At 54.2% G+C, this 117,172-nt stretch overlaps 3 protein-coding genes across 5 annotated transcripts; all 3 read left to right on the top strand.

Moving 5' to 3' along the window:
* Window positions 1-8,904: 8,904 nt before the first annotated feature.
* Padi2 (peptidyl arginine deiminase 2) lies at window positions 8,905-49,137 on the top strand. The gene is made up of 16 exons (XM_076861177.2): window positions 8,905-9,080; window positions 20,902-21,085; window positions 22,127-22,199; window positions 27,814-27,875; window positions 28,961-29,078; window positions 29,396-29,521; window positions 33,878-34,056; window positions 35,144-35,247; window positions 35,676-35,787; window positions 36,461-36,568; window positions 38,747-38,898; window positions 40,481-40,625; window positions 41,488-41,581; window positions 43,796-43,881; window positions 45,578-45,706; window positions 46,402-49,137. The coding sequence occupies exons 1-16, from the start codon at window positions 8,989-8,991 to the stop codon at window positions 46,633-46,635; spliced, it is 1,998 nt and encodes a 665-aa protein (XP_076717292.1). The 5' UTR covers window positions 8,905-8,988; the 3' UTR covers window positions 46,636-49,137.
* Window positions 49,138-62,076: 12,939 nt separating this feature from the next.
* On the top strand, window positions 62,077-89,836 carry Sdhb (succinate dehydrogenase complex iron sulfur subunit B). Its single transcript, XM_076861179.2, has 8 exons — window positions 62,077-62,259; window positions 70,561-70,688; window positions 78,745-78,830; window positions 81,601-81,737; window positions 82,914-83,030; window positions 86,280-86,381; window positions 87,693-87,815; window positions 89,631-89,836. Exons 1-8 carry the CDS (start codon window positions 62,188-62,190, stop codon window positions 89,706-89,708), a joined length of 843 nt encoding a protein of 280 aa, XP_076717294.1. The 5' UTR covers window positions 62,077-62,187; the 3' UTR covers window positions 89,709-89,836.
* Window positions 89,837-96,228: 6,392 nt separating this feature from the next.
* Window positions 96,229-115,170, top strand: Atp13a2 (ATPase cation transporting 13A2). Of its 3 annotated transcripts, none has more exons than XM_076863307.2 (29): window positions 96,229-96,353; window positions 102,612-102,706; window positions 102,797-102,979; window positions 103,230-103,288; window positions 103,446-103,560; window positions 103,820-103,899; window positions 104,944-105,021; window positions 105,167-105,236; window positions 105,781-105,915; window positions 106,000-106,066; window positions 106,147-106,278; window positions 107,598-107,753; window positions 108,290-108,400; window positions 108,767-108,813; window positions 108,890-109,078; window positions 109,995-110,201; window positions 110,664-110,759; window positions 110,841-111,000; window positions 111,097-111,217; window positions 111,326-111,450; window positions 112,166-112,326; window positions 112,451-112,567; window positions 112,654-112,733; window positions 112,910-113,062; window positions 113,144-113,240; window positions 113,919-114,142; window positions 114,222-114,373; window positions 114,518-114,687; window positions 114,769-115,170. In XM_076863307.2, the coding sequence occupies exons 1-29, from the start codon at window positions 96,344-96,346 to the stop codon at window positions 114,904-114,906; spliced, it is 3,528 nt and encodes a 1,175-aa protein (XP_076719422.2). In that variant the 5' UTR covers window positions 96,229-96,343; the 3' UTR covers window positions 114,907-115,170. The 3 variants fall into 3 exon arrangements, with proteins under 3 accessions (XP_076719422.2, XP_076719423.2, XP_076719424.2); XM_076863308.2 differs by having other exon boundaries at window positions 114,592-114,687; XM_076863309.2 differs by lacking the exons at window positions 114,222-114,373; window positions 114,518-114,687; window positions 114,769-115,170 and having other exon boundaries at window positions 113,144-113,271; window positions 113,919-114,017.
* Window positions 115,171-117,172: the final 2,002 nt, after the last annotated feature.

Raw genomic sequence — 117,172 nt, forward strand, 5'->3', positions numbered from 1 at the left:
AATCTGTCTGTTGAATCCACAGACGAGGCAAAGCCACTTGGGAGAGCGCTTCGTCACCCCAGACCTTCATTGAGAAATAGGGAATTCACAGGGTGAACCCAGGGCACCTGGGCTGTGTAACCACCCCCTTTACAGGTTACAAGAAATCCTGCTTAAGTAACTACAAATAGGGCTCAAGTCCCATCAAGATCTTGGCCAGGGCATGGGAACCTCAAAAGTGGCTTAAAAGGCAACCCCAAAATATATTTGGAGTGACATCGTTGCTTGGCAGATCTGCGTGTTTTAGGAGAATCAACACATATTAGTTACACTTTTGTGTTAAGAAATAATGAACGCAGGGCTGGGGATGTGGGTCAGGGTAGAGCCCTTGCTGAGCACGCACAAGGCCCTGGGTTCAATCCCCAGCACCACAAAAAAATAACATTGAAAAATAAGGGCTGGGGTTGTGGCTCCGGGGTAGAGCACTTGCCTAGCACATGTGAAGCCCTGGGTTCAATCCTCAGCACATAAAAATAAATAGATCAAATAAAGGTATTGTGTCCATCTACAACTAAAACAAATTTTTAATTAAAAAATAATGAATACAGGTTTGAAATTTTAGCTATTTGTAATTATTTAAAAGAACATGGTCTATGGGAATAACAGGCCATTCTTCAGGTTTTAATTTGAAATACATAGACCAGTTCTTGATTGATTCAGAATTGTGGTTTTTAAGTCAAAATTGTGAACCTAAAAAGAAAATCAGAACCATGAATCTGGGATAGCAGGAGATCCCCACCCGGCTCTGCATGGTCTGTTGGCTGACAGGCGTATCCTCAGGGCTTCCTGAAAATACAGAGAAAGCCAGGTAAGCTATTTTGCAACAAAAGTCAGTGGTTGAGGGTGTCTCTGCAGGAGCTGGCTTAGCTCCTTGTTGAGGACAGCAGTAGTAGACAGGTGTCCTTGTGCGATCTTACCTGAAATGTGGAGACTTTGATAGCTCCTGTTGCCCGTAAACAGGTGGGCACGCAGAAATTTCTTGTGATCGGGCCTGTGACTGCCATGAGGGATCCTGGCTTGATTTTTTAAAAATATTTTCTTAGTTGTCAATGGACTTTATTTTATTTATTTATATGCAGTGCTGAGAATCGAACCCAGTACCTCGCACATGCCAGGCAAGCGCTCTACCACTGAGCCACAACCCCAGTCCTGACTTGATTTTGTTAGGGTTTGACCTAAGTGACTCCATCCTGGGACCAGTGGCCTTTACAAAAGCCTATAACATGTGTCAATGGTATTAAAATCTAAGAAATTAAGTTCGCCATACTTAGAAGTTATTAGAATTCTAAAAAATATTTAAATACCTGAGAAACTTTTCTTAAGGCAGCTTTCTTTTAAAAAGAAAATGAACATATTAACTGTATAAGTGCAATTTAAAGGCTTTAAACATGTTTCATTAGCTAAGATTATAAATGGCACCAAAATTCAGTTTTATAAACTTAATAATTTAAAAAATCATTCCTAAAGTTGTTACATTCATTTAAAAAACTCCCACCTCCACTCCCGCCTGCGGAACTCCGACCCATCCTGCTGCAGTGTGTCAAAGGATCCTTCTTCTTCTGTTGTTGTTGTTGTTGTTGTTGTTTTCCTAGCCCAGCACAGTGGCAAGCATCTGTAGTTCCAGCTGCTCAGGAGGCTAAGACAAGAGGCTCACTTGAACCCAGGAATTCAAGGCCAGACTGGACAACAGAGCCTCATTCAAAGAGAAAGAAAAAGAAAATTCTAAGCTTTAGAAAACATGTTATTGTGGTGGTAAAAATACATTTAACATAGAATTTACCACTGAACCATTTCTAAGGGTATTGTTCAGTTGTGTTAGGGACACAGACATTGTTGTGTAACCAACCTCCGAAACCTTTCTGCTCTCACAAAATTAACTCCATGCCCATTGCACAACCCCTGCCCCCTCTCTCCTCAGCCACAACAGCGGCCCTTATTCTGTTTTCCATCTCCATGAATCCGACTCCTCTAGGTGCCTGGTGAACGTGGAACTGTACTGCATTTGTGCACAAAAGAAGACGCTTAACCTGAACTCAAAGCTCAAGGGGCCTGTTGAACGTGAGACATGGTAAATTGGTAAATGGTTGGCATGTAAGTTGAATGTTAATTTTTGAAAGCCACAGGAAACCGACAAACTATCCTCCGCACAAAAGCTTCAAGCCTCAGGGGCACCAACAATGCACACTGACACTGGTGTACACAACAGTTATGGAAATTGAAATGATGTCACCCACGGCCACCACGAGGCTCCAGGGAAACCAGACATCATGATCTCCATTGAGACGTGGCTGGCTTCAGCCTGAGCGGGTGGTCCCTGTTTCCAGACCCTGCCCACCAGTAACAATAGCAAAGCTACCACTTTCTAGCACCTTCTATGTGCCAGGAGCTTTATGCCCCGTCCCCTGTTTCATCCTTACAACACTCACACACAGAAGGACACTTCACCACCACATGTCACGGGTGGGGAAACCAAGGCACAGAAAGATACAAGCCGGGCTGGATGCAAATTCAGGAATGGAACCGTCTACCTGCCCCTTCCTTCTTCTTCCAGCGCCAAGAGGCCGGGTGGGCTCCTTGGGTCGGTGGCGCCCCCTGCTGGAATCCAGGCACATGGCGCACCCCTGAGGCTTCTGCTCAGGGAAGGGGAGAAAGGAAGCGCTCCCCACCCCAGATCTCCAGAACCCGCCCCAGAAAGGCCTTTACCCTGCCCTCTGCCTCTCTCTAAGGCCAGTCCCACTGTCCCACCTGGCTCTCATCACTTGTCACCTCGAGCACCACCTCCCGCCTGCTCTCAGAATCCAGCTGGAACACACTCAGACGGCAATCAAGTCCTCCACGGCTCAGCTCCAGACTGCCCCCCCATTTCCCCCACGCCCCCTGAGCTTCCACACCCGACCTTAGCTGCGCTATCCTCCCCCACTCCCACCTCCACCCCCGCCCGCGGAACTCCCACCCATCCTGCGGCAGTGTGTCAAAGGATCCTCTTCTCTGTGGCTACCAGTCACCCTTCCTCCTCTGTGCACCCCCATCCCGACCCCATGTGCCCTGTTTGCCGAGGGCTTCTGTACCTGGAGGCGCAGACTCAGAGTGCTGGGGACTCCCCAGACCCAGCTGCAGCCCTGAGCCTCCGACCCCCGCAGGACAGATGCCCCAGCTCCCTCGTCACTTGGCTGGGGTAATTCATGTCCCACAGTCTCCCAGAGACCCCCCAAGGGGACCACGCTCCAGTTGCCCACAGCAGCAGATTGCCTAAATCACCCCATTTAGTGGCCCCCGGCTCTGGGTTCCTCCTCCCTGTGCTGCGCCCAGGTTGCTCCACCGATGAACAGCTGTGCTGAATGCCCGGCTCAAGATCTGCTTCCCGGGGAACCAGGCTAAACCACGGCATTTAGCCAATGCCCGGGCTGGAACCCTGGCCACCAGAGGCCTTGGGTAATGACCTTCAAAGCCACAGGCAAGTGCATCGAGCACGCTCTACGTGCGTGGCCCTTTATTTAAACTTCACAGCAACCTAGAGGATTGGGTCCCATTTTGCAGGTGAAAAAACTGAGACTCAAGTAAGATGGACTGCGAGCCACCAAGTGGCAGGGCTGGGACGTCAGCACAGCGGAAGGGTTCTAGAGACGGAGATTCCAACCACCTCGTGTGTCCAGCAGAAGTGCTCACGGCAACTGCCCCGCAGGCGGGTGTAAGTGCCTGAGAGGTGGTGTTCTTCCACGCACACCCATGCACGCCTGTGTCCTGTGACCCTCCTCCTGGCCAGCCCAGTGCCTGACCAGTGCTTAGTGCTGGTTTATTAGCTGCTTATTAAAACAAACCGACAAGCTCACGGGACAAAGGCCCCAAGGTACCAGGACAGACCTAACAGATGAAGCACGAGGGACCAGCCTCTGTCACCAAAGGGCTGTGTGACCTTGGGTGGGTCACTGCTCCTCTCTGGGCACATTCTCAGAGCCTCACTTGCCCCTCAGGAACCTGCCACCAGCTTCACACAAATAGTCTCCCTGAATCCCGACCCCAACCACTCAGGGGAAAGAGAGTGCCTCAAGCTAAAGGAAGTTGCCCCTGAGCGAGGCTGGACGGTGACAGGCAGCATCTTGATTTTTCCAGAGTCAGCTGGGCCAGGACCACATCCGGTGAAAAAACCTTGGACCTCCTCCTGCTTCTAAGATGGGGGCTCGGCGCCACCTAGTGGCCACCACCTCTGCGCGGTTTCCTTTCCTGTGTATCCTCTGGTCACCACCAATGGCGCCAGAACTTGAGAATTCCACTCCTCCCGGGCAATCCTGTCGCCCAGGCTCAGCCAGGAGAGCCCAACAGCAGCAAAGTGGCCACAGCCCTGCCTAAAGCCTAACGGGCCTGACCAGCGCTTCCAGAAGAAGTATGACGCAAGCCAGGAGCGCCCACCTCACATGGGGTTTTATTTTTCCTAGCAGCTGCATCTTTTAAAAATTCAAAAATATAAGTGAAATTAACTTGAAAACGTAGTTTTTATTTGACCTAATATATCCAAGATGAGACCATTTCAACATGTAGTCGATACTTTTGTTGAATTACATTCTTGGGCTGGGGTGTGGCTCGCGGGTGGAGCGCTGACCCAGCATCAGACACCAGGCACTGGACCCCACCCCCAGCATCTCACCAAATAAATAAAAAGTAAATAAAATGACCGTTTCTCCTACTAACACTTTATACCTGTGGTACTTCTCAGTTCAGACTAGCACACTCAAGCGCTCCCTGCACCCGTGGCCATGGCTTGGACACCACAGGTCCACGCGGCCCAGGCAGCTTGCCGCCCCTGAGGGCTCTAGCAGAGTCCACTGCTTATGCAGGGCCCACCACTCCAGCTTTGCTTTACTGACCAGGAGTAGAAATCTGGGCTGCAGGTCATTTTACCATGTAAATTACAAAACAAGGATACAGACACACACACAGACACACACACACACACTTAGCGCTCTGGGTGGTGGCAAGGATTCCAGGGGATAATGGAGTACCAGCTGCCTGACAATGGTTCAGGCGGGGAGGTGGTTCCCTACAATCATGGTGGAACTGAAACCCTCCCATTGCCTGGTGACACTGTAGCCGTGCTGACAACCCAATGCAAGACGGTCTATGCATGCAGCACGCTCAGCCCTGGGCCCTAGCAGGCTGTAAACTCTTCCTAAGTGGTAGCCCAAGCCTTAGGCCACGGTTCAGCCCACCGATCGTTAATTTTGTGTGTGAATTTGGCTAAGCTATGGTGCCCAGTCACCTAGCTAAACACTCATCTAGATGTCACTACTATTTTTTTAGATGTGATTAACATTAATTAATAGACTTTATTAATTAATTTTTAGATGTGATTAACATTAATTAATAGACTTTGAGTAAAGCAGATTGCCCTCTAAAAATGTGGGAGGGCCTCATCTGATCTGTTAAAGGTCTAAAGAGCAAGGACTGAGGTCTCCCTAAGAAGCAATTTGGCCTCAAGAACCCAACACAGAAGCTGCCTGGGTTTCCAGACTTTGGATCTCAGACCCAAGACTACCACGTCCTCTCTACCTGGTTTCTAGCCAGCCTCCCCAGCTGCTGTACAAACTGCTCCCCAAGGGGTGGGACCAGAGGGTCCGCTGTGCCAGAGGAAAGGGGAGCCAGTAACTGCCCAGCATGGGGTGCCCGCCGCTAAGGAGGCTAGACCTACGGGTCCCTGTGGTGCAATCAGCAACCAGAGTGACTTTCCTAAAGCCACATTATGCCATTGCCAAATTCCAGAGTCCTCCTGTGGCCTCCTGTGACCTTAAGATAAAGCCTAAAAGCCTTTTGCACAACTTACAAGGCTCTGTGTACCCCAGCCTCAGAGAGGCTACTGCTCACATTGCAGAGTCTTCGGAGCAATTTATAAAATAACACGGACAGTCGGAAGCCCCTTTTACAAAAGCTTGAAATAACTGTCTATGTGCACAGAAAATAACCACCAGCCACGGAGACCTGGCTCTGTGCCAGACCCTGATGTGCGGAGTGGGAACAGTGCATCATATTATTTTCTATAATCATGGAGGTGGGTACTGCCAGCATCTTCCTTGCAGAGGAAGAAACAGAGGTCCAGAGAGGTCTCCAGCTAGTGAGGGGCAGAGCCACACCTGACCCCAGGTCTTCTAAGTCCAAAGGCTTCGGTCCTCTCTGCCAGGCGCCTCCGTACAAATTGGGGATAATGATAGTGTCCCGCTCATGATTAAATGGCTGAGATGGGAAACTGTCAGAATAGCTCCTGGCACAGCCTCAGGGCTCAGCAAGGGTGGTCGCCAGCAGAATCACACCTTCCCCAGGCAAGCAAGATCACACTCACACACGTTCACAGTGATGTCCTCTGGGGCCAGGTCCTGATGATCATAATTTAAAAAAATTTCTCCACAATGGCAAGGTATCACGTATTTCTTTCTTTTTAAATTCTTGCACATACAACAACTTGGTGAGCTGTCGGGCTCCTGGAGCAGGCCCATGCATGTTTGAGTCACCTCTGGCCAGGCTCCCCCAGGCCTGGCACAGACAGACCCCCAGTAAAGGATCAGAGCAGGAAACGGTGCAGAAAAGCCCCTCCCCGCCCAGGCGCTCGGGCCTCGAGCTCAGCCAGGGCATGAGTTGAGGGAGGTAGGGGTCCGCCAGGGCCAGGCACTGGCCTCAGATAAGTCCCCTTTGCTGGCACTCCCCAAAAGGCACCGTGAGATGCCTGGAGGCTTTTCCGGACCCCTGGGGAGAGTGGGAGCGGCCCTGAGGCCTGGGACCTCCGGCCCTGGATCCACGACAGCTGTGACCACTTCAGCTATTTTAAACCCTTGGGCACCAGGAAACTCCTGACCCATCAACCAGGCGCTGGCCCAAAGGGGTAAGCCAGAGCCAGGGCAGGAACCCTGCCTGTGGGTGGCCAGAGGGGGCGGGATTGTTTAAGGGGAGGGGGCTTGTTTCTGAGCACTGGCCTCCTGCTGGACTCTTGTGTTTTCTGAATATTAGCATCTCATTTACCACCATCCTGCCTCAGGCCCAGAGATCTAACAGATGGGAGAATGGGGCTCAGAATAGAAGGGCGAATGAGAACCTCTGCCTTCTCCCGCTGTCTGCGGTCCCCTGGCCTCAGGTTCCCATCCTGCTCTGCCCACTCTCAGGAGCCCAGTGACCCAGCGTAATTCTTGGCTCTTTCTGCACCTGTTTCTTCTTGCAAAGTGCAGGGTCACTGCCGGGTGTGATGCTCTGTTCTAAAACATGGAAGGTGCCGCTGGGAACAGCTGGGCCCCCAGAAATGACGCAACGAGCACCCACTGTTATGTCTGCTCCGCTGCTCACCAGGGCCTCTTGCCTCATGTTATCCCCCCTGATCCTGCTGTGACCTGTCTGGGCCTCAGTTTCCCTGAGGGTTCAATGACGGGAATGTTCAGTACTGCCACACAGGAAGGGTTCAACAGCATCTCCCTGCAGAGGGGTGCCCAGACCTTCCCAAGACCTGGAAGTCCGCTTTTTTCCCCAGTTGGGCAGGTGCCACCCACAACCTGCCTCCTGGTTGGAGGATGCACTCAGGGGCCACCAGGGGCCAATCAGAAGTTCCTGGCATCTCCTTGCATCTGCTGTTATCCCTTCGGGAGTGAAGGACCCCTGGCCGGGACTTAACCCTCCCTTCCCCCACCCACATTCCTCCCGAAGCCCAGCTGCCCAGGAGATGGATTCTCACCACTGCCTAATTTGAGCCTCCTTTGGGGGGGCAGTTGGGATCACAGGGCCGAGTATACCTCACTGGGGGTGCTTCTGAGCCTTGCCCCTTGTCCAGGCACACCCCTTCCTGGGACTCCCATGCCCCCACCTCCCTCCCAAACACAATCCTCTCCAGCCCACCTCCCCGCTCTCACGGCCTCTGCCCTCCAGTTCCTGCCCTTGCCCCAGGAAGACCACTGGCTCACACACTGCTCGATTATTTGAACAGCCCCTGGCTTTGGTCAGGGGAAAGTGCCAGGGCTGTTTCAGTCCCCCACTAGAGGGTCACCCTGCACTTCAGCCTCCAAGGACACAGACTGACCTCTACAATGCCATCCCTTCGCTCTGTGGCCCAGGACAGAGCCCCGGCCGTAATCCTTGCCCCCTCCCTGACTCTCCACTGGCACATTCTCTCAGTCACCAGGTGCCACCCAAATCTCAGTCCATAAACACCTGTCAGATCAATCCCCTCTTCTGCAGCCCTCTCACGCTCCCCCAGCCAGGGTCTTCATTCCCCCTCCGCAGCTCAGCCTCCTCGCCAGGGGTGCCAGGGACAGTCAGGGCAGCTAGATGACCGAGTGATCCATTGCAGTCCTCGCTGTTCCAAGCTCTCGCCCACTGATGCCCTGGCTTGGCATCCGGTCCCTGCCAGCTGCCGGGCCTCCACTCCCACCCAGCTCCCTATAGCAACGTGGATCTGGTGGGGACGGGGGCGGGGCAGTCGGGTCGCACGGCTCCCTCCCCTCCCCCCGAGTTTGCAAAAGCCTCCTTTAAGAGGACGCAGACATCCGGCCTCCGAGACTCCTGCCCGGGTCCCAGCCTCTGTGCTCGCACCAGCTCCTGCCCTCCTCCCTTGGCAGCTCCACGTTTGCCTTTTCTGCCCCGCGAGGTTGGGGGACGGGGTGCTGGAGGGAAGAGAGGGCTTGAAGAATGAAAAAAATGCCCAACCCAAACTTGCAAAGAAAGAAATTGGCAACCTGGACCACGGCGAGGGCGGGGCGAGCTGCGGAGGGCGGGGCCACGCTTGACGAACGGGCCGTCGGTCCACTGCCCGAGGAGCCCGGCAGGCCGCCCCGCCCACGCCCCGCCCCCCGGCCGCAGAATAAGGCGGCCCGCGGGACCGCGGGGGACGCCGGCGGCTGCAGCTGGGTCACCTGCGACAGGTGCTCGGGGAGGCCTGGGAGTCCGCGCGCGCCGGGACCAGGCGGGACACTGCGGGCGGGGAAGATGCTGCGCGAGCGGACGGTGCGGCTGCAGTACGGGAGCCGCGTGGAGGCGGTGTGCGTGCTGGGCACGCAGCTCTGGACCGATGTCTACAGGTGAGCGCCCGCGCCGGCCCCGAGACCCCCTCCGAGCACCGCGGAGCACCCCACCCCGGACTCTGGGACGTTGACAGTTGTCCCGCAGTATGAAGCCCCCAGACATCCTAAGAACCTCACCCCGAAACCTGCCCACCACCAAACCTTGTGTCCACGGAGCTGCGATCCTGACACCCTCCCAGACACCCTGCTCCTGCCTCAGCTCCTCCCCGTCGTCCCGCTCTCCCCACGGTCTGGCCCTCATTCACCCCGCTCCCCAGGACCTCAGCAGTCCCCAGCTTCCCCACCACCCACTCCCCTTTCACTTCCTCTCAGCCCCTCCTGATTCACAGCCTCCTCCTTCCCATTTTCCACTCCCAACTCAGCAGAACCTCCTGGATGTCCCCTGGGGTGGGGCAGGACCAGAGGGGAGCTTCCCTGTGGAGGAATATGACTCTGGGGGTTGTTTAGGCTCTGATTTCACCCTCTAGGGGCTGCCGGTGGTTGCCTGTCCCCCAAGTACTGGCCTTGATGTTCATGTCACCAAATGCCCTGCCCGATTTCACCTGCCCAATGCCTGGGATGCAGGGTGCAGAGGTAGGGTCTGCAGAAAGCACCCCAGATTCGGGATCCTGTTCCCTCCCCATCTCTCTGTCCACAAGCCTGGTGAAGGATTGCCGAGACAGCAGGATTGTATGGTAGCACCCTACCATTACCCACAGTTCCACGAAAATGGCCAAGGCTGGTGGTTCACGTTCCCCAGTGTGCAGGATGGGGCCTGGGGACTGCGGGGCAAGCCCCTGCAGGATCATGCTGGGTTTCCTCTGCAGCCCTCTATGTTTCCCATGGCAGGCGGGATTGGCCGTGTTGTTCTTGGAAGAACCCACATGCAGGATCCAGAGGTGGGACCCTGTGCTGATGACCCAGTGGGTCCCCTAGTCTCTGTGTCATTGCTTCCAAATCATTCTGATGCCTGAAGCCCCTGCTTCTCCCGGCAAAACCCACCTCTTCCAGGAACAATGGCACATGCCTATAGTCCCAACAGCTAAGGAGGCTGAGGCAAGAGGATTGCGAGTTCAAATCCAGCCTCAGCAACTTAGCCAGGCCCTACGCAACTTGGCAAGACCCTGTCTCAAAATAAAAAATAAGAAGGGCTGGGGGTGTGGCTCAGTGGTAAATCACCCCTGGTTCAATCCTTGGTACCAAAAATGATAATAATAATAACCCACCTGTGTGTCTCCCATACACCTTCCCGGCCCATTCTGTCCCTCAGCTCCTCTGGCCCCAGGAGTCCTGCCCACCTGCTCGGCCAGTCTCCTGCCATCTCCACGGCAGGCACTGGCCATGCCGGTACCATCAAGCCCTGGAGCTCCTCTCCACTCCTCCTGCCCTGGCCTCAGCCCCGGCTTCTGCCTCGCCTGGGCCTGGGCCTCTGTTGTCCCTTGTGTAAGTCTCAGAGGTGGACTGGGGTCTCTGAGGGTCATAACACAGAGTGGGGTGTGGTCCGGGCACCAGTGGCCGGGGCCTTTCTCCACCCCCAGCTCAGCACTGGGCACCGCCAGGGAATGGGCTGGGAGCCAGGGTGCTCAGGTCTCTAAGCCTCAGCTGTCACCATACCCGCCTGTTTGTTTGCTGGGGCACTTGGGTGCTGCCTGAAAGGCTGGCTGGGTGCCTCCAGTGGGGGCTGGGGAGCAAAGCAGGGCCCCCTGCCCTCGTTTGTTCTGGCAGAGCGAGGCCCAGCCTGGGCGAGGCCAGGAGTGGAGCAGGTGCCAACTCACTCTCCCTCTGGCAGGGACAGGGGTTTGACAATACTCTTTGTCCTTCCTCAAGACCCCAGCCACAGCCACAAAGATCTATACCCCCCAGCTGCCCTCGGGGTTCCCCCACCACCAGGAGAGGCGGAGCAATCTAGACCAGCATTGTCCAAAAGAAATGGGGCGCAGGCCACAGTGGTGGCCATGCTGATACCATCAAGCCCCGGGGCTCCTCTCCACTCCTCCTGCCCTGGCCTCAGCCCCGGCCTCGGCCTGGGCCTCTGTTGTCCCTTGTGTAGGTCTCAGAGGCGGCCTGGGGTCTCTGAGGGTCAGAACAAGCAGGTGCAATTAGTTTTTACTTAATCCAATGTAACCAAATATCATTTTGACGCGTCTGTCCTCCATATAAAGGTGGCTAATGAGATACTTTACGTCCTTTCGTGCTGTTTTTGAAGTACAGTGGGGGTGTTAGCTGATGGCCCCTCTCAGTGTGGACCCGTCGCGTTGCGAGCGCTCAGCAGCCACATGTCCAGGTGGCCACTGCCCTGGACAGCACCCCTCGGGAGCAGCATATCTCAGTCTCAGCCCTGTAGGGCTGAATAAGCCTCTGTCCAGGGGAATGTCCTGCACATGGTAGGACATTTAGTGACATCCCTGGCCTGTACTCACCAGAGGCCAATAGCAACCTCCTAATCGTGACACCCAAAGTGTCTCCAATCAAGGCCAGCCGTCCCCTGGCAGGGGGCAGAATCACTGCCAGCCGGAGTCCCAGTCTAGCTGGAGGGAGCCTCTGTGGCTCCTAAGGCTGGACTGTCACCCTGCTGTGGTGTCTAATGCCTGCGGTGCCAGGAGACCCTGTGCTAAGGAACCAACTGGCCATCTCTCTCAACCCACCGGGGTCTCGCAGGTTGTCCTTTGATCGTCCCATTTTGTAGATGAGGACAGTGAAGCTCAGAGAGACGAAGTCATTTGCCCGGTGACACATAGGACTCAGGTCCGTGTCTGTCTGACTCAGACACACGCTCTTGTCCTCCTCTCCATCCTGTGTGACGCTGACGTAACCAGCAGGCGGAACCAGATGACCCTGTCAACTGTGTGGCTTCCACCTTCCTCCTGGCCCTGAGCCCCCCGCCCCCCACCCCAGAGACTTTGCCCACTGCGTTGGGCCTCCGCTTCCCACCAAGTCCTCCCCAGTCAAACCCGGGTGCTGGCCCAAGCCCCCAGGGCCTCCAGGTAGACCCCAAGCTGCAAACCTGGTGGACCCCAGGCCAGTTAGGTAGGAGCGGCTTCCCGACCGGGCTTCGGCAGCCCCTTTCCATGGCCTCTGGACTCCCTTTCCGGCCTCAGAGAAGCAGCCTCTTCCCTCCCCTTCCTCAACAGCCCTGTGGTCCTGGCAAGAGCTGCCCATTGGTCAGCATTAGCCCCCACCCCTCCTGGGGGACGCCTGTCCACTGTGGAGCGACCTTGAACTGCCTTCCCTTTCTAAGCTTCCATTCACCCACCTGAGTGTCAATCAGAAAATCCAAGGAGGGGCCTTTTGGCCCAGTAGAGGCTGTAAACCTGGTCATGGGGTGGACTGGCGGCCACTTTGCTGCATAGGCCACCATGGGAAGGCGTGCTCTGGACCACCTCTCCTCTCCCTTCAGGAATATTTGCCCTGACCCAGCCACTTTATTATTTTTATTTTATATTTTTTAGTACTAGGAATTGAACCCAGGGGTGCTCTACCACTGAGCTACATCCCCAACCCTTTTCATTTTTTATTTTGAGACAAGGTCTCATTCACTTGCTGAGGCTGGCCTCAAACTTACAATCCTCCTACCTCAGCCTCCGTGTCTGGGATTATAGGCATGTGCCACCACACCTGGCCACAGCCACATTCTGACTGCTAATCTCCAGCAAGCTACCAGTAGAGGCACAAAAAAAAGGAGGTAGGACTTTTTTCTGGAGAACGGACCTTGTAGTCGTTATGCGCTGTTTCCCTCTGCTATCGCTAGTGTGCTCATCTTAGATCTAGCACAAGTGCCCCTTGCCCAGTCTCTGCCACGGTCCCTGCAGCTGGCAGCCACCACTTCAGTGGAGCTGGCTGGGGTCCATCTGATGGGGCTTCAAAGTTGGAGAGGGGCACAAAGTGTGGTGTCCCCACCCACCTCTGTGGGCACTGGAGATGTGGACACTGGGGAGTCAGGCAGCCTTGGGGGACAGTAGCAGGGCGGTCACACTCTGCGTGTCCTCCCGTTGACCCACTGACCAGGCCTTGGCTTCTCCTGTCCCTTCCTGGGGTTTTTGATCTGAAGAGATCAGGACTGCTGATAAAGCAGGTGTCCCCTCCCGAGCTTCAGGACAAAGATAAGCATTAACAATTGTCCCCTGCCCCTGCAGCACAGCCGGCCTCAGGAGGAGCCTGTGGGGGGCAGGGGGATGGTCCCCTCCCCTTCCTCATTTCCCCAAGGCAGGGCCACCCAGCCGCTCCCCCTTGGTAGGGCCGGGCGCCCATCTCTGTCTGGCAGAGGACAGGCAGAGGTGCCAGGGCAGGATCCTGGGCAGGGCTGGGCAAACGGGGCCAGACCGACACGCATCCTGCCCTGGGGAAGAGCCCGCAGCACTGAAATTCCTCCCGACTCCCTCCTCTGTGTCTGTCTCTTGGTTCCTGTGAGTGCTGGGGGCTTATTTGTTTTTAAAGTGTCATTAGGCTGAGTTGGTGGCCCGCACCCGTAACCGCAGACACTCAGGAGGCTGAGGCAGGAGGATGGCAGCCTGGGCAACTTAGCAAGACCCTGTCTCAAAGTAACAACAAAAGGGCTGGGGACGTGGCTCGGTGGCAGGGTCTTACCTAGCCCACGTCAGGCCCGGGGCTCATCCCCAGCTCAAAAAAAAAAAAAAAAAAAAAAAATGATCATCAGGTCTAAGGGTAGGATCGGAAATTCGGTAGCAGCCACAAAGGCATGGGGTGCCATGGGCCCTGCCCAGTGTGCCAGGCCCTGCCTCACCAATGCCACCTCCACCGAATCCAGGCACCTCTTCCATTCTGGCCTCACTGGCTTTGTGAGTGCTGTTAGGCCTGAGTTCTCCAAGCTCATTCCCACCTCAGGGCCTTTGCATCTGCTGTCCCTGCTTCCTGGAACACTATCCCCTGAACTTCTCCAAACCTGACATTCATCCGTCCAGGCTTAGCCAAGCAGCTCCTCCATGCAGCCTTCATGGACTACCCCATGTCATCATGCCCCGAGTCCTAGCTACTCTACCTCATTGTCCTCTTTTGCTTCTTCGTAAATCTTACTAGTTACTATTACTAACTCGTATTTATTGAACAATTACTACGCACTTAGGAGCCCTCTTAACTCGTTGTGCAGTTATCTCTGTGCATTTTAATTTACGTGCCTTTAGGGTCAGTGCCACTCAGCAGCATCTTGCCCGGCATATGTGAGGCCCCGGGGTTCTCTTGGTAGTAATGAAAAAAAAACCACGTGTTTCAATCTCCCAACTTCATGAGATAGGAACAGTTACGGCCCACTGCTTTTGCATCTGGGGAAAGTCAGCCATGCCTATCCCAGATGACCAGCTGGCCCCTGGTGGCGGCAGGGCCCAGGCCTCCCTCGGACGCCTCCCCTTGCTCATCTTCTCCGGAGCCAGTGAAGTGCTCTGGGTTGAGGAGATGAATGGCCGGATGCGGCCATCAGTGCACGTGGACCAGCCTGTCGTGGGGCTGAGCTCCCCACCCACCATCTCCAGGGACCTACACGACGGTGTGGGCCTGGGGAAGGTCAAGGGCATGTGGCCGAGCTTGGCCGGAGCAGCGCCTGCTCCTGAGAGAGTGACGGAGGGAGGAACCAGGCTGGGTCAGGTGGCCCCATAAATTAGAACAACACCCAGAGCCATCAACCCTACCCGGGAGGCCCTGCCAGGAGGTGCTCCGGCTCCAGTTTCAGGCCAGCGCCCCGGTGGGACAGCCTGCCATCCCGTCTGCAAGCCTACGGCCTCCCGCAGAGTGGGGACCCTGAGCACTCCCTGCTGACCACAAGGCCCTGAGTTGGGGTGAGGTCGGGGTGCAGGGCCTCCCCCCACCCCGCCAGCCAGCCACACCTAAATTAAGTTTGAGGGGAGAACAGTTTTGGGAAACCACCCTCTTCTACCCAGCCATGCCAGATCCTGTGCCCGGGGGCTTTGAGGGGCCTGACCTTCCTTCTCAGTCATTCACCTAAGATCCTGGCACAGGGAGACGCCTGGGTGTCCCAGCTCTGTGTCTCTGAGCCCCACCTACGGTTCCTAAGACCTCTCATGGTCCTGAGCCAGGCACGACCCCGCCCCCGCCCCCGCCCCCGCTGCCCTCCACCTGGGGCCTCTCTGCAGGCAGGAGCAGCCAGACCTGGATGGGGCGGGGGGCTGCAGTTCACCTCACACGCTGCCATTACTGTCCCTGGGATTTACTGGGAGCAAGTGCTTGTCGCCGTGGGCCTCCGTGTGCTCATATGTAAAACGGGGTAGCCTTGGTACAGGTCTCATGGGTTTACCCAAAGGATGGACCGTACCAGGGATTGGTCCAGTGCCTGGGACATAATAGATACTCAGTACGTCGTAGCTATCATGCCTTAGTTTTGGGCTTATTGATGTTAAAACAAATCACGATAAGATGTGGCTCCTGCTCTCAAAGGCTTCCTAACCCTCGTGGGGAGGACGCTGAACACTTGTTGCTGTTGTTTGAGGCACAGGGAAGGAGAGGTGAATCCTGGCTGGTGGCGTCAGGGAAGGCCTCCTGGTCCCCGTGACAGCTCAGCTGGGTATCAAAAGATGGACGGGTCCTGAGTGAGCCCGAGGACCTGCTCCATGGGAGCAAGCCTACCTGGTGGGAGAGTGACCGGGAACATTAAGACTAGAGGGTTGATGAACTTGAACCAGGGCTTCGAAGGCGTGGCTCGGGTGTTGAACTTTGGTCTGCAGGTAGCAGGGAGCCGTGGAAGGCTTCTGAGGAAGAGAGGAACCCTGGAGGAGATTGCGTCATCACCAGGGAGAGGCCCCGGGCAGCTGGAGGCACCAGTGCCTAGGAAGGAGGGAGGCTGAGGTTGCAGGGGGGTGGGGGAGGAGGCTGCCTGGAGACAGACAGTCATGGCTGGCCTCACTGATGCCTGCCAGGGCAGCTGCCCACCCTCAGGCTCCAGCATCACCATGCAGAGCACCAGGTGTGAGGCCTGGATGGAGACCTGGCCCCCCTCCCTTCTCTGTCCTCGAGGGTGCTCGCCACGGTCGCATGCCAGGCTGGCACCCAGGACTCCCCCTTCCAACTCCTCCAAAGACCCGAGGGCAGGATGTCACACCCAGGCTGCCAGGAGCTGGGGTCACTCTGGGGATGAGCCCCGGCTGGTGTTAACGAGGCCCAGGCCAGATGGACAAGCGGCGGGTGCCCCGTGCCAGCTAGGAGCAGGCATGTCGTGCCGTCAAGTCTGGGACTGAGTGAGTCTCCCTGCACTGCAAGGCCAAGCCGGTGTCCTGCCCCACGGCCTGAATGAAGACCAGGGAGGCTGGGTAGCCCCCCAGAGCCCACACAGCACTTGAGGGGCTACGCAGATGTCCTTTTGCTTGACACCAGCCGCTTGGCCACGTCTTCCCATTTCCAGGGTCACCATCTGGTCCCATGCCAACCTCATCCCTCGCCCGGGTGGCCATGGCAATCACCTGCCCACTGTTCCTCCACTTCCGCGACTGCTCTTCTGAAGCCCAGCCCTGTCCTGATCCTGGCTGAGCTTCTATGGTGCCCAAATGATCAGGACCTTCCAGTGACTCCCCTGGACTCCAGGGGCCTTTGGCCACTGGGCCTCAACTTGACTCTCCAGACCCGTTTTCTGTGTCGCCCGCCCCCCCAATTCCCCAACCCTCCCCCACTCTCTAGGATTCTCCCTCCACACACCCCCCACCTTGCTCACAAATCCATTCCTGCTCACCTTCTTGCCCTTTCTCCAACACACCAGGCCAGCATCGGCCTCGGGCCATCGCCCAAGCTGTCCGCCTTGCTTGGAAACCACTAGAAAGCTTATTGGAAATGTAGTTCTCGGGCCCCTTGCCAGAGCTGATGAATCAGAAACGCGGGCGGTGGGCCCAGCCTCCGTCTTTAAACAGATCCCGCAGGTGAAGTTCACGGGCAAATTCTTTAGAATAGGAAGTTCAGACCCTAGCTCAAACGCCGCTTCTTCAGGGAACCCCTCCTTGGGCCCCAGACCTCATGACACCCCTGTTGATTGTGTGGTCTACCGAGAGTCTTTCTCGTCCACTGGAATGGGAAGGCCACGAGCCCAGAGAACACACTGTCTTTGTCTACCCCGGCACCTAGAGCTGTGCCTGGCACATAGTAAGTGACAATAAATATGTGTTAAATAAACAAGTGCCCCTGTGGCAGACACAGATGCACCGTGTGCCTGGTCCAGGCCAGGTGCCGAAACATAATTGTCTCCTCCTTTCAAGGAGCCAGCTGCCCAGGGGAAAATACACAGGGGCACGATGGATTGAGCTGGGTCTTCAAGGAGGGACATTTGCCAGGCAGAAGCCAGGGCAGGGCATTTGGGGTAGAAGGAATGGCACCGTGAGATGGGATGAGGACGGGAATCGGGGGGTGGGTTTGCAGAAAACGAGTCTGGAGAGTCAAGTTGAGGCGTGGGGGCTGGATGCCACCCACTGAGCACCAGGCTGTGGATCGTGGTGGGCACAGCACAGTCCTGCGCTCTGTTTAAACAGCGCCTGGCCTGCCAAGAAGGTCAGGTTCATTCATTCATTTTCTCCCAAGGCACCTGCTGAGCACAGCCATCCCAGGTGCTGGGACAATGCAGGCCGGCTCCAGGGACCAGCGCCTGTCCTCCCGCCTGTCCTCCCACCTGTCCTCCCGCCTGTCCTCCCGCCTGTCCTCCCGCCTGTCCTCCCGCCCACTCTCAGGTCTCTGCAATAAGCAAACCAGACGTCGCAGCCACTCCCTGCCCCACTCTTTTCTCTGCCCCCATCCTGAGCCCCTCCCTGCAGCCTCGGGGGACCCTGGAGCTGCCCACAGCCCTGGCTCCCGGGGTCTCGAGTTTCTGCAGGGGATTCTAAGAGGATCTTCCTGGAGAGGGAAGCAGCCAACAGGATCCACAGGGGGACAAAGGCGCCTTTGTCACTTCTGCCAGGGCTGCTCCAAGAATAGCTGTTTGCTCAGCTACCAGCATGACTGGTGCTGAGTGGGGGGAAGGGTGGGGCTCCGGGGCTCTGATGTGGGCCGGGTGTTAACCCTCCGGACCTCTGGGGCCTCCTCCTCTGGACCCTCTGGGGCCTCCTCCGGTTCCTCACTGGCCCAGAAGAATAAAGGCAGCAGGAAGCATCCTTAGAGTCACTAAGGCAGGGTCCTAAGAGCCCATCCCCTCTGGGAACTTGTGAAGCGTCACTTTCTAAATAGAATTGTGTGCAGATGAAATAACAGCGGCTCTGGGCAAAGCAGGGCAGAGGTTCAGCAGAGGCCCGGCTCCCCAGGACCTCCCTCCCCCACTCTTGGCCAGTTCTGCACCTCTGACTCTGGTTCCCTCCTCCCACTTAACACTCAGTGACACAGAGAGGGAAAGCCACTTGCCCTGGGCCAACCAGCAAGCTGATTCGCAAAGCTGGGATCTGCGCTGGAGGGAGGTGTCCCAGACCTGTGACTTTTTGCCAAAACCATACGCCATCGGTGGCACTGTTGGCTCGGAATTTTCTTTAAACTGGCTCACACTTCCTTAGTAGCTTTATTTTAAATGGAGATGTCGTAGCATCCCATAGATGGCTTTCTCAGGTGCCCTAAAAAGAGACTGTGTAATAGACACATCAGCCGCCTCCGGGGAGAGGCTGGCCTGAGCCTGCTCACTCCCACCCTCTTAGCTGAGGACCAGCCACTGTGCCCAGCTGGGCTGGGCTCTGAAGGATGAGGCTGGAGGAGCCTGGACCTTGCCCCCCCCGGGGGGCCTGTGACCAGAGGAGGGCAGGTTCCCTGGCACCACCTGGCAGGACCTGAGGGAAAGGTGTCACCAGCCCTGCAGAGGAGGGAGCAGAAGCATGGGGTGGGGCGATCGTCCATGTCTTGTGGGCTGGCTGACAGGCCTTCAGAAGGGCAAGGGACACATGAAGACCCCCTCAGCAAGCCCGCGACATAACTGGGCCCAAACGCGGAGCTTCTGCAAATGCACCCCGTCCAGGGCCTTTGCCTGGACTCTGTGTCCCTCCTGATGAGGGAAGCTGGTGGGCGGCAGCCGGCCACAGCCACCAAGCGTCCAGCTTCCCGTTCGTCCAGTGTCCCCCTGGCAGGTTGGGACTTTAGAAGGAAGCGGGGAGACCAGGAACAGCTCCTCTGCCCGCGCCGGAGCCTCGCCCGCTGGCGCCTTCAGTGCCCGGGAGCAGGGTCTTTGCTGGGAGCCCCTGCACACGGTGGCCTGCTCCTGCCATCCGGGGTCTGTGTTTTGCGGGTTTGTTGGGCTTCTGCTCTGCTGTGGCCTGAGTCCAAGGCCTCACATGCCAGGCAAGTGCCCCCACAGCACCACACCCCCAGCCCCAGACCCTGGCCTGGCTCAGAGGCTCGCGCTCCCGCCACAGCCACCCAGGGCTCTGACCACTGGGCAGCACTGGGCAGCAGCACCCACAGTCCCCGGAAACAGGTGAGAACACCCACTCTCGGGCCAGCCCTTCTGCAGATCTGAGCGTCCACTGTGGTCCGAGCCCTGCAGTGCGGCTGCCGCTGGACTCCGAGAGGCGCCCGTCTGGGCCTCCCATCCTACCCGGCCCCTGCCAGCTCCCTCACCTCACCCAGTGAGGCCAGCCAGACTCTCTCGAGGCGTGGGATCGACAAGTCTGCAGTGTTAAGAAGGAAGAGGGTCTGAAGGTCAAATAGCACCCCTGACGGCCTGAGGCCCAGCCAGAGTCACAAACCCCTGGCACCCAGAGCACAGGTCCCCAAGACAGATGCAGGCGTCTCCTGCTCCCATCAGTCACAACCCCCTGTGAATCCCACCCGGAACCCTCTGAGCCCTCCTGGGCCCTTAGGAATCCTCAGATCAAGGGCTGGTTTGGGCAAAACCGCACCTTCCTCCCGGCTCCCTGTCCCCCCCCCCCCCCCGTTACCTCCCTTAAGCCAGGGTCTTATCAGCTCCGGCACCATGACCCCGCTGTGGGGGCAGCTCACAACCAGCTCCTTCTCACAGTTCCGGAGAGGAGGAGTGAGAAGTCCGCCTGGCTGTGAGATGCAGGGCCTCCTCCCTTGCTCCCTGGCCGGCGTGTGACCTTACCCTCGCGTGGCCTCCTGGGGTGTGGGGTGTGGGGGCAGAAACCCTCGTCCCCTCAGCCAGGCCGCACCAGCTGGTCCTGCCTGACCAAAGGGCTTCTCAAGAAATCCAAAAGCATTTCCTTCTCAGTGGAATTGACGGTCAGTCGGTAGGAAGAGAATCCCGGCCAAGGGTCCTTCAACAGAGCCACCCCGTCCTGCCCATTTAGGACCCTGGTTCTGGGCTCCCTCCCTGTGAGAACCCGTGACGGAGACAGGGAGGCAGGGTCCTAGGCCCAAGTCTGTCTTTGGAGCAAATTCCTCCCTCTGTCCGGGTCCTAGTGTCCACCTGTGGTACCATGTGCTCCCAAGGTCCTGCCCACGCCTGTAATCCCATCACCTCGGGAGGCTGGGGCAGGAGGATCCTAAGTTCAAGGTCAGCTTCAGCAACTTAGGGAGGCCCTAAGCAACTTAGTGAGATCCTGTCTCAAGATGAGAAAGGCAAAGGGCTGGGATGCGGCTCTGTGGCGAGGCATCTCTGGGTTCAGTCCCTGCTATCAAAAACCAAAGAAGGACTTGGGCCCTGAGGCTGCAGGCTGAGTACCATTTTCAGCACCAAAAAAGAAAAAGAATTCTCCGATCTCCAGGTCCCTCCCTGCTACTCCCTGTGTTAGCAAGTTCCTGTCCTGACTGAGTGACTGAGTGATCGCCATACGGCTCCCCCTCTGAGGTCCCTCAGACGGGAGCCAGGAGAGCCCTTGCAGACCTGCCCTCCAGGAGTCTGCTCCTGCCGGCCCTGGTCACACCTGCCCAGGGCTCCCCCCTGACCCTCGGTCTTCTCTTTCCACAGCGCGGCCCCAGCCGGGGCCCAAACTTTCAGCCTGAAGCACTCGGAGGACGTGCGGGTAGAGGTCGTCCGCGACGGGGAGGCTGAGGAGGTGGCCACCAACGGCAAGCAGCGCTGGGCCCTGTCGCCCAGCACCACGCTGCGGCTCACCATGAGCAAGGCCAGCACCGAGGCCAGCACCGACAAGGTACGTGCGAGATGGGGGGCGTGTGCCGCGGGCAGGCCCAACAAGCCTGTCCCAGAGACGCAGAACGCAGCCACACGTGTCCTTGTCAGCCCCTAGAAGGCCACATCCAAAAGGCAAGAAAAGAAATCCACGTGGAGAGTCGATTCTGCTTGAGCCCACCTATCAGGTGCAGTGGTGCACGCCTGTCATCCCAGCAGCTCCGGAGGCTGAGGCAGGAGGATCTCGAGTTCAAAGCCAGCCTCAGCAACTCCGCGAGACCCTGTCTCTAAATAAAAAAAGGGCTGGGGATTGGCTCAGTGGTTAAGCACCCTGAGTTCAACCCCCAGTACCAAAAAAACAAAAAACAAAAAAAATCCTGACAAGTCATGAATATTAAAAAATTAAAAAGACGTTTTATATCCTTTTCCTGTAACAAACCTAGGCCCACCTGAGTCCACACTAGTCACGCTTCAAGTGCTTGGCAGCCACGTGGCTGGTGGCCACTGCATTGGGCAGCACCTGTTAGGCCCTGGAACGACGGTATCACGGGGGTAGAGCGCGGGCTGCTGGGTGACGGGCCATTCCGATGCTCAGCAGCACAGAACCCATGGAGGCTACAGCCGCAGCGCCCTGGATCTCACTGTGTATAAAGTGGGGTGCTGAGCAGTCAGGGAGTCGGCTTGGGTCCCCTCGTTTCCAGCTCTACCCTGGGCCATGATGGCCCTGGGCATCTGCCAAAGAAAACCACCTCAGGCTGCCCTCCCACCACCACCCGGGAGCTTAGAGGGAGCTGGAGGCACAATGTGGCAGATGTGGGGACCCCACAGGTAGTGGGGTGCCCAGGTGGGCAGGTGGCATCCTGGCTGCACTCTGAGGGGAGTCCCTGGTCTGGTGCCATCACCTAGGAGAGGCCCTGGACAACCCAGGAGTGCTTCCTGGAGGAGGCTGGCGTGGGGAGGGGGGGACTTGCCAGGCTGAGGCCGAGGTGGGGCTCCCTCGGGATTTCCTGCTGGTGACCTGTGGTCTCTGCCCTCCTCTCTACCCCGTGTGCCCCACCCCCAGGTCACCGTCAACTACTATGACGAGGAGGGGATCGCCCCCATCGACCAGGCTGGGCTCTTCCTCACGGCCATCGGTGAGTCAGCGAGGCCGGGGTCTCGGGGCTGCTGTCCCCAGGGCTGCCCCATACCCTGCTCCTCGGCTCTGCGCTCTCACCAGACCCAGTAGCTGCAGGCGTGGGGAGGGCACCTCGCCGCCCCCGCCCTGCCGTCCTGATGCCAGGCTGCCTGTGGGAGGCGGCTGCCGTGGTGAGCCAGGACTCACCCGGTGTCGAGGTCCCCTTTCTGGGCTGTGGGCCACACAGGAGAAAGGAAAGTCCGTCCTTCCCTCAGCTCTCTTTTGCAGCCTGAAAAAGAGCCTCCCTCTGTCCTTGTCCTCCTCAAGCCCAGTCCTGGGGGCACAGAGATCTGGCCTTGGGTCCTCGGCTCACCTAATCCAAGTCCTTCATTTGATCCACGGGATGTTGAGGCCCAGAGAGGTTAGAAAACTCATTCAGAGTCACACAGCAACCAGGTGGCAGGTGGATTCTGAATCAGGATGATTCCCCCAGCCCCGGTTCTCTCCATTGCACTACCCTGCCCTCCCTCCCTGGGTGCCCGGACACTCTCCCAGGGAGGTGGAGCCTGCTCTGCAGGCCCAGGGAGGTGACCTTCGGACCCTGCTGCCGCTCCCCCGCTGTGATGGAGGTGTCACCCTGAGGCCCTCCCAGAGGTGACTTTGTCCATGTGGTTGGACATGGACAGAGCTGCCTCATGGCAGGGGAAGGGAACTCAGACACCGAGCACCAGCGGTGTGCTGGGTGCTTTTTAAAAATAACAATAATGGCTCCCTCCTCCCTCTGCACCCGTGCTGCACCCAGACTGTGTGGGCACCTCAACAGCGAGTCGGGGCTGCAGCGCTAGACCCCCGACCTCCACGAGAGCAGTCTATTCCCTTCGTCTCCTTTCTCCCTTTTTGCGGTTCTGGGGATCCAATCCAAAATCTTGTGCACGTTGGCCCTCACTGGGCCCCCAGCTGCGACCCGCCCTCCATCTAGCCGCAGGGTGATTCTAGGGACAGACTTAGTCTTGTCCCTGTTTTGCAGATGAAAAGAATCAAGGCTATAAAAAACCAACAAAAGGTTGCCTGGGGCCACACACCTAGAAAGTGGCTGATGTGGCTAAGTCACTTGGGTTAAGTCACATCCTCCTCCTGGGGGTTCTGGAAGCTCCTGCCTCCCCCCAGCCCCGCCAGCCTCCTCTGTGCCCTCAGCCACAGAAACAGGCTCCGCGGCCACACTTTCCCATTCCTCAGCCGACCCCCAGTGGGCCTGGTGGGTGGTCACTCTGTCCCTCTTTCTGCATCCACGGGGTGGCCAGCCCGGGCCTGGGACTTTGATGGGGATGACCTCAGGGGGCCCTGGGAGATGAAACCAAAGACGCCCTGGTTTGCTGGGCCCTGGCACGTGAGCGCACCCCACATACACAGCCCCAGGCCGTCTCGGATGACTGTCCTCGGAAACCGAATCCCACGGGGCAGGGACACCTGAGGACAGAGACCTGTCAGATGAAGGTGATCCCTGGGGCTGCCTGTGCCGGCGCAGGCAGACTGAAGACAGCCGGAAACCAGGAGGAGGACGGGCTTTTCTCCTTCATCAGAAGACAGAAGCTCAGAGGGAGCCCCACGGCCACCCTCGGTCAAGGGTCTGAGCTTCTGCGTTCCCTGGACACTCGTGTGTTTAACTGCCGTGACTTCCAGATACTGAGGTTCCACGGGCCAGTAAAATGCCCCCTCTGGGCCCCTAAGGAACATGAGAAGCTTGACAACGTTGACGCATGACCAAAAAATAAGACATTAATGTAACAGCTTGCCTTCGGCTCTTACTGTCATGGCACCATGAAAAGTGACAGGTCCTCTCAAGAAAAGGCCAGGCCATTTACAGAGTCCAAAATCAAGCTAAGGAAAGCTCGTCCCGCTGAACTTGTGCTTCCTGAGGCACCGGGGACCCTGAAGGAATGGAGACTGGCTTCCCCTGGGAGCACTGATCTCTGCGTCCCCCACCCCAGGCCTCCTCTTCCTCAGGCATCTACCCCAGGGGCCCTTGAGCCATCAATAGGGCCAGTGCCGGGGAGGCAGGGACACCCGAGACCACACTGAGACCTCAGGCCACCACCATCCCGAGCCTCAGTTTCCTCATCTGCAAGGTGAGACGCACTGGGCATTCTTGAGCGGGGCTTCCAAGGATTCACGCACGGAGTGGCACGAGCAAGGGGACCGTGCCAGGGCCAAGGGCGCAGAGCAGGTGCTCAGCGGATGCCCTCTGAGCCTCCCTTCTTCAGGGTGGCCACAGGACTCTGCCTGGAGGACGACGAAACTTACTGTCCCGCAGTCTCCTCCCTGGGAATCGGGAGCAGATAGATGGTGCCCTTGGCCAAATCAGGCCCTAATTTAGTCCAGTCCTGCAAGAACTTGCTGTGTGACCGGGATGCGTAGCCCGCACCTCTAGGCCTCACTTCCTCCACGCTACAGAGTGGAAATCAGCCTGAGGACCCTCAGGACCCTGACTGGAGCTGGTTGCAGAGCCTTCCCCTGAGGGCAAAGTGGAGGGGAGAACCTGAGGAGGGGCCGCTGCCAGGCCCTGGCGGTGAGAGCAGCGCACAGAATGGGCCTTGGGAACCTGTAGCCACCAGCTCAGTCGCTCCTCCTCGGGCCCTGACCAGCGCCCACGTTGGCTGTGGGGGAGGGAGTCCCAGGCTGCTCAAGCCCCGGAGGCCAGCACCCTGCCACTGTCCATGGGGCTGGCAGCCGGCCAGCGTCTTGATCCTCAGGCAGACGGCCTTGAACCCAATCCTAGTGACATTTCCCGCTAATCTGCCCCACACCCAGGCGCCACCTGACCCCTGGGAGCTATTCAGAGGAGCTGAGGTAGGAGCCCGAGCCTCTGGGAAATGTCTGGAGCCCGGAGTCCCTGAAACAGGTGTCCTCCCCTCCTCCCCCTGGGCGGGCAGCGCTCTGGGCAGGTCCTGCCAGCCCCGATCACTGTCCCCGCAGGCCTCGGCCCCCTGACACTGGGTTACATCAGACACCGAGGAGCCTGGCAGGGGAGCAGTCCCAGGGGATGGCTTACAACTTGGGGGACCTCGGAGGGAAGGTGAAGGGCAGAGAGGCCATTGCAGCTGGCTGTAGGGACAGGTCACAGGTCCCAAAGAGAATCAGGAAGCACCGTGGAGGTGGGAGGAGGTGATAAGGGGACAGTGATGAAATGCCCGAATTTCATAACAGGAAGGCCGAAAAGCCTGGCCCAATTTAATAAAGCAGGAAATAGAAAGAAATATTGTTTTATTTTTATACCAGGAAGATAAAAGAAGAGCTGGATAAGAAACCATTTAGTGCTGTTTTGTTTTATTTATTTATTTATTTATTTTGCATATGGTACAAATATCACATTGAGAATTTTTGGTTTCTTTGCTTGTGTTTTTGTTTTGTTTCTTGGAACTGGAGACCAGATCCAGGGTGCTTTACCACTGAGCCACATCCTCGGCTCTTTTTTATTTGTTTGTTGTGAGATGCTGAGGGTCTCACTAAGTCGCTGAGGCTGGCCTCAGACTTGCAATCCTCCTGCCTCAGCCTCCTGAGTGGCTAGGATTACAGGTGTGTGTCACTGTGCCTGGCTAAATTGATAAAATTTCAAAAGTTAAGAAATTCATACTACAACAAAGCAACGCAGAGCGCTTCCTAATCCCTCTCTAAGAACTGCCGCTTCAGTGGATGTGACAAAGAGCTTCCGTGCAGCTTAGAGACAGAGGCCCCAGGGCTACAGGGGTGGCGGAACCACCTCTTTCTCTGATCTCCACCTTCAGGGGAGCAAGCATTGCGTCTTTGAAGGTGGCCTTAGCTTTTGGAAACAGCCCAAGTAGGAGGTCAGTCAGAGGTCAGCCCTAGATCCATGGAGACAACAGAAAAGAACGGAGACCCGGAGCCGGCCTGCACTCCAGGAGCTTCAAGAGTCGCTTCCCTGCTGGGTGACTTGGTGAAAGCCTGGGTGCCTCTGTGTGGACGCCGGGTGGTGGCAGGTCCCAGAACACGCCATGGAAAGCGGTCTGCAGTGGACGCAGTGGGAAAGGAGCTGGCCTCCAGCACCAGCCCTGCTCCTGCTCCTGCTCCTGCGCCTCAGCCTCGTCGGGAGCGCGGGCGACCCCCTCCTCCCCGGGCCCTTGCTCCCCCTCCAGGATTTCCTGGCCAGCTCCCTGGCGGGCGGTTCCTTGGAGCCCTGGCTTGCTCTCCCACAAAATGGGTCCAGTGACAGCTCCCTCCAGGACCCGAGGCTCCTTTAGAGCGGGTCTGTGCACGGTCACCAGGGCCTAGCCAGAGCCGCGGCACAGGCTCCACAGTGGCAGGAGTGGAGAAGTGGGCCTCGCAGCCTCCCAGGAGGCCCTAGGAGCAGGACACTATAGGGTGCCTCTTCCAGAGACCTCCCTGCCCCCGCCTTCTTGCCTCTGTCCACCCAGGACGGCCACATTTAGGGGCAGGAGGCTGGGCAGAGGGAGGACTTGGGTGTGATCCGTGGACCGGTTTGGGCTGGGCATGAAGGGAAGGGTGACATCTGTGCCCCTCCTGTGCCAGGACCGCCTCACCCCCCACCCCACCAGGGAGAGGGCTTGGCTGTTGTGGGGACTGACCAGGAACACATTCATCCCACCCAGCCCCCACCTCAGTCCAAGTCATGCTGGGTGTGTGCAGGCCCCCATGGGGGGCGTCTCACTCTGGGTGACACTCTTGATGCCACCCCAGCAGCACCCATCAGTCTCTTAACTCCGAAGAATTAATTATATCTGGCTCAAAGGTCAGTAATGCCTATCATGGCAATTAGTGCAACGGCTAATTTTTACAGGAAAGGACTCTATTTTAAAACTGAGGAAATTGGAGCTCAGAGAGGTTGTCTAATCTGCCCACAGTCACACAGCTCCTAAGCAGAGAACCAGGGTCCAAACCAACACTGTCTAATGCTAAACCTTTCCACTGCCCCACAGTCTCCACAAAGCCTGTCTCTAGGGTGAGCCCAGGGATGATAAAGTCCCTTCCCTGAAAGAAGGATAAGCAGGGACCCTGCCTGATCATCTAGCAGGAGCGCCGATCACAGGCACCCTCAGATCAAGAGGGTGGAAGACTTGGTTTCTCACCCAGAGGAAAACCCTAGGTCCTTATTGGTGGAATTTAGACTTCTGGGGGTTCTTGGAGAGGAGGACATGTGCACACACAGACACACATGTGCACGCACATGCACCCAGATGGACTGGGAAAGACAGGGAACCCTGAGTGGATACGTTTTCAAATTATAACCAAGTCAGACGGGTGCAGTGCGGACCTCAGCTCTGCTCCCACCTCCCGTGTGCCCCTGGGACTGCACCCTTCTGAACAGAGGCTCCAAATCTGTCCAGTGAGGACCGATCCCCAGCCCCCAAGAAGGAGGGAGGGGGATCCCTGGCCTGTCCGGCAGCACCCCAAGGCTGTAAGCTGCTGGTCCACACGGTGTCCGCAGAGGTGCCCCGGGGTATGGACATTAGCCAGGGGCTCAGAGAAGATGAGCTCGCAAGGCCCCCATCCCCAACCACCGAGTGCCTGGGTGAGTGGCACCCTAGTCCGCAGGACCCCCATGTCCGTGCCACCCTGTCTGGCAGGCTCAGCAGCTCACCCATGTTTCTCCTCCCCAGAGATCTCCCTGGATGTGGACGCCGACCGGGACGGCGAGGTGGAGAAGAACAACCCAAAGAAGGTACCTAGCCATCAGGGTAGACACCCCGAACTCGGGCAGCTCAAGGGCAGAGCCCCAGAGTAGAACCTGTAGGTAGCCAGAGACTCCCACAGCACAGGACGCCCACTCGCAGACAAGTCTCATAACAACTGCCCTAAGTGCCCCCCAAAAGGCTGTATGCAGGGCCATGGAAGGGGCTCTGGTCTGGGGACCAGCAAGGCTTCCTGGGAGAAGGGCCAGCTGTGCTGAGGCTGGAAGGGCAAAGAGATTTGAGCAGCAAAAAGGAGGACATTGGTCCAGCCAGAGGACCAGCGTGGGCAGAGGCCCCGGGGCTTGGCATCTGGGGAGCAGAAGGGCGGCCAGTGCGGGTGGAACAGAGTGAGCAAGGCGAGGTGGAGGTGAGGCGGAGGCGATGGCGTGGAGAGGCGGGCAGGTCTCCTGGGCCTCGTAGCCACTGTGAGGAGCCAGGCTTAGCCCTGTGTCAGCAGGGCGGGCCTAGGGTAGGGGAGTGACATGATCGGGTCCGTTTTTCTTGTAGTCCCCTGGCTGCGGTGTAGAAAACGAAGCAGCAGAAGCCAGGTGTGGTGCCCAGGCCCGTAACCCCGGCGACTTGGGAGGCCGAGGCAGGAGGATCGCAAGGCCCAGGCAGCCTGGGCAACTCAGTGAGACCTTGTCTCAAATGATATGAAAAGGGCTGGGGACGTAGGCCAGTGGCAGCGTCCCCTGGTTCAGTCCCTAGTGCAGGAAAGGAAAAGCCAGTGACGCACCACGCAGGCCCCATCCGGACTCCCAGCCTAGGGACCCCGTGTCCCGGCTCAGACCGTCCGCCCATGGCTCTGGCCGCCCTCCTGCTCCCAGCTCCACGCTGCCAGGCATGGCCGCCCCACACCAGAGCCTTCCTGTCTGTGTGTCCTGGATGTTCACATGGGTCCCCGCTGGACATCGGACTTGGAAGTCACATTTGCCAGATGGCAGCTCGCACACGCGCGCACACACCCGTAGATGGGGGCTGCTCGTTAGCCACATCCCTAGGTGCTCTCGGGTGTCCCTCAGGGTCTGCACTGGGATAGAGAAGAGGACGCTCACCCGTCCTCCTGCGCTTCCAGGCGACCTGGACCTGGGGTCCTGAAGGCCAGGGGGCCATCCTGCTGGTGAACTGTGACCGAGACACGCCCTGGCTGCCCAAGGAGGACTTCAGTGACAACAAGGTCTACAGCAAGGAAGGTACCAGCGGGGCCCCCGGGGCCAGGGGGGCAGGGAGCACCCACGCCATCCTGGGCTGAGCGGAGGGTCGGGCAGGTTGGACCTGGGCTTCCTGGGGACCAAGGACCCAAATGTCCACCTGTGCTCAAATGCAGTTCAACTGGAACCGCGTTTTCTAAAGTCACAGACACGGGTAGAACAAGGAGGCCACCTGGGGTGTCGGAGGGGACGGCCAGTGTCGTCCTCTCCTTCTGGTCTTCCATGGTTCCCGTGACACGGGCACTGGGAAGCCAGCACCCAGGCCCGCCACGCTGACCCCCTGTGCCTCCGCCCCTCAGACCTCAAGGACATGTCCCCGATGGTCCTGAGGACCAAGGGCCCCGACCGCCTGCCGGCTGGATACGAGATGGTCCTCTACATCGCCATGGGGGACTCGGATAAAGTGGGCGTGTTCTACGTGGAGAGTGAGTGACCCCCGCGACCCCCGCGCTGCCCCCGGAGGCACCACCCTCCTCCCTCAGCCTCCGTGGCCCCCGCACAGCCCCGCCAGCCTGGGCTCAGGACTCGGGAGGCTCCCCTGACCTAGGTCTGTCCTCCCACGGGAGGCAGCCGCGACCTGGGTCTGTGTCCTCCTTTCTGGTGCCCAGGAGACAGGGCTTATGGGTTTCTCTCCTCTGGAGTTATGTCACCCTCAAGGGACCCGAGGCAAGGCGGGTGGCGTCTCCACTTTTGGGTTGTTACTGGTTATTGAACCCAGGGGCGCTTAACCCCTGAGCCGCATTCCCAACCCTTTTTATTTTTTATTTTGAGACAGGGCCTCCCCAAGTTGCCGAGGCTGGCCTCCAGCAGGTCCTCCTGCCTCGGGCCTCTCGAGTCACTGGGGTTACAGGTGTGCACCCCACTTGCCCAGCCATCTCTAAATTGTAAAGCCCCCCCCCAACAGAGATGCTGTGGGCACCCTCCAGGAAGTGACCCCTTGTTCCTCTCCATGGTAACAGGGTGTCCTGGGCCTCTGCTGTGCAGGGGCAGAGGCACAGGGGGTCATGCTCTGCCCCAGAGCCAGTCCGCGGAGCTGCCTGCACTTGTCTCACTTTCTATGACCGTGTGTTGCGTCAGCTTGGTGCCAGCACCTTCCTCAGAGCCGGGATCCCTGCAGTAAACACAGGAGTCACACCCTGAATAGCAGCTTTGGAGGAGACGGAATAGACGGAGTCACAGAGCGAGACAGGGCCAAGGCCCCAAGGGCTGGGTGGTCTGGGGAGGCCACCAGGGAGGTGGTGTCTGAGCTGCGGCTCTGTGAACAGCGAGGAGCCGAGGGGACAGCATCTGAGAGAGGGGAGGGGGTGTGCCGAGCACGGAGGAGGGTGCTGTTCTGAGCCTTGGAGGGGCAGGAATCCAGAGGGGGCATGTGTGGGGAACCAAGGTCAACGAGCCGGGCTGGGGGCCAGAGCATGCGGACAGGGTTTGGATTTATTCTAAGTGCGGTGGAGCCATTAGAGGGTTTAAGCAAAGGACGGTCAAGATCTGATTTATGTGTTCAGACCTCCCCAGAAAAACAGCCTTGCAGTCCACCATGCTCAGGGGCTCTCCGGGGGGCTGGGCCCACTCTTGGACAGGACCATTAGAAAGGCAGTCACCCTGGGGGCGAGGCTCACCTCGGGGAGTGACTTAACCAGGATGCCAGTGGACACGAGCCACCCCATGCCAGCCCCTACGGTGCCACCCTGGGCCCTGCGCAGTGACCTCCAGCAGGTCGGAATGTCCCTGGAGTCGACTGGCTCCACTGCCCCAGGGGGCCGAGATGTTTACGCCACCGCCCAGGCCAGAGTTGCCACAGCAGGAGGGGAGCAGGCAGGATGGCGGCCTTGGCCTTGACGGAGACCTGCGGCTGATGGCGAAGCCTTGGCAAGGTCTGGAGTCTCTGCCCCTGCTGGGGGCAGTGGGCTGGACTCACATTTACCTCCCTCCCCCTGGCTGGCCATCCAAGATGGGTCCCGGGCAGGCAAGGAAAGAGAGAAGCCACCTCTGCAAGTCCTCAGAGGATATTCCCCGAGACTGTTACCTGGGCTGCCTGTCCTCAGGGAGGGCCCTTAACTAGACAGTGGCCGCCACCCAGTCAGATTCCCATCAAAGTGGCCTCTGGGTGGATACTGTGAGCCCCCCCAGGCGGAGAGGAAGAGAAATAACTCACCCAGGGCCCAGTTTCCTTGTCTTCCCCGTGAACATCTTGGCTTTGTCAAAATCTGAAGACAAGCCTGGTGCAGCAGTGCCCATCTGTGACCCCTGGCATGGAGAGGCTGAGGCGGGAGAATAGCGAGTTCAAGAGCAGCGTGGGCGGTTTAGCAAGACCCTATCCCAAAACGAAGAATAAAAAAGGCTGGAGGTCTAGCTCCGTGGGAAGCACCCCCGGCTCAAATCCCAGTACTGCAAGAGAAAAAGCTACAAATATGAATGTTCCTGTGGCTGCGAATGTTACACAAATGTCATGTGGTCACCTGTGTCCCAGCAGGGTTGGTCTCATTCTCCTGAAAAGCAGGGAGCTGGGCTCCAGGGGTCCTGGGAGGGACTCTGGCACCAGGGAGGTCTGCCAGCCACAGCCCTGGTCCTCCTCTGCATGGGAGCCCCCACTGCTCCAAATGGCAGGGGGATGGAATGGGGGAGGGGCCAGACCCTCTAGGAAATGGCTGTGGAGAGCTCTCTGTGAACAACAGCTGTGCTTTGTTGGAAATATTGTGATTATTATTATTTATAATGATTGGGGTGAGCTGAAGCCTCCAGTGCTCCTAGAAAAACCTAGTGACTTGGGTTCTGCCCAGAACCCCAAGAATTGGGGGTGTCACCTCTTCCTACAAGGACATGGTGACCAATTTGTCCCCATTTGCCTAGGACTTACCTGATTTTGGCATTGCACGTCCCTCAACCCAGGAAACCCTGTGGGCCCAGGCAAAACAAGACAGTTGGTCACACTCTCAGGAGTCACCCGGGGAGGTGGAATCATTCCAAAGTGACAGGCAGGGTCACACCAAACCACACCACGCGCTGGCCAGCGGGGGCCAAAGCCTGGGGCTGAGGAGAGGTGGGTGTGGCCGGCGGTGCCAGCACAAAGCACAAGGGCTACTCAGATGAGAGGCGTTGTTGGTGCCTGCAGGGACAGCCAGCCACGCCAGGGTGGAAGGAACAGGGGACAGCCGCTCCTGGGGACAATGGCTGGGTTGTTCCCATCAAGGAATCCATCCTCCTGGCACTGGCTCAGACTGCCAGAACGAGGCCCAGGATAGAGACACATTGTGAGTCCCAGGGCACAGGCCACGTGGGGAGGAGGGAGCTGCCAGAGGAGGGCCAGAGTGTGCCCTCCCTGCTGACCCCTCCCCTGGCCAGATACCTCTCGGTCCAGGACCCTGGTGGAGCCTTGGCTGTCTGAGCCCTGGGACACTTGGCACCTGGGACTCCTGCAAACAAGGGGTTGGCTTCGGGGCCTGAGTCTCCTGAGCTGCAGCTCCAGTGCTGCCCACATCAGCCTGGGCACATGGGCTGGAGGGGGGGGGGGGGCGGAGGGGCGCTGAGTACAGACCCATGTGGACCCGCTGGGGAGGGGGCCATAGGGCACACCGTCGGCTCTGGGTCAGATGGACCTGTCCTTCTGTGTTGAGCTGTGACGAGGTCCTTGGGACGCTCAGGTCTGTCTACCCCCTTTTTTCTTGGACCTACCCAAGGTCCATGAGGCCAGATGCTGCTTCTTTGGTCAGGGCGGGCTGACTTCCCACTGCCTCTCCCGTGCAGCGCCCATAGGTTCCTGCCTGGTACCCGTGGTTACCTGGTTCCCGAGGTTACTCCGGTGTCTGATGCTGTACCATTTGCAATGACCCTGTGGCCCGGGTGCTGTTGACCTCTGCTTAACAGATGCGGCTCGGAGGGGTCAAGAGAATTCCCAGAGGTTTCCCAACCTATAAAGCCAGAGTGCATCCAAACCAGGGCCTTTCTGTCTTGGAAAGTCGTAACCACTGAGGTAGCCCCCCTTAGTGACCTTTGATCCAGGTCTGGTTGGACACTCTGTCCCACAGAGGAGTCATCCAAGCCTGGGCTTTGCAGTCGATCCCCACGTCTCACAGGTGTTGATCCTGACAATTTTGTAGCAGGAGTGTTTTGGCTACCGTTCTAACCCCTGGGTCCTAACCCCTGGCGACGGGTCATTAAGCATCATCACTGCTGAGCGGAGCCTGATCCGCCCTTGCAGCCTGCGGGGCTACAGAGCCTCCTTCTGGGACTGCATAGGGTCCCCTCTCCTTGGCTTTACCCAGCAAGTATCTCCCCGACCCAACCCGCAGCCAACCCTGCCGCCTGCAAGGATGTCCCCAACGCTGCCTTCCTCCGTTCAGATGCCTCCCACCCGGCCCCCTCCCTCCCACCCACCTCAGCGCAAGTAACCAGACAAGACCTCTCACCACGTAGCTGCCGCGTCCCTCGCATCCCTTGTGCGCTCTATCTGAGCACCAGCTGAGCACTGCTCCTAAGCACAGATGCTGCGTGGTGACAGTCCGTCTCCCCAGAGGTCCTTGTCCACGCCAGTCACAGAGTAGTAATGCAATTCCCAAGGACTGGGGCTGTGGCTGCAAACGCACAATTCAGGAGGGAGCCACTTCTTTCACAGACGAGCTGGGACACACAGTGCGGAGATAATGACGGACACCGCGTAGTCAGCTGGTGGCATTTGCTGCTGTGCTTTCCTCTGTGTCTTGAGGACAAGCCACTTGTCCCCACCAGTGATCTCACCTACCTCCTGCTGATGAGCCGGGGCCTGATGCCGCTCCTTCCCCCTCCAGATCCGTTCTTCGGCCAGCGCTACATCCACATCCTGGGCCGGCAGAAGCTCTACCACGTGGTCAAGTACACGGGCGGCTCCGCGGAGCTGCTGTTCTTCGTGGAAGGCCTCCGCTTCCCCGACGAGAGCTTCTCGGGCCTGGTCTCCATCCATGTCAGCCTGCTGGAGTACATGGCTGAGGTGAGGGCCCAGGCCCCCCACGAGGGGCTGCCCTGGGGGCCAGAAGGCCACCCCCAGCGCCCAGCCACGTTTCTCTGCCCTCATGGCACCCGGGCTGACCCAGGCCCCCACGGCCACACGTCTGCAGCGTCCTCTGCATGCTCTGGGGCTCTCTTCCTTGGTGCAATCCCAGGAGTCCCCAAAGGTGATGTTCCTGACCCTCCCCAGCCTGTGCCCTGGCCACCCTCCTCCCTACAGTAGTGTGGCCTGGTCCTGAGGCACAGTCCCAGTGGTCAGCCAAGGCCTGACCAGGCCACACCTGTGAGCTCTGCCAACCTCCGACTGTGAGCCCTGTTGTGCCCCAGTCACACCCCTCACCCCAGCGGTGGGTCACACCAACTCTGACCATAGGCTGAACCTCAAGTCCCAGCCTCCGTGGGGCCCTGTCCTGTGGTCAGCATCTCAGATATTTGCTTTGGCTTGCAGAGGTTGGAAGAAGAGGTGTGCTTCTGTCCCCTAGAGAAGCCCCTCGCTGGAGGACCTGAGAGTGTCTCAGCACAAGGACCTTGCGTCCCCAGACTCCGGCCCTCAGTCCCACCCCATCTCACTCAGGAAAGGGCAGGGACTGGCTGCCCTGGCAGGCACAGGAGCCCGTCCCCATTTTTACCCCTGCGTCCTTTGGGGGCAGAATAAATGGGATCTGCAGACAGTGGAGGCTGGTCCTAGCTGGGATGTCTGAGAACAGACCCCGGAATCTGACTACCCAGGTCTCAGTCCTGGCTCAGCCACCCTGAGACACTGGGCAGATGAACTAACCCCCTGTTCCTCAGTGTCCCCGTCTGAAAAGTGAGAATTTTAGTAGCATTGACCCCCTGTAGCTCTTGTAAAGCAGAAATAAATTGGTTAATGGGCCCAGAGCCTGGCATACAGTAAGTGCTCAATAAAGTACTATTGCCATCAGTTTGGAAGGCAGGGTGGGAAGCACCCGGTTACATGCTGCTTTCTTTTGCCGTGTTGGAGACACAGCCCAGGGCCTCAGCCATGCCAGCAAGCGCTCTCCCACTGAGCTACTTCCCGGACTCCTAATGAGACTTCTCTCCCCACCCAGGGGATCCCCCTGACCCCCATCTTCACGGACACCGTGACATTCCGGATTGCACCGTGGATCATGACCCCCAACATCCTGCCTCCCGTGTCGGTGTTTGTTTGCTGGTAAGGGGCAGCCGCGGCCCCGAGAGGCGGCAGGGCAGAGGGACCAAGGCTGGCTTCAGGGTCAGGCAGACCTGAGTTCGGGTCCTGGCTCCGTCACTTCCCAGCCGTGTAACCTAGAGCCAGCCCCAGCACCAGGCCGGGCGTCGCTCTCGTCTTCAATCTGGGGATCCGAGATGTAGGACTTGGGGGCAGGAGAGGGAGAGTTCCCTTCCTCATTCTATTTGTCCATGACCTTGACGAAAACTGCATAAAGCAGGTGGGTTTGCATGACCCTTGACCCCAGTGGCCTTCACAAAGGTGACCGTGAACACAGATGTGGTCTCATCTGCCCAGCTCAGACCACAGGTGCCAGGTCTAACGTCACCACAGAGGGTGGCCCTTGGCCCCGCTCACCCTTCCTCCTGGCCCCCTCCTCCCCACCTTCTCAGCATGAAGGACAACTACCTGTTCCTGAAGGAGGTGAAGAACCTGGTGGAGAAAACCAACTGCGAACTGAAGGTCTGCTTCCAGTACATGAACCGCGGCGACCGCTGGATCCAGGTGTGGAGCCCAGGCCGGGGCTGGGAGGGACGTGGCCTCAGGTCAGGCAGGAGGAGCTGGCTGAGTGTCCCGCTGTGTGTGGGGACCTGGTCAGCTCGCGCGGGCACAGACATGCATGGATGAGTCAGTTTGCTACAGTGTGGCTTCTTGTGTAGCAAAGGGCTGTGTCACAACCTAGATGTCCCTCCATGGGGCCTGGGTGACAACATGCAGTGAAGTCTAAGTGATACTAAAAAGAATGAGGCCGATCGGTAACTGTGGATACAGGACACTCTTCAGCCTAACCTGAAGGAAAATATTTCAGGATGTTGCCTTTTTTTAAAAAAATAGGGTGGAAGCTGGGTGCAGGGGTGCACACCTGTAATACCAGTGACTTGGGAGGCTGGGGCAGGAGGATCCCAAGTTCAAAACCAGCCTCAGCAAAAAATTAGCGAGGCCCTGAGGAACTTAGTAAGACCCTTTCTCAAAGTAAAACATAAAAAGGGCTGGGGATGTGGCCCAGTGGATCAGCCCCCCTGGGGACCAGGAGGCGGGTACGAGGCAGTCACCCTGTTTGCTCTGTGCCCCTCTGTGTGCAAACCCCCTCTGTTCCCAGAGCCTCCCCACTCCCTGGCCGACTGATGAACATGGGCCTCCCCAGGGTGCCACTGACTGCTCTCCTCTGTGTCCACAGGACGAAATTGAGTTTGGCTACATCGAGGCCCCCCACAAAGGCTTCCCCGTGGTGCTGGACTCCCCCCGCGATGGGAACCTCAAGGACTTCCCCGTGAAGCAGCTCCTGGTGAGATCCACGGCCCCCTGCGGGTTGCCACTAGGGACCCTCACAGGACAGAGCGGTCAGGAGGGCCCGGGCACCCCGACTCACTGGTCCACTGTCCAGGACCTGTTTTCTCATCTGCAACGTGGGTCAGCCGGGGTAGTGGCCACTGGAACTGTGGGAGACAGGCCAGCGGGAGTAGCCCCTGCTGCTGTCCCCCGGCAACTTAGAGCACAGTGAGTTCCACAGAAGAAAAACACAGTCACGTGACTGTCAAAAAGCCTGGCTCTGGCCTCAGAGCTCGGCAGGGCTCGAGCTGTGGTTTTTGGCAGAGGCAGGTTTTATTAACGCAGCCGGACTCCTTGGAGACCATCTTCACACCCCTTTCCTGCCCCCAGCCACACCACGGTGGAAGGCAGAACTGAAATCAGTCCCTGCTCAGAGGTGGCTCCGTGCCAGGCTCCCACCCGCCCCGAGAATGCCTACTCGTGGAGCCCCCTCCCCCTGGGAGAGGAGAGGGCCAAGGGTGTGGGCCCAGCTGCCAAATTCCAGAGGAACCTGGCCGTGCGCAGCGGTCCCTTACCAAAAATGGGACCTTGAGCAAGCCGCTGACCTCCACGGGTCCCAGTTACTCCTCTGTGAAGTGGGGAGAGAAATGTGTGGGGCATCAGTACTGTCCTCGCCATTTCGGCGATTTTCAGCCCTGGATGCTGCCCACAGACCCCCAACCCTGCAGGGTGTGAAGTCAGGTGGCCAGCAGCAGGGTGGCCACAGGTCGAGGTTTGACCTGCCCGGGCTCTCCCCTGGCCTCCACCTGCCTCCAGTGTCCCAAGGCTAGCCCAGGCCTGGCTCTGCTGCCTGCTAGGCCCTGCAGATGCTGGAAGCTCACCTGCGGCCTCCAGCCACCTCTGGCCATCACCACGTTGCCAGCTGGGGCCCAGGCAAGAAAGCACTACCCTGCTGCCATCCACCTCTGCCGCAGGCTGTCCCTTGAGCCCCTCAGCGCAGCCAAGACAAGCCACAGCCTCCCACTCCAATTTTTTAAAGGGATTTTTGTCAAGGCAAGCTAGAGTCCCACTGCCAGTTCCCCACCAAGATCCCTACATTGTTACCAAAAAAAATCACAAAAGGAAACTTAAAATTCAAGAGATCAATGGGATTATATTTTGATTGGCGCTTGGTGCTAGGAAGCATTCTGAGGCTACTCAGGGCCTAGTGGCCAAGCGTGATTGTTGGGGATGGGTTGGGAAGGTGTGGATGTTACATTTCTGCCAATTCTGCGTGTATTAGTCAGCTCTTACTAGCTAAGGCGCAGTAACAAGCAACCCCCAATTCTCAGTAGCTGACAACAGAGGTTTGCTTCTTGCTCATGCTCCATATTGATAACTAGTTGGTCATCTGTGGCTCTGCTTCTTCATGCCTGCCTCATCCTAGAACCTCAGCCCACCTCATTCTAGAGTCTTGCGCCTGGTACATTTTCCTGGAGTGTTCTAGAGCATTCAAAGATTTCATTCTAGAGCATCCTAGAGTCTCTGCCCACTCCATTCTAGAGCCCCAGCCACCCTGGTTCTATAGCATTCTGGAGCTTGGCCCACCTCATTCTAGAGCCTCAGTGTATTTCATTCTAGGATCTAGAGCCACAGCTTTGGTCTGGGAAATGCCATTCTGCAGGCCCATGAAGAAGAAGGAGGACAGACACACACAGTGACTCCTGTGGCTTCTGCTCACAGCTGGCATGTGTCCCTTCTGCTTATATTTCATTGGCTAAAGCAAGTCATGTGACCCGGACACTAGCCAGGATGCAAAATTCTCTTTCTGGGAAGGGGATAGAGAATCCCTGGGAACAATGAACCAATCTGGCCCCTGCCTCAGGCCGCCTACTGGATACCTCTTCTAGAGAGGGGGAAACTGAGGGCCCAGGAAATTGAGGGATGCGCAGGAACCTAACAGCCCCCAAGGACGGATCCTGGGATCCCCACTGTGGTCTGCTTGGGAAGCAGCGCACCCTCACTCCCACGCACGCATGTGGGCACGCTCACGCACTCGGCACCCCCTGCTCTTTGTGGAAACAAGATGCCCCGGGAGGCCCTGGCGCTAGAGGCCACAGGCCAGACCTCGCGTGGAGAAGTGCCGGCAGCAGAGGTAGCCGTGGGGCTGAGGCCTGGCGGCAGGAGACTTACGACAGGTGTTGCCTCTACCCAGGGCCCAGATTTCGGCTACGTGACCCGGGAGCCCCTCTTTGAGTCTGTCACCAGCCTGGATTCCTTTGGGAACCTGGAGGTCAGCCCCCCGGTGACTGTGAACGGCAAGGCCTACCCCCTTGGGCGCATCCTCATCGGCAGCAGTTTTCCTCTGTAAGAGACACGGAGGGCAGCGGGGGGCGGGAGCAGGAGGGCCACTGATCTACTTGGGTGGCCTGGGTGGCCCCTGCATGGTGTCGGTGCCTGGAGAGTCCCCGGCCATGACCCTGTCAATAGGCAGACATCCCTGGAAAGAAAACAAGGGAGCCTTCACGTCTCAGCATAAATTAGCACCTGATATAATCATCCTCTTCCCCAAAGGTGAGGGTGTAAGATGAGGTTATAAACCAGGAGGGGAAGGAATGGGGGTTCCAGTGGAGAGACACAGACAGAGAGTGAACGGAAACACGTCGGTGAACCCTCAGGGCTGACCATACATGAAGGAGACATGAGAAGACAGCCCTGTCCCCAGAAGCATGAGTCACTGGCTCCTTGGCCTGTCCACACTGCCCCCCTCCTGCCCTGCTAACCCACCAGCACAGGAAAGGCAAGCTCTTTCTCCATCAGGGCAGTGGCTAGGCAGAGAGAACTTGGGTTCTCACTTCGCAAAAGGGCTGCCAGGAACCTGCATGTGCGAGACCAGCCAAGGTCTGGACATTGAGTCCCTCTGAGCTCCATGGGATGCTCTGGCTCCGTGGGACAGGCAGTGACCATTGGCCCACCCTCCTCTTCTTTCCCCTCCACTCGGTGGTCACTCATCCACTCAGAATGCAGCTGTTTCGGCATCAGCCAAGTGTCCTGGTCCAAGTGACCCTGTCCCTGCCTTCAAGGAGACAGACAAGGTCACAGACGTCCAAATAGGCCCTGAGGAAAGAGAAGGCGAACAGCGAGAGGAGGAGGAGGAGGAGGGAGAGGGGGCCCAAGGAGGGATCCCTAAGCCTCTGGGGGTGTGGAGAGGGCTTCTTAGAGACACGTAGGCCCAGCTGTGGGCCAGTCACTCCTCTGGGCTCTTAGAAGATGGACGCGGGTGGCATGGCGAAGGGTTCCCGGCCCAGGTGCGCCAGCTCTGTGGAGCAAGGGGAGCTGCGGAGCTGAGGAGGAGGCGCTGGAAGACCCGGGGTGGGGAGAGCAGAGGGCCGGAGCCACAGACCCAGGAGGGCAGGAGGAGGCTGGTCTAGCAGGCCAGGCAGGAGCCAGACCAGACCCCCCCTAAGGACCATGGGTCATAGTCTAAGGGTGTGGGGAGACCGAAGACCTCGGGGAGTCAGGAAGTCAGGAAGGGCTTCCCGGAGGAGGTGTCTTTTGAAGCAATTAAAGATAAAGTGAGCGGAAGTTAGTGTCCCACTGGAGCAGTGGGCGAGGGCAGATTCGAAGCCGCACCACTTCACGGCCCCCCGGGCACCCCAGGCAGGACTCCTGAGCACAGAGGCTGGCCTCCCCATTCTCACCAGCACCTCGGGGGCTGAGGGTCCAGTTCCGCCCTCACCCAGGTGGCGGCTGTGGCTGACGCTCCCCTTTCTCCCTGGGCTCCGCCTGCACCAGGGTCTCACCCTGTGGCTCAGGCTCCCGCGTCGTCCCGGACACCACCCTGGCTCCAGCCGGGTCCCAGAGGCCGAACACCAGGGGCAGGCCCTCTGGGGCAGCAGGCGAGGCGGGCAGCCTTCTGAGGGGTGCCCCCTCTGCACTCCCACCCCAGGTCCGGCGGGCGGCGGATGACCAAGGTGGTGCGCGACTTCCTGCAGGCCCAGCAGGTGCAGGCGCCCGTGGAGCTCTACTCGGACTGGCTGACCGTGGGCCACGTGGACGAGTTCATGACCTTCATCCCCGTCCCAGGCACCAAGGTGAGCCAGTCCCCAAGACTGGACAGAAAAGGATAGTAGAGGACCCAAGTACTCCTGGCCCTTGCCAGCCAAGGGCAGGGTCTGAGGGAAACAGCACGGAGGAAGAGGGAAGTAGGCTGAAGCTGGTTTGTCGGTTGTGGCTGTGGCAGGTAAATTTTTAACCCAGGAAACCCAAAATATTGGCATTTCAATATGTAATTAATATAAGAATTATTTGTCAGCCATTTTTCATTCTCTGTTCATGCTAAATCTTCACGATCTGGTATTTTCTTCACATAGCACCTCTCTAGTCAAGATCAGCCACAGCTCCAGTGTTCAGTATTCCCAAGACACTAGTGGCTACTGAACTGGCCACAGCACTCTAGAGGGTGATGCAGGGTGGGCCTCGGGTCTGGGGAAAGGTTCTTCTATCTTATGACGTGAAAGGAATGGCTGCCACTTCCTGCCCTGGACTTCTGTGCTAATGATCTGGCCTCGTGGCAGCTTGGAGAGGTTCCTCCACTCTGTCCAAGGCCATCTTTTTTTTAATATATGTGTAACTTTATTTTATTTTTTATGTGGTGCCAAGGCTCGAACCCAGTGCCTCACACATGCTAGGCAAGCGCTCTGCCCCTGAGCCCCAGCCCCAGCCCCCCAAGGCCATCTTTGACACTGAGCTTTGACCCGGTGATATTGTCAAAGTGGACGGTGGGTGAAAAATCGTCCTCTAAGACAGACAGAGCCCACAGGGCGGACCCTGCAGCCCAGTACGGCGGGGTGAGAGCTGAGGTGCAGATGGGGCTCTGGGTCCTCAGGCCAGGGGCCCCTCTTGCTCCTCGGCCACCTTCTCCTGCTGACACTAAGCCACCGGAATGTCTCGCAGGAGTTCCGGCTGCTCATGGCCAGCACCTCAGCCTGCTACAAGCTCTTCCGGGAGAAGCAGAAGGAGGGCCACGGGGAGGCCATCATGTTCAAAGGTGAGTGTCCACGGGCCTGGGCAAACACTAGGAAACCGGCGCCCCAGAGAGACCCTCGGGGGGCTGGACACATAGACACCTGTCCCTTGTGCCCAGCCCCGTGTCCCTGGGCATCTGGCCCACCCTGGGTGTAGGAGGCACCGTGGTGGGAACAGCACCGGCCTCTCGTCTCCCTTGCTGTGACCAGGTGGACGCTGAGCTGTCCACTGCCTCTCACTGTCCTCAGCAGCACAGAGTGCCTCTTCGGCAGCCAGTGTGTGCTTTCAATGACCCGAGGCCGGAGGAGAGTCCAGGGGTTGACTCTCACAACCACACGCCTCACACACTCAGAGAGGCAGAGGAAAACACCTACTGCGTTCAGGCCCAGGAAGAGACGTGAGCTTGGGCAGCCAGGGTGCACGGCCAGGCGTCATCACCCTGGGCCCCAGAGTGAGAGTGACCTGCGGAATTCAGACACCCAGCGAACCGGGACAGCTGTAGACAGGGAAAGGTTTGCACTTAAGTTAATCATAGAAAAAACAGAAAGCTGATCTGGTAGAGACAACCAGCCAGGGTAGAGAGGACAGGGCAATGTCTATTTCTTTATTTTTTTTTTAATTGTGGCAAAATGCACATAACCTATTTATCATTTTAGCCATTTCTAAGTACACAACTCAGAGACGTTAATACATTTAGAGCTGGGCACAGTAAAGCACACCTGTAACCCCAACTTCTTGGGAGGCTGAGGCAAGAGGATGGCAAATTCAAGGCCAGCCTCCACAATTTAGTGAGACCCTGTCTCAAATTAAAGAATAAGGGCTGGAGTGCGGCTCAGTGGCAGAGCACTTGCCCACCATGCGCAAGGCCTGGGGTTCGACCCCCAGTACTGCAAATAAAAAAAAAAAAAAGGAAATTAAAATAAAAACTGAAAAAGGGCTGGGGATGTAGCTCACTGGTAGAGCAACCCTGAGTTCAACCCCGGCACCACAAAAATGGTAATAATGACAATGATGACAATGTGGGATGACCATCACCTTCACCTCCATCCATTGTTTCTTAGTTACTTTTTGCCCCTTTGAGGGAGGGGTCCCCAATATCTCTCACACCCAAGAGCCTGTCCCCAAGAGCTTGCCGACATCCAAAGACAGTGGTCCTGTCCGGCCTTCGAGGACAGACTCTTTCCTTTTGTGATTCCTGCCAATGGGAAGTTTGTTCTTGGATTGGCACGTGTGAGTCTCGGCTTTCTGGAGACTTCTGTTCTCTATAATCACACCCCAAAGCTACCCATAGGGTAGAAACCATTACTGTCTTTGTGCCAATAAGGGTGAGCAGTGGGTGGGAACAGCTCAGGTACAGGGTCCTATAGCCCCATATCTGTCTACTATCTCTCTCTCTCTCTCTCTCTCTCTCTCTCTCTCTCTCTCTCTCTCTCTCTCTCTCCCCCTCCGTGCTGGGGATGGAACCTGGGGCCCCACACTCGCTAGGCAAGCCCCTGCCACTGAGCTGCACCCCAGCCAGCCCCATCTCTTTGCCACCGTCAAGCCACAAGCCTGGGAGGGGCAATGGCTCAGCCAGCTCTGCCGAGATCAGGAGAAACTAACCTAAAATAGGCGAAGGGCAGAGGCCCTGGATCAGACTGCCCAGGTGCCTCCCAGCCCAGCCACCTGCTGCACGCGAGACCGTGGATAAGTCACGTGGCCTCTCTGTGCCTCAGTTTCCCCTCCCTCAGTGGGAGCAGCTACGAGCGAGCTGTTCCTCGCAGAGCACTTGGAAGACGCCTGCCAAGCCACGGCGCTCAGTGAGCGTTAGGCAGAGCCGTCGGCCGGCTGGAGCCACAGGACCCTCCTGTAGAGGGGAGGCAGAGGCCGGCCTCTCCAGGGCGGGCGCCCAGCAGGAGGCGGGGCTGGACAAGGGGGAGGGTGACGCTGCTTCTGCCACTCTCAGCCTGGTGCTGCTGGTCCCTAGGAGCAGGTCTACTTGTGCCACCCACCCCTCTGGCCAGACAGAGAGCAGGGCTGCCGCTTCTCTCCTGCCTCAGGTGACAAGAGGGACCCAAGAGAAAGGAGTGTGTCCTGCTGTCCCCAGGCAGAGGGCCCAGATTTCCCCTGTCCTGGCCGCTCCGACCCCCAGCCCGGCCCTGGCCCTGTCCTCCATTCCTGTCCAGCAGTTGACTCGGACAGAGCCCCCTCCCGCCCCGTATCTGAGGCCTGACCATCTGCCCTCCCTGGCCCACAGGCTTGGGCGGCATGAGCAGCAAGCGGATCACCATCAACAAGATCCTGTCCAACGAGAATCTGGTGCAGGAGAACCTGTACTTCCAGGTGAGGACGGGCAGGGCCCAGGGAGCTTCCAGGCTCCCATCCGCGCACCTCGGGGGCTTCCGCAGAGAATGCGCGGGGCCCAGGGCTCGGACCCAGAGCGCGTCAGCACCAGGAGGCTCAGCAGGCACTGAGCTGAAGATGGAGGGTAAGGGGCCACCAAGTCCCTTCTAGCAGAGACTGGAAGCAAACAGGGGACCAGGGAAGGAAGGAGGCCAGTAGAGCCAAAGAGCCGAGGTCTCAGCTAGACGAGAACACAAAACCAAAAACTTGCTCTCCAGGAAAAAAAAAAAAAAAGAGCTTTTAGGAGCACATGCCAACCTCTGAGTTTTAGCTCAAAGGTCCCTGAGGTCCTCAGACTCTGCGTGGACCCCGCTTCTGAATTCCTAAGTCTCAAGTTGCATCGAGAAATACAAATTAGTCATATTTATTTGAATTGGGTATTTATTGGGCAATTTAAAAGAACCACATTTTTAAGAATTAAAAAGCAGCAGCCAGGCATTGTCGTGTGCCCACCTGTAAGCTCAGCAGCTTGGGAATCTGAGGCAGGAGGATTGCAAGTTCAAGGCCAGCCGCAGCAACTTAAAAAGGCCCTAAGCAACTGGGTGAGACCCTGTCTCAAAATTTAAAAAATAAAAAAAAGGGGGCTATGAATGTAGCCCTGGATGAACACCCTGGATTTTGTCCCTGGTACCAGGAAAAAAAAAAAAAAAAAGGCAAGTGGCTCGTTTCAGTGGAAAGTAAAGCAGAAAGTAGCATGGATTTCAGGCACAAGTTGATCAGGGCTCCAGCTCCACGTCTCTGCATTTCTTGTTCTCTCAGATGTCCTCGTGGTAGGAACGGGGCTGCAATAGTTGAAGGCCCCAGGCCACCCAGCACGCCATCTACAGAGAAAGAGCTCTTCCATGCCCACCGACAACTGAACAAGAGTTTGCTTTTCTCACTCTGGTGTGGGCCAGCCTGAACCAGTTACCCTGGCCAGGGGAGGTGGGGATTCTGTGTACCGTTTTGCTCCATCCTGGATCAATGCCCATTCCTGACCCCGTCACAGGGGCAAAGGGGCAGAGGCAAGAACTAGTTAGAGTTCCCCTGAAGACCAGAGTGGGGCCGATCCACCCAGCAGCAGGGGAGAGGGGTGGAGAGGACCCCGGGGAAGCCATGTAGCACCCGGTAAAACCTACAGACGGCCTCACCGGCCGTGGGAAAGTTGTCCGCCGCTTGTAGCAGTAGGATCCCGGGCAGCTCGCGAAGGAGACTCTGCCTTTGGTTCCCTTGTGGCTGCAAAAGGGACGATGGTGGCGCCTGCCTCCTGGGTCGGAGCTGAAAGAGCTGATCTGTGGGAAGTGCTTGGGGCAGGGCCAGTACTTGTACCCGTCAGTGTCCACTCGCAGCGGAATCTTCCTGAGTGTCACTCTCACCTCCTGGGGTGGCGTGAGGGGCCACGGAGACACTGTATGAGGAGCACCTAGACGGGGTCTGGCTCCTGGTAGATGCTCATAAGTGACAGTTGCTGGGATTATTTCTGGGACCTTCCTCGGAGTGGCTACTGTCCCTGAGCCCTGTGGAGGGGCCCTGGGAGATGTGGTGCCGGCTAAGCACAGGACGTCTCTCTGGGGTGCTAGGGCCCTGGCCTTCTGCTGCAGAGAAGGTGACAGGTGTGGGTCCCTTACCTGCGTGTTCTCCTGCTGTCCCCACCCAGCGCTGCCTGGACTGGAACCGTGACATCCTCAAGAGGGAGCTGGGGCTGACGGAGCAGGACATCATCGACCTGCCCGCTCTGTTCAAGATGGATGAGGACCGCCAGGCCAGAGCATTCTTCCCAAATATGGTGAGACCCCCCAGAACCTGACCCTCACCCCACGCCACGTAGGAGGTAGCCAGATCCAGGAGGAACCCCGACTGAAGGTATCCAATCAGGAGGCCCACGTCCTGGTCCCGGGTGAGCTGCTGTGTGACCTCACCCCGGGCACTCACCCTCTCTGAGGTCCTCCATTCCCTCCTAGCAGGGATAGGCTTGTCCTAGCTTCCTCGCCAGGATAATGAGAGTCCTATACCTCAAGGGAGAGGAAGCGCTTTGCATCAAGTACAAAGGCCTCTGTGTACAGAAGGGATCCTTGTTATCATAGAGGGGAGACTCCATGAGGCAGAAAGCAATTAGATCAACACACACACACACGTGAGCTCAAGTGCACACGAATGCACTATAAACCCACGTGTGTGCATATCCACACACACGTATAAGATGTATGTGTTCGGATGTGTGCACATTCGCCCACGTGAACACACGTGAACTTACACGTGTGCACACCTTTGCACACACGTACACACAAAGCAGGGGTGGCCTGGTTCTCCACCTCAGCCTCGCCATTCATGAGTTGCTTAGCCTCCTCTGGGCCTCAGTTTCCCCATCGATAAAGAGGGGATTGTTCTAGTACCTTCTTCATAGGGTTAAGGAAGGGTCCTCGGAGCTTGGGTCAGGGCAGATCTGTAGCCAGAGCCACTAAACGACTGACCCTGTGGTAGGTGAACATGATCGTGCTGGACAAGGACCTGGGCATCCCCAAGCCGTTCGGGCCCCAGGTGGAGGAGGAGTGCTGTCTGGAGACACACGTGCGCGCCCTGCTGGAGCCCCTGGGGGTCACCTGCACCTTCATCGACGACATTTCCGCCTACCACAAGTTCCTGGGGGAGGTCCACTGTGGCACCAACGTCCACAGGAAGCCCTTCGCCTTCAAGTGGTGGCACATGGTGCCCTGACCTGAGGGAGCCCCGGAGCATCCCTGCTTCCCTGAGTCCTCCAGGCCTCTCGCACCCCAGGGGCCCTCCCCTGCCTGACCTGACGGGGTGGCCCCGCTGGGAGACCTACGGGGAGCAGGGTGGGATTTGGGGAACTGTGCCTTGTCCTTCCTGGGAAGGGCCTCCGTGTCCACTGAAGCCACCCCAGTGAGCTCACCACTGACCCTCCTGAAACTAGCCGGGCATTTGGCCACTCTCTGTAGAGCCCTGGCACGGGAAACAAAGCAAACCAACAACAAAAAAAATCACATCCCCAGACCAGGCCCAAGAGTTCTCTATTTGCAATTGGAATGAGGGGAAAGGGAAGGGGATTCTGGGATCACAGAGTCTTCCAGCAGCCATGCCCTGAAGTTCAAGGTGGAACACATGGAAATGCACCCTGGGCCCTGACGCACCTTGAACTGCACTGTTATTTCAAATTCGCCTTCCTGGGGTCTCCAGGTGCCACCTCCAATCCATTCCTTACTGCCTCTCAGCCCCCCTTAGCTTTCTCTCTGCAATGCAGACACCCAGCCCTCCTGCTCCCCGAGGGCCCAGGAATTTAGCTCAGAACTTTCCCTGGAAACAGATGCATCAGAGCGGTTTCTCCATGTGCTTCTCCCCAGGGGCTTGAGGCTCTCTCCCCCAGACCAGCACCCCCTGAGCCTGAGTTCAGCATGTAAAGATGCCCCGTCAACCCCAGCCACCTTCTCTTGCCTGGTCCCCGAGTCTGTGGCCAGGCTCTGACCCCTCTCCTGCCACCACCTCAGGTCCCATCCTTCCTACTACTGGCAGCTAAATGCCAGCTTTTTTGCCTCCAGCCACGTTCAGACCTTCCCCAGGGCACGGGAAACAACCCACCCCCTCGGCCTAGACCTCAGACCCAACATGGAAGGACCCTGGCCTCACCTCCAGCCCAAACAGCTGCTGGCCTTCGAGGTGGACCCATCCTCCTGTTGAAGTTCGCCAGTGTGTTTACCAAAGGTTCTCTCATTTGGACACATCCAGATAAATTCCCTGAGTCCAATGAAAACAGTTAACTTCGGCTTAAAAAAAAATAAATAAATTCCTTTAGGACCAGGAGCATAAGTAAATTATAATTTCACTTTGAAGGTTAAAAAAAAAAAGAAGAACTATTTTATAACCAATGAAGATGTTATAAATCTGTGTTCTTGGGGGAACAGGATTTTCACTTTGGATCATTTCATTCGGCCACTCAGTAAGCACTTGTTGCATGGCTGCTGAGCTCGGGCACCGTGCCAGCCTCTGAGAATAGCAAACCGGGCACGGAACCAGTCAGTCCCCAAGGCTAAGAAACTACCTTTCAATGCTCAGCCTTGAGCTGGGGATATAGCTCAGCGGTAAAGCATTTGCCTAGCATGTGCAAGACTGTGGGTTCCATCCCCAGCACTGCAAAAAAGTAAAAATTTAAAAAATTAAAAATAAGCCAGGCGTGGTGGTGCACACCTGTACACCAGCGGCTGAGGAGACTGAGACAGGAGAAGCGCAAGTTCAAAGCCAGCTTCGGCAATGGCGAGGCGCTAAGCAACTCAGTGAGACCCTGTCTCTAAATAAAATACAAAATAGGGCTGAGATGTGGCTCAGTGGTCGAGTGCCTCTGAGTTCAATCCCCGGTACCTAAAAAAAATCAAAAATAAATTTATAAAGTAATAAACAGCCAGCCTTTACCCTTCGATGTTGTACTTTCTAGAAATGCCACTTTATTGCGGCTGGGGATATAGCTCAGTTGGTAGAGTGTTTGCTTCGCATGTAAGGCCCTTGGGTTCAATCCCCAGCACCACCACTAAACAAAGGAAATGCCTCTTTATTCAGGAAATACTCAGGGCACAAATCTTCCCAAAAGTCACTTGACCCCATGAAATTGGGATGGGGGGGTCTTCTTTAAGCAAGCCCCTTTCCCATCCAGATCAGAGACTCAGAAACGGTTGTCCCCCCTCTGGGGACAGTGGCTCCTGCTGGATCTTCTCTGTCCTGTGTGTGCGTTTGGTTCTTGTGGGTTTGTGGGCTTTCTTTTATTTTTATCTAGTCTACATTAAGGGGAAGTGAGCGCTCCCACGTGCAGACGGTGTGTCTTGTAGCTTTTCCTAAAGGTCTCCCCATCCTAAGTCTGTGATCTCTGAAGTTTCTGGAAGCCCCAGGGCTCAGACACTGTCCTGGCCACCTCACTTGCCCACCCGGTGTGCCTCCCCTCGGTGAGGATGTACCCCGTGGACTCGGCGCTCTTCCCCGCCCCCACTTTCTATAAATGTCAACCTAGAACTTCTGTGTTGCCAAACCCAGCCAAGTTCCTGTTTTGATCTTGATTTTGAAATATTCAGTGTGAGATGGCAGGGGGTGTCGCGAAGATGGCCGGAGCTGGGCACAAGTCCGACTTTCTGGAAGAGAGGTCGTGGTAGAGATGGAAAGGTGTTTGCCGAAGAGCCTGACTAAAGAGCAATAAATAAACAGTGCGAGGGGAAATCACGTGGCTGTGGGCGTGAGGTTCTTTGCGGCTTCCTAGATGTGGCCCTGGGGGACACAGACCACATGGGGCCCCGTCTGGCCCTGAAGCCCCTGCTAGTCCGCACACCAGCTCCAGGCTTTCGGCAAGGTGTCTCAAGTGTCTGGAATCACACCTATACTGTGTTTGCATGTGACAGGGCCACCTCCCAGGGTCAAGATCAATATCCCTAGTAAAGTCAGGGATGCAGACCCTGAGACAGCATTTGGGAACCCGTGGTTTATTTAAGAGTGTCCCCAGGGGAAGCCAGTAAGGGAATCGGGAGACTGGGACAGGGAAGGAGAAGCCGAACAAGGTGTGACTTCCGGTGCTGCCACGGGCCCCAGCCCTGAAGGGCACCTGAGAGATGTTCCACCTGGAGGCCGAGTCTCCCCACATCTACACCAGTCGGTCACGGGCTCTGGGGCCTCTGGTTCTCTGAATGGGCGGGCCGCCATAGCCCACAGGGAGCCACCTACTGCAGATGGTGTCTGCAGTTAGGAACAAGGTCAAGGTCGCAGGAGCTGGAAACGGACTCACAGATGCAAAAAAAAAAAAAAGGTGTGGTGGACAGGACACAAACCGTGCCCGCTGCTCTGGGTAGCTCCATGTTCTCACAATGGGGAGTCATCACACACAGGATTGGCGATTTGACCCGTCGTATAATGAGTATAATGACCCATGCAGCAGAGCCACAGTCTAACAGGGTCTGCGTGAGCAAACCCCCAAGACCCTGACGTGGAGCCTCTGGTTGGCTTCTGGACCTCCTAAGCTCCTTGGGACACACCTAGGCCCCCCACTCCTCAGGCCCTTCTTGGGTTTCCGGACTGAGGTGTTGGTGCACCTGTCTTCAGGGGCCAATGCAAAAAAAAAAAAAAAAAAATCACTGGTTCTTTAACTTCCAGGCTTAAGCCATGGTCCAGCCCTGTGAGATCACTCTTCTCTCCTCCCTTTATTGAAATTAACACAGAATAATGGTGCCTACTTACAGTGCAGAGTGATACATGTATACAATGGATAATGATCAAATCAAGGAAATATCCATCTCCTGTCTCCTGAAACATCAATCATTTCTTTGTACTGGAAGTCTTCAAACTTCTGTGTTTCAGCTTTATTTTCTTTTAAATTTTTCTAGACATTGATGGGCCTTTATTTTGTTCATTTATTTACATGGGGTGCTGAGAATCGAACCCAGTGCCTCACACATGCTAGGCAAGTGCTCTGCCACTGAGCCAGTTTTTTATAAAAAAAAAAAGGGGGGGGCCCGACATGGTGCTACACACCTGTAATCCCAGCCGCTCCAGAGACTGAGGCAGGAGGATCACAAGTTTGAGGAGAGCCTCAGCAACTTAGCATGACCCTGTCTCAAATAAAAAAATAAAAAAGGGCTGGAGATATATCTTGGTGGTAAAGTGCCCCTGGGGTTAATTTTTACAAACTACAGCCATTCCACTGGGCTTCAGAACACTAGCATTTATTCCCCTTATCACATCGTAGTCTGGTTTTCATTTTCCAATTCTTTTTATCCCTCCACCCAGCCCTGCCTTTTCATATCCGATCAACGTGGTCCAAGTCACAGCAAGGCTGATCTGAAATAGTTCCCTGATCCTCCCATTCCTGGAACTCCCCAAAAGGTGTTGGTGTGTTCAACAAGTTTATCCAGGTCCTATTTTCACATCGTGGCCATCCCTTACCTCAGCATTGCTGAGATTAGGCTGGGACAAAAAAAAAAAAAAAAAAAAAAAAAAAACTAGCACTTTCCAATAAAATATAACGCAGGCCACCCACATGACTTTAAGTTCCCTAATAGCCACGTTAAAAAGGTTAAAATCAGGGGATGGGGAGGTGGCTCAGAGGCAGAGTGCTTGCCTAGCACGTGTGAGGCACTGGGTTCAATTCTCAGCACCACACATAAATAAATAAATAAAATAAAGGTCCATCTACGTCTAAAAAAAATTTTTTTAAAAGTTAAAATCAGATAAGATTAATGTTATTAATATATTTTCTTTAACCTAGTATACCCAAATTATTATTGTTTTGACATATAATGAAAATTTTAAATTTTTAATGAGAATTTCATATTCTCTCTTTTTTTTTTTTTTTCTGTGATAAATCCTTGAAAACTGATGTGCCTACTATACTTACATCAATCTCTCTTTGGACTAGCCACATTTAAGTGCTCCATGACCACACACTACACAAGTAGCTACTGTTGGGAGGCATAGTTCTAGAAACTTCTCTGCCGGACTGAACCCCAACGAGGGAAACAGGCACCTTCCTTCAATCCCCAGCTACTCTGACTGCAAGGATTAATATGATTTTATTATAATACTTAAAAGAAAAAGGTACAATAGATATCAACCCTTGTCACTGGTGACTAAATACAGAGAAACACCAGGCAGAGGCACTTCTCCTCCGGCTGGGAGACCAGGAGAAGGCCGTGCCGGGCAGAAAGCTCCTCTCGTGTCTTGTCTCAGGCCTGGCTGATGTGAGAAATCTGCTTTCTCACCTGGGCTTCACCCCGGATCCTTCCACTGCAGCCAGCGGGGCTCCTATCAGCCCGCTGGTTGCCTTTGTGAGAGGAGTCCTCGCTGTGTGGCCCAGGCTGGCCTCGAACTCCTCAGCTCAAGAGACGCTCCTGCCTCAGCCTCCTCTTAGCTGGGATTATGGGTACACACCACCATACCCAGCTCAGCCCGACGTTTGGGAAACGAGGGTCTGCCGAGAGCAGATCACGCTGGCTCCTGCCTCAGTTCTCGCCCTCCATAAACTCAGGCCCACCCCACTTCACAGTCCTGGTCACACCCCAAGATGGCTCTGCAGCAGCCTCAGCCAGCATGCCCCCTGGGGCTCCCCTGCGACCCACGTGTTAAAGAGACTCGTCCACCTTTCCAAGGATGTTTGCTTTCCCTCCTGCTGGCGATTTCTGGCACCTGGGCAGTGCTCAGCAAATCTGTTGAGTGACAGAATGAAATATCTGTTCAGCCAGGTGACGGATGCAGAAAAAACAGTTCAGCCATTTCTTTCTTTTTTTATTATTTTTTTTAATTATTTTTAATTTTTCTTACTTTCGGGGATCAGACCCAAGGCCTTGTGCATGCTGGGCAAGTGCTCTACCACTGAGCTCCACCCCAGCCCCCACCATCCTAATCACTGAGTACACACCTGCCAGGTTGGACCACATGGAGCGCCACTGTAGAGGTCAAAATAGTCCAACCGAGAAGATTTCATGTGGTTCCACCTAATATTTGACATTCATTATCTCTCCTAATTTGCGAGACAAAGCTGTGAAGTTATTGACCAACTTTATAGACAGGACAATGGGACTCAGGGAAGGGGGTCGAACAGCCCAAAGTAATGGAAGCAGGATTCACGCTTAGGGTCTGGGCCCAGAGCCCACCACCTGAGCCCTGCCCATGTCTAACAAGTGGGCTTTGTTCCATTCACAAAGGTGGCCCCCACACCAGGCCTTTCTTAGTATGCTGGGTGTCCCGTTGGAATCTCACCAACAAGAAAACCCCGTTACCTGTGAGCAAAATGTCGGAGATTGTAGGATTCCTACAGCCCTCAGAGAGCCCCGAACAAAAAGCCTCTACCTGGCCCCGCAGTGCTGTCTCTGGCCTTCCACGCAGAGCAAGATGTCCTCTCTGCTGAGCATGGTGGCACACACCTGTCATCCCAGTGGCTCAGGAGGCTGAGGCAGGAGGATCGAGAGTTCAAAGCCAGCCTCAGCAAGAGCAGGCACCCAGCAACTCAGTGAGACCCTGTCTCTAAATAACATACAGAATAGGGCTGGGGATGGGGCTCCGTGGCTGAGCGCCCCTGAGTTCAATCCCTAGTACCCCCCAAAAAAATGGCACCTCTGGGTCATGAAAAGCAGACGACCCATATCCACCCACCCAACCATTTCTTTTAACATCTGCTAAACAGCTGTTAGGTGTAAAACTAGAGCAATCCTCTAATTTTTCACCTAAACCAGGACATTTCTGAGAGCAAAAGGGGCCCCCCCAAAATAATTCCACCAGGACAACAGTTGAAATCGGAACTGTGCTGGGCACACAGGATGGGAAACCCCACAGAGAGGGTGACGTCTCACCCTCAAGGAGCTGATGGCCTGGTCAGCTAGACAGACAGGACAGCAGACAGGCTGACGGAGGAGGGGCCCCGATGCACTTTCGCTGAATGGAAAAATGAGTGTGGCACAGAAAGCTGTGGAATCACACATGCACGAGGGTACACACACACACACACACACACACACACACAATTTCTTCCTGCTGGGAGAGTGACCAAGGGTGTTCCTTCCAACTAGGATCAGAGTCAGTTGAATCAATGGGAGAATGAATGGTTGGGCAGAGGGAGGGACTGCCCGCCCCCCTCCGTTGCAAAGAAAGGACTGTGAGCTTGTGACACAACGGGAAATGGTGACCACACAGAGTGGCTAAGATCTTGTCGGGGCTCAGAGAACAATATCCCCAAACAAGGCAGCCCTTGGCATGCTGAGCAGTGTGATCAGAAGGAACTAAGGGCTTTCAGAACAGGCTCAGAATCCAGGTCCCCTAAGCCTGCCTTGCTTCCCGCTCCACCTGCATGGGAGGATTTCTGCCAAGTCCTCTGTCTGCCTAAAGTCCCACCCACCAAAGAAGAAGCAGTGACTTCCGGCCCCCTCCCTGGGCTTTGTGGGAAGACTGAAGTCTGCAAACACACTGGACAGACTTTTGGTTCACACCACCATCCTCTATTTCATAGAGAATCTTTACAAACCACTGTATCCTGGGGGCCCAATGGACTTTGTCCCAAGTCATTTTTGAGTGTTCTTCAAACCCATTGAATCTCCCTAAAAGTTACCTGCACTCCCTATTCCCCGCTTCCCCTATGGAAAAGGGGTATATGAACTTCCAAATCCTGTTGAGCTGATGGGTAATGACACCAGGTGAGACACCGGGTGATTGCCTCTTTGCACATAATAAATGTGTGCCTTTTCTCCAGTCTGTCTTGTCAGTGTATTTCAGAGGACAACGGGGAACTCATGCTGGGAGCACCAGGCTTGAGCCCTGGGAGTCCCCTGGAGGTTGGGGTAGCTGCAGTCCCATGATCCATGCTGCATTTTAGAAAGCAAGAAGTGACCTATGTGTCTTTCTTTCCCCCCACCCCTTTTGGTGGTGCTGGGGATTGAACCCCAGGCCTTGTGCTTTTGAGGCAAGCACTCTACCAACTGAGCTATATCCCCAGCCTGAGTGACCTAGGTTTCTCTATCACAATTAAACTGATCAAACCACAGCTCCTCCTTACATTTAAATATTTTACATCAGGGCTGGGGATGTGGCTCAAGCGGTAGCGTGCTCGCCTGGCATGCGTGTGACCCGGGTTCGATCCTCAGCACCACATACAAACAAAGATATTGTGTCCGCCGAAAACTGAAAAATAAATATTAAAAAATTATCTCTCTCTCTCTTAAAAAAAAAAAAAAAAAAAAAAAACACTAACTATTTTACGCACAAAAAATGAAATAGGTCCGTGGGCACTGACATCAGAAGACCTCCATGACATAGCACTGGACAGAAAGGTGGCAGGTTGCCTCGTGTAGTGGGGAGGAAGAGCAGCACTCAAAGCCACGGATTCCTGCAGAAACGCACGGACCTGCAACAGAAAGATCTGGAAGGAGGGCCACAAAACTGACACTAGCAGTCACCTCCGGGAAGGAAGGCTGACAGAGGGGACTTACACTTTATATTGCTTGAGTGTTTTACATAGTGAGAATTTAATTACATATGTATTTTTAAACAAATTTTAAGCTGCCTGAAATCCTTGACATCTTATATAGGCTGGAGTCTTTCCACCCTGATTAGTGTAATCTGTTCCCCCAAAGATGCACGATGCACCGTTCTCTTTGACCTCCTTCCTTCCCACCCACTGGGTTTCCCATCACCAGTTTCAGATTGATAGCCCCTGACAGCTACTCACTCATTTAATCCTCCTCCCCACGAGGTAACTGACTCCCCCACCCCATATAGTCTCCAATAGGAAACTAATGCAGAGAGAGGTTAAGTAACTTACACAAGGTCACGGAGTAACTGGCGGATTTAACAGAGTTTGAACCCCAAAGACCTGCACACTTAACCATTCTACCTCTCTGTCTCCCTAAAAGGTAGAGTCGCCTTTAATATTCTGCATCTCTGTTTTTCTCAGTCAGCTGACATCTGGCCACTACAAATGAATATTCCTCACCTCAGTTCCTTCTTGTATGGTTCTGTCTCTAATTTTTTTTTTTTTTAAAGGATGGTCAAACTACAGATTCAGTTGGAAAGGGAGTTTCATTGTGCGTGATACACTGTGTCTGCAATCTGCATACCACACGAGCCCACAGAACCAAAATTAACTGCTAATTTGAGAGTATGCGGTGCTGTGTGCTGCAGCAGGTGGGTATGAGGCAGAGGTTGGCAGGCAGTGACCTCTGAATGCGCGCGTGTGTGTGTGTGTGTGTGTGTGTGTGTGTGTGTGTGTATGAGCAGTGCTTCAGGGCTCAGCGGCAGAAGGTCCCCAGAAGACTCTGGGCCACTTGCTAAGTCCCAGCAGCTGAGATGACTTCAGCTGTGTGAAATGCAGACTCAGCTGGAGTGGGGGTGGCTGGTGACTTTTCCCTCCGGGAGTTCCATAGAGACTGCTCATGAAATCCGAGAAGATGTAGCATATGATTGCCTCTATCCCACTCAAAGAGAATATTTTGAGAACTCTAATTATATGGTGAGGTTTGCATGGGATGAAGAAAGAGGGTTTGGATATAAGCCCTTCCTGAGAGCAGGTTGGCAAGGGTCGCTAGGGAGCCCTGGGCAGTGCTGTGGGGCAGGGGCACCCCCTGCAGGTGAACCAGAGTGGCCGCAACACTGCGATCCCTCCACCCGGTGCATGCCCACTGCCCAACCCTCGACCCAGAGAAGATGCTGACCTACTGGCTGTGTGACCTGGGGTGAGTTGTCAACTCTCAGAGGCTCAGTTGCCCCTATTATAAATGAAGGGCCCTAATCCCTACCTCCTGGGTTGTTGTAACGATTAGAGACACCAAAGATACGCAAAGATACACAGTAAGCCCTCCAAATTTGGCTGCCATCAGTAGCTGCAGCTGCAGCCCCATTGTCTCCAATGCCAGCATCATGAACAGCACTGAGGAAATCACCCCAAGACCTAGCAGAAGGGGACTTCTCTGAGAACGAGGCCAGGCAGGGTCGGGGTGGGGAGAGAAGAGATCTGAACCAGGTGGCCAGTTGACATTAGATTTGCCAACTCAGTCTATTCCAATTCTGGGAGACGGGATTGTTGTTTGTTTGTTTTTTTAATATGTTTTAGTTGTAGATGGACATAATACCTTTCTTTCCTTCCTTTCTTTCTTTCTTTCCTGCTGAGAATCAATCCCAGGGCCTCACATGTGCTAGGCAAGTGCTCTACCACTCAGCCATAACCCCACCTCCTCTCTAGAGCCCCCACAGTGTCTAACCACACTAGAAAAAAAAATATCCCAGAGAGCTGGGATAGACTTGGAAGAGCCTAGATGTTTGCAAATCTCGCTGTAGTGCCAGTCCTGCCTGCAATGACCCACGGAAGGGACTCACTCTGCAGCTGAGGAAGGAGAAGGAAGCTCTGCTGCCCATCCTCCGTGGGGTCTCCAGCTTGCCCTGCCGCCAGGTCAGAGGACTAGGCCTGGTGGAGGCCTGGGCTGGGGGGAGAGTCGATCTATCCACCCATCCCCGGCTTTCTCCTCCATCCCCGCCCACCAGGCTCCCTCCTCCCTTCTTCTCTGGTCCCTGAAAATGCACCCAACCCCCTTGAGGTACCCAGAAAGCACTTTAGTACTGATACCTTCGAGAAAACAAACAGGGGTTCGTAAGACTAAGGATAAGGGAAGCGGTTCAAAAAACAGTCAAAGTAAGAGTCGTCTGTGGTCGGCACCAAGTGAAAAGAACTCCCAGTCTCTGTACTGGCTAAGTCCTCTTGCTTTGCTTGGAGAATACTGGTTGTTCTTTGCAGTACTGGAGATTGGACCCACGGGCACTTTGCCACTGAGCTACAGCCCCAGCCCCTTTGACCTTTATTTATTTATTTGTTTGTTTGTTTGTTTAGTTGTCAATGGACCTTTATTTTATTTATTTTTATATGTGATGCTGAGAAGCAAACCCAGTGCCTCACACATGCTACCAGTCAGCCATAACCCCAGGCCCTGGGTTCAAACCCCAGCATCATAAATAAATAAATAAATAAATAAATAAATAAATATTGTAGTAAAATATTATCTGTCTGGATTGCCAAGTTTTGGGGCCTCTTAAATTTGATGCCCCTGGTGAATACCTCCCTCGACTCACCCAAGTTCTGGCCCTGAGAATGGGAGCTGCCTGAGTCATCACTTCTCTGCTAAGATGTCCCCAGTCTCTCCTTTCACCTCCTACAAGAAACGGGGTCGGCTCATCCTCTGTGTTACTGCTTCATTCAACCAACCAATATCGAGTGCATACCTACCCTATGCCAAGTCCCAAGTCAGACATTTAAGAAACAAAAATGAATTGTTCATGTATTAAGTATTTATTGGCCACCTACTGTGTGCCAATCACTGAGTCAGGGTCCAGAACACTCCAGTCAGGCTTGATTCTCAGCACCACATATAAATAAATGCATAAAATAAACTTGAAATGAAAGTTTTCTCAAAATGAAAAATAAGGGGCCTAGGTTGTGGCTTAGTGATAGAGCCCTTGCCTAGCACATGCGAGGCCCTGGGTTCAATCCTTAGCACCACATTAACAAATTAAAAGTATAGTGTCCAACTACAACTAAAAAATAAATATTAAATTTAAAAAATAAAAAATCAAAAGGCCTGCCATGTGGTAGAGCATCTGTCATGAATGAGCCATTGCCATTAATATAGACCAAACACATTTGTGTCTTTCCACAGTGTCAGAATTCATTAAATAACAATAAAATCACAGACATTCAGTGGTTACAATTCACCAAATACTTGTGGGTCACCTAATAAAGTCACAAGCTGGACAATCACAGGCTCTTTTACTCCAATCTTAACTACTAATACCTATAATACTGAAGTCACACATCGCACTTTATACAGTTATGTATTCATAGGTTACAAAAAGGCTAAGAAAGGGCCTGGCACAGTGACGCACGCCTGTAATCCCAGCTACTCAGGAGACTGAGGCAGGAGAATCCAGAGTTCAAAGCCAGCCTCAGCAACTTCCAGGCACTAAGCAACTTAGTGAGACCCTGTCTGAATAAAAATAAAACAGGGGGACTGGGGTTGTGGCTCCACAGTGGAGTGCTGGCCTAGCATGTGCAAGGCACTGGGTTCAATCCTCAGCACCATGTAAAAGTAAATAAATAAAATAAAGGTCTTGTATCCAACTACAACTAAATATATATATATATATATATATATATATATATATATAAATAAATATATATATATATACACACACACACACACACACACACACACACACACAAGTTCAATTCCCCTCTACCAAAAAAAAAAAAAAAAATTCAAACAGACTTACAGATAGCCATAAAATTCAAAGAAAAGAAAGTAGTGGGGGGGGCTGGGGATGTGGCTCAAACGGTAGCGCGCTCGCCTGGCATGAGTGCGGCCCGGGTTCGATCCTCAGCACCACATACCAGACAAAGATGTTGTGTCCGCCGAGAACTAAAAAATAAATATTAAAAAATTCTCTCTCTCTCCCCCACTCTCTCTTTAAAAAAAAAAAAAAAAAAAAAAAAAGAAAGTAGTGGGGATGGGCCAAGCCCTCAAACTGCCCCCAGAGGGGAGAAAGACCCATGGGAAGGGGAGTTGTTCAACAGTACGAGCTATGCTGATGGCTGCTGCAGAGCTGTTTTATTAGGGCTGGTCCAGGAGTGATCTTCTAAGGGAGGACAAAATTGGAGCTGAATCTTCAAAGATGACATCCACCATGTGAAGGGGACAGGACACTCCTGACGCCAGCACTGGGGTATACAAGGGCACAGAGGTGAGGAACGAGGAGGGGTGCCTGGAGGCCTTGGAGCACACAGTGGCAGTTGGTGGTGGGTGGATGTGGAGAGAGATAGGAATCCAGATGACGCTGGGCTTCTAGCTTGGAGAGAGGGCGGGTGACAGTACTGAGAAGAGCAGAAGTGTGAACCCTGCAGGTGGTACGTACACTGGGGACAGGCTGAGTGAGAAGGGCCATGGGACACCCAGATAGAGATGCCCCGGGGACAGCCGAGTCAAAGGAGAGGATCAGCCCGAGAGACGGAAGAGGGCAGTGGCTGGGGTACGCAAGGCAAATGACTTCCTACATTATGGATGAGAAGGCTCCACCGTCCACCACAGGGAGTAAGTATGGATTTAGAGGGAAGCAGTTTGTCTCGGAGGCAAATAAATCTTCCAGATAATAAAGTCATCTGATATTTCCCCTAAATCTAACCCTCCTTAGCCCTCCAGCTGGAGGAAAATCCTTTAGGTTGCCCTAAATTACAAGAAACTAGAATAGGTTGATGATACAAAAGACAATTGATACAACATCATACTTTTCGGTTTAATTTTTAATTCTGAACTTGATTCCCAGCCCTGAGGGAAGAAAGAAGTCCTAAAGCATAATTCTCACCCAAATTTTTTGCTCAGCTTTCCTCCTATAAGAGAGTCTATAAGCCTGGGCGCCATGGTGAACGCCTGTAATCCCAGCAGCTAGGGAGGCTGAGACAGGAGGTTCAGAAGTTCAAAGCCAGCCTCAGCAACTGGCAAGGCCCAAAGCAACTCAGTAAGACCCCATTTCTAGATAAAATATAAAAAAGGGCCAGGGATGTGGCCCCGTGGTTAAGAACCCCTGGGTTCAACCCCCAGTGCCCAAAATAAAAAAGTGTAAAATGAAGACACTTATTCCAACCCGATAGTTGCTGTGGGGACCAGATGAGACAGCCCACGTCAACATATTTGTAAGAAATGAGGTTCAGTATAACATAAAGCATCTGGCATGGTGTCTAGTGAAACGCAGTAAGTCACTCTCAGGATGAATGGAAACAAAAAAAATCTGGGGTCACATCCCAAGGACACCTTGGGAAGATAGTCAGGGGCAGACCATGAAAACCTCTAAGTCCTCCAGCAGCTGGACCTTTATGGAATCCCAAAGTTCAGGCGGAGGTGCAGCCGCCCAGGAATTTATTATCTAACTTTAAGCTCCCCAAATCCCCATGAAGCTCAGGAATGATGTGACCGCAGGGTGCTCGGGCCCATTGGCACGAAGTGCCCCTCATAAATCAAGGTCTCACTTCTGCTGGCCCAGAATGTTTTGCCAAGGTGACCTGCACAAAGCAAAAGGGTAGTTTATCTAGGGGTGGCCTCTGCCTTCAGATGAAAAAGCCCTGATCCTGCCTCGAGGAAGAACTCTCTAGAAATATACCCCACGATGCACATTCTTCCTTCACCCCGCCAGGAGCAGAGGGAGGTGACAGTCTTCCAGGATTTCAGCCAATCTGGGCGCCCATTTCAACCCATGGAGCAAACTGGAGAAGCCTGTTCCAGTGCAGGGGACCCGTCCTTCAGAAAGGTCAGGATGACCTCTACCTCATCACCAGTTCCCCCAAAGCAGCCATTCATCACAGAATCTTAAATCACTTGGCCAACAACCCTAATGATTCAGGTAAGGAAAGACGAGGAGGGACTTGTCCAAGGTCACAAAGCCTTGAGGGGAAGACTCAGGGTGAGCTGGGGGTCCATGTCTCACTGCACACCCCCCTTAATAAAGTCACATGGGCAGAATAGCCTGGTTCCAGTCCGGACTCCAAAAATTTAACCCCATGCCAACAATTCTTCTGGCCATCTTAATTTCTCCAGTGGAGAAATGAGCTGTGAGCATGGAAGCCAAAGACTATAAGATGGTGCCTTGTCTTTAGCCAATAAAGTGGATAAAGAGGAAAGACACCACCCCTGGGAAACACCAGGACCTAGAAAGGCATCAACCCACACAGATGCTTGGGACCGCACCAAGTGACGCCCACTCCAGCTATCAAGTCCCCAAAGTAAATCAGACTCTGAGAAGACGCAGGAAGGGCGCTGGAAGAAGCAGCTCTCTTGACTAAATGGCAACTTAAAAAACAAAACATAGGATTGTTGTGGGATTGGGAGGGTGGATCATGTTTTTTTTTTTTTTTTAATATTTATTTTTTAGGTGTAGATGGACACAACGCAATGCCTTTATTTGTGTGTGGTGCTGAGGATGGAACCCGGTCCCGCCCTGCTAGGCGGGCGCTCTACGCTGAGCCACCATCCCAGCCCCAATGGATCATGTTTGCCGCATGATTGAAATCATTCTGGCGCTCCAAGGACAGGGTGCCTGCCCTGAGCGCACCCCTACTTTAGGAGCAGAGCGCAGTGTACTCTAACTGTCCCGTCACTTGTCCATCTCCGCCAGTGGAGCGGGAATTTAGTAAGTGGCTTGCTCACTCGCTGTAGCATCCCTGAGCGCCTGGCGCAGGCCACATGGCAGGGGCTTCATGCATACTTATGAATGGACGAACGACACCTTTGCCAGCCGTCTTTGTAATCATTCATTAACAGTCCCAATTTCCCCGGCACCGAGGGGTTCTCTAGTCTCAGTGCTAAAATCTGAACAGTCAGAGAGGAGTGGCAATTTTAACAAATTCTCAGGAAGAAAGGAGTTTAATCAAGGCCAGAATTCAAATTGGATGGCTCCGCCCCTTCTGGGCCTAAGCCCCACCCCCTTTGTGCCGCCCTCCCTCTGACTCCTCCCCCTCCCTCCGGGAAGGTCACCTTAGGAGCCGGAGGCCAAATGAGCATGCGTCTTGCTGGCTGCTACTGCGCACGCTCGCTTTGCCTTGCTCCGCCTTCCCTCCTCCGGCCGGGATCCGAAACCGCCTCCGACTCGGTGGCTCCCGCGCGGCTAGCGGGTCCACGGGGGACGCCGGCTCAGCGCCGCGGTGTTCGACGGGACGTCGGCAGAGAGCGACCTCGGGGTTAAGGGGTGGGGCTGACGTCAGGAGCCAAGATGGCGGCGGTGGTCGCGGTCTCCTTGAGGCGCCGGTTCCCGGCCACCGCGCTCGGTGGAGCGTGCCTGCAGGTGAGCCTGGGTCCCGCGGGAGTGGAGAGGCGGGAGAGTTGCCGAGGCTGCCCGGAGTTGAGGGGGCCGCGGGGAGATGGAGGCGGCCAGGGCAGGACCTCCGCCCACCTGCGCGGGTCTTGATTTCGGCTGGGCGCGTCGCTCTCCGCTACGCTGCGCCTCCCGACAGCTGGTGTCAAGGCGGAGTCGACTTTTTAGAGCTGTGGAAGGAAAAAAGTTCAAAGAAGGGACTTGAATTGCTCAAGGTCACATGGCAGGCGAGCAACCTTTGGAACCAGAATTTAATTCAAATATTTGGACTCCAGACCCTTTTTCTGCTACCAAACTACAGCCTCCGTGGGGAAGAGCGACCTGCGGAGAGTCGGGGGCGGGAACTGGGAAGCCGCTCAGGGTACAAGGTGCTTGACGACGTGTAAAGAGAGACCAGACTGGGATTGTGGGGAGAGGTCGGGAGTTCCTTACACCAGTGGCACCCAGGTGTTTATTTGCCTGCAAAGGGTGCATAACAGTACCTGCCCCGCAGGGCTGGCATGAGATAACGGTGGTGAAGAGCTTAATGGTGTTCTCCTTAATGTGTGCAGCGATAGGTTTTCCCACACCCCTGTATCGTCATGGAACTGCACACTTCTGATCTGCATTCCGAATGGCAGAAGGGGAAGGGAAATCGCCCCTAGGTATTACATAAGGAGCGAAGGATTTACAGATCACAAGTCTGCATCCTCTTCTGGGCTCCTCAACACCTCAGTACTGCAGGTGTGGTGGCACATCTGTACTCCTAGCAACTCAGGAGGCTGAGGCTAGACGATCGAAGTTTCCAGGCCAGCCTGGGCAGCTTAGTGAGACCCTGTCTCAAAGTAAAAATAAAAAGGACGGGGAATGTGGCTCAGTGGTTAAGCACCCCTGGGTTCAATCCCTAGTACAACAACCACGACAAAAAAAAAGTTATGCAACAAGATCTATTAACTCCTTTTTAAAGATTAGAAAACTTTTTAAAGATTTGAGGGCTGAGGCTGTGGCTCAGTGGTCTGAGGCTGTGATTCAGTTGTAGAGTGTTTGCCTAACATGCATGAAGCACTGGGTTCGATCCTCAACGTGACATAAAAGTAAAATAAAGATATTGTGTCCACCCAAAACTAAAAAATAAATAATGAAAAAATATTTGAGAACCCAGTTTGTTTGTGTGTTTTGTTTTGGGTGGTGTTGAGGATTGAACCCAGGACCTTGTACATGCAAGGCAAGCAAGCACTCTACCAACTGAGCTATATCCCCAGCCTGAGGCTCCAGTTTTATTTGCCAAAAATATGACTGCCAAGAACTTGTAAATCCAGGCCAGTTGGTTAACATAATACCTGAAAAACTCCTTAGCATAGATCATGGCTCATAGTGTACAAGAAATGATAGTTTTTTTCCCCCTCTTGCATTTGTGTGACAATCTCAAGTGCCTGCGGTGGCTGCGTAGGTAGTACATGTTGCGTGTGCTCTATGTGAACTTGGGCAAGTCATTCACTCTTCACATCTTCTTTCTGAAAAGGAGGGTTAGGGAAAAAGGATGCCTACCAGAGCCTCGGGCCTATGTCTTCTGAGCCTTTAATTGATGATTCAGAATGATCTTGTTTACTATGTTCCTTTTATAGTTGCTGAGGAAGCAATTAAGTTTTGAGAGCCCTGCCAATGAGAGTGAGTTCAAAAGCTCAGGCTCTTCTTCCGCCCAGGGACTGTAGAAAAGGCTGGTTTCATAGGTCAGTGTTGTGATTCAGGTGACACCTTTGCACTGCCCCCTCAACAGAAATACAATAGGTCTCTCCCCTTATAGAAGTGCACATTTATACTTACAAAAGCCACCTCAGAAGAATCCAGTAATGAGTTTGCTATGTTTCTGTGGGTCACAGGTTTAGGTCTGAATCTCATTTTTGTGTAGTATGTACCACTGAACCACAACTCTGCCTGTGTTGAACTGTAATATATTAACTGTTGTTAATGTTGCCTTATTTCTTCATCTAGACTATGAACTCCTGTAGGGCAGGAACCACCTGTGCATCTCATTGTTCCTAGAACTGGCAGGGCTTAGGATACTTATCTGCCAGTCAGAATAATGCAAAGTCTGAAAATGTTGTCAATATTGAATAGCAGAAATTATTTTCTAGGCTGTGCTAGGAGCTTGACCCACCACACACACTTATTTTATGTGGATATTAATACTACTCTCCTCTTTATAGAGGAGGAGCTAGAATCAGAGAAGTTAATTTGCTGGAAAACACAAAGCTAGCAGATGGTAAAGCTTGGATTTGATCCAGTCCCACTCACCTTTCAAAAATAAGCCTGCACCTTGTGTTTTACGCAGGCTTATCTACATTCAGACCTCCTTGCCTTCCTCCTCTCCATTTCCCAGCCGCCTTCTTCTGCTTCCACATCATTATCTGTTCTGCCCACCTCTCCAGGCCTGTTCCCTGAGGAAGCTTCCTAGAGGAATAGCAACTAGCTTTCAGTGTGATCCAGAATTCATCCTCCTCCACAGTTCGTTTCAGTCCAGTTGTTGATTACCTTGCTTAAATTGTAAACTAAGAAGTTAATCTCACCCAAGATTCTCTAGAAATGTACTCTCTGCCTTAAATAGTCACTGGTCTTTCAAATGAAGGTAGAAATGGTTTCAGTCTTCTCCCATTGTGGGTTTATAGTAGAAATTGCTGGGAAGGTAACCTCACACTCTGGCCCACTTCTCTGCCTCTGCCCACACATGCCCTTTCCTCCTGTCGCCATGGCAGAACTAGCAGCACTCCTCTGGCCAGCCCCTCACACCTTCCCAGACCCTGTCCTTTCTCATTTATTAAGAGGTGCCTCTCTAGTAATTCTCCCCTTTCCTGCATGATCAGTTTGTCCTCTGTCAGAACATTAGCCTCAGCCCAGGGGCATGCTGCGATTTCTCGTGTGTGTGTGTGTGTGTGTGTGTGTGTGTGTGTGTGTGTCTGTCTGTCTCTAGCTGCCAGCCTGGAGTAACTGTTGGAACCAGAATTCAAATTCAAATTCAAATATTTTTGGATTCCAAGCTTTTTTTTTTTTTTTAATATTTTTTTAGTTGTGACACAACTACAACTTTATTTTATTTGTTTATTTTTAATGTGATCCTGAGGATGGAACCCAGGTCCCCGCACATGCTAAATGAGTGCTCTGCCACTGAGCCACAAGCCCAGCCCCTAAGCCCTTTTTCTGCAACCAAACTGTAACCTCTGTGAAAAAGAGAGCTCTGCAGAGAATTTCTCAAAAGAGATGTTTAAATGTCCAAGATTCACCTCCTCCCATTTTTTTCTCAAACCAATAGTAGTCATGACTTCACTGAAATTACTTGCATTTAGTTCACATGACCTCCCCATGTTAAATCCTGTCATTAGATCTTAGTTCTCATATTTTATCTAAAGCATTTGTCACTGTCGTTCCCACCTCCTCAAAACACTTTTGCAGACTGGGGTTGTGACTGAGTGGTAGAGCGCTTGCCTAGAGTGTGTGAGGCCCTGGGTTCGATTCTCAACACCACATATAAATAAATAAATAAACAAGTAAAGGTCCTTTGACAACCTGGCTCCCAGTCTCTGGGTTTTGTTTGTTGTGTGTTTGCAATCTTTCTTCTTCTTGTGGTATTGGGGATGGAACTCAGGACCACTGAGAAAACCCTCCCCTACCCCCCCTTTATTTTATTTATTTATTTAAATTTTTTTTTTTTTTTTTTGATACTGAGTCTCACTAAATTGCTGAGGCTGGCCTCAAGTTTGTGATCCTCCTTTCTTCGCCTACTAAGTAGCTGGGATTACAGGTTGCACCACCTCGCCCAGTTTGGCTGTCTTTCTGTCTCCTTTTGCTGATTTCCCATCATCACCCAACCTCTGACCATAGAGCTCAGCCTTTAGGCCTCTTCTCTATAGATCCTTTCTTGGGCTTTATAGATACGACCTTCCTATATTTGGCGATAACTCCCAAATTTATGTCTCCAGCCCTGACCTGGGCCCAGGTCTCCAGTTGCAGGTGGCCACTGGGTTATGTTCTCAAACCTCCACATGTACATCTAATAGTACATCTGGAACTTCCTCTCCCAGTCTTGCTCCCTTCCTACCACACACATCTGCCTGCTCCTCGAATCTCAGCTGGTATGCAGCTCAGTTCTTCTGCTTAAACCCATAACTATTCCTCACCCCCAGTCTGTGAACAAATTCAGTCAGCTCCGTCCTAAACTGATCACTTCTCAACACCCTACAGCTGCTGGCCTGGTCTTTGCCACCATGGTCTCTTGGCTGAATTTTACATCTTCTCCCTATCTTACTTCCATCTTTGCTGCTCTATGGTTAATTTTCAAAATAGTAGCCAAAATGATCTTTCCAAAATTTAGGTCTGATAGTGTCATCTCTCTGCTCAGAACTTTCAATAGCTTCTTATCTTACTCATGATAGAAGCCAGCATCCCTACAGGCCCCCCATTAACTGCCTGATCTTGTCTGTATTTGTCCCTGTCACTCACCCCGTTTGCCTTACTGTCGAGTTCCCAGCGACTTAAACACTCAAACCTGCCCACTTAGGGACGCTACCTTCCGTGTTGCACACGACTAAAACGCTCAGGGGTCGCTTCAGGGGAACTGGGCTGCGCTAAATAACAACGCGCGCGCGCTGACCCCTTTTATTAAGGAGAAGCCATTCAAATGAAGCCAGAGGTCAGTTTTCAAGGGGCTGAGTCTAGTCTCATGACGTCTTCTGTCAGCAGGTTGACTGACATCTAGGAAGGCCACACCCAAGGGCAGAGTATTAGAAGGGGACACACAAAGGGCGTTTCCATGGAACATTCTATCCCAAACAGGGCAAGGAGTTAATATCACAAAGGAACAGGCGAGCATAGCTCAACCCATGGGGCTGCAGGAAGGCATTATTTCTACCCTCAAGATCGGGGCTACCGTCTTCGGCTACTTAAGAGTAGCCAGATCATGGGGTGCAGGGGGGGGGGATGACCGACAGCACCTCAACCAATCAGGAAAGGAAAAACACTGGTTACATGACATGGCGGCCTCCCACACCCTACACTAGCCTGTTGCTCCTCCAACCTGTTCCCACCTTGGACTTTGTACTCAATGTCCCCTGTGCCTGATTTGCTCATCCCCTAGATGTGTCTTTGATTAGCCTCTTCACCTTCAGGTTTAAATTGTTACCTTTTTTTTTTTTTTTTTTTTTTTAAGAGAGAGTGAGAGGGGGTTAGGGGAGAGAGAGAGAGATAATTTTTTGATATTTATTTTTTAGTTCTCGGCGGATACAACATCCTTGTTTTGTATGTGGTGCTGAGGATCGAACCCAGGCCGCACGCATGCCAGGCGAGCGCGCCCAGCCCTTTTTTTTTTTTTTTTTTTTTTTTAACTGCCACCTTTTAAGATACATCTTTTGGGTGAAGTCTTTCCTGGCCACCTTATTTAGAATTGTAGCCTCACAGCCAGGACCCCGTACCCCTTCCTGTTTTCCCCCTCTCTGCTCTTGTCGCTGCCTGATATACTGTAGATTTTGTGGATCCCTCCCCTAGTCACTGTGTAAACCTGTGAAGTTGGAATGTGTGTCTGTTTTTAACTTCATTCCCAACAACCAGAATAGTCCCTGGAACATAGTAGATACTTAATAATTACATCATGAACAAATAAATGAATAAAAGTTTGGGGCTGGGGCTGGGGCTGTCACTACAGTGGTAGAGCACTTGCCTAGATGTGTGAGGCACTGGGTTTGATCCTCACACCACATATGAATGAATAAATAAATAAATAGACAAACAAATAAAATAAAGGTATTGTGTCCATCTACAAGTAAAAAGTATATTTTTTTAAAAAACGGCTGGGCGCGGTGACACACATCTGTAATTCCAGCAGCTTGGAAGACTGAGGCAGGAGGATCGGGAGTTCAAAGCAAGCCTCAGCAAAAGCAAGGCACCAAGCAACTCAGTGAGACCCTGTCTCTTAATAAATACAAAACAGGGCTGGGGATGTGCCTCAGTGGTCAAGCGTCCCTGAGTTCAATCCCTGGTATCAAAAAAAAGAAGGAAAGTGCCTGAGCCAGGTACTGCTTAGCATCTTACTGACTGGGTGATGGCAGCACGTGAAAGGCCCTGGGTTTAATCTCTATGGGGGTTTCATGGTACTGAGGATCAACTCAGGACCTCCCACATGCTAGGCAAGTGCTCTTCTGAGCCACATCCCAGTGCTTTAAAATATATATATATATATTGTTTATTGGTATCAGGGATTGAATCCAGGGATGCTTAACCACTGAGCCACATTCCCAGCCCTTTTTATTTTTTATTTTGAGACAGGGTCTCCCTAAGTTACCTAGGGCCTCACTAAGTTGCTGAAGCTTTGAACATGCAGTCCTCCTGCCTCAGCCTCCTGCGTCACTGGGTTTACAGGTGTGCACCACTGTGCTCTACAATTTGGTAGTTTTATTACTTTGTCAAAACCCATCAAATTGTACACTCAAAATTGGTGAATTTTATAAGAATGAATTATGCCTTAGTAAATCTAACCAAAGCAAAAGGCTAAGGGCAATTAAGCAAGCAGAGTTGGCTTGGGGGGCTGGGATACAGCCCAGTGGAAGCACCTTGCCTAGCATATGTAAGGCCCTGGTTCAATCCCCCTTACCACAAGGAAAGAAAATAAGGTTGGCTGGAGCTATTATTTTCCGTTCTTTCCTCTTTTTACTTTCTGTTAAGTACCACAAGGTGGCATCAGTCAAATATTCATGTCTTATTAAATGGGATTCCTAATGAAAAATGTACTTTTCTAGACACAACTTTCCTTGTGTTAGTACATTAACCAGTTTTGTGATAAGGTAAAACCTAGCTTTCATTTTCACTTTTTCTTCTTTCATACTGAAAGCTGAAATTCATGTTTTCAAATTAACTTTAGTTAATTGGAGGCTTTATCAGCAAATAGCAAATATCTTTTTATTTTTTGTAATAAGTTAACCTTTGGAATTTCTACTTTTTTTGACAGTTTATGAAAGAATTATGAAAGGATTAGCTGGCCTGAAGTATAATCTGCATTTTTTAAAAAAAAAAATTGAGGATTTAATTTATAATTGATAGTGGGACTGACAAGATCCTCCCCTCTCCTCCCTATCCCTGTAGCATAAACTCAGCAAAACTTAATGTGGCCTCTGCTTAAATGGGAGAGTTTCAAGCACTGCAGATTGGGGACAGCTTAGCTACTGAGTTTTAAAACTCCAGCATTTTGTCTTGATAACTGCAGTAGCTTTCTCACTAGCTTCTCCAGGTCTAACCTGACAAATTCTACTTTCAAAATTTTGTGATACCTTTAAAAAAAAAAAAAGTTGATTATGTCACTGCCTTTTTAATCAAAGTTCTGGCTTCTCATTGCCCTTAGGATAAAATGAAAATTCAGCTTAAGGCTGGGCATAGTGGCGCATGCCTGTAATCCCCGCAGCTGGGGAGGCTGAGGCAGGAGGATTATAAATTCAAGGCCAACCTCAGCAATTTTGCAAGACTCTGTCTCAAAAAGGGCTGGAGATGTGGCTCAGTGATTTAGTGCCATTGGATTCAGTCTCTGGTATTTACAAGAAAAAATTTTACTTCCTCAAATCTGCCACTCCCCGTCCTTCCCCAGGCCACCGGCCTTCTGCTCCTCATACTGCACCATACTGCCCACTGCAGGCCTTCAGGTGTGCCATTCCCTCAGCCAGAGCACCCCTTTCTCCTAATCCCATCTGTGCTTAAACATCATTTGATGAGGCTTTTCTGATCTGTTACACTGGTTTAAGTCCCTCCTGTATCCCCAGGGCTCCCTGTAGGATCACACTTAACACTTTCCTGTGAATATTTCATTTCACACTTGTTCACTACAAAGCCAAAGTTCAATGAAGATAAAGGTGTTTGGGTTTTGTTTGTTTAGGGGGTTTTTTGGAAGTACTAGTGGTTGAACCCAGGAGCATTCTTCCTCAGAGTGATGTCCTCAGCCCTTTTGTTAAAAATTTTATTTTAAGACAGGGTCTCACTCTCAAGTTGCTCCTGCCTCTGTCTCCCAAGTAGATGGGATCGCAGGTGTGCATCACTATGCCCAGTAGCTTTCTCTTTTTTAATAAGTGCTCTGTCCCCAGCCCCCAGTACCATGCCTGGTATATCACAGGTGCTTGGGATGTTGGATAACTGTGCCTTTCTCAAGAAGGCTGTGTATGAGTGATATGTGGATTTAGATTCAGTGCTGTAGTTTATTGTGACAGCTAAATTGAATTATCTTGCTTTTTGTTTCCTGCTTCCTGTGAACATTTTAAATTTGAGGCCTGCCGAGGGGCCCAGACAGCTGCAGCCGCAGTTCCTCGAATTAAGAAATTTGCCATCTATCGATGGGACCCTGATAAGACTGGAGATAAACCTCATATGCAGACTTATGAAATTGATCTGAACAAGTGAGTATCTCTATGCTTGCTAGGTATTTGATGGAGGAAAGGGATTGGTTTTGGTTTTGTTTTTAGTAGGGCTGGATACTAAACCCAGGGCCTCATATGTGCTAAGTACACACTTCTGATCTGTACCATCAGCCCAAAAGAGAGCTCTTGATTTGGTTCAGGAACATGTTTTTCACACCTTGAGGACTTAAAATTTTGATATCAGACATTTCCAAAATCTATTATCTATTTTTAAAACAAGAATTGAGGAGGCAGCATGTTATGGCGCAGTGGTAGAGCACTTGCCCGCGTGCATGAGACCCTAGATTTGAGTTCTAGCACAACAACAACAAAACAGTAAAAACCAAGAATGAGGTAAGTACTTGATTCAAAAAGATAACTAGCAAGAAACCTAACCTTTGCAAAAACTTTTTTTCCCCCAAATTAAAATGTTAACAACTTTCTAGAAATACTGGTACAATTGACTTTTTGCATAGTGATTGAATTAGCATATTACCAATTTTAAAATATTAAATGTGCTGGTTATAATTCATCTTTCTGGGCTTGTGTAGTCTATAGTAATGATAAACTTGAGAAATTGGTAATATAAGTCCAGCTGGAATTGTAGTAGGTGTGGTTAGAATATTAACAATGATATGGTCTAGGCACAGTGGTGCATGCCTATAATCCCAACAGCTCAGGGGGCTAAGGCAAGAGGGGACTACAGGTTCAAAGCTAGCTTCAGTACTTAGCAACGCTCTTTTTTAATAATTATTTTTAAGTTGTAGATGGACACAATACCTTTATTTTATTTTATTTGTTTATTTTTATATGATGATGAGGATCAAACCCAGTGCTTCACACATGCTAGGCAAGCGCTCCGCCACTGAGCCACAACCCCGGCCCCAGCAACACTCTGTCTTAAAATAAAAGGGCTTGGGATGTGGTTCAGTGGTTGAATGCCCGTGGGTTCAACCCCCTGATACCAAAAAAAAAAATCTGGACCTGTGTGGTTTTCTGTGGCTTTTGGAGACAACACCACCAAACTCAGTGGCTTTAAACAACATAAGTATGTTATCTTACAGTTTTATAGGTCAAAAGACAGGTATGGGTCTCATCAGACTAAAACCAAAGTGTCACAATTTATAGGAGCCATATTGTGGAACCAGCCCAGGCGTTCATAGTGGATGAACAGATTAAGAAAATGTGGTATATGTACATAATGGAGTTTTATTCAGCCATAAAGAAGAATGGAATTATGTCATTTGCAGGAAAATGGATGGAACTTAAAAGCGTTATGTTAAACAAAATAAGCCAAACTCAGAAAAGTTCAGGGTTATGTGTTTTCTCTCATGTGGAAGCTACAGGAAAAAAGGAGACCAGTAGACTAGAGGAGGGGACCAGGAGGAGGAAGGAGGGAAAGAAAACATCCTAGAACAAAACTGACCAAATTACATTGTTCTATTGTGTCTGTTATGAGTATGTAACCAAGACAGTACAGTGAACCGGACACGACTTTCCTGTGTTCATATGTGAATACACGACCAGTGTACTCCATCATTACAACCACAAGAATGGGAAGTTAGACTCCATGTGTGTCTGATATGTCAAAATACATTCTACTGCCAGGCATGGTGGCACATGCCTGTAATCTCAGAGGCTCAGGAGGCTGAGGCAGGAGGATAGAGAGTTCAAAGCCAGCCTCAGCAAAATAGGGCTTGGGATGTGCTCAGTGGTCGAGTGCCTCTGAGTTCAATCCCTAGTTAAAAAAAAAATATATATATACATATATATATAAAAATATATATATATATAAAAATATATATATATATGTGTGTGTGTATGTGTGTGTGTGTGTGTTCTAGTGTCGTGTATAACTAAAAAGAACAAATTTTAAAAAAGACGATTAAAAAATGTAACCAGCAAATCCCACTATTGTGTATAATTATAACACCAATTTTTTTAAAAGGTAACTAGGAATCCTACAAAGAATAAAAATAATATAGATAAAAACAAATTTAAAAAATATATGATGTAATAACATGTCATTGAGTACTAGTAGAAGCTGGGTTTACCTTTGGGTTTTTTGTTTGGTTGGTTTGGTTTGGTTTTTGGCACTTTGGCTTAGAAATAGCTATTCTCCAGCCTCAGCCTCCTGAGTTGCTGGGATTGCAGGTAAGGCCCTAACACCCGGCTGGTATTCTTTTTATGTTTAATATTCTCCATTTATCTTGTTGTACTTACTATTTGGGAGATTTTTAATTTTTTCTTTTACTTATTTGAATAGAAACACTTTGCATGCTAATTGTACCAATTTAAAAATATTGTCTAAAGTAAAATTAAGTTTTCATTTCTAAAAATGAAATATGAAGTGAAGGTGTGGCCCTCATGGACAGTGCAGCCGGAGTGGCCCCGGCTCTGCGCAGCCTCCCAGGCTCTTCTCCTTCCTTCTGGATGTGGGGGTCCCACCATGGAGCCTGGGGCCGCAGTGAACCAGTGGGCCCCTGGAAGTGCCCTCCAAGGCCCAGGGACAGCACCAGGCAGGACAGGGAGAGCTGAGTGTGAGGAGTGGACCTGGCCTGGAGACCTTTTGGAGCCGAAAGGAAGCCAGACTTGAGGCTTCTTGTGGCTTGAAAATACCAAGTAAGGAATCCATGTACAGGACGCTGGAAATTCGCAAAGGTGAACTGCTTGAGACTGAAAGGCACGGAACAGGTCTGCTTTCCTAGTTCTCATCAAGAAGGTGGCTTCAAAGGCAACGATGTGACAAGAAGACCAGTGGAAGTCTCCATAGGCAGTGGCCATAGAAAAGGTACACTTCAGAAGAGAGTTGGAAGGAAAGTGTGTCCAAGGATGCCCTCAGAGTGGAAGGACTTTATTCATGTGCATCAGACTACTCGAATAAATAGCAGGTGTGCCAGTGCCTGGATCATGAAACGTGTGTGAAACGGAGCTCCTGCGTGTAAGATACCTACACTGGGAAGGAACCTTCCTCCAGAGCTCAGCACTTGTTTCCCACCAGAGGATCCACAGCATGAGAAACCTTATAAATGCAGCAGATGTGAGAAGAGCTCTGTACATATGGCATTTATGGCTGGAATTTTGGTCAGAGCTCTGTTTGTCCACTAGTGAAGTCACACAGGGAGAACCTATATCTGCATAGCGAGTGTTATAAATGCTTTAGTTCAGATACTCACTTCCTAAGGCACTGACGCTCTCACATCATGAGAAACCACTTAAGTGTCTGGATTGTGACAGGCTTTTAGTGGGAAATCAGATCTTCTTAACCACTAGAGAACTCATCCTGCTGAAAGGCCCTGAAAGTGTAATAAGAGTGAGGAAAGTTCCCAACATTGTTAAGCCTTCATCATTACATAAAAGAATTTGTACTAGGAGAAGCCCTATGTGTGTGGTGCCTATGAGAAAGGCTTTGGCCAGAAATCAGACCTTACTGTGCACCAGGGTCCACACAGATGAGAAGCCCTGTAGATGCTTGGAGTGCATGAGGAGTGCCAGCCTCATTAGGAACCAGGCAGCCCACACTCATGCTTCTAAGTATTTCAGTATGAGAAGTTTAGCTGTAGCTGAGATCTTACTGTACATCAGAAAATTCACATGGCAGAGAAACCACTTCAGTGGCTCATGTGAAAGTGGCTTCCTAGTTGTGAACTTTGTTGCCGGACAGAAAATGAGAACTCTGGAGCCACTTGTAAGTACAGCGTATGTGATAAAAGGTTCACCACAGCTCAGCCACTGGTGAAAAAACGTGTGGCTGTAATGTGGGTGAGAAAGCCCTTGAGTTCAGCCCTTCCCTGCATCAGAAGCCTCACAGGTGTCTTGACCAGACAAGTTAATTCTAAAAAATATATTTATAGCTGGGCATGGTGGTGCACACCTGTAATCCCAGCAACTTGGGATGCTAAGGCAGGAGGATCACAAGTTCAAGGCTGGCCTTAGCAACTTGGTGAGACCCTGTCTCAAAACAAAAAATTAAAAAGACTTGGGAATGTGACTCAGTGGTAAAGTACAGCTGGATTCAGTCCCCAGTAACCTGCCCCTACCCAAAGAAGAATATTTACACATCAGAGACTTCATTAAGATGAAGAAGCCTAGATAAATCTCAGACTTTGATGAGAGCTCAGACTTCAGAGGGGAACAGAGAGCCTGTAGTTATAGGAAGCATTAGAATGCTTTACCCAGAAAGCTGCCCTAACAGCCACTCCAAGGAAAAACCACGGATGCCCTGAAGTTTGGAAAACCCTTAATCTGAGCTCAAACTTCATCACCCACAGGAGAGAGATAAGTAGGAAACCTTGCACATGCATTGAGTATGGGAGAACTTTCTAGCACTGTTCAGTCCTCATTGCAAGAGAATTGACACCAGAGGACAACTTTTTAAATACCTTCAATGTCATCAGAGCTTCAGACTGTTTGTTCATCTCATTGGACACCGGAAAACCCACCTGGAGAGAAACCCCAACAAGTGTGGAAAGAAGCTTCTAACAAAACTCTGACTTTCTTACCCATCAGAGAAGCCATACTAGTGAAAAACTGTATATTTGTCTTCAGTGTAGCAAAAGATTTACCACTGAGCCACATCCCGGCCCTTTTTATTTTTTATGTTGAGTCAAACTTGTGATCCTCCTGCCTCAGGCTCCCAAGTTGCTAGGATTACAGGTGTACACAACCATGCCTTGCCAAAGTATATTTTTGACTGTCAATGCATAAATTCATTAAGAAGTAGAATTGGTAGCACTCTTCTTAAATAGACAAAAATTGTCAAATATGTAACAACTAAAAATCCTTAGCAAAATTCAAAGAAATGGAAATTGTGCAAGCCACATTTTCTGACCATAATACAATAAAATTAAGAATTCATATTTAAAAACAAAATCCTAACTGCCTAGAATTTATAACATATTCTTTCAAGTAACTATTTGATTAAGGAAAAAAAGTTTAAAATTTTTCCAAGTACTTAGAAAATAAAAACATTGCAAATCAAATCTTATAGTATGTGGCTACAACTAGAAAAAAAAATTAAATGATTGGGTTCACTTCCAATTATAGTATAGTAGCTCTCATCACACTAACTCCAAATAACAACTATGTACTGCACAAAATAGCAGAAACAACTACCAGGAGCACTGGAAAGTGACCAGCAGTGGGCACTCAAAGGTAGGGAGCTGACCATTGGAAGAATGCAGTGGCATTAGGAGAGTTACATGCTTTTTGCCCAAGAGTAGGCCCAGCTGGCATGGGGAGTGTGAGAACTAAAACTAGAATGGAAAACAAATTCAATAACTTGACAACCAGAGGATTTTTCATCACAACTGGAGAATGGAGAAATCCTAAAAAGAGGAAAACCATGGAGAAGGAACCCCAAATTTTGTTCATGAACTCTGCCCAGATCTTGAGTTCAGTCATATTAATTATCTGTTAAAACAATAAAATATATGTATGTGTGTGTGTGTATGCGCGTATCAGGAAAACAATACATATCTCTTATAGCTATTTTTCACAAGACAAAATAGCACATAATTCAGAATTGCTAACTGTACAAAGAAACAGTGAAACATGACTCATATTTAAGAAAAAGATAATGGGTGGTGACTTGGGGACTGAATGTTTGTCTCCCAAAATCACATACTGGGGCTGGGGACATAGCTCAGTTGGTAGAGTGCTTGCCTCTCATGCACAAGGCCCTAGGTTTATCCCCAGCACCAAAAAAAGAAAAAAAAAATTGCATACTAAAGCCCTGCACCCCAATGTGATGGTGATTGGAGATGAACCATTTGAGAGGTGACTAGGGCTTGATGAGGCTGTAAAGATGGAGCCCTTAAGATTGGCGCCCTTGTAAGAAGAGATATAAGAGAGAGATTTCTTATCTCTCCAAGCACACACTGAGGAAAGGCCATCTGCAAGCCAGGAAGATGTCCTTATGAGAAGCTGACTGTGGCATACCCTGATCTCAGACTTCAGCCCCAAAAACTACAAAAAAAGAAGTTTTTGTTGCTTCAGCCACCCAGTCTAGGGACTTGGTTATGATAGGTGGAGACCAGCCAGGAAGCAACCCAGTTGTTGAACTTAGCAGACAAGAATTGTATAATTAGGCTAAAAAAAAAAAAAAAAAGCTCGTAATGAGATAGGAAATCTCAGCAGAGAAATGGAACTATTGAAAAGGCCAAATAGAAAATCCAGAACTAAAACAATACAGTACCTGAAGTAGAAAATTCTCTGGTTGGCATTAGTAGCAGATTGTAATTCTCAGTAGGGAGATTTACTGAACTTGCAAATAAATAAAAAGAAATTATCCAATCCTAAGAGGAAGAAAGACTTAAAAAAGAAAAGCACCTCAGCGGTCTATAGAACAGTGTTAAAAAGTCACATACATGTAACTGGAGTTCCAGAAATAACAGAGAAGAATGGGCAATTGATAGCTAGAACTTCCCAAGCTTACAAAAGACACAATTTATATATTAAGAAGCTTAGTTAATCCCAAATAGGGTAAATAGAAAACTGCACCCAGATCCATGATATCCAAATTGCTGAAGATCAAAACTTAAGAGAAAATGTTGAAAGAACGAGAGAAAAATATCACATTGCATTCAGGGAAATAAGATTAACAATTGCTGACTTCTTATCAGATTCTCTAGAAGCCAAAAGACAGTGACGTGGCATCTCCCAAGTGCTAAAAGAGAAATAGCCAGAAATTTGTCTTCAATGGGAGTAAGAATGATAGTAGAATGAATCAGACATTATTACCCTATGTGCGTATATAATTACATGACCTGTGTAACCCTACATCATGTGCCATCAAAAGAATGAGTAACTGTACTCCACTTATGTATGATGTGTTAAAATTCTTTCTACTGTCATGTATAACTAATTAGAATAAATTTTTTAAAAAAGATCCTTCAAGGGGCTGGGGATGTGGCTCAAGCGGTAGCAAGCTTGCCTGGCATGCGTGTGGCCCTGGGTTCGATCCTCAGCCACCACGTATAAATAAAGATGTTGTGTCCGCCGGAAAAAAAAAAAGATCCTTCAAGATGAAAAAATGAAGACAGTTTCAAATAAACAAAAAGTGAAAGATTTCAGAACCAGAAGACCTACCCTCCATAAAACATAGGAGGAGGGCTAGGGTTGTGGCTCAGTGGTAGGGCACTCACCTAGCATGTGTGAGACCCTGGGATCTATCCTCAGCACCTCGTAAAAATAAATAAAATAAAGGTATTTTGTCCATCTACAACTAAAAATATATATTTAAAAAAACCATAGGAGGAGATTTATTCAAACTGAAGAAAAATAATACAGGTAGAAATTCAAGTATGAAGAACACCAAATGTAATAAATATATAGATGAACACATTGAATTTTATTAAAATTGATGGTGACTAAAAATAAAATTATAACATTATATAACAGATATAATGCATATGACATAGTTTAAGGGCTGGAAACAGGAAGTAAATTGGGCCTAAAAAGTAGAAGAGTTCTTAACATTATATAGAGTGGTAGAGTATTATAAATACACTGAAAAGTGAGGAAATTAAAGTTCATTTCTAAAAATATTTAATCTAAAAATATTTCCTTAAAAGAAGGCAGAAGGGGTGCTGGGATTGTAGCTCAGTGATACCTCCCATGTGTGAGGCATTGGGTTTGATCCTCAGCACCACATAAAAATAAATAAATAGTAAAAATAGGTATCGTGTCCATCTACAACCATAAATAAATAAATAAGAAAAAGAGAAGAAGAAAGCAGAAGGCTAGGTGCAGTGGCGCACCCCTATTATCCCAGGTACTTGGAAGGCTGAGGCCGGAGCATCACAAGTTCAAGGCCAACCTGGGCATCCTGTCTCAAAGTAAAAAACAAAAGGGGGCTGGGATATAGCTTGGGTACAGCACCTCTGGGTTTGATCCAAAAAAAAAAAAAATTGAAAGATAAAATTATGAAAATATTTTTGTCTGATCTGAGAAAGTCAAATGAATGATAAATATATCCAAGTATCTCAGATCATGTTATGACCAGGTAGGGAGTTTTGAACTTTCATAAGTACAACTGAGGTTTTTCTATTGTCAGATGTGGTCCCATGGTATTGGATGCTTTAATCAAGATTAAGAATGAAATGGATTCTACCTTGACCTTCCGAAGGTCATGCAGAGAAGGTAAGCATTTAATTCCCTTTAGGCCCCGACATTTATGTTCTGGCTCTCCCGAGAGGTTTGGGCCGACATGAAGCAATAGGGAGCCATCCCGGAAGCAGTTGCTGCTCTGCCGTATGACCTTGCTGCATGTCACCTTTCCTTTTCTCATGTAACTGAATTGAAATTTAGACCCTGGGGCAGGTTCCAGTTCCTGAGTTTGCTTTCCCTCAGGAACTTTCTTTCGCTTGGTCTCTGTTAGCTGCACACACCTCAGGGATGAGGGGGCATGTGCTACTGGCCACGCGCACTGCCGAGCTCACTGCTTAGGGAGTGGTGGCGGGCTTCCTGCTGACACCTGTGCACACCTGCGCTTGTCTCCCAGGGTGATGCACGTCCTCTTGGCTGCCATCATTGTGTGTGCACAGTAGGCATATGTGGGAGGCCAACCTTACACGTGACTGAGTTACACTCCCTTACACTCCCCGGCTGGGTGCTGTGGCTCTCTTGGGTGCGAGGGTCGGTGTCTTGCTACAGCCCCATGGGTGAAGCTACGCTCACCTGTTCCTTTGTAATATAACCCCTTGCCCTGTTTAGGATAGAATCTTCCATGGAAGTGCCTTGTGTGTGTGTCCCCTTCTCTTACTGTGTCCTTGGGTGTGGCCTACCCAGGTGTCAGTCAACCTGCTGACAGTGGACATCATGAAGATACTCAGCCCCCTGAAACCTGACCCCTTGCCTCATTTGAATAGCTTCTCCTTGATAAAAGGGGTCAGCGCGTGCTCTCGCTCTCTCTTTCTGTGGACCCTTAAGGTCAGAGGAGCCATCACAGCGACCCCAAAGAAAAAGGTATCTGTGTCTCTTGGTGGTTATTTCGTGCAGCCCAGTTGGCCCAGTTTGACTGGAGTGACCCCTGAGCATTTTATTCGCAAGAATAGAAGCCCGGCAGGCATGCTCTAGATTGTTGGGGCAGCGTCTCCCTTGGTCTGGTGACTTGTACTGCTGGTGCCATGGGAGCTGTTGAGACAGTGGGAACACCAGCATTTCCTACTTTAAAATGGCTATATGTTTATTTTATATATTACAAAAATATAATTACTAGTGATAGTATAATAGGCATACAAATGTGGATTTTTTTAAAGTAGAACTTGAAATGACTCAAAGAGAACTAAAAGGGTTCTCAGATGTGACCAGAATTACACACGGTGCTGTGAAGACTGGCCCTGGTGAACACGGGCCAGGCTGTGGGCCAGCTGGTCTGTGCACTTTAGGTGACACAAAGAGATAGTGTTGCTATTTACCCTGACAGACAGATGAGGTGTAGGGACTTCTCTGAGGATACACAGGAGTCAGCCAAGGCCATCAGACCCCAGGCTGCACTCGGGTATTCACTGGGTACATTAGTCAGTTTTTGTTGCTGTAATGAAGTATTTGAGAAAATCAGCTTAAAAGAAAAAGGGTGAAATCCTTGTTGGCTTACGTTTTCAGTCCGTGTCATCTCGCTCCACTGTTTCTGAGCCTGTGGCGAGGCTGACATCACAGTGAAAGGTAGTGGCAGAGGAAATCACCCACCTCGTGGCGGTGGGAAGTGAGAGACAGCGGCTAGAGCCCTTGTGCCTCAGTCAGTCCCCCGGAACCCCACCTCTGAACACTTCTTCCCTGGAGACCAGACCTCCAACACGTGGGCCTTGGGGGTGCGTTCCAGATCCCAATCCCGGGCTTGGAAAGCAGGAGGCAGCTGGTTCCCAGCACTTGTGCTGCTTGTCGTGTGGCCATGAGGGTGAGCCTTCACCTTGAGATAACCAAGACAGTGTTGATTAGCTTCATGGACTTAAGGGCCTGAGCTAGCTTTCTTCCTAATACGACCTTCCCAAGAGAAAAAGCCAGTATCAGTGTCACAGGAAATAAGACCAGGCTAAGAGACCTCACTTGTCAAGGTCCTTGGTTGGCATGAGATTTTGTGTGTGGTGGGATGGGGGGTTGAACCCAGGGGCCCTCCATCACTGAGCCACATCCCCAGACCTTTTTATTTTTATTTTGAGACAGGGTCTCGCTAAGTTGCCCAGGCTGGCCTCGAACTTGTCTCCTGCCTCAGCCTCCTGAGTAGCTGGGATTGTGGGCATGCACCTCCGGGCCTGGCTCGGCATCTTATCTTGCTTTGCTTTGCTTTGCTTTGCTTCAGCTCGTTCTGCTTCTCCTTGAAAAGTGAGTGTTCAGTCAGTACGCGGGGTAGAGCTCAGAGCCACCACTGCGCTACCTGTTGTGGCACAGAGAGTGGGCGCGCTCTCTCGGTGATCTGTGGCGAGGCGTCAGCTTTGAGATGACCAAGACCGTGTCGATGAGCTTTGGGCACTGCATCTGTTAGAATTTAAGTTTGTGCCTTAAAAAAAAAAAAAAGAAAAGAAGGCGGCCAGTTTTTCTCTGAAGATACATGACTCTTGGGCTGGATTGTCGCTCAGTGATAGAGCATTTGCCTGGCACAGAGCCCCGGGGCTCAGTAAAGGGGGCACGACTAGCATGGAGCTGAGGTTGATATGGGAACTGCACGGGGCCAGGAGCACCCCGGGCCCCACTGACCCTTTGCAGAGCCGTCCTCACTGTGTGGCTTCTAACCTCGAGGTTGCCACAAAATGGTTTTTGGAGCTTCAGCCATGAAATCCACCTTCTAGACAGGAAGGAGGAGGAAAGAGGAAAGGCAAGAGATGTCCCAAGTCGGTGCTGCTCCCCGTGGTAGAGCAGTGACGGCCCAGGAGAAAGGAGCTGGCGCCGGCCTGAGTCTGGGTCTTCCCCTCAGGTATCTGTGGCTCCTGTGCCATGAACATCAACGGAGGCAACACGCTCGCCTGCACCCGCAGGATCGACACCGACCTCAACAAGGTCTCAAAAATCTACCCCCTCCCGCACATGTACGTGATCAAGGACCTCGTTCCCGTGAGTGGCCGCAGCTCCTTCCTGGGTTTGCAGGGGGCGTGTTGATGTGAGTGGTGCGATCAAGTGTTCAAAGCAGCTGTTTTTCAGTTTTTATAGCTACTTTCCAATCAGTCCAGGTAGAGCTGGGTGGGACTGTATTCCTGTTATGGCAGGAAGATCACCATGTCCCCAAAAGCATTGGGAAACCTCCCAGGTCTGACACAGTGTGGCCTGTTCAAGTTTAATTAATGAATTTTAATGGCAAAAGATAAATACCTAGAAAATCCTCTAGCAGCTCATTTGGTAAGGATTGTTTGGGAATAATAGGGCATAGGTCCCAGAAATGCAGAATTTGGCCATAACTACAAAGAATTTGGGTGGAAAATGCCAGCTGGGAAAGCAACAGTTGTTTGAATTTTACTCCTGCTCTCCCCCCTCCCCTCTATTTGGCCTTTGGGCCTTTGCTGGCTGTTTGCAAGGGCAGACAGGGAAGGAAAGGACCTTGGCAAATTCTCAGAAAGGCAAGGGACAGATTTTCTAACTGTGCTTACACTGTGACACTGTTAGTTTGCTTTTTGTCACTGTGAACCAAGTACCTGAAAAAAACAATTTAAAGGAAGAAAGGTCTATCTTGCTCACTCAGTCACTCTGCGGCTGGCCTGATGTGAGGCAGAACATCATAGCAGAAGCCCATGGTAACGCCGGGCGTGGTGATGCACACCTGTCATCCAGTGGCTCTCGAGGCCGAGGCAGGAGGATCAGCAAAAGTGAGGCACTAAGCAACTCAGTGGAACCCTGTCTCTAAATAAAATACAGAATAGGCTGGGGAAGGGGCTCAGTGGTCAAATGCCTTGAGTACAATCCCTGGTTACACCCCCACCCCCACCCCCCACCGCCAAAATAACTTGGTAGAGCAGAGCTCTTATGATCCAGTCACTTCCTAAAACTCCACCTCTCAACATTGCTGTGCTGGGGACCAAGCTTTCAACATGACTCTTTGAGGGACACTTCATAGCCAGACCGTAACAGTGACCATTTCTCCTTTTGTGACCTTTGTATACGTTGGTGTCCAGGAAGAGCCTGACTTCTGCTGTCTATTACAGAAAAATAAGTGGTGTCCAAGAAGCAAGGCGAGGGGGAAACTGAGAAGTGATGGTGTCATCTGATCCTTTTCTTCTTCCTCCCCCTTAACCTCAGGATTTGAGCAACTTCTATGCACAGTACAAGTCCATCGAGCCCTACTTGAAGAAGAAGGATGAGTCCCAGGAAGGCAAGCAGCAGTACCTGCAGTCCATGGAAGATCGTGAGAAACTGGTCATTGGTTCCTACTAATTGTCTTGATTCAGGGGGTTCATTGCAGAGTTGTTTGTGTGACTTGGGGGAGTAACAGGGGACGATGCAAACCATTTAGCGCATTGTGGAAAAAAAATTTAAGGGCATCTGGCCCAAGTGTTTAAAGTCCTTCTCTAAGGGCCCATGTGAGCCTGTGAAGGCCCAGAGTGAATTGAAGAGCTGTTAGGCCCATGCCCTGCCCCTAGGGTAGGTGGCCAGACATTTATCTTTTTTCAGAAGAAACCAATATGTTAAGTGGCTTGAGCCAGACATGGTGACACACCTCTGAAATCTCAGTGACTTGGAAGCTGAGACAGAAGGATCACAAGTTCAAGGCCAGGCTCACCAACGTAGTAAGGTCGGAAGCAACTTGGCAAGACTCTATCTCAAAACAAAAAATAAAAAGGAATAGCGATGTGTCTCAGTGGTAGAGTGCCCCTGGGTTCATTCCCTCGTACCCCCCACCCCCCCCCCCAAAAAAAAGTGCCTGGTGTTTATAAGTTAATAGCTGAAGCAGGGATGAGGTCTCACTGTGAGGAAATATATCCCATATGCCTGGTTGCAGTCCTACTGTCACCACCAACTTAAAGGTGCAGCTAAACGTTAAGGGCAGAAGTGGAATTAGCGCCCTCGGTTCTTTCCTAACCCCGACTCGGGTGGTGGGCCGTGGGCTCTGGCTACTGTTCCTGCAGACCGCCTCTAAAAATTTTAAACAGGAGAAGCTTTCAGTCTCTTCTTCTGTGCTTTTGCCCCTGTCAGAATTCTGATTTGCACCATTCACTGCCTGCATTTTGGTGGAGAGGTGGGGTGGGAAGGGGACAGATAGAAACAGCCCTAGCTGCGGGAGACCGAGGCCACAGACTGCCTCACAGTCGCTGCTCTGAACAATCTCAAGAACAGGGCCTTATTCCTTTCTGGGTCTCTAGACCGTGGTGCACAGTGTTTTATTAATGAGTATTAGTTGTATAAGCCGGGCATGGTGGTAGCACAACCTGTAAGCCCAGATACTCAGGGGACTGAGGCAGGAGGATCACAAGTTCAAGGCCAGCCAGCCTCAGCAACTTAGCAAAGCTGTTTCAAAATAAAAAAGGCTAGGGCTTGGGGACACAGTAGAGTGCTTGCCTTGCATGCACAAGGCCCTGGGTTTAATCCCCAGCACCACAAAAAAATAAACTAAAATAAAAAGGGGCTGGTGTTGTAGCTTAGTGGCAGAGCACTCCTGGGTTCAATCCTTAGTACCACCAAAAAAAAAGCAAAAAGCTGGGTGGAGGGACACACACCTGTAATACCAGCCACTCTGGAAGCTGAGGCGAAGGATCAGAAGTCCAAACCTGGGCAACTAGGGAGACCTTGTCTCAAAACAAAAGAGGGCTGGGATTGTGACGCAGTCGCAGAGTACTTGTCCAGCAAGCACAAGGTCCTCAGTTCCATCCCCAGGACCACAGCGAAGTAAAAAATTGTTCTAGGAATGAATAAATGATTTTCACCTTTCATGTCCACTCCTGAGAGTGCCTTGTTACTGGGGCGCAGCTCTGTCCACTGCCACTTCTAACTGCCAAAGAGCCTTGCACTTCCCCCAGCCCCTCTCTCCCAACTTGTCATTTCATGTTCCCAGTTACATCAGCTGTGCTGAGGGTTTCACCAAATTATTGAGGCTGGCCTCAAATTTGCAGTCCTCCTGTCTCAGCCTCCCAAGTCATTAGAATTACAGAGCCTGACACATACTAGGCAAGTGCTCTACCACTAAGCTACATCCCGAGTCCTTTCTTAATTTCTTAATTTCATTTGAGTCTTGCTAAGTTACCCAGGCTGACCTTGAACTTTTTATCCTCCTGCCTCAGCCTCTAGATTACATAGAATTTCAGGTTCATACTATCGTGCCAGACTCACCTGTGTTCTTAAAAAATTCCTTATTGTGGACTGGGGTTGTAGCTCAGTTGGTGGAGCGCTCACCTAGCACGCATGAGACACTGGGTTTGATCCTTAGCACCACATAAAAAATAAAATAAAGGTATATGTCCATCTACTATAAAAAACATTTTTAAAAAAATCCTTGTCAGGGACTGAGGTTGTGACTCAGTGGTAGAGCGCTTGCCTATAATGTGTAAGGCACTGGGTTCGATCATCAGCACCACATATAAATAGATAGATAGATAGTCCATCAACAACTAAAACAAAAAAAAAGATTTTTTTTTTAAATTCTTGTCGGCGTTAATCCGACAGTTTGTGCTACTCTAGGAGTAGATACCTTGTGCTCTTCAGCCGTCCACCTCTGTTGAATGGTGAGATTGCTTCTAAACTTTTATTAGAAATAAGGCTCGATTAATATCTTTATCCTTCAAAGTCTGCCCAAAATTTTCAGTTAATTCTTTTTACAGAGTTTTGCTTGGGTGGGTTTAAGAGTCTGACCCCACCTGAGCTTAGCCTCTCTGACCTTAGCTTTCTGGAGCCCAGGGGCCAGCCTGCACCCCTGCACCCTCCTGAGTCAGACATGACCGCCGCTGTCTCCCCTCCTGTCCGCTCTCACCTCAGTGTCAGTGTGTCCCTTTTGTTTTGCTGCTTTTAATCTATTTTGTTTCTAAAATCAGAAAGTGGCCTTTTAGGATTTCTTGGGCAGCTTGAGCCTGTGTGGCAGCTGATGCCACAAGAGAGCAGGGATGCCAGGGACAGAGCTCTGGATTGCTCCTGGCTCTGCTGTGTGTGCCTGGCCGCAGCAGGCCCCGGCTGCCTCGCCTAGCCTGGTTCTTACCTGTGAGTGGCAGTCCGCTGTCCCCGCCTCACAGGCGCTGTGCTCCTCAGCTGGGCCCCAGGTAAAGCATGGAGCCCGGTCAGGGTTGGCTGGAACTGAGGACGAGGTTGGGATGCCCGTGGTCTCTGCCAGGCCAAGGGCAGAAGCGCGGCACTGTTTTTAACTTCTGCACTCTCAACTTGATGCTAGGTAGTAAGTTTATTCAGGTCTTTGTTGATTTTTTTATATCAGTGAAGGATTCTCGTTTATTAAAGGCTCAGTGTGCTCATACTTGAGATCCCTGGGCTCTAATCAGGTGGATGTTTGTATCTAATTACAAGGCCTTTTTATTTTAACCTGACAAATCTCTACACACACTCCTTAGGTTTTGCCAAGAATATTCACACCCCTTTGTTCATGCCCTGACCCCAACATCACACTTCATCACTAATGACACAGTGTCTTCTGCCACCAGGCCCTGACTGCCCTTTCTCTCCTCACAGGACGGGCTGTATGAGTGCATCCTCTGTGCCTGCTGCAGCACCAGCTGCCCCAGCTACTGGTGGAATGGAGACAAGTACTTGGGGCCCGCAGTTCTTATGCAGGTGAGTACCCCTCCCCTGCCGCAGGAGCGAGCGAAAGTCGGACTTCTGGAAACGGAAGAGGACAGGAGATTGTTGCGAGGCCACCGTTCTGAGGGGTAGGATGGTGTCCGTGGACAGTCGGCACACAGGGTGATTGACTTCGTGGGTCACTGGCTTTCAGTGACTCTGGGCCTCACGTTGACACGCCTTTACACTGAGCCACACTCATCATCTGTTTTATAAAAGTTTTGAGACAGGATCTCCCTAAATTGCCCAGTCTGGCCTTGAATTTGCAATCCTCCTGCCTCAGCCTCCTGAGTCACTGGGATTACAAGTGGGCACCACTGTGCCCAGCCCACAGACTCTTAACTCAAAAGATAATTTCATTTGCCCAGAGTGGTGGCACATACCTGTGATCCCAGCAACTCCAGAGGCTAAGGCAAAAGATCACAAGTTTGAGGGCAGCCTAAGCAAATTAGCAGGCCCCTAAGCAACTTAATGAGCCCTGTCTCAAAATAGAAAAGGGCTGGGGATGTAGTTCAATGGTAAAGCACCCCTGGGTCAAATCCCCAGTATCATTCCTAGATCAAATAAGGTAGGTGAGGTTAGGTTAGCTTAGTGGGTGAATGGGGCTGGGGACGCAGCTCAGTGGTGGGCCACCCCTGGGTTCAATCCCAAGTAACTGAAGGGGGAAAAAAGACAAGTTCACATTTTTTATTTTCCTGCATAAAGAGCTGTGCCTGGCTGTGTGACTGCAAGAGCAGCATTGCCGCGGGGCCTGGGAAGCTGGCGTGGGCTGCTCCCACCAGAGCACCTGAGCTGCCGGGAACCCCAGAGCTCTCGGTGGTGCCACTGGAGCAGCCCAGGACCATGTGGCTGATCCACTTTTACTTTTCTGATCTCTGGCTGCTGGGGTGGATATAGGAATTGAGAGAATCAACAAATGGGACAAATATTGTCTCTAGACAGGTCTGTTAAGTCATGGGTTTACTCAGTGACAGAGTCTGGCACAGCTGGGTGCTGTGAAGACAGATTAAAAGCATGTGCCACAGTCCCCACCCTCACTAATTACGATCTGGGTGGGACACTGTTGAGCAGCATGAAAAATAACGAGGAGAGCTGACGCCCAATAGCATATAATTACCAGGGATGAAAGGCTCCTGGGGATCACCCCGCAGGGTGGGAAGAACTTGGGAGCCTTTCTTGAAAGATGGCAGGAATTAAAGAGTGCAGGGTCAGAGCATCTGGGCCCAGAGGAGCCCCTTGGGGCCACCAGAGCGCTGCTCTGGCTGCTAAGGTGACAACTCCGCTGATCTTCCCCTGGCTTCCCAGGCCTATCGCTGGATGATTGACTCCAGAGATGACTTCACAGAGGAGCGCCTGGCCAAGCTGCAAGACCCCTTCTCCCTGTACCGCTGCCACACCATCATGAACTGCACAAGGACCTGTCCCAAGGTATGCGGCCGGTGCCTCTCAGCCCCCCTCAGGAGTAGCTGTGCGCATGCGCAGGCCATGGGCAGAGAGCAGACCTGGTCAGTGGAGATGGAGAGGCTCCAGAGTGTCTGTGGCCTCAGCCAGAGAGTCCCTCGGGCACTTCCAGGAATAGGCTTTACTTATAGAGGATAAAGACCTTGGGGGAGTCAAGTGCTGTAGGAGTCCACAGGCAGGCACCTACAGTCAGCTGACTTCAAGGACCCAGAAGTGGAAGCCATCAGAACAGGCAGCTATGGGCATCAGTCCCTCCCCACCTCCCCTCCGGCTCCAGCCCGTTCCCCTCTACCCCGCAGAGCTCTCTGGCTCAGAGCTGCAGTTCTCTGTGCCTCGCCCCCTCTTCTTCCTGCTGCCTTCGGCTCTCCCCAGCCTGGACTCCACCTCACCACGCGCTTGGCCTCAACCACTGCCTGTCCTCTCAGAGTTTCTGAAAGGGCTTCGCGTGGCCCAGCTTGGCTTCATGCAGCCCACATCAGACAGGGCGCCAGCTGTGATGGGCTGCCCTGGGATCAGCTGCCAGCGCTGGTCCTGTGGTTCCAAACACAGCTGCCTAGAGCCAAGCCCAAGGGAAGAGCAGTTTCCCTCACAGTCACAGTGAGCCCGGAGACAGCCACGGGGACAGTCCCGGGCAGCCAGGGAGCTGTTAAAAGATTGCAGCCTGCCCGCCCCAAACACACGTCCAGTTGGGCAATTTCCTTGTTTCTTGCCTGGAAACCACTGTGTTCCCAGCAGCCCCACCCGGGCCTCGGGCCTCTCTAAGCAAACATCAGGACAGCTGTAGGGCTGCGGCCATTGCCATGTCGCCCAGGCTCTGCCCCAGCCATGAGTGCTGCGGCCAGCGTAGTACAGGTGTGTCCTTCGCTTCCTTTCTCGTCACACTCACCTGAGGCGTTGGGGATTATTCCCTCTGCGTGTACGAAGTGTCTTTCTTCTTTTTCTCTTAAAATCTCCCCCTACCCGCCCACCTTCCTTTCTTCTCGCAACACTTTTTTTTTGTTTTTGTTTTTTGTTTTTTTTTTCTTCTCGAAACACTTTAATTTCAGGGTCAGAGTTAACCTAAATGAGAGGGCTCACCGGGCACGGAGGTCAGCCTGCGTCCTAGCAACTCGGGAGGCTCACAAGTTTGAGACCAGCCTCAGCAATTTAGTAAGGTCCTGTCTCAAAAAGTTAAAAAGGCGGGAGCCAATTTCAACAGTGATGTGCCCCTGGGTTCAGGCCCCAATGCCAACAAAATAAAAATGAGGAGGCCCTCTCTACCCTGGCAGGCCCTTGTCTAGTTTTCCACACTCTTGCTGTGTCCTTCCAACGTCTGCGAAGCTGGCCTTGGTGGGGGGGTGCCTCCTGCAGAACAGAGGTCATGGCTGCACTTGAGGCAGGACTGTGGTGTTGGAGGTGTGTGACTCAGGAGGTGTGTGAGGGTTAATGGCGCCTCCTGGGCTGTCATGTGCTCGCGCCTGCTGCTGCTGCTGCTGGTTCGCTAACAATGGAAAGGACCTGAAAAGTTGTCTGGCTAATATTGACACTGGCCTGTGGTCTGAGAAGGGACACTGCCCTGGTGTCTTTGGGCTCTCAGTGAGCATGACTGTGCCCTGTTGGCCCGCTAGAGGGGCCTCCTGGGAGGACACAGAGGAGCTTAGCCCAGAACTGGGCTGTTGGGAATTAGGCACTGGCCTTCCCTGACTCTGGGCCCACCAGGGAGGCGCCACCAGGGTCTCCAGGGTCCTCCCATCCCCCTCACTGACTTTGTTACTGATTTTCCTTTTTTTCCTCCTTTTTAAGGGTCTGAATCCAGGGAAGGCTATTGCTGAAATCAAGAAGATGATGGCGACCTACAAAGAGAAGAAAGCTGCGGTTTAGCCGTATCCCTGCTGAGCGCAGCTTCTGACCAGCTCAGAGCTGAACATGGCTCATATCTAACTTGATTTCCTTTGAAGGTCTTGATTTTCCATGAATATGGCATGTATAATAAAAGTTATAAGAAATCAGTCCTGGTCTACTTCATTAATGAAGATCCTACTCCATTTAGGGGCCTTGGCCTGCTTCCCGCTCCAGAACTGAGCCCGAGGGACCCATGGAGCAGTGGATGCCGCATCCGCAGCTGAAGGGAGACAGGTCCAGCTCTGCACCTTGCCCCTCTGTCTCCCCGCTACGAGAGTGAAAGGGAGTCGAGTGGCCTGCCTGCCCTTCTGGCATGAGAGGCCTGGCACTCGTGCGAGTGCCCGATGCCTATCAGGAGGCACAGTGAGGTGGCGGAGCACAGCAGCCCCCGCCTGCAGCGTTCAGTATGAAGAGTGTTGAAAACCAAATCCTGGTCAGCCTCTGGCGTTGGAAGGGAGGTTTGAGATTCCTCCAGAGCAGAGCAGTGGCCACCCGAGCTGTGACGCGGTTAGTGCCACAGATGACCTCAAGGAAATGCCCACTGCAAACATCAGTTCCCCACACCGCTGCCAAGGCCCTGCACTTAGACACCAGTCAGAGTGGGCACGGGAAACACTGCAAAGAGAAGGGAAAAGAAGCCCTTCCAGACTCCTGAGTCCTATGTCCCCTTTGACAGTTGATATGTCCTTCCAGGTTTTGTGTTGTTACAAATTTGTGGCAGACATAACACTCTCCCTTCAAAGGTAGAATGTGGGGGCCAGGCATGGTGGCACACACCTGTCATCCAGCAACTCAGGAGGCTGAGGCAGGAGGATGGCAAGCTCAAAGCCAGCCTCAGCAACTTAGTGAGACCCTGTCTCAAAAGGACTGGGGATGTAGTTCAGTGGTAGAGCACCCCAAAATTCAATCCCCAGGACCAAAGTTATTTTTTAAAGATCTGCAGGTGTAGCTTGGTGGTAGGGTTCCTGCCTAGCATGTTAAAACCCTGGGTTTCATCCCCAGCCACCTCAAAAATTAAAAAAAATCTAACACTGGTCCACTTTTATGCTTGAATATAGCCCTTGCTTCTCTAAAACTGACATGTCTTGCCAGGCATAGTGTGCACACTTGTGATCCCAGTGAGGCGGGAGGATCCCGGGTTCAAGGCCAGCCTCAGTAATTTAGCAAGGCCCTGACAACTCAGTGCCCCTCGCCCCACCTATTTGGTTTTTTGGTTTGTTTCCAATTTCTTAAGCCCATTTCTGTCTACAAAACTAACATCTGCTGAGCTCTTAGAACACTTTATTTTATAGAATGAAGTGTTGCTGATTCCAGGACCAGAAAAGCCAATTAAGATCCCTGAACCAGGGCTGGGGGTGGGTCAGTGGTAGAGCGCTTGCCTAGCATACATGGAGGCCGTGGGTTCCATCCCCAGGACTAAAAACAGGGCTTGAAGTGAACTTGGTTTTCTGCTTCACCAATTTCTTCCTGGGTTCTTGTCTAGCAAATTTGAAAAATAAAAGGGCTGGGGTTGGGGCTCAGCTGTAGAGCACTTGCCTAGCACATGTGAGGCCCTGAGTTCAATCCTCATCACCACATAAAAAAATAAATAAAACAGATATTGTGCCCAACTAAAAAAAAAACTGAAAATTTTTTTAATGCATGAACAATAACAGAAGGCAAGAGTGAACAAATTTATTAGGTCTTTTTTTTTTTTTTTTTTTTCAGTGTAGAAGAGGAGATCCAATTCCCTCAAAGCAAGGGAGGAACTGATAAGTTTCCCACCTAAATGTACTAACCTAGGGACACTGGGCTAATCATTTATCTTCCAGGTGGGGGTACTGACCAAAATCCATGCAAAACAGGTATTAGAAAAGTGTTAAGGCTATTGGCCGGGTCCCTGACCCTGCAATTGACCTTTAAGCCCTTGGGTTTGAATTTTACCTTAATTTCTATAGATCTACCCCCACTTCGGTTTTCCCACTGCTCCAGGACAAAGTTGGCTAGAATGTTTCTCCAGGTAAACCCCATAGAGTGATTTGAAAAAAAAAAAAAAAAAAAAAGTTGAGGCCCATTTCGTTCCTTGCCTGACCATCAACTATTCCTACTCAGTGCCCCAAGAAAAGAAAAGACTTTGACACTTACTAATGGATATTCGGATCGTTCCTACTTTCCCTTTTCCAAATAACTCAAGGCTTACAGCGGGATGAGGCAGGAGGATCACAAGTTCCAGGGCAGCTTCAGTAACTTAGCAAGGATCTATCAAAATAAAAATTGAAGGGAGGGAAGGGCACAGGGGTAAAAAAGATGGGGGAATGAGATGGACCTTACCCTAGGTACATGGATGGCACCAATGGTGTTGCACTACTTCATGTACAACCAGAGAAGGGAAAAATTCTGCTCCATTTGTGTTCAATGAGTCAAAGAGCTTCCCACTGTCATGTATAACTGATTAGAACTAATAAAAAGAAAAAGGGAATTAAAAATTAAAATAAAAATTAAAAAGGGCTGGGAATGTGGCTCAGTGGTAAAACAAAACACCCCTGGGTTTGATCCCCAACACACAAAATAAATTTTACTTTTTAAGCTGTAGCAGGAAGCCCAGGTCATGCCAGAAACGTCATGAGCCTGAGCCCAGTGACTTAGAAAATGTCTGACTCATGGAGAATGAATCTGAAAGCATTTCTGGCTTTAAGAGCACTAGCTGCAGGCATTGAAGAAGGTAAGGTCTAGGGGTAAAGACACAAAGGATTCCTGCCAACTAGAAGCCAAGGTCGTAAATTAGAAAGGAGCATTGAAATTTTTTTTTTTTTAAAGAGAGAGTGAGAGAGGGGGAGAGAGAGAGAGAGAATTTTAATATTTATTTTTTAGTTATTGGTGGACACAACATCTTTGTTTTGTATGTGGTGCTGAGGATCGAACCCGGGCAGCACACATGCCAGGCAAGCCCGCTACCGCTTGAGCCACATCCCCAGCCCCTGAGCATTGAAATTTAAATAGGACTGGGGGTGTGGCTCAGGGGTGGAGCCCACGCTTAGCAAGCACAAGGCCCTGGGGTCCATTCCCAGCTCCACAAGAGAAAAAAAAAAAAAAAAATCAGAGACCTGGGTCTTTACAGACCCTCCACTGCAGGGTCTCAGAATTCTTGACACTCAGTAAGACCACACAGAACACAAGCAGGTGTTCCAACTTAACACTCCAGCGAGAGGACAAAACCTCTCAGGCAGCCCTACAGCAAGCCCTTGTAAGGTCACCAGGACAAACCCACCAGCCATGCCCCTGATCCCCCAGTGCAGACCTCAAGGATTTCCGTCAGCCCAGGCAGGTCACATTCCTTGGGTTCCTGGATAATTTGACTCTGCTCCTAACCTCTAGATTTGTAGGGAAAGATGGAGTTTTCTCCTGAGTGCCTTAAAGGCAGGCAAGACCCTAGCTATGCTGAGCTAACTGGCTGTGGCTTGGGATAGATGAGCCTCATCCAAGGTCATGTCGGCCCCACAGGTCCCTCTCACTCCATTTGAATTTGAGCTAAACTGGAATGTTATCAATGGATACTTTAATTTATTGCTTATTTAATCTTTCATCAGATTAGAGGCAACTGTTGGATTTTAACAGCCACAAGACTTTTTTTTTTTTTTTGGATTGAGGATTAAACCCAGGGGCACTTAACCACTGAGGCACATCCCCAGCCCTTTCTATATTTTAGAGACAGGGTCTCGCTGAGCTGCTTAGGGTCTCACTAAATTACTGAGGCTGGCTTTGAATATGTGATCCTCCTGCCTCAGCCTCCTGAGCCACTGCGATTGGATTCCAGGCGCCCTCTGGGACTGAGTTTGGTAAATTTCCAACAAGACCAGCCAGGTCAGAAGATGGATTTTCTGCACAAGGCCCCTGTCTCCTCCGTTTCTGCTCAATGCAGCAGAGACCTCCCATCACTCAGATGCTCTTCAGGTCCTTCCGTTCCTTGCCCTCGGATGACTACGAGACACATGGCTGCTGGGTGCAGTGGCACGCGCTACCTGTAGTCCCAGAGACTGCTAAGGTCCAAGTATGAGGATCTCAAGTCGCAAGCTGGCAATTGAAGGGGAACCTCGGCAACTTAGCAAGACTCTGACTCAAAAGTTAAAAAGAGGGCAGGGGATGTAGCTCAATAGTAAAGTGCTTCTGGGTTCAACCCCTGTCACCAAAAAAAAAAAAAAAAATACAGCTGCAACTGCCCTTTGCTGTGCATTAAACAGCCGTAATCTTAGTGCCAGGTTTGTCACCAGCTGAGAAAATCCCCTTTGGTTGCAAAAATCTAGTGAAACTGGAGAAATCAAGAAGTGACACACGCACTGGAATGAACTGACCCACGTTAGTGGTTTCTCAGCCTTTTGCATTTTGGAGCGAGTGGCCTGTGAGGGCTCGGCTCAGGCCCCCAAGGGGACAGCAGTCAGGAAGGACGATGTCGGTCAGTCCTGGCCCACATGTGACTGGAAATTTCAGCTATGGTTATCTGGGAGGAGAGCCGGGCCCACAGACCGCCTGGACGACCACACAGCAAGAGCCACTTCCCCTAAGGTAACCCCGGCAGATGGCAGGACCTCCCACATCCTCTGTGGTTGGAAGGGAACTTCCCTGGCCTCCTGCCCCGTCCAGGAGAGGGACCCAGCTGCAGGTGTGGCTCCTTCCCAGATGGCTCGGGATGGAGCTTCTTGAATGTCAAGCAGTGTCTACAGCAGAGAGAATGTGGGGAGCGACCTTGCAGTGCCCCACGCCCATGCCCCCTGCTTCTGTGAAGCTTCAAACCCATCTCCAGCACGGAGAGAAAGCACTGCGCTCTGAGCACCGGACATCTCATTTCATGCCCTCAGCGGCTTCCATCTCACAGCGGGGGAGGCTCAGACAGGGAAAGTGACTTTTTTGAGAAAGCAACCAATGCACCCAGGTCTTTCTGATGCCTGGGCCCAGCCCCTTGCCACTGTGCCACACTGCCTCTGGGCAAGGCCACCCCAAGCTAGCCATTTCCAACCCCAGCCCTCCTGCTGCCCTGGAGGTCTGAGTTCCTGGTTAAGGTGCCTGATGCAGGAGGCCTCAGGGACCCTGAGTGGTTAAGCACCCTGTCCCCACTGGAAATGTCACATGCTGGTGAAAACAGTTTATGTTCTGGTTTAGAGAAGACAGCACCATGCCCCAAGGGGTCAACAGAAATGGCCCCTCCAACCGGCTCCACCAGCAGCCTGCTCCAGCTCAGAAAATGACTCTACTGTCCCCAGCTGCTCAGGCCAAAACTTCGGGGTAAATTTTGTCTTGTTTTGGTACAGGGCATCGAATCCAGGAATACATAACCACCGAGTCACATCTCCAGGCCCCTTTTTTATTTATTTTGAGACAGGGTCTCATTAAGTTGCTTAGGGCTTCCCTGTGTTGCCTAGGCTGGCCTCCAACTTGCCGGTCTCCTGCCTCAGCCTCCTGAGTTGCTGGGATTACAACATGTGCTACCTCACCAGGGGCACATCTTTGACTCTGTATTTCTGCACCTCCACATCCCATCCTATCCACCTTCAAGTCCTGCCAGTGAGTATTCCAACACCCAATGTTCATGGAGCTCTTGCTATGGCAGGAGCAGCCAAGGACTCCTTGCTGTCCCCTCTGGAGACTGTCCTCCACCATTTCAAACCACAGCTCTGCATCCTTCTAGTACTTTCCACAATAGGTTATTGTTGGAGTTTGGCTTTGCTTGCCTTGGGCTGCTTCCCAGTGCGCACTAGGCACCACAGGGACAGAGCTGTGTCTGTTGGCTCACCTGATGTTCCCAGCCCCTAAAACTGTGCATGACACTCCGTAAATTCATATTGGACAAGTGGCGGATGGATCTAGCACAGAGGCCATTGACCCTGGAGTCCGAGGAATACTGTCACTCTGGGGCAGTGTGCTCAATACTGCGTTCAGGCATGACATCTCTACAGTACTTTTCAGGTCTCCCTGCCTGCCACCGGCGCAGGTGTGGCCACAGGTCACGCCTCCAGGACCTTAGGCTGGGGTCTGCCTCCGCCATCTCGCTGGTGTATCCTCACAGCCTCTGCCAGCACCTGGGGGCATTTTCCCGGGTGGTATCTGCCTGTGGGAGTCCCGCAGGTGTGTGTTCCTTCCTTCCTTGACATTTACCCGGCAGTGCCACATTGTTTAAGTGCATGTTCTTGTCTGATCCTCACAATACCCAAGCACGGCTGACGTCACTGTCATCCTACAGGTTAGGGACTGAGGCCCAGAGGGGTTAGGTGACTCGCCAGTGGCCGTGCACCCTGGGAGAGATGGAGGCAGCCGGAACCAGCGCGCAGCGTGCGTCACCACCGCGGCGTGCAGCTGGGGCTGTGCGTCGGGGCTGTTCCCTCTCCGGAGACCCCGGCGTGCGCCCCAGGCGGCGGGCTGGGACTACAAGTCCCGGCAGCCCGGGCGCGGCGCGGACGTGGGCCGCAGCCGGGGCGGGGCTTGGCGGCTGCACACAGACTGCGGCAGCTCCGAGCCGCGCCGCCGCCGCGAACGCAGGTGCCCGCCGCGTCCCGCGCCCAGCCCGCGCCCAGCCCGCGCCGCCAGGACCGCGCCCCGCCGGGGCCTTGCGCACGCCGCGCCGGCGATGAGCGCGAGGAGCCGACATGAGCGCAGGTGGGTGCCCAGCCCCGCGCGCCCGGCTCGCCCCGCGCAGCATCTCCGGGGGCGGCGGAGGCGACACCCCCACCGTGGGTTTGCGACTCGGGGAGCGGCCCCGAGGCGGAGATCTTGGGCCCCCTCCTCCTTAAGGACACCCGTCCCCAGGCCTTGCCCCAGAGGCCAGAGCCTGGGATGGCGCCGCGACGGCCGGCTCCCTCCCTCCCTCCTACACCGTGGCGGGGCTGCCCTGTCGTGAGGGGCCGCGGAGGCACCCCCTTCCACCAACTGGGATCCAGCCTGAGTGACAGTGTCCAGGTGGGGAAAATGGTGCACCACCCTGGGCCCTCTGGACCTCTGGGCAGATAGTCCCCCGGACTGAATGAATGGGGTTGGGGAAGCCGGGGCTCCTCAGTGACTGGCTAAGTGTCGAGGGCACAAATATCAGCACCAGACCCGAGGACCACACCCTCCAAGGTCCCCATCTCGGGCATCAGAGCCTAGTTCCACCAGCTGGGAATGAGGCCCATAGAGCTCTCCTACCCAAATGGGCCGCAGCTGCAGCCCTCTCAGTCTGCCTCTCCACACCTCCTGTGCAGCCCCCAGCCCGAGTGCATCCACTTGAGGAAGGGGAAGGAGAGGCGGGGTTCTGCTCAGTGGTGGAGCTCTCGCCTAGCACGAACAGGGTTCCGTCCCAGCACTGCAAGAGGAAAGGACGAAAGAGGAAAGATGGCCCCAGACTCCAGATCCAGATATCATGCAGAGTCACCAGGCTCCAGGCCCCAGGGACCACAGTGAGGTGGGAGGCAGTCGCCCTGGGACGTGGCCAGGTCATCAGCAGGAAGCGGGGGCTTCCGCAGGAAACAAGAGGTTCCCAGATGGTTTTGACTCTGGCCTTTCTGCTCTACACAGCTGGCGTCACTGCCCCAGGCCTGTGAGCTCAGACCATGTCCAGTCTTGGCCACTCATACCTGCATGACTTTGTACATGCAAATCAACACCTTTGGGTCTCTTTCTCTTTTTCTCCCTCTCTCTCCCCCAGACCCCTCTCTCTCTGTAGTATTTTTAGTTGTAGATGGACAATACCTTTATTTTATTTATTTATTTTTACATGGTGCTGAGGATCAAACCCAGTGCTTCACACATGTAAGGCAAGCACTGCACCACTGAGCTACAACCCCAGCTCCTCATTCTCTTTTATTCTGAGCCACACCCCCAGCCCTTTAGAGACAGGGTCTCACTAAGTTGCTGAGGCTGGCTTTGAACTTGGATCCTCCTTCCTCAGCTCCCTGAGCTGCTGGGATTACAGGCACGTGCCACCACATTTAAAGGAAGTTCTGATCTATATTTTCCCTGTGAAGATGGACTCACAGAGGAGTGTATTCTTTCAGATCCACGTTCCCAGCTTTCCCTTTCATGTTATGTGACCCTGGGCAGGGATCCCCATTCCTCAGTTTCCCCAACTATAAAGGGGGGTAGTACTGGCCCGTCCCTCCGTGTTGAAGCGTGTAAAGAAGTGAGCCAGGGCACAGAAGCCTCAGGAGCCCTCGCGATGTGGCGGCGGTTGCTCAGGACAGCAGGAGCAGGCATCTGGGACAGTTCTCACCCCACCCAGGCTGCAGGAGCCTGCTCTGGGCTGGCCCGAGCTGGCAAGAGCTCAGATGCCTCCCGTGAGCCTCCAAGCTGCCAAGCTGTGAATAGAGATGAACAGCCCACTCCAGTGTTTTGACAGGTGTCCTGCAGGACAGTGTGCCCTGGGCTTGGCCCTTGCCAGGACTCCAGAGAGTTCCACAGATGTGACTTCCTCCTCTCCCCCCCACTTCCAAGGTTGACTGGGAAGTGTCCTAGTGAAATGGCGAGGATGGTGATAGACTGAAGGAAGCACTTCCCAGAGGGAAGGAACATAAAAGCCCTTTAGGAAGAGGTTGGAGCCTGTGTGCCTCACAGGGCTGGGTGGTGTGGCTCTTGGCACCATGTGTGGCCTCATGTTCTACCATGTCTGTGGGGTGCATTCTTCATTCACTCAATATTTACCAACCTTGGCACGCAGCGGGCACCGTGAGCAGGACCTGGGAGAGCCCATGCAAGGCCGTGGGCCCGGCTGGCAGCAGTGGATGCGGTGGGCAGTGTGGGCTTCCCATCTTCAGGGGCTCGTGAAGGATGAAATCAGGCCAGCACAGCCTGCTTCTTTCCCGTGCCCGAGATCGCTGCAGCTCTTGGCTTGAGGGCTTCTGGCACCGGGAGGAGCTGTGGAACAGGCCTGGGGCAGGGGCACAGCGCTGGGTTTCAGCCTAGATGATGGCAAGGGAAGGATCTGTCTGGGAAGTGGGCCAGAGAAGCCACACCCCTGGGCAGGGAGCCGCCACCTGTCAGGCCTGCAGAACCTCCAAAGCTGGTGGCTGCTCCGGCTTCCTCTGCACCAGCTGCACACAGGGTCTTTGGGGCCACCACCCTAGAGATGGGCAGCGGAAGGCCAGAGACACCCAGGCCCCTGCTTGTGAAAGCCAGTTTGCCTGGTGGAGCCAGGAGCGTGACTAAACGTTGACTCAGGCTCTGGGGTGGCGCTTACCCTCAGCCACATCTCCAGCCCTTTCTATTTTTTATTTTGACACAGGGTCTCACTAAGTTGCTTTTGGGCCTAAATTACCCAGGCTGACCTTGAACTTTGCTGTCCTCCTGCCTTAGCCTCCTGTGTTGCCGGGATTACGGGCATGGGCCACCGCACCTGGCCCAGGAGCACAGTCTATGGCGAAGACGTGGTGGTGACGTGAGGCTCTGCCCTGCACCTCCAGCTCCCAGACTGTGAACCAGGGACAGAAGTAGCTCCCGCTTCACAAGCCGGGGGCGGTGTGCCCTGGTGACCCTGAGGTGCCCCTTCCCCGACGCCATAGAGATGCCCAGGCCCAGCCATGGAGGGCAAGAGACTGCCCACCCTGTGCCGCTCGGGAGCCAGTGTCAGGGGGATCAAGGGCTTTGGCAAAGCCCAGGTGGGACCCCAGGGCCAACCGTCCCAAAAGAGGCAAAAAAAGGCTGTGGCCTTCTGGTGGCCAAGGACCTGCAATCCTGGCACTGCCAGACATGTGTTCTGAATGCCCTCCGCCCCCACCAGGCGCCCGCCCCCAGGCCCTGGAGGAGAGCGGAGGCCGCAGCTGTCCCCTTCTGCAGATGAGGGAGGGGAAGAAAGGAGGCTCTGCCCCGGCCAGCGGGCCCCCGCTGCGTGTGAATGTGTGTCTTTGAGTGTGTGTCTAAGTGTGAGAGAGTGTGAGTCTGTGTGTGAGTCTGTGTGTCTGTGAGAGTGTGTGTGAGTCTGTGTGTCTAATTGTGTGTGTGTCTAAGTATGTGTGTGTCTAAGTGTGTGTGAGTGTGTGTGTGAGAGTGTGTGTATGTGTCTGTGAGTGTCTCTGTGTGAGTGTGTGTCTGTGTGTGTGAGTGTGTCTATGTGTGTGTGAGAGTATGTGTGTCTGTGTGTGAGTATGTCTGAGTGTGTGTGTGAGAGTGAGTGTGTGTGTCTGTGTGAGTGTGTCTGTGTGTGAGTGTGTGTGTCTCTGTGAGTGAGAGTGTGTGTGAGTCTGTGTGTCTAATTGTGTGTGTCTAAGTGTGTGTGTGAGAGTGTGTGTATGTGCCTGTGTGTCTCTGTGAGTGAGTGTGTGTCTGTGTGTGAGAGTGAGTGTGTGTGTCTATGTGTGTGTGTGAGAGTGTGTGTATGTGTCTGTGTGTGAGTGTGTCTGAGTGTGTGTGTGAGAGTGAGTGTGTGTGTCTGTGTGTGTGAGTGTGCGTGCACTGGCTCCCTGGAGACCAGCCTCTCTGGAGCTAGCCCTCTGCCATTGCTCTGAGTCAGCCTGCGCTGGGAGGCCCTGGGCGCCACAGGTGGGGCCTTGGTCACTTGGTTTCTGAGTCATCGGTTGACAGCGGCCGCAGGGGGCTCGGGCTGTGTCCTGTTGTCTAAAGGTGTCCCCGTGAGCCCGCAGCCCAGGATGGGCACTGGCCCCTGGCTGCTCCCTTACTGGTGGCCTTTGTGCCAAGTCTCACCCTGAGCCGACCCCAGGGTCTCGCCAGGAGAGTGAGATGAGACGATTCCTAGAGGCTCAGGGCTGCCCCTGTCACCTGCACAGCGCTCAGACACTGTCAGCTGTCCTTTCTGTTCTCAGCACGCGGTGGTTGTGACCGCCCTCATTGCAGGAGGGCTGGCGGGAGGGCCTGATGGGGAGATGCCCCGTGCCCGCCCGGGGAGCCCAGGGGCCCGCAGTGCCGCACGAGTCTCGCAGCACCAGTCTGGGAGGGACTCTCAAGCAGTTCTCGTGGGCACGCTCGGCCGTTGTGTCCTGAAGGAAGGAAGCGCTTTTTATCTCCTCTTGCCTCCACCCACAGCTTCTCAGGGGTCTGGCACGCTGGGGGGTGAGCAGGAGCAGGGTGCCGGTTTTGACCTGAACCTCAGCCGCCAGGGAGAGGTGAGCCGCCACCTCAGGGTGGACCAGACCCCGAAGGCCCACCCCTGCCCTCGCCCACCTGCTCCTCTGCCACCCCCTTCTGGCAATGAGCCAGGTGAGATATGCCCCCCCCAGCTTGTGAGCGCAGGTCTGCAGCTGTAGCCGTGGTCAGGGAGGACAGCAGCAGGACAAGGAAGGAGCCAGTTCCCTCCAGGTGCTGGCGCTGTTGTCACCCACACCCCGGATTCTCTTTCTATCAGACAAATAAACCCCTTGTTTAATTAAAAAACAAACAGAGAAACCCAGCTTGGGAGTCAGCCTGCCTGGGCCTGCGACCTGGAACTACCATGTACTTGTTGAGTGATCTTGTGACAAGTTACTGAACCGCTCTGAGCCTCTGCTTTTGTACAAAATGGGAATGATGATCATGGTTCCCTAGCAGGGTTATTGTGTTAACCAAAAGGACCAGAATCTTTGGGAAATGTTGGCAGGCATGGGGTGTGTGTGTGTGTGTGTGTGTGTGTACACGTGTGCGCTCGCTGACAGGGATCAAGGGCCTCGGGCATGCTCGGCGAGTGCTCTACCTCTAGCTCCCCCCTCAGCCCGACTATTAGGACAATTTGCTGGGCTCAGGAAGCTGCAGAAGCCCGAGGGTGGGAAACAGCAGTTGAGGCTGGGCAGGTGGGACCCCAGCAGCTGTTTGGGACACTGGCTTGTTAGGAAGAAACTTAGAAGGGCTCAGATTGGGAGAGTGTAGGTTGAGGGGAACCCAGAAGACCAGTCTGCCCCACACCTGCCTGGCCTTCTCAGCCCCTTAAGGAACTTTCCAGAAGCCCTTGTGAAGTGTGGGCAGCTGCCCAGCGCTGCCCCGCCCCTGCTGAGGAACTGATTCTGCAGGTCTAGGGAGGGGCCCAGCACCCACGTGTGTTGTCACAGGTCCTTCAAGGTCGGAGAAGCCCAGGTGGTGTCTGGCCAGCACAAGGGCAGAGAGGCCCAGCCCCTGGGGCTCCACAAGACCCTCGGCTCTCTTGCTCTGAGAGCCCAGCTCTGCAGCAGGGGAGGCCTGGGAGGACGAATTCCGGCAGCAGCCTCAGCTGGCCGTCTGGAGGGACAGCCAGCAGGCCAGACGATAATCAGTCCGGACTCCTCAGTGTCTGCTCACTCCAGGCCTGGGCTGGGCACCAGGACTGACGAGGACAAGTGGCCCTGACCCCACCTTTGGGGTCGGGCAAGTGAGGATAGAAAGAGGGACACTGGGTCCCAACAGGCTGACAGCCGGCCATGGGGCTCAGGGCACTCAGAGGCCCATCTCCTGTTCTGGTCGTACCCCTTGGAGATGGCCGACACAGGAGGAAGTAAGACACTAGTTAGGAACCAACTGAAGGAGCTGGGGATACAGCCCAGTGGGTAGAGTGCTCGCCTCGCATGCACAGGGCCCTGGGTTCAATCCCCAGCACCACCAAAAAACAAACACTAAATAAAAACGACAACAGAAGCTGGGCCCAGTGGCACATGCCTATAATCCCAGCAGCTCAGGAGGCTGAGGAAGGAGGACCCCAAGTTCAAAGCCAGCCTCAGCAACTCGGCAAGACCCTAAGCAACTCAGCAAGACCCTGTCTCTAAATAAAATATAAACACGGGTTGGGGATGTGGCTCAGTGGCTAAGCACCCCTGAGTTCAATTCCGGGTACCAAAAAACAGAACCAGCAGAACAGGCAGGGAACAGGCCCGGGAAGACCTGGGCTGTGGGGCTGTGGGATTTGTCTGGCAGGGCTGGGGGCTGGGGTGCGGCTCTAGCACGGCACAGAAAAGGAGCCCCCAAAATGACCCTTCTCCTTTCTGCCTACAGACAGCAGCCCCCTCGTGGGCAGCATGCCCACCGGCTATGGGACCCTGACGATAGAGACATCAATAGATCCCCCCAGCTCCTCAGCTTCATCCGTGGTACGTGGCCCAGGGCGCAGGGGACAGGGGGCGGCAATGCCCAGCCCACCCTGCACGGCTTTTCCGTCTAGCGCCACCCTCTGCCCACAGAGGCTCAGCGGCTACTGTGGCAGTCCATGGAGAGTCATCGGCTATCACGCCGTGGTCTGGATGCTGGCCGGGATCCCTTTGCTGCTCTTCCGCTGGAAGCCCTTGTGGGGGGTGCGCCTGCGCTTCCAGCCCTGCAACCTGGCCCGCGCCGAAACACTCGTCATCGAAATAAGAGACAAAGAGGTGAGTGCCCGGCAGCTGGCGCTGGGGCGGGCAGTGGCCAGGCCGTGGTGCCGGATGCTCGGGTTCCGTGGGGCACCAGGCCGGTGGTCCTCTTTGGACCGCAGCTCTTCCTCCAGAGCCTTGGGCGGAGGGGCTGGCTGGCTGGGCTCACCTCCAGTCTCCCCTTCTGCCTTCTCAGGTGGGGCCACCTGGCTGGGGGAGGGGTCGGGGCGGTGCCTCTTCCAGGGCTGAGTCCGCGCCTCTGTTCCAGGATAGCTCGCGGCAGCTCTTCACTGTCCAGGTGCAGACTGAGGCCATCCGGGAGGGCAGGTGAGGCAGCCCCGTCGCCCCTTCTAGAAGCCCCCACTCCCTCTGCCCCTCCCACGAAGGCTCTGGTGCCTCCATCCCAGCAAGGGACGCTGGCTCTGTGGTTTGGGGAGCTCTGGGGACAGCCCCAAGCTGCAGAGTAACCCCAGCTCCTCCCCAGCCTGGAGCTGCCCCCACAGGCCCAGGCAGAGGATGGCCGGAGCCAGGTGGCTGTGGGGGCAGCCCCAGAGGGCATGTGGAAGGACACCGCCCCCCTCCACAGGCGGCAAGAAGGGGTGAGTGGACTCCCTAGGTTCTGGGCAAGTCCTCGTCCGCCTCTGGGTCTCACTTTCACCATCTGCCCAGTGGGAGGGCTGGGCTCCATGTTCTCCATGCACCTCCCTATTCTGTCTTCCCAAAGGAGTGGGTGTCCTCTCCTGTCCTCCCTCTCCTTCCTGCGACGCTGGTCCCCCTGCCCGCCCTCCCTCCCTCGCCCACCACTCACGGCCCCTCACGGGACCAGGGCTCCCTCCTACCCTGCCTCTCCCCTGCCAGACGCAGTTGCTGCGGTACTACGTGTTCCGGGGCCAGCGCTACGTCTGGGTGGAGACCCAGCAAGCCTTCTACCAAGTCAGGTAGGAGCCAGGCCAGTGCAGCCCATGTCCTTCCCCAGAGCAGGGCTGGCCCAGGGGCGTGCAGCAGCCTGGCTGGTCCAGGCACCCTCTCGGCACCCAGGAAACCTTGGGAAGGTTACTGAGCTGCTCTGGGCCTTGGGGCCTCTGCCTGTAAACTGGGAGGAGGTCACCCTGGCCTCCTGGGGTCATTTTGAAGGGGTAGTGTAGCTGAAGCCCCATACCGCATCTGGCCAGGGTGCTTGCCCTGCTGTGAGCCTGCCCAGGACTCTGGGCTCACCATCTGCTTGGGGTTCTGACCCACCTGCCCACAGGTCCTAATCTGAGTCTCAGGAGCAGAGCCCCAGATGAGGCTCGGGACAGGGAACAGTCTGGAAGGTGATCCTGGTGGCACTGGGGAAGGGGCACCAGGAGGGGATGTTGTTGGGCTTGACCTCTCGGGCACCTCTGGGGATTTCTTGGGATCAGTGTAGAGCACGCACCTCGGGGTGCTGTCCCCAAGGAGGCAGGGCGCTCCTGACCATTTTGGCTTGTGGCAGCTCCAGGGAGCTCACTGCCACACTCGGCCACCTGGGCCACGTGTGCTTGGGAAGCCAGGAAGGTCCTCAAGTGAAGACAGGTGTGGGCCACTCCGCAGGGACGGGAGCAGGGCTGGGGCGTGGGTGTTGCGTGGAGCGCGGGCACCCTCCAGTGCACTCTGTTCACGCTGTCACGTAACCCGCCCACGGCCCTGTGAGGTGGGTGCCGTCGCTGTCCCCGTTCTGCAGATGAGGCTCAGGGGTTTGGTGACTTGCACAAGGTATCAGCGTAGATGATGTTCGTCACTGAGTCATAGCTGCCCTGTCACCACTAACACCACCACCATCTCTCGCTGTGCTTCCTTGGTGAGATGGCAGAGGAACGAGGTGCGCTGAGCCCAGAGTTCCTGACGGAGCTCCTTCCTGGCGCTCAGCAAGGGCCTGGAGTCCCGAGTCCCCAGCCTGTTGGGGACGGGGGGATGCAGAGCTCAGGCCCTATCACCTGCTGAAGGTCCTCTCCCCCATCCAGCCTGCTGGACCGTGGCCGCACCTGTGACGACATCCACTGCTCCCGCTCTGGCCTCAGCCCCCAGGAGCAGACCATGAGGTGGGTGCTGCCCGGGCCAGTGCCCAAGAGCTGGGACCTACCTTGCCCACCTTCCATCCAGCTGCCTTCTTTGGGGAGCTGTGTGACCCTGGGAGGGTCCTGCAGCCGCCGCCCCTCGTGACAGCCTGGCCGCCTCCTCTTATAGGAAGACCATGTACGGCCCCAATGTGATCAGCATCCCCGTCAAGTCCTACCCACAGCTGCTGGTGGAGGAGGTAGGGCTGCCCGGTGCCCCTGCTCTGGCGCAGACTTGCTGCGTGTCCTTGACCCAGGGCTTGCCTCCGCTGGGCCACTGGACAGAGGCAGACCAGACCAGTTGTCCCCTTCCTGGTAGCGAGTCCCCTTAGGCCCCAGTCAGCTCAGCTGGCGGGAAACCAGGCCAAGGACTCGGAAGTTCTCTCACGGCTTCGGGCAGCCATGGGAGGCAGCCCGCAGGGAGGACGGGAGGCAGGTCCCCACGGTCGAGCAGCTGCCCCTGGAGCCTGGTGCCCTCCTGTGTCTGCTCTGTGTTCACAGGAGGAACCCAAGCTCAGAGCAGGAACGGGATGTAGCCAGGGTTACTCAGAGACCAGGGAGGTCAGGGACCTGGACGCATCTGACCCTTGGGCAGACACCGTGAAAGAGGGCGGCCTGCGGTCAGCCCTGATAGAAACTGCAGCCTTCACCCCGCCCGCCTGTGCCTCCGGAAGGCCTGGCTTTGTCCTGTGGCACCGCTGCCCTGGCCCAGGCCCTCACGCTGCCTCCCGTGCCTCCCGCCAGGCGCTAAACCCCTACTACGGGTTCCAGGCCTTCAGCATCGCGCTGTGGCTGGCTGACCACTACTACTGGTACGCGCTGTGCATCTTCCTCGTGTCCACCGTGTCCATCTGCCTGTCCCTGTATAAGACCAGGAAGGTGAGCGGCGTGAGGCAGGCAGGGGTGCGGGTGGTCCCTACAGGGCCACCACCCACACACCTCCTCTTGTCCCCATGCCTACAGCAAAGCCAGACCCTGAGGGACATGGTCAAGCTGTCCGTGCGGGTGCGCGTGTGTCGGCCTGGAGGAGGTAAGGGGCCAGGGCCCGGTGGGAGGCTGGTGGCGGCCGGGGCAGCAGACCTGCTGAGCGCTCACCCTGCCTGCCCGCAGAGGAGGAGTGGGTGGACTCCAGCCAGCTGGTGCCCGGAGACTGCCTGGTGCTGCCCCCCGAGGGCGGGCTGGTGCCCTGTGATGCCGCCCTGGTCGCCGGCGAGTGCGTGGTCAACGAGAGCTCCCTGACAGGTGAGCCCCGCTGGCCGCAGCCTCGTCCTCCTTCCCGTCCCCGCCTCTGCCTGTGGCGCAGGGTTTGCTTGCAGTGGCTTTTCCTTCTTCTTTCGAGTAACAATCCTGGCTTCAGCCCTGGCTGACCCCTCGCCACTGAGCTGGTGGCTTGACCTTCTGTTTCTTCTCCTGTGTGTGTGAAGAAACGGCCACATTCAGGGCTTGAGGACCCCGAGGCACCTCGGAGGACATGGCGCACAGACAGGGTGGGGGTCCTGTTCACACCCTTCCCAGAGTGGCCACAGTGAAGGCTTCCGGGGTCCTTCCAGAACTGTCTCTGCGTTTACGTAACCTGGACGCAGGGATGCGCTCACCTCCTTGGGTTGTAGAGTGAGATCCCGCTCCGTGCTCTGTGCTCCCGGGTGACACACGTCCTGGGCACTCGTGCACACACCCCCACGGCCACCTGGAGGCCGCAGTGTGGGCGGATCCTGACCAGCTCACCTGGGCCACGGCGACGAGTGTTGGATCATGGGTTTGCAGCCGCGGAGATGGTGTCCCCATGAGTGGCCTTGTTGTTTCTCTCCGTGAGCCCGGGCTCTTCCTCCGCAGTGCGCAGGATCTTGGGTGGCGCTGGATAGAGCTGACTGAAAACCTCGGTGTGGTGATTTTTTCTAAGCAGTGGTCCTGGCTGGAGTAGCGTGTCATGCTGATGATTGGTGTGATGTGGTCATGCTCTCCGTTTGGCCTTCACAACTGTCCACACCTGTCCCATCCACCTGCCTCTTAGGGGACAGAGCCAGAGCTTGGGTTGTCCCCAGGTCCCTCCCAGAAATGTGCACAGAGCAGGTGCCCACAGGCGTTCCGTGAGGGATTGCTGCTGTACCAGGCAGCCTCCCAGGGCCCTGTGTGAATGACCTTTCTGATTGGAAAGTTCCAGCAGGGGCTGGGGCTGGGGCTCGGCCGTGAGCGCTCGCCTAGCAAGCGCCAGGCCCTGGGTTCGACCCTCAGCACCACATATAAACAAATAAAATAAAGGTATGGTGTCCAACTGCAACTAAAAAATAAATATTTAAAAAGTTCCAACAGAAGGAGAGAGGCGCGCCCGCCCCTCGGCACCCCACCCCTGCCCAGCACTCCCCAGAGTGGGACCGGGCAGCTCTGCGTCTTCCCGTCAGCCTCAGCGTCCTCCTCTATAAATGGGACGGTGATTTCACACCTGGTCACAGTTACCTGAGACCCAGGGCTGGTGGAACCATCCCGGGCATGGTGCCTGGTTTTTGGGCAGGAGGGGATGGCCCTAAGGCCCCTCTCTGGGCCTCACACGACGTCCATCCCAGGGGAGAGCGTGCCAGTGCTGAAAACAGCCCTGCCCGAGGGACCCAGGCCCTACTGCCCAGAGGCGCATCGGCGGCACACACTCTTCTGTGGGACCCTCGTCTTGCAGGCCCGGGCCTACGTGGGACCCCAGGTCCTGGCGGTGGTGACCCGGACAGGTACGTATCGGGAGGTGGGGAAGAAGGCCGGCTCAGCACCAAGACACAGGCAGAGCAGGGCCCGGAGCCCCACCCCCACCCAGCTCTGCCCCTGCCCCGCTGTGTCCGGCAAGTCCCACCCCACTGGGTCCTCGGAGTCTTAGCAGAAGTTGGGCCAGACTGTGACCAAGTGCTGCAGTGTTCCCAGGAGCCAGCAAGGAGATTATAAGTGCTGGAGGGGGCAGGAAAGGGTCCAGAGTGCTCCCCGCCTCCCAGCGACTCTAAGGCTGGGCAGGAGGATCCAAGTTCAAGGCCAACCTGGGGAACTTAGTGAGACCCTGTCTTAAAATAAAAAAGTATGACGGTCTGGGGATGTGGCTCAGTGTTAGAGTGTCTCTGGGTTCAATCTTAAATACCATGAAAAAGCAACCCATGGGAGGCGGGGCTGGGCCCATGAGCATCACATCTCAGCACCCCAAGGTGACATGGGTGGGGAGTCAGGAGACCTGCCCCAGCCCACAGTTCTCTTAACCATGGCCTCCCTGCCTCTTCCCCAGGGTTCTGCACGGCTAAAGGGGGCCTGGTGAGCTCCATCTTGCACCCGCGGCCCATCAACTTCAAGTTCTATAAGCACAGCATGAAGTTTGTGACTGCCCTCTCTGTCCTGGGTGAGTGTGCCCCTGCACCCCACTCTGCTGGTGGCCCCAGCCTGGATCCAAGTCCCACTTACTACAGAGTACGGTGGCGCATGCCTGTAATCCAGTCAGTTGGGAGGCTGAGGCAGGAGGATCATGAGTTCAAAGCCAGCCTCATCAACTTAGTGAGGCGCTAAGCAACTCAGTGAGACCCTGTCTCTAAATAAAACACAAAATAGGGCCGGGGATGGGGCTCAGTGGTCGTGTGCCCCTGAGTTCCATCCCTGGTACCTCCCCAACAAAAAAGGGCTAAAGGGCTGGGGATGTGGCTAGGGTAGAGCACCCTGGATTGATTCCATCCCCAGCACCAAAAACCTGACCCCCTCCCCGCCTCCCCAGCTCTGCTCGGCACCGCCTACAGCATCTTCGTCCTCCACCGCAACCGGGTAAGCCCTGGGCCGGGCGGCGGCAACAACCAAATCTGCCCACGCCGGCCCTCAGCGCTCACAGAGCTTCCTGCAGGTGCCTGTGAGTGAGATTGTGATCCGAGCCCTGGACCTGGTGACGGTGGTGGTGCCACCCGCCCTGCCAGCCGCCATGACCGTGTGCACACTCTATGCCCAGAGCCGGCTGCGGGCACAGGGCATCTTCTGCATCCACCCGCTGCGCATCAACCTGGGGGGCAAGCTGCGGCTGGTGTGCTTTGACAAGGTGGGCTGCAGGCGGGGCTGAGGGCATGGGGACAGCCACGGGCCCCACAGAGCTTCTGCCAGGCCTCCTCACCTGGGCCCAGCAGCCTCGGGAAGGCCTGGCTCATGCCGGGTCCCCCTGGGGTGGACATGCTCCCACCTCGCCCGCTCACGGTCTGGTAGATGAAATGCCCAGGGTCATCTGTTCACTTGTTCAAGATCCATTGAGGACCTACTGCGTGCCTGGGTCCAGCAGTGACCAGCACAGACGTCCTCACAGATACCTGTGTGTCCCCACCAGAATAAGCAAAGCAGGACACTCCGAGGGCTTAGGGAGGGAGCGTGTGGGCACCTGATGGGGGGCACGGGGGACAGCTCTAGGGAAAGCGGTGGAGGAAGGGTCCTCCCAGCAGCAGGGCACGGTGAGCAGTGGGCGAGACCAGGTGGGCAGCACCCTGAGCAGCAGAGCCGCAGGCTGGACATTATCCCAAGGGTGTCAGGGGCCAAAAGCTACGCGAGGGGCATGGTCAGGTTCACACAGGCCCCAGGTGGTGCAGGAGCAGTGTGTGGCTGGGCAGGTGGGGCCCGCATGGCGAGGGTGGCACTCACCCCGTGGTCAGTCATTCACCCAACAGTGGGCAGACTGGCGTGCTGCCCAGAACCAGCCGCTCCCCCGGGACCTGGGAGCAGATGCTGGGGAAGCAGGGGAGCCACATGCGGGCACCCAACGCAAGGCCCACCTGCAGACAGGGAGGACGGCTTCTGGGAGGAAACGCAGGGGTCCGGTGGCCCAGCAGGAGCCACGTACGGGAGACCATGGCGAGAGGGGCTCCTCTGGCTCCAGCTCTGGCTCCCGGGTCCCCATGGCACTGCCAGGCTGGGGTGGGGTGCCACCAGCAGGGCACAGCTCATCCCAGGACTCGCCACTGTCCCCGCAGACAGGCACCCTCACCGAAGACGGCCTGGACGTGATGGGGGTGGTGCCCCTGAAGGAGCGGGCCTTCCTGCCGCTGGTGCCCGAGCCCCGCCGCCTGCCCGTGGGGCCCCTGCTCCGAGCACTGGCCACCTGCCACGCCCTCAGCCAAGTCCAGGGCACCCCAGTGGGTGACCCCATGGACCTCAAGATGGTGGAGTCCACCGGCTGGGTGAGGAGGCACGCCTTGGGGCAGTTGGGCCTGACGACCCACCTCACGCTCACTCCGGGTCTCCTAGGGCAGCCTGTTACGGCCACGTCGCAGTAACAGCGGGACCTGGTGCGTAGTGTGGCCACAGGCGGGCACTGAGTGTGGCCACGGGCGGACCCTGGGGCCCAGCCTTTGTCCCGTTGTCCTCCCTGGCCCTCCTACACATGCTTAAAACCTGTCCCACAGGGAGGGAACAGGCCAGTGGACATGTGGAATAACTTGTCCATGTCACCTGACGACTTAGAAGCAACAAAGCCAGAGCATGAATTTGAGTCAACCTGACTCCAAAGCCCAGGCTCTTAACTTCTGTACCATCCTGTCTCCTGTGAAGGAAGTCTTCCAGGAGTCTAACTTGAGTCTCCCCTGCTGCCTGGCTCTGTGGGCAAGGCCCCTGGATGCCAGCCTTCTCTGCTTGCCTCCCAGGTTCTGGAGGAGGGGCCAACAGCAGACTCGGCACTTGGGACTCAGGTCTTGGCAGTGATGAGACCCCCACCTCGGGATTCCCAGCTGCAGGGACCGGTGAGCTGGGGGGAGGTGCCTGTGTGGTGGGGCCTGGGGAGGGCTCCAGAGCCAGGACCTCAGCTGTCCCCCCGCCTGCAGGAGGAGCCTCCGGTGCCAGTGAGCATCCTCTGCCGCTTCCCCTTCTCCTCTGCTCTGCAGCGCATGGACGTGGTGGTGGCCTGGCCAGGGGCCACTCAGCCCGAGGCCTATGTCAAAGGCTCCCCAGAGCTAGTGGCAGGCCTCTGCAGCCCTGAGACGGGTAAAGGGGACGGGTTGGGCACTGGCACAGAGTGAGCCGGGTTTCCAGCCTCTGCCTGTCCCCCGCTCTGTCCCAGTGACACCCCTCTCCCTGCAGTGCCCTCTGACTTCACCCAGATGCTGCAGAGCTACACAGCCGCTGGCTACCGCGTTGTGGCCCTGGCCAGCAAGCCACTGCCCATTGCACCCCGCCTGGAGGCCGCCCAGCAGCTGACGAGGTGACCCGTGCGGTGGGCAGCCCAAGCCAAGGAAGATACCTCTGCCTGGTGCCTGGGAAAGGGGAGTGGGCCACCAAGGAACCTCTGACCTGTCCTCCCAACCTCCAGGGACACTGTGGAGCAGGAGTTGAGTCTCTTGGGGCTGCTGGTCATGAGGAACCTGCTGAAGCCACAGACGACACCCGTTATCCAGGCTCTGCGGAGGACGCAGATCCGCACCGTCATGGTGACAGGTACCGGTGGCCGCAGGGCTTGGCTTGGGAGGGTGGAATCGGCTCAGTCCTTGGCAGAGGGAAGAGGTGCCCCGTGCCCCCTCCTGGGGCATCTTTCGGGGGCCAGGCCATTTTCAAACCTTCTGTGGCTCTCCGTGTAGCAGGCCCAAATGTCACTGCCACCCCCACTTCGCAGATGAGGAAGCCGAGGCTCAGTGGAGTGACCTCCTGTGAGCCCAGATGTGGAGTCCGGGTGGGTTGCAGCCCAGCCACTCACTCGCCCAGTGACCTCTGAATCCCAGTTTCCGCCTCTGAGAAGTGGGCGTGATGGTGTGACCCCAAAGGCTGTGACGCCCTTGGGGAGCAGAAGAGAGTCTGAGCAGGGGAGGCGGCGGCAGCAGCAGCTCATTAGCCATGTCCCTGGCACCCCAACTGTCACCACGCACGCGCACACACACACGCACATACTCACACACACACCATACACTCACACACATACATGCTCATACAGACTCACACACACACACACACACACTCAGGCACGCTGTTCCACGAGCCAGGAAGCACCCAGTGTCTGAGGAACCCGAGCCCAGTCCTGTCTCCCCAGGGCCCCCCCAGTGCCCAGCTCTACTGGGGAGGAGGCAGGTCCAGAGGCGTCTGACCTGCTGATGTGTGAGGGTCAGGGTGAGGATGGCCCTGGACAGCATTAGACTTTGACCTTCCCTGCTCCTGCCAGGGGACAACCTGCAGACGGCAGTCACTGTGGCCCGGAGCTGTGGCATGGTGGGCCCCCAGGAGCACCTGGTCATCATCCAGGCCACCCACCCCGAGCGGGGACAGCCGGCCTCCCTCCAGTTCCTGCCCGTGGAGTCCTCGGCAGCCATGAACGGGGCTACGGTGAGACTGGCCCCTGGTTCCGAGTCCACCACCTTCACCAGTGACCCAGCCCTGCGTCCCCTGACCCGCTCCCAGCTCTCCAGGGTGGGCAGGGGGGGCTAAGCTGGGCTCCCTGGACCCCCAGGATCCTGTCCAGGCTACGAGCTGCACCGTGGAGCCAGAGCCCCGGCGCAGCCACCTGGCCCTCGGCGGGTCCACCTTTGGCGTCCTCAGGAAGCACTTCCCGGAGCTGCTGCCCAAGGTAGGGCTTCCCCGAGTCCCCGGCCCCTACACTCGCCACCCTGCCTGGCTGGCGGCTGCCTCAGCCCTGCCCCTCGCTGTGCCCAGGTCCTGGTGCAGGGCACCGTCTTTGCCCGCATGGCCCCCGAGCAGAAGACGGAGCTGGTGTGCGAGCTGCAGAGGCTTCAGTGAGTGCCAGGGCGGGCTGGGCACGGCCCGCAGTCCCCGCACCCCTCAGGCCCTAGAGAGTGCCACCCTCGAAGCACCCGCAGCCCTCCTGGGTCTGTCGTGTCAGAAGCCACCATGGCACCGCTCAGTCCTCGGCAGAGAAGGAGGTGCCCACACTGCGCACCCTCTCCGTCAGGTACTGCGTGGGCATGTGCGGAGACGGCGCCAATGACTGCGGGGCGCTGAAGGCAGCCGACGTGGGCATCTCACTGTCGCAGGCCGAGGCCTCGGTAGTGTCGCCCTTCACCTCGAGTGTGGCCAGTATCGAGTGTGTGCCCATGGTCATCAGGTGAGCCAAGGGGCTGGTGGCGAGGGTGGGGCACACCCCTGGAGCCAGCCTGGCCCCTCATGCCCGGCCCCTGCTTCCTAGGGAAGGCCGCTGTTCCCTGGACACTTCGTTCAGCGTCTTCAAGTACATGGCCCTGTACAGCCTGACGCAGTTCATCTCGGTCCTGATCCTCTACACGGTGAGCGCCAGCAGCGCCAGGTCCAGAGCAGGTACACAGCGGTGCCGCTGGGAGCCCGGCAGATTCTATGTGGCCTCGAGCCTCGGCTCTGCCACTCTCACCACATCAGGCAGTGGGACTGACACAAGGTGGAAGCACTGGGCACGGGGCCTGGCGCACAGTAGGTCCTCATGTGCTAACAACTTGCCCTTAATTCTAGGAGCTCCCAGTCTGCAGGGGAGACGGAGGCAGAGCCCAGGCAGGGGATAACCTGCAGACGGGGCGGGGGTCCGGACTGCCCCAGATAACAGCTATGCCACACCCTTTTGAGCAGGGGCCACTCGCCCGGTGCTGAGCATGTCCCGTGTCCCCGAGGAGTGAGGGTGTGTGGGGCAGTGCAGATCTCGTACCTGTGTCTGTCCCCACATCCACCTTACAGCTGGGGGCGACAAGGCAGAGCCAAGCCCCCCTGTCAGGCTGGGGGTCCCCCACCCTCAGGTTTAGGCAGACTGAGGGCCGGACAGTGCTCCCCACATTGGATTGGGGGCTCATCCTACAGTAGGGGCTGTGTCTCCCCGAGTCCTGGCCCCTCAGGTGGGAAGGCAGGGTGCCTTTGCTGTCACTCTGTCGCTGGGGGCGGCTCTGGGGCTGGGCCCGGCCAGGTCTCAGTGGCCCCTCTGTCTCCCTCACCTGCCACAGATCAACACCAACCTGGGTGACGTGCAGTTCCTGGCCATCGACCTGGTCATCACCACCACCATCGCGGTGCTCATGAGCCGCACGGGGCCGGCGCTGACGCTGGGCCGGGTGCGGCCGCCAGGGGCGCTGCTCAGCGTGCCCGTGCTGAGCAGCCTGCTGCTGCAGGTGGCCCTGGTGGCTGGTGTGCAGCTGGGGGGCTACTTCCTGGCCGTGGCCCAGCCTTGGTGAGTGGGGGGCAGAGGGGCTTCCCCCATCTGGCCCCTGCCCGCTCCACTATACACTTACCCGGACCCCGACTCCCAGGTTCGTGCCTCTGAACAGGACGTTGCCCGCGCCCGACAACCTGCCCAACTATGAGAACACCGTGGTCTTCTCCCTGTCCGGCTTCCAGTACCTCATCCTGGCCGCGGCCGTGTCCAAGGGGGCGCCCTTCCGCCGGCCGCTCTACACCAACGGTGCTGCTGCGGGGTGGGGTGGGGGGCCGGCCGGGAAGGCAGATGGGGGGGCCTCTGAGTGGAGCGTGGGTGTGTGTGGGTGTGCGTGGGTGTGCGAGTGCTCCAGGGCATGGCTCCCTCGCTGACAGACTCCCCCACCCCCAGTGCCCTTCCTGGTGGCCCTGGCGTTCTTGGGCTCTGTCCTGGTGGGCCTCATCCTGGTCCCCGGCCTCCTGCAGGGGCCACTAGGACTGAGGAACATCGAGGACACCTGCTTCAAGCTGCTGTTGCTGGGTCTGGTCGCCTTCAACCTCGTGGGGGCCTTCATGCTGGAGGTGGGTGGCCCTGGGCCCGGGGGAGGATCGGGGGCTCGGCCCGCAGCCCCTTCACACCCTGCCCCCCCCCCCCCACCGCAGAGCGTGCTGGACCAGTGCCTCCCACCCTGTCTGCGGCGGCTCCGACCCAAACGGGCCTCCAAGAAGCGCTTCAAGCAACTGGAGCGGGAGCTGGCTGAGCAGCCCTGGCTGCCGCGGGCCGCTGGCGCTGTGAGGTAGTGCAGGCTGTGGGCGCGCTGGACGCTGGACACTGGACACTGGACACTGGACTTCCCTGCCTCTGAGCCACTGACTGGACCCGTCTCTAGAGATGCCACCGCCATCGCCTCCCACCGCCCTGAGGTTGGCCGTTTTCACACTCCTGTTCGAGACAGCCTGGCCCCATTCCTGCCCCTCCCCAGAAGTGCTGACTGTTGTCCCCCACTTCTGACCATGCCGTGTAGAGACTTCAGCCACCAACTCCATCTGGACCTGCTGTCAGTTTAGCCAATAAAGTCATGATATTTTCCTGGCTCGGCCATGCCTGGCTCTACTTGAGCACTGTGGACCTTCCTGCTGCCCAGGAGGACCCCCACAGCCCCTCTGGTGCCCAGATCATGCTGGACAGTCCGCTGGACTTCCTGTCATCCTCTGTGTGGAGCCGGGGCTTGTACACTGTTGAGCATTTACACACATTGCCCTCTAATCCTGCACTGCAGGTAGTGTCCCCACTTTGCAGATGAGGGACCGCGGCTTAGAGGTCAGGAGTGGGGCCAGAGCCCTGGGCTCCAGCCAAGCTCTTGGCTCCCCTGTCCCCCTTTGGGGGAAGAGGAGAAAGGGCAGCTGCCATCCCTCCCCCTCCCCCACCTGCCACCCCCACCTCCCCGGTGGTGTCTGTGGTCCAGTCCCTCCCTCAGATAAAACCAGGCTCCAAGCCCAGTCCCCCAGCCAGAAACACGCACTGTCCCCCCCCCCCCCGCCCCCCGAAGGGTGGGTGTGTCGACCTCATCCCACCAGCGGGCCGTTGGCCAAGCCCCTCTGCTTTGGAGATGCAGCTCTGCCTGGCTCCTGGGCAGCAGAGAACAGGAAAGAAGGCCACTTCCTGCCTTCCAGAGGCCCCTGCCAAGCCCATTGCTGGAACCCCTGGTGCAGTCCCAGACCTGCCCTCGTAGGAGCTCAGTAGATGTTGAGTCCAGCTCGGGAGAAGGAGGGCGGGTGTGAGAGGTAACGTGACCTCAGGCCTATGCCAGGCCTTCCGCACTCTGAGCTGAGTCCCCAGCCGGCCAGAGTTCAGGGCGAAAGGTTTTGTTTTTTTTTTTGTAGTTGTGTATGGACAGAATGCCTTTATTTAATTTGTTTATTTTTTCCTTTATTTTGTTTATTTATATGTGGTGCTGAGAATGGAACCCAGTGCCTCACACATGCTAAGCAACGCTCTCCCACTGAGCTCCAGCCCCAGCCTTTGTTTGTTTTTTGATAACAGGCATTGAATCCAGGGGTATTTAATCACTGAGCCAGGCCCCTGCCCTTGGAGGGTCTTGCTAAATTGATGAGGGCCTAAGTGGTTGAAGTTGGCTTTGAACTTGAGACCCTCCTGCCTCAGCATCTCGAGTCGCTGGGATTACAGGTGTGCGTCACTGCACCCAGCTGGAAAATGGTGCTTAAGGAGCCGTGGGCGGACTTGGAGAGACCTGGTCAAATTCCTCCCCTTCCCTTAGCAGCTGCGCAGCATGGGCCAGGCCCAAGGCTAAAGCAGGGAACAAATAAAACAGTCCCAACCTAGGGGGCCTCGGTTTCCCCCTCTCCTACCTCAGAGGGATTGGGGTTGACGGTAGGGAAGGCCAAGGGAAGCCAGGGAGGGCTGGGCACCTCTTCTGTCCTGGTGATAAAGGCCCTCCCTCAGGTGGGGGCAGGTACAGATGCCCACCTTTGTTCATTTGACAAAGGAGCACTGGGAACAGAGGGGCACAGGACATATCGGGTCCCTGCCTAACAGGAACTGAGGGAAGGAGGAGGGAGCACGGGCACAGTGGATAAGATGGGCAGTCAGGGCCCTATCAGGGTGTTTCCGCTCGCCTCCCAGCCTACACCCCAACGTTCACCCCTGCCTCAGGCTCAGGCCTAGGCTCTCCTGGACAGGCAGGGCAGGGCTGAAGACTGCCCCAGAGGCAGGGGACCTATGACCCCCACCCCCACTACCCAGCCCTCTCTCCTGGGAGGCTGGGGTACAGGCTCACTCTTCAGTGGGAACTGACCTACTGCTCCCAGCCTGGCCCTGTGCCCGGTGAGCAAAGACTGAAGCAGGGACAGAGCTCATCTCTGCCTTCATGAGGAGGGCTCATGGGAAAGGGGACAAGACACAGGGCAACCAGACATCAGTAAGCAGCACAGCAGTGAAGTTGGAGAACCTGTCCTGAGGAGAAAGGGGAGGCTCCTCTGGGGGAGGGGAGAGGCTGGACCTGGTGGAGAAGCTGGACCTGGTGGAGAAGCAGTGGGGAACAAACAG

This window comes from Callospermophilus lateralis, chromosome 7 (genome assembly GCF_048772815.1).
Source record: "Callospermophilus lateralis isolate mCalLat2 chromosome 7, mCalLat2.hap1, whole genome shotgun sequence".
NCBI lineage: Eukaryota > Metazoa > Chordata > Mammalia > Rodentia > Sciuridae > Callospermophilus > Callospermophilus lateralis.

Excerpts from the sequence above, each read along its gene's own strand:
- Padi2 (XM_076861177.2), top strand. The coding sequence starts at position 8,989 with ATGCTGCGCGAGCGGACGGTGCGGCTGCAGTACGGGAGCCGCGTGGAG. Across the intron at positions 35,248-35,675 it reads GTGTCGGTGTTTGTTTGCTG|CATGAAGGACAACTACCTGT; the intron begins GTAAGGGGCAGC and ends CCACCTTCTCAG. Across the intron at positions 43,882-45,577 it reads AGGAGAACCTGTACTTCCAG|CGCTGCCTGGACTGGAACCG; the intron begins GTGAGGACGGGC and ends GTCCCCACCCAG.
- Sdhb (XM_076861179.2), top strand. The coding sequence starts at position 62,188 with ATGGCGGCGGTGGTCGCGGTCTCCTTGAGGCGCCGGTTCCCGGCCACC. Across the intron at positions 62,260-70,560 it reads TCGGTGGAGCGTGCCTGCAG|GCCTGCCGAGGGGCCCAGAC; the intron begins GTGAGCCTGGGT and ends TTTAAATTTGAG. Across the intron at positions 81,738-82,913 it reads TGATCAAGGACCTCGTTCCC|GATTTGAGCAACTTCTATGC; the intron begins GTGAGTGGCCGC and ends CCTTAACCTCAG.
- Atp13a2 (XM_076863307.2), top strand. Across the intron at positions 107,754-108,289 it reads GGCGGTGGTGACCCGGACAG|GGTTCTGCACGGCTAAAGGG; the intron begins GTACGTATCGGG and ends CCTCTTCCCCAG. Across the intron at positions 112,734-112,909 it reads TGCGAGCTGCAGAGGCTTCA|GTACTGCGTGGGCATGTGCG; the intron begins GTGAGTGCCAGG and ends CCTCTCCGTCAG.